Source organism: Enoplosus armatus, chromosome 18 (assembly GCF_043641665.1).
Source record: "Enoplosus armatus isolate fEnoArm2 chromosome 18, fEnoArm2.hap1, whole genome shotgun sequence".
NCBI classification, from domain to species: Eukaryota; Metazoa; Chordata; class Actinopteri; order Centrarchiformes; family Enoplosidae; genus Enoplosus; species Enoplosus armatus.
Window position 1 is genome coordinate 16,841,309 of NC_092197.1, and position 144,179 is coordinate 16,985,487.

At 43.3% G+C, this 144,179-nt stretch overlaps 5 protein-coding genes across 6 annotated transcripts; 2 read left to right on the forward strand and 3 right to left on the reverse strand.

Moving 5' to 3' along the window:
• Window positions 1–19,703: 19,703 nt before the first annotated feature.
• bnip3lb (BCL2 interacting protein 3 like b) lies at window positions 19,704–32,434 on the reverse strand. The gene is made up of 6 exons (XM_070924747.1): window positions 32,226–32,434; window positions 28,307–28,538; window positions 25,576–25,654; window positions 25,107–25,210; window positions 24,019–24,168; window positions 19,704–22,224 (listed from the first exon to the last, which is right to left on the reverse strand). The coding sequence occupies exons 1-6, from the start codon at window positions 32,281–32,283 to the stop codon at window positions 22,176–22,178; spliced, it is 672 nt and encodes a 223-aa protein (XP_070780848.1). The 5' UTR covers window positions 32,284–32,434; the 3' UTR covers window positions 19,704–22,175.
• Window positions 32,435–32,986: 552 nt separating this feature from the next.
• Window positions 32,987–46,469, reverse strand: ppp2r2ab (protein phosphatase 2, regulatory subunit B, alpha b). The gene is made up of 10 exons (XM_070924083.1): window positions 46,354–46,469; window positions 44,236–44,304; window positions 41,833–41,930; window positions 41,437–41,602; window positions 40,804–40,916; window positions 39,303–39,480; window positions 38,331–38,495; window positions 36,056–36,225; window positions 35,126–35,217; window positions 32,987–34,662 (listed from the first exon to the last, which is right to left on the reverse strand). Exons 1-10 carry the CDS (start codon window positions 46,358–46,360, stop codon window positions 34,383–34,385), a joined length of 1,338 nt encoding a protein of 445 aa, XP_070780184.1. The 5' UTR covers window positions 46,361–46,469; the 3' UTR covers window positions 32,987–34,382.
• A 5,076-nt stretch (window positions 46,470–51,545) lies between these two features.
• Window positions 51,546–69,365, forward strand: gsna (gelsolin a). The gene is made up of 16 exons (XM_070924919.1): window positions 51,546–51,682; window positions 58,228–58,428; window positions 60,372–60,526; window positions 60,913–61,074; window positions 61,223–61,372; window positions 61,457–61,546; window positions 61,711–61,843; window positions 62,608–62,912; window positions 63,346–63,479; window positions 63,600–63,690; window positions 65,417–65,587; window positions 65,881–66,055; window positions 67,165–67,286; window positions 67,538–67,615; window positions 67,716–67,776; window positions 68,436–69,365. Exons 2-16 carry the CDS (start codon window positions 58,233–58,235, stop codon window positions 68,603–68,605), a joined length of 2,193 nt encoding a protein of 730 aa, XP_070781020.1. The 5' UTR covers window positions 51,546–51,682; window positions 58,228–58,232; the 3' UTR covers window positions 68,606–69,365.
• A 2,008-nt stretch (window positions 69,366–71,373) lies between these two features.
• stom (stomatin) lies at window positions 71,374–78,313 on the reverse strand. 2 transcript variants are annotated; one of them, XM_070924920.1, is made up of 8 exons: window positions 78,194–78,301; window positions 77,445–77,474; window positions 76,994–77,103; window positions 76,580–76,652; window positions 74,530–74,612; window positions 74,105–74,308; window positions 71,831–71,965; window positions 71,374–71,622 (listed from the first exon to the last, which is right to left on the reverse strand). In XM_070924920.1, the coding sequence occupies exons 1-8, from the start codon at window positions 78,255–78,257 to the stop codon at window positions 71,434–71,436; spliced, it is 888 nt and encodes a 295-aa protein (XP_070781021.1). In that variant the 5' UTR covers window positions 78,258–78,301; the 3' UTR covers window positions 71,374–71,433. The 2 variants fall into 2 exon arrangements, with proteins under 2 accessions (XP_070781021.1, XP_070781023.1); XM_070924922.1 differs by lacking the exon at window positions 77,445–77,474 and having other exon boundaries at window positions 78,194–78,313.
• Window positions 78,314–113,538: 35,225 nt separating this feature from the next.
• Window positions 113,539–118,447, forward strand: barhl1b (BarH-like homeobox 1b). Its single transcript, XM_070924991.1, has 3 exons — window positions 113,539–113,989; window positions 116,616–116,838; window positions 118,150–118,447. Exons 1-3 carry the CDS (start codon window positions 113,539–113,541, stop codon window positions 118,445–118,447), a joined length of 972 nt encoding a protein of 323 aa, XP_070781092.1.
• Window positions 118,448–144,179: the final 25,732 nt, after the last annotated feature.

The following is a 144,179-nucleotide window of genomic DNA, read 5'->3' on the forward strand; positions in this document are numbered from 1 at the left end:
AAAGACGTTTTGGGAAATGTCACGTAAAAAGAGAGGATTGGCACTCGAAAGAAAAAAGAAATATCCTCAACCTGCCGGATTTACCCAGCAGCCTCCGATTGGCCTTTTTAGGATACGTTCTGATACACATGGCTGTGTGTCTTTCAACTGATACTGGCTTTCTTCATCCCACACACACACACACACACACACACACACACACACACACACACACACACACACACACACACACACACACACACACACACACACACACACACACACACACACACACACACACACACACACACACACACTCTAGTCTAATACACGGTTGGAGGGGGAACCAGGCGATGACGCAGAGAACAGAGGGCTGTGATGTTTGGATCAGCACCAGGTTTCTGTTTTAACAACGACACTGTTCATAATGTGGGGGGGGGGGGGTTAGAGACAGAGGGAAAAAAAGGTGCAGAGAGAGAAGATGGAGGAGATGGGACGGGAGGAGAGGAGTTGAACAAGTCTGACATTTATTACAAACACTGGAGAGTGTATCAATGCATCCTGCTCACACACAGTGTCTGAACTGCAATCCACCTCTGACTTTCTTTAAACTCCTCTCTCCCTCATTTGTGACTGTATTCACTGTTAAAGTCTCTGTGATAAACAGTAAATCACTATGTGAATATGATGGAAATTAAAAATACAGACTCTCTAAGGAAGACAAGCATGTAAGAGACTTATCACTTCAGGTGGAAGCTGTTTTATCCTTTCCATCCCATTTTAATTAGATTTTACCTGAATAAACTTTATTGCATTAATTCACGTTATTGCATTTATCCGTCACTTTGTGCACTTTACTGCACTACGCGACTGCGTGACTAACTTTTACCAACTTCTATCTATTCTTTCCAACTCGGACCTCGTGGCGTAAACTTTTTGTGTATTTTTACAGTTGTAATCTCTAATATTCTGTCTGTCTTTGGGGAGCAACTTGTTAGCAGAATCTTTGAGCGATTTGTGAAGCACGTGTGTCAAAAAGTCTTTTATTCATGTAACCCGGATGACCCTCCGAAATGAACTAATTATTGGGAGGCAGGGAGTCTTAAACATTAGGTTGTCAGAGAAAATGGTCACCCAAGTGTTTGTTGGTTAATAACTGCAGCAGTTTAGTAGTGCAGTTCTTCAGTGCATATAAATATGAAAATATGCATGCAATATGAATATTATACGAGCTGATTACTGTATAGATGCAACACAGTATCATAAAACTGAATAGGTTGTTCAGAGAGGTGAGCAGGTTCACAGCAGCAACAGAAACACTGAATGGTCGCTGCTCCTCTTTCTGCCGATTAATTCCAGCTCTGCTTGGACAACAAAATGAGGGGAAGAATTCACTGTCGCAACAATGAAGACAGGAGCCCGCCTCTAGACACACACCCCCGCCCTCTTCATGTGGACAGGCTGTCACAGTAAACGGCATGGGAGAGGACCAATCAGAGCACAGACTGTGTAATCAATCATCCATGCCTGCTGCTGTGCCACTTGTCTCTGTGCAGGAGGAGGAGGAGGAGGAGGAGGAGGAGGGGGGAGGTTCTGCCACCTCCACAGCCGCCCACCCTGAGCCCCTCACCCCCTCCGTCCCTCCCTCGAGTCACCCCGGCAGCTCGGGACCTCTGTCCAAAAAGGGAGTGGCAGCTCTGGTCACAAGGACTCCAGCATCCCCGGCTAACAAAGGCTGCTCTGTTCGAGCCGCCGCCGCTAGCTGCTGCCCGGCCAGCAGCTCTGGCCTCAAAACACAACTGCTGCTCTGCAAAGGCTCCCAGGCAGAGCCCCGCCCTGCGTCTGAACCAGCACATACACAACTCTGCACTGCAGAGCTCAGCTTTCTGAAATATTAATTACTTAATGTTTCTCTTTATCTTTTAAGACTCCTCCTGAGAGGCCACAGATGTAGAAATAAATAAATCTCTGCATGCACGACCAGGAGCAGGTGGAACTTGTTTTAGGCCAAAATATAACATCTGACATTTGTTGGGGTTTTTTTTATGTTTGAGGTGTTTTGTATGTGAATATTTGTAAATGGCCATTTTTCATTATTTTATTTTGGATGCAACAGAACCCAGAGATGTCGCCTTTTTTAATCCACACATTCTTCCTCCTTGTCCAAACCTGGCGCCTACATAACCCACAATGCAACTTCACAGCACACATTCCTGTCTGAGATTTGTGTGCGTTATGCTAGTAGCTGCTAATGTACCCTCGAGCCGCTAGCCTCAAGCAGAGATGAGGAGCCGGTGGTCTGGTGAGCTCACTTCTTGCTGAATCCACACCCCCAGATTGTTTTCATTATCAAACATGTTGTCTTCAGCACAATTTATCAGACTTCACACAGGTCCCTCTGGAGCCACTTTTTGTCACATATGCAGTAGTCCTCCCCAAGACCTGGAAACAGACTGGTGTGTAAAATCAGCACACTTCCCTTTGGATCCTTTGAAGCCTTTAACTATGGACTTGTCATGTGAACACATATGTAAAAGTCATATCTATCCAAAGCTCTTAATAGATATTTTTAGGAACCAGTTTGTGCTCAGAATGAGGCGTTAAAGTAGACTTCAAAAAGTACAGCGATTTGTTTTACTCTTATTTTTGTCAGTTCTTTTAAAAGAGAAAGTGTTGTTTTATGGAATATAAAATAGTTGCAGCCCCATCTGACTACAGTATACATTCATACATGCGTCATAAAGTCATATCCTCTTTGCTTTTGGAGAGAAACACACACACTCACAGCTTTTCAATGAAGGGAGGAAGACACACACAACTACATGCAACACACAGTCTTACAGTACACACACACATACACTTGAGGACTTCAGCTGACTGCAGCACGTCTGGGAAATGCTTTGCAGTTGTCATATGAAAGGTGTGGCGACGCTCTTGACAGCGCTGATGGAACTAATGCGAATAGATCATGTGGTAACCTTCGATCTATGCGGAGCAGGCGGCTCTGGTGGAGCGACTGGCCTCGCTCCAGCCCCACGCTGGCCTGCTTTCCTCCCGACAACTGCTTTGAAATATGGCGTTACATCATGAGCCTCATCACGACTGTCATTATCACATTACTTATTGGAGTTCGCCAAGAGACCAAAGCTGAGAGGCAAAATGATCTTTTCAGAAAGTTTTGACCCATAAAGACGGGTTAGTTTGTGGGGTTACTCAGTGAGGGAGATGCAGGTGATTCTGAAAAAATCCCACTGAAAGGGTTTTTTGTCTTAAAGGGTTCCGTTTTTTTGCCTCAGCTGCAGAACACTAAAAAAGAAGGGAAATTAGAAAACAAATTACTTGCCCTGAATCCAGACTTGTACTGCATAATAATGTAATTGTTTTGGAGTGCACAGGGGTTGGAGGGAGCGTCTGGTTGTACTGGATCAGGGCCAAACATGACAGTGACCTTTCCTTCGTGGGAACTTCTCACAAACAGGATGTGGACAATGTTCAATGGGTTCACTGTGACTAAACGGCAGTGTTTTCATTCCAGACTGCAATACTTAACCCCGCTAATGTAAATATCATACCAGAAAAATGCAATTTGTCTGGCATAAATTAAGACACCACTGTTTTAAAGCTATTTGTATGATGGTTAATCATTCATTGATTATTTTGTTGAAGGCAATAACTTTCCTTATGCACCCGTTAAATGTTAAAGAACATCCTGGTTCTTCTACAACTAGGGGGGGGGGGGGGGGGGCTGGACGTAAGCATTGCAAGGGGTGGCCTGCATGACCACACGGAAAAATGAGGAGTGGAAATAAAACCGAATGAATCTGGTTCATGTGGGGGGAAATATGTTAGGCGAGCAAAACTAGCAAGATTCAGGTTAGCATGATTTATTTAGACAGCAAAACGACACAGAGTGCGGAACAGATCTGATCTGTATCACTAACAGGTTGACAAAAAACATAGCAGAGAGCTTGTGTCTACAAACTACCTTCATAAACACCTTGATAATGTTATCCTCCGATACATCTTGTTTTGTTGCTAGTTGCTAAAAATAGCTAAGCTATAGGACAACAGCTGAAGAACCACTGCTGAAATCCTTATAACAGAAGCAGCTGCTTTTTTTGGCCACTGGGGGGCAGCGCAACAAGCTGTAAAGACAGCAGTGACATGAGACCACGTTATGAAATTTAAATGGCGAGCGTGTTAGCAAACAGCTGCCTATTTACACATCCGGCAGACACAGAGAAACATTATCATTCCTCTGCTTCGTTTTACTCTCCTCCTGAAAAATCTAAATATTTTAAATTCATCTTCAGCAGCTAGTTGTTTAACTTTGTCTGTCTGCCGTTTGGTGCTGGGCAAGTCACCCACAGCGGACTTATCAGAGAAAACGGCTGCCTGCTGCGTCTGAAAACAACGCCGATGAGAGCGGCGAGACTGAACCAAAACAGTAAAGCTGTGGGCTGTAAAACCAAAACAATGATCTCAAAGATGCTAAAACACACTGTAGAACTGAGGAGACCTGCAGATCATTCTCTGTGGGTTCATCATTACAAGTGACCCCCTTCACATTACACACAGTCATGTGACCCTTTGTCAATACTGAAATATTGATTATAGCAGCTTTAAACAAACACATTCATATAAGTAATTCTAATGCTAAAGGCTTCCGAGTATGAAAGAGACAGACTACTGATGATGGACTCTGGGAATATTGATTGTTTCTCTATTACAGACAGTCAGATCAATCTGTTGTGTCCATTATTAAAACATGTTGTGTCTAAACAAAGCTGCAGCACCACACAGGTGAAGGCTAAAACTGCTCAACACAAGAAAAGAGACGCCTGGTGAATGAGACAGAGTTCCATGAAATCAGGACAAAATCTGTTTGGGCGCTATAAAAAACGTCTGCCAGTGTTAGACGTAACCCGGCAACGTCGCGTGTTGTTGTCCAAATGGAAAATATCCTGGGAACATTTGTGAAGTCAGGTGGAGAACGCTGCCAGGTCAGTCATTCACTGCTATTATTTATGTGTGTCCTGGATTATTCAAAAACCTGCCTGCTAAGAAAATCATCTCTGTACATGTTCAGGCAAAAAAACACATGTTCACAGTTTTTTCTTTTAATTTGAAACAGACCACTTGCTGACTGGCAAATCAGGAACTACAACTTCACCCTTTGGTTTTCAAAATACAGCACAAACTGGATACAAAATATATAGCTCAACAGATCTTTTCGTGTGTTTAACAAACAGATTTTGGGACATTTGTTTCACATCGCCGGATAAATCCATAGTTCGAGGCCTCAGAGGATGAATTTTCTCTTTGAGAAAAGTTCAGTTAAAATGAACTAACCCAAACTTTACTTAATAAACTTAAATTCTCTCTTTATTGTTGAAAAATCCCTTTATATTCTCTCTGACTGTGAAAAACGCCTCTCTGACCACTTAAATGATCTTTTTAATTGAAAGATTCTGAAATTCTTTCCTTTTACATGAAAAAATTCACATAAATTCTTTCTTCGACTAAAAAACAAATCACTTCCATTCTGTCTTTCACTATGAAAGCCCCACTCTTTGACCTCTGTTGCAGCTGGAGGCACCGCGGTCCTGTCGCAGATTTTACTCAACAGTATTCTGCTTTGTTCAGGTGCTGATTAATGATAACGTTCACTCTCTGTACACACACAAACACACGCTGCATATTTTCCCTGACTTCTGGCTTTATGAATGAGGGAATTCGGGATTATACCGAGCGTGAAAGGCGGAGCCGGTGGGTGGGTGATTGGGAGAGCAGTGTGTGTGATGTGTGAACAGACAGCGCCCCGGGCTGCTGTGCACTGTGAGATAACAGCATGAACTGGCTGAGGGAACCTTAACAGCACACACACACACACACACACACACACTGAGCTGCCACCGGGGACGACTCCTGTACATACTAGCAGACCGCCTAATGATCTCTCATCCGCTGAGGATTGTAGTCACACAGACTTTAATCCAGGACAGTCTTATTATAGCCTCGGTCTATTTTTACCTTCCCCTAACATGGACACTAGAGGTGCATTTACTTTATTAAAACAGAATCTTTGTTCTTGTTTGTTTCCCTTTGCTTTCATCTGTATTTATATCCTTCACTGTGCTGCAAAGCAAGTCAAGACACACAAAAATTCACAAATGTGAGGATTTGCTGCTTTTCTCAGTTTAATATCATTTAGGCTGCAACTAGGGCTGGTTATTTTCCTGATGAGTTGTTTACTTGATTAGTTGTTTACTCTTTGAAATGTCAAAAGAAATAGTGAAAAACGACAGTCACAAGTTTCCAATGTGACATCAAATAATTTGTTTTGTCCAACCAACAGTCCAAAACCCAAATAAATTCAATTTACAGTGACGTAAAACTGCAAATACACTGCTTAACAACTCAACGATGATCAAATATTTGAACTGGAAACTGGGTTCTTTGGGTTTGGGACTTTTTATTAATTTGAAGAAGTCCCTTTGGACTCTGGGGACTAGTGATGACAATTTGTTTTTTCTTGAACATTTTAAAAGACCAAACAATGAATCGATTAACTGCAAAATGAATCACTGGCTGCGGCCCTTCTTGAGTCGATGCACACCTTGGTTTAGCTGCAGGCATCAGACATTTTGGGAACAGGCAGGAGCCACAGAAGCTCCAAACCCAGGTGGCGAACTCGCGGAGGTTCATTCATATTTGATGAGAGCCGCCTTAAGTCCGTCCCTGCCTGTGCAGCTGACCCGACTCCATCTGGCCAACACAAACCAGTCGGCTCTGCCGCTATACGGACGCCAGCACCCCTAATGACCGGGGATGGATGGGTGAAGCGTTCGAATTCAGCATTACACACCGCTCTAAACTGTAAATTTGATTGGCTCATGCAGGAAGGCACGGGACACACAGACTTCCTTTGTTGCTACAGCAGCCGGGTTTTTTTTATGCGATTTAACATTGTTCATTTCCTCTCCGGCCTCTGTTTGGTTTATTAAAAGCTCGTCCACCCTTCACCCTGACCCCCGCTCAGCGAGGAAGCCCCGATGGTTACAGGAGTAGGTTTGTTACCTGGAGCTCACAGGGTTGAGACCCGGGACCAGCTTGGGAAAATAACTAAGACACTCCCCTGTTCAGCAGTCTCATGCAACACATTTACCACGCTCAAGTCTCACGAGAAAAGAAAATACATGTTGAAGGAATCCATTTGGTCTCTGACCCCCCTCCCCTTTTTTTTCCTTTCATGCTCTGCTCAAGAATAGGCAGCCTGTCCATTTAGGTCTGACTTAATCACTGTTGGGACTACAACCCCAACTAATCCTCTGATCTCTCCACCAACTGGCTGCTGCGCCTCCAGCACTCTCCAGAGAGGACAAGGATTCACCTGCGAGGCTGCCTGTCTTCACCGGGGACAGCATGATATCAACAACACGGTCCAAATGATCAGTTATTCTCATACTCTCATGTCTTCATAAGCAGCCACGATATGCAAGTCTTTCAGAGTGGCTTTAAAGCTTGAATTCAAGTAGCTAGTGGAACAGAAAGGTGAGACTTTACTCTTTCTGATTAGTTTCCTCAAATAAGCCTCTTTTTTTTTTCTTCTGTATTTTTCCACATACAAACATCATTTAGACAAATCTCAGTTTGCGTTTCAACATCTCTCCCAGCAGTGTGCATAGTGGGGCTGCAACTAACCACTATTTTAAAACACCATCGCTTTATGAGGTGATTATTTTCTCTATGAATTGACTTTCTTGTTCAGTCTGTAAATTGTCAGAAAAAAAAAATGCTCATCACAAGTTCCCGGAGCCCGAGATGACGTCTTCAGCCTGCTTGATGTGTCTGACTGAAGAGTCCCACGCCCAAAGATCCTCCATTATTTACAATGATATGAAACAGAGGAAAGTAGCAAATCCTCACATTTGAAAAGCAGAAAACGAAGATGTTTGGATTCTTCGCTTGGCCAAACAGTTCAACAACAATCAAAACCAATGAATGTTCTATCAACGGACTAATGCTGGGCGGGAACAATGTAAACGTGCACGTGTGTTGCTCAGAGACCTTTGGATATTTCACCTCCTGACAGAACATTGGATCAACAAATCAGCCTGTTTGATGTGCAGGGCAGCAGGACGCGTTGTTGCGATTTGGGAGGTGTGATCATCAGCTCTTCTGCGAGTCTCCGCGACCTACAGTTACCCATAACACCCTTCCTCTGCGTAGTTCCACGGACACGTTCACATGCATCTTTGCAAAGACTGAACTCCAACTGTTTGACCCGAGGTGAGACGTTCATGACGTCCACCAGATGCTTCTCTAACAGAGACGCAAATAAGAATGAATGGATTTTTAGGCACAGACACCTAAACAGGCCCCTCGTCCCACCTGTCAGCCACCACCCTACCGACGTCATGTCGTAGTCCTGATTATAGTCTCTTTGTCATGAAATTGTTTTTTTCATGAGGACCAAACTGACTGAAAAGTTAACATCAGTCACTGAACACAGAGGCTGTAGGTCAGGGGCCACCTGAGCACGTGGACTCTGGGCCTGTTCGACGAGTATAAGCCAAATGATTCGTTTAGTGATGTCTTTATCTGCACAAAGCATTTCCTCATATATTTGTATTGAAAGCCCAAAATAAGACACAGCTCCCTCCATGTGGCCTTTAGCTCTGCATTTGAACCCAATTACTCCACTAACATCCGCATGTAAAGGCAGGGGCCTCCCTCCTGGTCGGCCCCGCTTGTATGCATCCTCCCTTCATTACACAGCTGAGAGAGAGGCATGGAAGGAAATAGGACCCACTGTCCCCTCCCTTCCCCTGGCTCCCCTCCCTTCCCCTCCCTATTCTCTACTTTCCATTCAACCACCACCACCACCACCATCCCTGCAGCTCCGCTATGAATTCAGGGAAATAATCTGCCCCGCAGTGACACCACTAGTGTGTCCTTAAATGCTTCTACAAAATACAATCAAAAATCGAAGCCAGTTTCTTGTTTCCAAAGTGAAAGGAGAGCTTGGACGCGTAGTGAGCGTTACAGCGGCTGCAGCGAAGCATTTGCCCCAGCAGTTGGTGTGCAGTGATACCCGGCCACCAGACACACTCCGTGTAACAAAGAGCACCGGCGTGAAATCTCAACTGTCATGCATACCACGCACAGAGGCCGGCACACTGAGGGTGAAGCTGCAGCCGGGAGGAACCTTCTGAGGTCAAGTGGAGGCTCGCTTTTATCCGGAGATGAGCACTTGTCGCAAAGATGCTGCAAAAAAAAGAAAAAAAAAAGAAAAACACACACACACACACACACACACACACACAGATTTTTCCAGCCTCACCACACTATCGGTGGCCTCATAGATTTATCGATCCCTACCGGGCGTTTCGCTCTCCGCGAGGCAGATTTCACAATAAAACCCCGACGTGCATCTGCAGAATGCATTCAAAGACAGCGGCTCGGGTTTAGTCGAGGAGCCACGGGGGGGGGGGGGGGGGTGGAACCATGCCGCCCCGGTGACATCCTGCACCCACACCCGCAGGCCCACGCGACCAGACACCGGACACGCGACTGCATATACTCACAGCCACCTCCAGCTCGGCGTTAACAAAACCCCCCCCCCCAACACTCACTGTGATGCGGGGGATGTTCTTCTTGCCCTGGTAGCCCGACATCTTCACCGGTGGTTCGTCTCGCGCTGCGCCGTGAACCGCAATCAATGCGACGGGATGAACGGATTACCGCTGCTCGCCCGGTCGAAACGAGGATGACGACGGCGGCGGTGATGAAGAACAATGAGGAGAGGAAGCCTGGATGGTCCGTGGGAGGCCACAAGAGTAAAGGATCGAACTGTCTCTCGACTCCGGATCGCGTCCTGGCAGCCTCCCGGTCTCCGCCGATGCACCAAAGCCTTCCTTCCCAGACGGAGTCAGACAAGAGGGGAGGGGAGGGACCACTTCAGAGCCTCTTCCCATAAAAGAACCGCACGGAGCATGCGCAGAGCCTCGCCCTGCTCCATTGACAGGAGAGGGCCACTAATGCCATCAATTGCTCTCCTTGGATTAGTGAAGGCAGAGAGTGCACCAACTGAACCAGCAGCCATCTTAACTCCGCTCACTTCTTCTGTTGAGTCAACACCCACCCAACATAGTCTCAAGATGTGAGCAGAAACAAGAGTGTTAGGATCAGGGAAGACACACGTGTTTCCACTGTTTGCAGAAAGATCAGATTTTAACAAGTACAGTGTCAGATAAAACTGACTTGCACTGATGGAAACTGTTTTTGTGGAGGTTTACCTTTGTGTTGAACAACAGGAGGGATAGAATAAAATGAAACTCAGCATCCTGTAACGCTTAATGGACTCGCCTTCTGCTCCAATCACAAATTCTGGACCACTGCAATGAAGAAACGTGATGGCATCACTCACTGTCTTAAACTCTTTACGCTGGCTGCCAGTGTGTTTTAGACTTTGAAGATTTTACTGATTACTATTATTATTATTATCATTATTATTAGGTCGGCTGAGTCAGTGATCTCCTTCTTAAAACCTACTTTCATCAGAGAGCCTTTCCTGATTTTACTTGTTTTGATTTTCTTCAAATTGTCTTTTCCTTTCCATATTCTTGCCTTTTCCTGCACCGTCTTGGTATCTGTTTTCTTTTCAAACCTGATGACCGTGTGACTTGTCTGCTGCCTTTGTGAAGCACTTTGTAGCAGGGATTTTGAAAAGTGCTCTATAAATAAAGATTATTATTATTATTATTCATAAGGTCAGCTATAAAGCAACAGAAATATCAGCTAACCATATCAGCTAACCACCAGCTAGTTCAACCTTCGTATGAAATATAGAGCTCGGCAGTCTGCCAGTGGTAAAAGTAGCAACACCACAGTGGAGAAATACTTCATTCATGTATTCAGTATTTGACTTAAGTAAAAATACGAAATTATTAACATATTAGCTTGTACTATGATAATTGATTAATTCATGTGCAAAGGTGGGGCTAATAACTTAATATGCTGCTGGCTAGTTTGTGGGGTATCATTTCCCTGTGGGGATCAATAAGCTCGTATCTTAACCCATATTTGTGCATCATAATGTATTTGTTGATTATAGTCTTTATTGTATTATTATTTGAATTAATCTGAACCTGTAAAGCAACTAGCGGCGGAAGTCATCCAATAAACGTAGTAAAATTAGTGGAGTAGAGGTAGCAAGCGCAGTACTTGAGTAAATGTACTTAGTTACTCTCCACCACTGCAGTCTGCTTATGTCACCTTTTTTTTTTTTTATCCGGCATGCTCTAGGTTTTAAACATCCCATCATTCCATTTGATCTTATTATGAGCAAAATCCTGTCAAATGTGTGTTCTTTTATCAGAGAAGAGCAGGGCAAACGGCCATACATGTAAGGCTTAACTAGAGAGGGAGAGAGATGAGAGGGAGTGGGTAAAGAGTGGATTGTGTGGCTAATGCTTCGCGATCAATATGTAATATGATGCCAGGCCTCCACACCACCACCACCACCAGCAGCTTTTAACAGCATCCTGAGTGCTTAGATATTAAGTAAAGGAAGCACTGATGCTGTTAGTTTACCACACGGCTGTAAAACCTGGACAGTGAGTTTGAAGCAGCAGCAGCAGCAGAAAAGTTGACAGGTTTTCCTGCAAAGTCATGCAAGTCGGAGCTGCCATCTCTTCAGCTCCACACCCTCAATTCACAACAAGGCTGCAGCAAGCGCATCATGTCCGCCTCCACAGCTGTGTCTGCTCTCATATGTGTGTCCCTTTTGTGACGAGATTATTCTCTCGTTCAGACCTGTTCACACCGAGAAAGCAGATGTTTACTTGTTGCTGTTGTTGTTGTTGTCGTTTCGCTCAAGGACACATCAGCAATGCACACACATTCCACAGTGTTGTATCAGCAGCCAGCCAACTGCACTGTGCAGCAGAGGGGACACAATCAACAACCCGTGTAAACTGGAGCTAACTAGGAGCCACTCCCTCTGGCAGCTCTGCATGGTGGGCCCCTCCATCTACTCTGTTACATCACAGTGCTTTCTGGGAAACGTAGTCGGGGCAAGTTGTCTGCTTATATGCGGTGGCTGTAAGCTTGAATAAACTCACGATGATGAGCAGAGGCTGTGATTTGAGCACTTTTAGAGGAAAATGGCGCAGGTTTGTGCAAAGATCTTGAGTGCTGGGTGACAGAAATTAGAGCTGGAGAGGAAGAAAGACCAAAAGAGACGTGGATGGAGAGAGAGAGAGAGAAGGAGAGAGAAACATACACAATAAGCATGCAAAATACAAGAAAAAATGTACCCTTTTATCATCCAGATTCTGCAGAGCTTCTTTCCCCGTGCTCTCCCTTATCTCCACCTTCCTCGGCTGGGAGATGTCGGTCTGCCGGTCAATGACTCGCCCGTCGCTCCTGCCCCTGCACGCCGAGAGCGCATCAAAGTCGAGCGTCTTGCTGTCCGAGGAGCCTTCCACCGGGCAGAACATGCCACAGAATTTCTGCCTGGGCCTGGCGGGGCTGTCAGAGCCCATGCTCTTGAAGAAGGCTGGCACTTCCCCGGCGGTCGACATGACTTGCAGGCTGTGGAGGGGGGTGGGGGGGGGAGATGTGAGGTGTCTCGGGGAGTAGCTGCACAGATGCTCAGAGTCTCAGCTTCTTGTAGCCTTTTTTTTTTTTTTCCCCCAGCTCCTCACGCCTGGACAGCCACCGCCTTTTGCCGGTTTTCAAGCGCAGGTGGTCGCACTGTGACAAAAGCCGCAACAACAAAAATCTGTAAGGCTAATGCTGCATGAAACACTCCCACTGTAGAGAGACAAATGCACCGTGGATCTGCGTGATATGATCTATATAGAGGGAAGTCTTCCGCTGTTGTCCTCGTCTATGATCCCCCTACAGATCAGCAAACAGTTGTGAACTGCTTACTCATGAGTCTAGATTACAGCTTCTAGTCTGCAGCAAATATCCTTGTGCGATTTGGCGAGTTATAAGTCAGCATATGAGGGAGAGACCTCCTGCCTGGCTTTGTCAAAATAAAGCTCCAATGGGCTACAGGAGGAGGATGCTTCCCGATGAGGGATTACCTGTAGCCTGCGTGAACCCGTCCAGAGACTGGTGGGGTGGCAGGAGCGCGTCAGATGTGACTCCCCGGAAATGATCGGGTCCTTTCTCTTGTCCAAAGTGAAGACTTAGAGCTCTCTAACCCACCAGGGTACACAGACCCGGACGGCGAGTCTAACAGCTGCAAAGTACGACATGTCACACAGATGTGTCTCTGAGGGGCGTTTCTGGTTGAGGTCAAGGAGCGCTCAGCACCATGGAGAGTTCCCCCAAAGTCACACCCAGTCCAACAATGAAGGGCGCTGTCCCTTCAGCACCACACCCTGCGCTCCCACACCTCAACACGTTTAAACTCTCACTTGACAAAAAACCAGCCCGGACCAGGATGTTAAATCACAAGGTTCAGCATTTCTCACAGTGGGACAGGACAGTGATGTTTCTGCTGTCTAATCTGTGAGACAGATAGTGAGTTATTTTGGTTTATCGTGTATTTATCATATTAGTTTTTAGTATATTCCCACCACTTCTAGTGAGACTGAGCCACCACGTGATGTAATGTTACAAATGATAACAACTTATTTCTGGATGACGTCACATATTCAGGACTAAATAAGAAACAATCAAAGTTAATATATATATATATATATATATATATATATACATATTTAGTTCTTATCTATTAAGAGTTTAACTGTGTCAGAACTGTGGGTGTGGTTTGATCAGGTGTCACTGACAGTGACCAAACAGCCCGCCACTGTCATCAGATTTTGATCCAAGTGCTAAGCTGAATCCTGATTGGTGCAGAGAAATGTGTGACATCACGGTTTTTTTTTTTTCTCCACCTGAGCCCCGCCCACTTCAAACAAGAGAGAAGAGCACAGAGAAAAACCTTTAATACAATTAAAAGAAATACCTCAATATCCGTCACTCCGTCCGCTCCGTCACTCAAAGTGAAAATTTGATTGTGAAAATAAGTTTTGGGGCCTTTAATAAAGGGTCATGACGGGTTTCTCACTTTCTATTCAGCCACCAGTTCTGGGGTCACAAATGTGACTAAACTGTTGATGAAGTGACTTTGGTTCCAGATGCTCTGCAGCTATTTTTCCTGAAGGACAGTGGACGCACGGTCCGTTTACTGACAAGACAAACTCAGTTATCCTGGAGGAGACTACAAACCGGCCAGAGAGACCTGATAACCTAAAAGTTGTTCTTATTAATGGCTTATAACTGATCTAGAAAGCAAACAGAAACTAGAAGAAACTTGAATAAAGCTATTAGGTACAACCTATAAACCCTTTATAAGGTGTTTTACATCAAAAACATGTCCGGTGTCTTCTACTCCCAATTCACACAGTAAGTCAATATGTGCAGTATCAGACCAGTTTACTGTAGGATGTGATGATGCTCTATTGATCCCCATTGGGAGACTCAGATGTCTCAGCAGCCAAACATGTGGAGGAGGACAGATACAGAAAATGCTGAATCCTAAACAGATTATATGGTAATGACGTGTGAGTATAATGGACAGAAAACAGTGGGGATACTGGGGACTAAAAGGCAAGATATCTCAGCTTCTACTGGTTTTAGTTTGACCATTCCTTTTGTAAATGTGTCTCTTGTCAGTCTCTCAACTTTATGGCATTTAAATTTGGCCAAGACAGCAACATAAAGATAGTACTATAAACACAATCATGGGCTTATCGTGTTGCTCACGGTAAAGTTAGATAGTCATTGGAAGCAATATGTATCTACATTAATTATGGTTTGTAATGGACATCTTTCCGTTTTAAGTTGAGCCTCACAGAGAATAGATGTCTGTGAGGTATAAATAAATCAGTGCTGCATAGTGATCAATATGAGCGGGCAGGAACAGCTTCCTCTAACTCACATTGTTAATTCCTGACTCACATTATAACAGACAAAACCTCTGCTGCACTAGTGGCCATGAGAAACATTTTAGCACTGAGTCCATGTCGGTCCAGTTTCCATAACAACGTGGTGGGCAGCGAATGGCTTTGCTGCTACTATTTCCTCTCCCAGAGGGCTGCGAGGGCCTCTGTGTGTTTGTGTGTGTGTGGGTGGGTAGGTGGGTGGCCATCTTTTGCAGGAGAGTCTGATGTCTGAATGTCAAAGGTGGATTGTGAAAATATTGAAGGTGCAGCCACGCCCAAAGGCTGAGACAAGGCTCGAAAAAGAAAAAAGAAACGTCCCCAGCTGAGAGCAGAGACAGGAGGGAGCGTTAGACAATTAGAGGGGAAAGTTGGCGGCGTGCCCGATAAACAGTTGGAGGAGGCGGAGGGGAGGGGGTCTGGTCTCTGGACAGGAAGGGCACGGTCCTGGCATCCAGCAACAGATGTAGGACGAGTAGTGAGATCAGCAGTATGAGTGGACTCTCTAATCTGCTGCTCCACGTGAACTCACACTGGACCTGCTTATTAGATTACATTAATGTTCTGTTCACTTTACGCGGCAGTTTGCCAACCTGGATGAAATCCATTTGAAATTTGCTGGATTTTGCAGAACAGATGCAAACCTATAAGACGCTGAAACCAGTTAGCGTGCATCAGGAAGCTGGTGCTAATGTTTTAAAAGAGCTCAAAATGAATAAAAACGAAGATCTGATAGGATAGGATAGAAGCAGCATTCACTTCGGTCTTCTCCTCCTCTTCCTCCCTGAACACAGCCCATTTAACCCGCTTAGGGACCCCCATTAAAAGTTGCAGACAATCCAAAGGGGGCCCACAACTTTTAATGCTGTTATCTTGGCCCTCGCAAAAAAGGTTTCCAACCTCAATGGGACAATTTACTTTGTTAAATAAAAGTTCATTTAAAAAAAACAAAAACCAAATGTTGTTCAGGGGGGGAGGGGGGGGGGTCAGTCGATCTACCACTTGCCATCAAATTTTCATTCATGGTCCCAAGAGAATGAATCCTGCTGACTTTGGTGAACCTTTAACTTTAAAACTAATGAGCCGTCAGTTGTCCTTTGTGTTTAGTGCTAATTCGCAAATGTTGGCTAGCTAACGCGCTAAGCTAAGATGTGAACATTAGCAGCTAAACATCGAAACATCAGCATGTTAGCATTGTCACTGCAGCAGGGCACAGGATGCTAGCAATGCTAAGAAGGCTGTAGGCTCTCATGTCATATCATAAAGTAGCAACATCGCCGCCATGTCGCTGGCTGAGGTAACGTGCAATGCAGCGCCTTTAAGCCACGTTTCTGCCTTGTAGAAGACAAGTGGAAGTGAGCGACAGGAGGAAAGACAAACAGAACAAACAGGCACAGACATTTATGTCACATAGGAGTTACTAGGAATTGCTTCTGCTGGCTCCATGTGTCTGCAGTCAGTTTGATCAGTTGTCTGTACTTCATAAATAAAGCACGGTCACAGCTGATGTTTCACATTTACAGCACACAACAGCTGTCTTGACTTGCACACACAGCGTCCAAAGAAGCAAATCTGGCACATGATCACTCTGAGCACGCTGAATTGTTACTAATTATTGACGACACTGTCAGATTGTTGAGATTCTGATTTCTCCCTCTCACTTGTCTTTATCTGGCAGTGGAGGCTGCTGCTGCAGCGTTGTGCTGCTGAATCCTGAGGAGATGAAGAGGCAAGTCTCCTCACCAGAGGGACGGAGAGACGGAGCTGGCCACCACCCTGTAACCCATGGTAACGCCGTCAGCTGCAGTGGGAGGAGCGACGTGTCTCACAGCGTCTGCCATTGGCCAGGAACAGGTGTGCTGAGGTTCCATATAGGGAAGATGAAGGAGGACTAGAGGAGGCGTTGATGAAGAGGAAGCGGGGCTCAAGGAGGGGTTACTTTCAGATCAGTTGTTGCTTACCTGATTGAAACTGTACACAGTGACATGATTCATCACTTCACATTATTCCTGGCTTTATCTCTTCTTTTTTAACTGGATTATCTGATCTTCTGACATTTGTATCAATCTTACTAATTAGGTCAACTGAAATGTCACACATTAGCCTTAATCTCAGTCAATTCATGAGGTGGGGTTTTGACATTTTCTAGAAGCTTTGCTTTATTTTGTTGTGATTTCTTCCATTCATTTAGACTCCCCTCCTGTATTTGACTCAGTGCACTGCCACCAATTGTTCAGCTTAACCTGTTCTCGCTGTTTTGTTAAAGAACATTGTTCCAGTTCCATTCAGCCTCTTTGCATATCTAAAAATTATAATTCGAAGGCTTAAAGGAAAAGTTTGACATTTTGGGAAATACGCTTATGACGCTTAGTTGGATGAGAGGACAGATACCATTCTCGTGTCAACTATGCAGCTGGAGCCAGCAGCCACTTAAGTTAGCTTAGCATGAAGACTGGAAGCAGGGGGAAACGGCTAACCAGGCTCTATCCAAACATTCAAAATAACCTCTCAGAACCTCTAAAGCTCACTAGTTTGTTTAATCTGTACAGAAATCAAAGTGTAAAAACCAGGGGCGATGTGTCGGACTGCTTCTTTGCCAGGCGCAGTAATGTCACTGCTCCCAGCCAAGAGATAACTGTACGGATTAGACAACGAGATCATGTTAATCAGTGAGCTTTAGACAGATCCAGGCTACCTGTTCTTTCCCAGCTTCCAGTTAGTTTTATGCTAAACTAAGCTAACTGTCTCCTGGCTCTAGTTTCAGATTTAGAGAACAGACATGAGAGTGCCATCAACCTTCTCATATAACTCTTGGCAGGAACACGAGAGATAAAGTGTTTCCCAAAATGTCAAACTGTTCCTTTAGCAAACGCACGCTCAGAACATGTAAACAATCTCCATTCTGCTCGATGCTTTGTCTGATTTTATTCCTCGTGTGTTGTACCTGTATTTAGAGCACCAGCAGGCAAAAAGAACTTTCCTAAGAGATGTTTTATCCACACAACAAAACCAAATGAACCTGCTGAAGTGCATCTGTGTGAATGTACAGTATATAGGCTATATATATATATATATATATATATATATATATATATATACACATATGTTTACTGTATATTAACCTACAGGTTCAACTGCTTTATATCAATTGGGGTAGTTTAATAAGCAATTCATACGCTCATTACATTCAGTTTTCTCATCTGTGTATAACTAAAGTCATCAAAGAAATGTTTTAGAGTGGAAAATACACAATGAAGGACCAGAGGTACATTTCAACCAGGTAAACAAAATGCAAATGCCTCATTTCAATAAAACTACTTTGGATTTTGGCGAGTAAATTCCAATTAATAGTGTTCACTCAGAGAGGGAGGGTTATAGTTGGGGCCTTAAACCTAGTGAACGTAGGGTGGTGGAGGGCCAAAACAGCCCGGACTGCAGAGCGATGATACATGTAAGGTAGCATCAACACCCTTCAGCTGGGATGATCAGCGGTGGACAGCAAAGCCTGCTAACAAATCCCAGAGATGGGATCCACAATAGGTGGGAGACAAGAGTCTCCTACTTCACGTTTCCTCTTTATGCTATTTGTAGAAACACTAATAAGACCGCTTAGGAAATAACTGAGGGCACCAGTGACAGTCGGCACTGCAGAGCGTCTGCCACTGGAGTGCAGTGCTTCCCCTGTCAGCTCTGTGCAGCAGGTTTACTTCCGTCTTCTGTGAGAGAGAGAGAGCACACACGGGGGGAGAGCTGGTTTGAATAGTCCATGCTGTCACGGTGTCTTCCTGAAGGTCTTCCTGCTCTGGTTTCAAGTAGCTAAAAACATCCAGGTCACACAGGGTCAAAGGTTTGATGGGTGAGGGTTCTGCGAAGAACAACTCGACACCTCTAGAAGTGTGGCAAGACGGGCTTTAAACAAACAGGTTTGTTACAGCGGGGCACAGATTTAAAACAAGAGGCCATAAACAATCTCAAAACAGACAAGTGCTGCTCTTTGCTCAACTTGGCCCTTTGTAAGAGCCATTAAAATGCATTATTTGCCAACTTTTCAACCTAAATGTTATTGTGTTTAGCTGCCCATTGACTAATAAAAGACAACTCCAGCGTGACGGGGGTGTGGAAAAAACAAAACACTCCATTTTGGAGGCGTTTTTTTTTACAATTAACAATTGAAATGACGAAGGCACTTTCAAATGACGAGGCAAAATGTAAGCCATGTTTGCCAGTTGTTGTTGGAACTGCAAATGTTAAAATGTCCATCGTTCTGTCCACTTCAAGCACCTCTGTGACAATATCGATTAAAGTTTGAGATTTGGTTGCTTCAATCAGTTTCATATTATAGTAAATTGAATATTGCAGATATTATGCTGGTCAAACAAAACAAGCATTTTTAGGACATAAATCACTTGTATCGCTTATAACTATCATTATTTGGTTAATTTAAAAAATATGGCTGAATAAAAAATGAAAACAATTAGTTTAAGGCCTTGAGGATTACATATTTAAGCATCAGCAAAAGGGGAAATTAATTAAATTAAAGATTATTAAATTTTAGGAAATTAGAGCAGCATTGAGCTAAATTAGACACATTGTACATATCTAATGATTGTGCAGCATGGTTAAATTCATCAATTAGTTACTAATCATATTAAGATATCCATTAATTGTAATAAATCTTTAAAAGGCTGAAGGTTTCCTGTGGGATACAAGCGTCAAACAGGTTTACAGTAAACTTTCAAGAGGCACACTCAGTGAATATTCATTCAGGTTATCTTTAATGACAAAATGTTTATCATCTTTTCCAATGCAGTGGGAAAAAGAAAATCAAAGCAAATGCATCATTACAATAACTACTGTTACACCGTCGCAGTCTGAGGGAAATCTCTTTCCACACCTTCCATTTCCCATTCACATTAGGCCCTGCCATCAACAGTGGGGGTTTTATTTTCACACTTTCTAAAACACGAACTCCGACTCCCGCTCTGTGCGTTCACAATCTTTCTGCTGCCTCGGGAAAAAAAACAACACAGACTCAAAACACAAACCAAACAGGAAATAATGATCCAGAATATCGCCGTCAAACGCTGCATGACACATGTATGTCACACAAAACAACAGTGCAGTACCTCTGTGGTCCAAAAATAGTCGACATGCTGAGTCAAATAGTATTTGATTTCATGGAGAGGCCACATTTACCTTTCTGCTCTAGACAGCTCCTTGACGCATAACGACGCACAGATAAACGCCAAACTAAAAATTCCTGTAATTGTGAGAATTTAAAAAAAATCATTAGAGCTCATAGAAGTTACTTCTTTTTGTCTTACGTCTACTCTTTTCTGTGAAATGCAACTCTGAAATGCAGTAATCCCAAAACCAATCAGCATTTATTTTGAAAAGGCATGATGTTGTTTATAATGTTTTCCTTTAAAACTGGAACTCATTGTCAAAAACCTGCCCATCTGTCAAGAAAGTACTCAGTAACAAACCAATTAGTGGAAGAAAAACATAAAAACAAAACGCTCTAAAAAGAGTTGATTTCCTCCTGCATAACCGAAATACCAGATCTAAGAATGATTTACTTCCGGTTGGGATGAGTTTGCTCCAAAAAACACCCTTGCACGCCCTGCAAAAATAAATAATGAATAACTTCTCGGCATCTGGCTTTCGATGAGAACTGAACTTCAAAATTCAAATATTATTTGACTCTTGCGACAAAACTGACCCCAGTCCAGCCTCAGAGATGCTGCTGTGAAGCCTTTCAACCACGCTGTGGACCTTAGTGAACACGCTAGCCGATTGCACATAAAGTAGAGCCTTGTTAGGTCAAAAAAAAAAACTCCCTGCTTGTCTGCAGCGTCACTCTCAGACCGACTTTGGAATCAGTTCTCTTCATCTGCGGCTTGATGAAGTATTTCAGCTTGTTCTGGTGGAGTGTTAGAAAGCAGGGCTGGCTACCACTGGACATTTTTCCTCTAAAGATAGCGGCTTTAAAAAACAACTCTCCTAATCCAACCAATATCTTGAAAGTAGAATTATTTCCAGTTTAATATCAATATTTAATTTATCTTTCATGAAACACTTTTTAAATAAAATTACTCAAAACAAGTCAATAAAGCCAGTTCTCTTATATTTTTGGTACCAAATCCTTTTCTGATGACTTAAGATCCACAAAAACAAGAAACAATCAGAAGAGTACCGTGTAATAACCAGCCCAATCTGGAGGTAAAGTAAGCGGGAGCTGACCGGTCAGGACCGAACCAGTTCTACGATATGTTGCAGACAAACCAGGAGGCTCACTGGAAGGACAACGTGGACACAGACTGGACCTGCACCGTTATTCAAGACCCCACCACAAAATACTGTTAGTGTACACACTGAGAGGGACACGCTGCCTGCCTGCACAGCACAGCACACACCTACACCCTGGCTTCCAGTTATTGTCACTTTAATGAATATTCATTCAGACGCAGAGTTGATTTTAATCTCTAGTTTCCGTCACAGAAAAAGTGAAATAAATCTCTGGCAGACAGAGGCGGAGACTGCCCCCAGTGCAATTCATGGCCACTATTGTAACTCCTTTCATCATTACAACTTCTCAATTAACCACCACTGTTGTAAAATAAATAAAAAAACTATGTTATCTATAGAAAATGAACAAAATGGCTACTTTGAAAAAAAGGCATGATCACTTTTTCAGCCCGCGTAGCCAACTCTGAAGTTTGGTGGAACCCTTTCGGTATCGAGTGTTGGGCTCCTCATGTAGGTGGCACAATCTGTGGTCAGCTCTGAAACTGGACAGTCCTCCCTTGTTGTCAGATGATCAAAGGGCGCCGGGGACAGCGTATGTAGTACAAGAGTTTGGTTTGATGCTGTGACCCTCCCTGAAAACCCACCTGTTATAAACACTGAAACCCAAATGGCTGGGGGAAAGGGAAGTGTGACCTTATTCATTCTTTGAAAAGCTTATACAAATGAGTGAAGGATATAAGGGGGGTTAGGGGTATCTACAGACAGTCAGAGAATAGCGATCAAGAAAAAAAAAGGGTGGGGAAGGAGGGGAGAGGGGGGGGGGGGCAGATGCATTTCTCCTGAGAACATGTCATATCTCAGGGACATGGGGGGGGGGCAGGCGGGACAGAGGGGAGAGAGACGGGCGTTCATCTCACGACAGCAAAACTTTCTCCAACAACTTGTGGCCACTTCCTCAGGCACTTTTCTTCAGTTCCAGGTTCAGAAGGAGCTGGCGGGTGGCGTGGTCAACCTCTTTCCGATGTAGACTCTGTTGAGAAGAAGGTACACAGACCAGAAGCAGGTTGTACATCAGCATCCAACACTGCAGTATGTGAAGGTGACGGCTAAAACTCCAACTGACTGCGTCACATTCATTATTCTGTCTTCGCCTTTCAATGGATTCCTCGAAAATAACAGGATGTTAAGCTTTAACTGGGGGGGGGGGGGGGGGGGGGGGCACTGCAAGGTGCCGCACATGACCACATGACCAGGGTAAACATTGTGGAGTGCATTTTAACTAATAACACTAATTGCATGAACAGAGCCATCATTAATGTTATTGGTTCCAGCTGTACTTTTCCTGCTACATCACAATAGCCACATTGTCACAACATTTAAACTAATTTCCATTAATTCAGCCAAAGAAAATGAAAATGAATGAGCATTTCCATTCACCACTGTTATCAGGAAGCCTCTCCAGTGAGCTAGCACGTACAATACCAAACACCCCGGACCTGGCTCGCCTAAATGGAATACAGCCAACGTTCATTAATCATTAATTGCACCTGTGCTTTTCCTGCATTGACGTGTCAAACTGTCTGCTGTGAAAAAGGTCTATAAAAAAGGTCTTTGAGTCTGATTCATTCGTTAACAATGATGACGAGGAAGAACATTCTTCATTTGAATACCAGAAATGAATGAGAAACATTTGTGAAACAAATTCAACTTGGCTCTTTTTTTTTTTTTTTACTAGTTCCCTCTGTGTTGTTGATACATTTATTGTTAAAACAATTTATGTCTTGTAATGGCGGGACATTTCTTCATGAAAAAAATTATTTAGCCACCCATACTGTCTATATTGTGTTATATGTTTTATATTGCACCACAGTGCAGCCTGACGTGCAGACAGGGATACATAGGTTTTTGAGGGTACAGCACCATGAATTTTTAAACAAAAGCACAAATGGGAGTGCAAATCTTTTGTTTCTCAGACATCTTAAGTGTTTTTTAACAGTAGAATTAGGGCACTTAGTAAATGGTACTTTTGCAATTAGATAAATCTTGTATAAATTAAATAATATTAAATAAAACTGATGCTGGAATATTATAGATATAACTTTTGACAGCTGATATCAGCTGAAACGGATGCCAGTATATCAATAAAGTCTATATAGAAACTAAAAACACCAAATCCCAGCACTGTAAACTAACAGGTAACTCTAAATTTCGTATATTATGAGGATTCTGAAAGATTGAAATAAAAAGAAATACCAACAATAAAACTATTAGCCCTTGTTCTCATAAACAACGGCTACAGTTAAGTGAGAGCGCCACAGTGACTTATTATGTAACCACAGAAACCCCTGAATGGCCAACAGGGATGTTGTGATTATGACAAGTTTGTTAATGACACTCATTGCATACCACGTCACGTTCAAGTAAAGACTGCTGCCTGAGAGATCAGCGCTGTGGCATTATCTGATCGAGGAGCAGGGATTACTGTAACATGTGTTATCACAAACAGAGAGTGCTCCTGGGAGTGTCGGAGCTCACTGTGAGGCAGCAGGTGTGTTTGTCAGACGGATATGAAGGGAGGGACCACAGCCGAGTGCGTCGGCGGCTGTACGGCTCCACCTGCTGGACTTTATGTAGAAGTGGGAGGAAAACATTTCTGGGAGTAACAAAGAATATTTTGGCATGGAAATAGAAATTAGCTTTTGACCACAAAGGCATTCATAACAGTGAGAGCCTTTTAAAAATACCCATGCTGAAAATGGAAATGAGCTGTGTACCCCTCATTGAACTGTCAGGCTTGATGTGATCTGTGGTGTTTGTCTCTTACCCCAGCCCCAGAGCCAGGATGTGTGATAGCAGCAGCGAGGGGATGAAGACTTTGAGGAACTCGGCGGAGAAGATGCCTCCTTTCTTCATGGCCCCGGTCTTCCTCATGCTGAGAGTTACCGAGCGCCGAGGGTGACGGAAATGAAACTCCCTGCACAAATCACAGTCGCTTTAGACACAGCGTAGTGACACCCTGACACCTGTCAGTCAGGGTAACTGTGCCAAACATCTATCATTTAACTTCCAACTTCATTGGTCATCAACATTCACTGGTTAAAGCTTCTCAAATGAGACAATTCAAGGTCACAATTTCAAAGATCATTCCAAGAGGTAAATCTTTAGATGACTTCAGCAGCCGGTTATGGTGGCTGCTGCTTGAACAGATGGAAGAGGAGGAGCCTGATCTTATTCCAGGACTCATCACATATATGTTTGAACCTTTAGCAGCACAGAGGGCAGCTGATTATGTTGGCAATACAATTACATACCTGACCCACGTTAATGCGGCTCGGCCTTGGTTGGTTTTATATGTTGGGAGAGGTTGGCTGGATTGTCCCAAAATCTGTTACATCATTTTAATGGGTAACATTTGTGTATCCAAATGTTGTGTAGAGCAATAAGAGTCAATTTCTTGCCCCATTTTGATATAAAAATGATCCTAAATTATTTTGCTGGCATATAGTCATGATATACAAATACATAAAAGAGTCAATCAACAGGTTATATGATTGTGCACCAGCTGAAATCGTAGCTGTGAGGCATCACAGAAACGTTTGATTTTGTCAAGAATAAAAAGGGCTGAAAAATCTGAGATGATCTACACGAGAGGAAAACAGCTTTCTTCAGATTTTTGAGAAAAAAAAAAAAAAAAGGTTTAACTTGTAGATCAATTAACCTTCAACTCTTCAAAAGCTACGTCAGCATCAGTCTCACACACACACACACGTTCTGGCAGCTGGCTTTATGTTTGTGCTTCAGACCAACTTTATTGCTGTGATGACTAATCACTTTCTTGGCCAAACAAGCAGCTGTGTGTGTGTTTGGTTGCCATAGAAACATCACGTTGATGTTCACCGAACTGAGACTTACTTGGGGGGAATGTTTTCCGGTCGACTAGACCAGTCAGCAACCCAGTCTGCGTCCTTCATCAGGATGTCCATGTCCCTCTCCTTGTCCAAGACGTCCTCTTCTGACTAAACACACACACACACACACACACACACACACACACACACACACACACACACACACACACACAGGTAATTTAGCAAGCCTTCAGGCCTATGTCCATGATTCTGTTTATTTATGTGTCTGCTACAGAAATATGCACAAATGTTTTGTTTCCAGATCGAAAGAGAAAAAGAGTGAAAGTAGTGACGATGCCCGCTGTGCAAAAGAAACAGAAATCCACGCTGGGTGTGGCAGCCATCTCCATGGAAACTAAAGGCAGGCAGCAGTTGTCATTCCCATGTACACACACACAACACTCCAGGGCCAGTGGTTGAGATTGCCATGGCAACAGACTGATGGAGAACCTGAGAGGCACACAGGCCCTTACTTGGCTGTCTCTTCTGCTGGTCACGTCCACGTCAAAGATTATCTGCCCGTCATCCTGGGGACTGTGGGGCCGCGGGGGACTGTGGGCAGAGACAAAAACAACAAATCAGAGGCCTCGTTATTAGCAAAGTCATGAGGTCATCAGTCCTTATAAACTCCACATCATCCCTGGAAAATTCTCAAGAATGAGTTAACAGGCTTGACAACCATTCCAAATCAGTGCACAAGGATATTAGGATTAGGATCTTAAACTACAAGTAACCATAGCAACAGTGCTTCTGATAACCATAGGTTTAATGGACTACTAAAACACCTTAAAAATGTGTGACAATTTCAACACAGCTTCTCTTTTTGCCACAGCAATGGTATTAGTGGTTTGATTTTTTATTTAATGTATATATGGATATGCAAAACACATTAAACCCAATGGAGAAGAGGTTAAAGGAATGACACTTATTTTCCAACATGGTCTCAAGATATTAGAAACCAAGACAGAAAAAAAACCATAATATAAAATTAAATAACATTTTTAATAGCGAATATTTTTCTTCTTCTGGTCATGTTATGTACTTGACAAAACCTGCATAATGGCTTTGGTGTAATAGCCAGGGCCAGTCACAGTCAATGAACAAAAAGATAATCTATTTATGTATAAATTGTTTTCATGATTAAATATTTGTATTAAAAACTAAATATTTTAAGTTAGAAGGGTTTTAAAGGGCAGTTACTCTCCATCTCGCATCATTAAACATTTTTTAGGGTTTTAGTGGTTGTTCAGACAAAAAGACAAAAAAAGCAATGGGAAGGTGACATCTGTGGCTCTGGAAACTTGCATGGGCACTTGTTTTTATTTTCTGATATCTAATAGACTAAGCAATTACTCACTTAATAGGAAAAAAGCAAGTAAATTTAATTAGACCACAAATAAAAATAAACGTTGCTAACTCACAGCTCTAGTAGTAGCACTCCTTGTCATGAATGAACACTTTACAAATGTCAACTTGAGCTGAATGTATTTATATGTTTGTTCTATGCGTAAGAACCCCACGCTGTATTTTGGTTTCATGCGGCTAAATGTTAAGTTACTGTGCGGACAGGAAGTAGGACCGATGCCACCCTGTTGTTTCCTTGGCAGGCACACTGCCTGTTCAATAGCTCATCTGAAGATGGATATAAAATGTAACATGTCGTAAGCTCTCGGCATGCTTTGTTATACTTATAAATCAATCCTTATGTAGAGGACATGACAGTCGTTTTGTATGGTATATTTTCCTTTATTCTGTATCCTGACTGTCTACTTGATGTTAAAAACACTTCAACTATGATAGCATATAATGTTAACCAGTCCTTTACCCAGCAGTAAAGTCCTGCTGCTCCTGCACTCTGACCTCTCTGATGACATTTTCCTGATTAAAGCGGTGTAATACGACACCTGGATTGTTCTACAGGTGTTGAGACAGTGCCACGTTGATGTTTGTGCTCCTGCTGATTCCAGAACAGCTTGTTGATACAGTGTTCTTGTCTCAAACACTCACAAACAAACATCCTCGGGTGACTCACTGACAGCTGACTGCCCGGCTCTCTGATAAGCTCTGCTGTATCGCAGCGTCGAGGATTACACACGAGCGCATGATGTGATGTGGCGGGGAGTTGAAGGGTCAGGACTTTTCTGATGTGTTCAATAAAATGGGAGGCAAGAAGACGTCATTGTATTTTGGGAAGCCAACTCAACTCCTGAGCAGCTGTCAGGTCAGAGTCAAAGCTGACTCAACGTGTTGAGAGTGCAATTGTGAAAGAGAAGCCACGCCTGATTCATGGGCTGATTTCAGTTACTCACTGGATTATTAAGGAAAGTTGTGACCGACATTAAACGCCTCTTATAAAAAAGCTTTCACTTTTCCCACTGAGTTGTTATTGGGCAATCAGCAGATGAACAGTTATATTTCAGTCATGCTACTCAGGACAACATTTAAACTATCCTATAAATATTGTTTTTCACCCCAAAACACCAAGATTGTTTTAAATTAGCAAGATTGGAATAAGATCATTTCCCCCTGGATTTTATGTCCCTGCACACCCAAAAGTTGTTGAGTTTGCTTCTGCAAGACACATTTCACTGTTTCAACAGCAAAGTGAATAAAACAGCTGGCAGGGAACGCAAATGAGCTGCTGATTACACACCAGGTTAAAAGAAAAACACAACAACAAGAAGAATCAGAACAATCAACTCAGTGTGCAGCATGGAAGAGATTTCGTTTTGGCTTGAAAATCAAATGTAACCTCTGAAGCAGGCTGCTGTAAACTGAGTGAAAGTCAGGAGGAACATTAGACTGGAACCAACTTCACCACGTGGCCTAAATCTTCCACAACTATAAACACAGTCTTGTTTGAACCCAAGAACTCATGACTTTCTTTGAACTTTTCAGTCGTGGAGGACATTCCTGTGCCCTCTTCTGTGTGAAATGTTAAGCAGATTAGGAAATATAACCGTTTTATTTTGTGAGTTTCAGAGTTAAAGAAAGATTAGTTTGCTATCTACATATGGTTTGTTGCATTTGTAAATAAAGATTCCTACGTTTTTTCACGTGAACCTGCCCTGAGCCCTGGGCCCTAGGATATTTTGAACAATTTATCAGAGCTTGCACACGGCTCCCTCTGGAGCCACAAAAGGCTTTATACAGTCCTCTCTAGGACCTTTAAACAGACTTTGAGGAGTTCTCCTTTAACACTACCTGTCACAGGAGGAGTTGCTGCGGCTCGACTCGTGTTGGGCGTCCAGCAGAATCTTCTCCATGTCTCCGTTGTGGATCGAGGACGATGACGGGACGTGCTCCAGCCCCCCCACCATGGCCTCCTCTTCCTCCACCTGAGGGAGGGGCAGCAGGCCTGGGGCCGGGCCGTCTGTGGAGGACGACTCGGCTGATCCGGCTGTGCCTCTGTTCATCTCCAACTCCACCCAGGACCCTGTGGAAAGAAACAGACAAACATACAGCTTTCATTCACTTGCCTCTGACAGTGCTGCCAATGTTTAGTGTTTTGTTTTCACCAAATTTTCACCAAAACCATTTTTCACCCAGATTTTGTGTCTCGCACACTAAAATGTTTTATGTCCTGCTGCAAGAAGTCGCTGACCACCATAGTTTATCACACAAGGTCTAAGAAAGTCTATTTTCACTCGATTTTAATATTCCAAACATAAACACAGATTAATGAATCCCTGGATTTCTAAAACAATGAGTTGTAAATAAAATAATGAGTAATAAATACTGCAAGGCACTTTGGATTAAACAGCAATTGTCACGCAAAAATTAAGGACTAAGGGACTGACACAAACTCTTAAATATGTGGCATGGCAGCCAACTATTCTACAAAATTGTGCTTCAACTGAGTTTATGTAAATGAGCTGGAATTGTGTGAGTACATTACAACATATATATTAGATGTCATCAAATTTTACATTGCTTTTCAAAGAGTTTCTTAATTCAAACATGTCCGGATACAAGTATTAGGATCGCCTGCTTAGACGGAGCCAGTGAAAGGTCACATCAATAAACTAATAAGCCAATAACCTGCTCAGTGCAAGATCTGATGTGCCCTTTTTGCTTACATTTGCCACTAAAATCATTAGTGTGCAAATGGGAAGAGTCATTTAACTTTGTTCTGTTGTTATTCTGATGCATACTACCACCCTTTTGGTAACATTCCCAGAATAACAGCCTGCTTCTGCCTCTACAGGGGGGAGACAATGAACTGCCTACCTATTCTTGTGTTTTGGTAAAGACACTGATGTTCATGTACAATAACTGTATCCTGAAACTAACACACCTAAATGGAATGTAACCATCATAATACTATCAATTACACCTTTTCTTTAGCTGCTACGACATGTTAAGATGTCTGCCTACTATCCTCTTGTTGTTGAAAGACCTTTTTCACAGTAGGCATTTGACTCATCATAGCAGGACAAGCACATAAGATTAACGATGGCTCTTTTCAATTTTAGTGTCCTGTTGAGCCAGCATGCACAATCCAGGGGCCTGAAAACTGACACACCTACATGGATTTGCAACCATCCTTAATGTTGTTAACTGCACCTGTGCTTTTCCTGCAATGACATGTCAAAATATCTACCTCAACTAGGGTGTTCAAAAAGGCCACAGCCTTTACTCACAAGCCAAAATAAGAATAGAGGGATGAGAAAGAGAGGAAAGATGTCAAAATGATTACCTGATCATAAACGGGAAAGGGACAACAAGACAGACAGCCTGAGCCTGTCTGTCAAACAGGTTCCAGAGTAAAGCTCTATTTACTGCTGTGTGATGAAAGGGCAGTAAATGTCTGCCTGTGTATGTGCTGTGGTTTCTTGTAGACCTTGACTGTGATATATGACGCTGTCCCTGTTTGTACGAGAGCTCTGGCATGGACTGGCAGCTGAGGAGGCACGGCATGTCAGAGCTGGGTTACAAGTATAGAGGAGGGGCAGGTTAAGCAGGGCAAGAATTTAGAGAATGGCAAAAAAAAAAAATCTCTAATATCCCTCGTCATCTCGTCATGCAGCTTTAAAAACACTTTTTCCTTCGGTGCTCAGAGGAAGGCATGCCGAGCAGGTCACATGACCCCATAACAGTAAGTAAACACCATGTTCACATGAACTTTCACGGGACTGATTTTCACTGTTCAGGCTTCAGGCCAGTGATACCCCCTACCCAAACGATGCACCCCCCCCCCCATAAACAGGCCTCGACTCAGCACTCGCACTCATCCTGCAGATTGCATGGCGGACCGCGAGCCAAGCTGCTGTCGACAGCCCATTGTCTCCGCTCCGTGGACTAAAACCACACTGCCATGGCGCTGACGCTCCCGAACATTCTGGCCAACGAGCAGTTATCAGCTGTTGGGTGGGTTTAGAGGAAGCAGACATGATGTGACCTCTCTGATCTTCTAATGCTGAGGTTCAGACAGGAAGGAGGAGGGTCGAGGCTGCCTCTCGCCTGAAGATCCCAGGTATTAGATAAAAGTGTTCAGGACGCTGGTGCGTGAGAGCTCCAGGAAACACCAAAAATAACACAGTCTCAGATAACAGAGCACATTCTGCTGGCCCCTCCATCTGATAAGTGCAAGATCTTACAGTCCCTAAAGCTGTGTCTCATGTACTGTTACAGTCTAATATGTACCAATAAACCCTGCTGTGAATTATATACTTCATAAGTAAAGTTATTCTGGCTCAGTCAGACGTAATTACGACCACTACGTTCATCAGCCAAACGCAAGAGCGAGTTAATCAAAAATGGTGCTGGGTTAATTACGTGGACCCAGACAAAATAAAATATATTGATCCTTCTGAAATGTCTGTAGTCTTTTTCTTGTTGTTGGCATAACAGGCCAGATTTTCAAGATATATAATTTATACAAAAGGTTGGACTGTTCTAAGATACACACCAGAACTACCAGGCTTGAACATAATGACAAAACTGTCTCCGATAAAAGCAGCACTTGTTGCTTTCCCCCTTGTGTAACAGGAGGAAGATATAGCCTGACATCCTGTTGAAAGTACAAATAACGGCCATAAACCAGGGTAGAACATTATTACCATCCAAATGCTGGCAACTAGCTTACTCCACATGCTATTTTTAAAAAGGTAACTATCTATCACTGGCTATGCGATCCTATTAAAAGAAATGTAAGTGTTCCTTAAAATAAGAAAAGTGACCGGAAAGTTTGATTCCTGCCCAGACTGTGGCTTTGAAACGGCCAACCTCCATGTTCCTACACTGCTGTGTGCTGTAACACTTTCCCTTCCTTCCTCACGTCCAAAACGTCTGTCCCCTTGTCACTGTGGCCATAAATAGCATGCCAAGTCACGCCCCCCCCCCCCCCCCCACAATGTGTTAAAACTTTAACCACAGCAGCTATTCAAGCTGCCCCCTGAGTCAGTGCAGCAGTGTAATAAACATGCTTTTGTTTACGCCTTTACTGCCCTTTGCAAGCCGAGGTGTTACATATGTGGCCTATCCCCAGTTGAACAACTGAATGTTTCCACACACATGAAACGATGCAGTGAACGCACTGTAAAAAAACAAAAATGCTATTTGCCAAATTCTAATTACTTCGAAATGTATTTGCTTTTTAAATTAATCCTGGTGTACTTATATACTGGAATTTGAAAATATAATATATAAAAAGGATGAAAGAAGGTACAAACGTTAAATATCTACGTTGGTTTCTGTTGTTTGTAAAGATTTAACTGACTGTAAATTACAGCAACTACGTGTAAATTGTCTAAATTTCTACAGCTACCCCCATTTTCCCAGCTCTGACTTCTTCAATCTCGCCTTGTTGACAATGCTTAAACCCGCCTCCACCCCTCCAGGTGAATCGCTGATTGGCTTACTTGCCCGTCAGTCAAGCCTGTCGAAACGCCATTGGCGAGACCACTGTCAATAAACACACTGAACATAGCGTCCCCCCGTCTCCACCATCAATGTAGCCTCACGGCGGAAAAAAACATAAGAAGGACAGAATAAACTCTCTTTAATGATTAAAACCCTCAATAAACTTATTATACATACAACGTTTCGGTCGCGTACTCCGACACGTTCCTCAGAGAGAAAACACACTGACAGGCTGTTCCAGCCATAACATTTAGCTTACCGTTTAGCCCGGTTTCTCCGCTGTTGTCTGTAGAAGTAGCGCTAGCAGCGTCGGACATCGTTATGCCTGATGAGCAGGGCGGGTTGCATAAAAGGCTCAAGTCAGTGCAAAAGGCGCACTACCTTATCTGCACACATTCAGACGTGCGATAGACAACTGACCCGTCTTTCAGATCGCGGCTAGCTAAAGTACCGCTGCGGTTTGTTTTTCGTCCGTTAGCTGGTCTAGAGGCAGCAGCCGCGAGCTGCTGACAACTCCCCCCGCCGGTGCTGGGTGATGACGTCAGACAGTCCCGTTGATAACAAAAGAGGGAAAGGAAGTCGAATTACATAACAAGCACGAAAAAACGCCCGCACAGGCTACGACATGCACTAACTATTAGCATCGACTGTCGATCGAAAGTATAAATTACAACAATAAGCTAATGACTGGTTCCACTTGCTCCAGTCGCCCATGAAGGAGGAGGCGTGTGCGCACACACGTACACAACACACGCCCGTCGAGGCCACACGAGGCAGATGTGTGCCCAAGTCTGGCTTTCAGCAACCAGACACCACATCAGCTGATTTCAATAAACCTTCAGTGGTTCATCAAGCACCAGAGAGCGGCTGGAGCTCGGATATCTTATATTATAGCAACTGATGTACAACCTTGAGGATTACAGATTGTCAGTTACCTGCGAGGCATCAACAAGGACAACACATAAAACTAGAGGTTAGTACTGATGAGATCCCATCAACGATCAGGCAATCACAAGGATGCAAAAAGTAGTTCCTTTATTATCTTCACCGTCATAGATTAAAACTGTAGTTATACATTACTAGAGGCATCAATATAATGTGAGCTGTCCACATTTTAAATACGGTGTGGAAACATCAACTGCTGCAAATCCTTATGCAGCTTATTGAACCATCACATACAGTAGCAGTAATAATGTCTGCAGTAGTTTAAACAAACACTTTAAGTGACTTAATGCCTCAAATAATGTTTTCATTGAAACTGCAGTCTTACAACACATCCAAGTACTTTAGTTGGTGCAGTAAGAGAGTCCAGTGTCAAATCAAAAAGGTTTTCCCTGTTGTGAAGTGCTGTTTCAGAGATGTGGTACACCATGGGAAGACAATACTTAAAGATCACTCAAAATGAATATGTGTAAGGTCCAGCTTCATTTCACAAAATGGGACGGAACGAATCTAGTGACATTTTAACTTTTTTTAATATAAATATGACAATCATAATAATTATCTTTGAATAGGCTATCTCTTATACCTGACTATTGTTGAACACAAACAAGAGAAGGAAGAGGAACCAATGCACAAAGATGTCAAGACACAGAGCCAATCAAAAAAAAAAAAAAAAAAAACCCTCTCGTGGAGTCTGAATCTATTTGGCCACCCAGAGCCTGAGGCACAGCATCATTGAGCGGGACAACTCCTCACTGGGCCGGGCTTTCAATCTGTGAAAAACACACTGTACTTCCCAAACTCCTGGAGGCAACCGCCGAGGCGTCGCTGTCCAGTGTGAGCAGCGAGTGTGTAAAGAAAACTGTAAGCATACATTTGTGACTGTTGAGTGTGCATGGTTTAATGAAAGAGGGGAGACATGAGAAGAGACTCAAAGAATACTATGACAGTATAACAGATGAATTAATAAAAGGTGTATACACAAAAAAAAAGAGGCAATTTTTTCTTAGAAAAATAAACATTACAATGGCACAGGACAATGAGGGGACATACTAAATAAGTGTTTTTTGTTTTCTACCACAGAGCCATTGGGGGAAACGTTATAAAAATAAGTGTGTCTGTATTCAGAATTTGAAGGAAATTAAACTGGTTTACCCATGTTACCCCAGGGGAAGAAAAAGGCAGGTGGGCTGGCCCCAAAAAAAAGAAAACATACCAAAGGGGAAAAAAAAAAAAATTGGCACAACATCACTTAAACAACAAGGCGGATGTTACTCTGCCACAGACAGGCTGATGATGGGCAAGAGCAAGGCTTCTTCTGTCCACATCTAGAACAAAGTGGCAAAGTCTGGTCACCCAGTAGCGACGGACAGGGATGCTGGTTGTCGGCGTTACCACAGATCACCCTGGATGAGGCTGCAGGTGGTGCACGTGACGTCACCCGCGCCAGATCTTACGTATACTCACTCCTTAGTTAGTTCACTTTATCCTGGAATATGTAGAGGTTGTTGGTCGTCGCCACTGCGATGATGTTGTCCTGGGGATGCCAGGCAGTGTGGAGGATCTTCTTGTTGAAGTCCAAACTGTCCACGCTGATTTCATCCTTCTTACGCTTGCCGCCTGCGCACACTTTGCGGGGCTTTAGGACCTGCATGGGCTTGCTGTTTTCTCGCGACGCCTCCAAAGTTACATCGCGCCTTTGTCCACGGTCGAACATCCGGAAGAAGTTGTTGTATGAGCCGGTCATCACCACGCTGGGGGGAGGGGGGGGGGTATGAGAAAGGTGTGTGAGCCTTTAACACAAGTGATCTTGGAATAATGTGCACAATGTTTTAAGTGAAAATCTGAGAAGTAGGCTTAAAAAGTAAATGCACCGTTGGCTGATATTACAATTAATTTAAAACATTCAAAATTACCAACACTTGGTAACACGTGGTTTATATCAAATTGAATGCTAATAAACTGTATACTTTATAATAAACTATAAAGTAGGTCTTGAAATCTATCTTTATCTTTTTTATAAATACATTAAAAGACTAACATGTCATTCTAATTTTCAGGTGCATCAGTCAAAAAAAATGCAAAAACTAATATAAAAAGGCATCAGTCTTGAAAATCATGACATATTCCAAACGCAGATAAGCAGCATCAACAAAGGCGGTGCTACTTTAAAGTTGGTCTTTTTCATGTGATGTTATTTTGTCTGCGTGTCCTCACCTGTCATTGCCATTCCAGCAGCATTCAAACTTGTCAAAGATGCAGTCATTCTCATAGAGCGAGCACAGCTTGCTCCTCAGGTACTCATGAACCTGTAACGATCAGAGGCAGGTGTAAAGGGTCTGCCTAAAGACTCACACACCCACTGAGAAAGATGGTCATAAACACTGCAGATTTATCATTATTATTGTTTACGTAGAAAATCAGACTTAAACCTACACATAAGCCATCTACATGCTAATAATATTATCTAGAAGCTTACCACAATGGAACAAACCTCTTTCTGTACAAAGGTCTGTGCACAGCAAAGCCACACATGTATGGTGCCCCCTAGTGGTCACTATGTGGCATAACAAGGAGTGATCATGAAAAAGGTGTGGCTCCTCTGCTTGCATTGTGTATATAGAAAATTAAAGTACAACACACTATCACCATGAACAATAAATGCACATGAATTCAATTTGAAATTAGAATAAACTGAAATGTAGTGTTCCACTTACAGGGTGTACACTCTATCACATGGAGACTAGAATACTACTTCAGTATAATTGTGGTCGAGACTGTAATCTGACTTTCGAACACTAACTTTATTAATACACAAGGTTAAAACAAGGCAACAGTCTTTCCCCATAATGAAAATGTTTAGTCTGCAAGCCCAGGTGAATTTAGAGACAAGTAAAATATTGTTTATTCAATTCAAGTTGACACTACATTGTCACAAACAAGAGACTCTTAAAGCACAGACAAAGATTCAGAGTAAACAGGGACTGTCATTCAAAGGGGTGGACTATTCCTGATGCTCTTTGTGGGGTTGTTAGCAACAGGCCCGTCAAATGGTGTTAATTCAGTGTTAATGATGAAGTCACTCGTAACCTGTGTAACAAACCTGACACCACACATCGTTACAGAGCACCCCTTTGTCAGCCTCACCTGATAGGTCTCCACTGGCCTGTTCTCCATGTTCAGATCCCAAATCTTCACGGACAAGTAGTCTCTGGTCATCATGTAGCGTCCATTGTGGCTAAACTTGACGTCTGAGATTGAGGATATGATCTCAGAGAAGAAGGAGCGATTACTTGGATCTTCTGGCTCCTCAAACACTGGACAAGAGAGAGGAAGACGACAAAAACAAAGAGGAGTTAAATTCATAGTCCAACTGCAGTACAGACGGGTGTCTGGGTGACTTTAGGGAGATGTGTGCGAAAACAAACCAGAATGACTACGAGCTTTTGAGGAGATCAAGATGAGAAGTTGTTTTTAGGCCATAAACTGCACAAATCACAAAAACAATGGGTGAAAAATGTTCATTATCCCCAGCCTAATACCTCCCTGTTAACTCTAATTTTAGCTATCAGCATCTAGTGATCTGGTCAGAGACTTGACTTTATATGGTGCGAAGTGCTGGAGTTGGATAGTAGGTAAGACAGCTGTTACTGTGTGTTATGGCTGTCAAAACATTTGTGAGGCTCTGTGATCAATGCTTTGCTGATCAGTCTGATGTGCGTGTAGAGTTTGCATGTGACAGCTGATAGAAACTGATGGCGTGCATCACACGGTTACACTTAATAACTTTAAATCCAGAACAGGTGTGCAGAGTCTCTTTTCATGATCCTGCGTGGCTAATAAATAATCCTTAATCCTTTATTGACAGTGTCTTATGAGCCAAGCTTTGCCTGTTTACACTGCAGTCATCTAATAGGAGTTTTTGCAGTAACGTAACAAATCTGACATATCCAGTGACTAGTGTATTTGGAGAAAACTGCAGGATTTTCCTAAATGCTGACATAATAAATATAATATCCAGAATGAAGAAGGCTCTGTGCGCATAACTTCAAGGGCTTCGTGTGGTCTAGTTCAGTGGTTCCTTTTTTAGACCATGGCACCCCTTAAAATGGATTTTTGTTGTCATGGCACCCTGAGCCACTCAACCCCCAATATAAGCATATACTATATGTACACAGATGCTTATTGGTTTAAACAATTTATTATATTATATATCAATATTAAGTTAAATATAGGGCCAGGTGCTCTTTAGATGTACAGATAAATATTTAACTTAAAATAAACAAATACAATTAAAGAGACTAATATCTTATATTTAGGGTGTAAAAGGACAAAACAAAAAAAAGGTTGCAGGCATTTTAATGGGACATGTGAGCCTGCTGTTGATGTGAAGAGAGCTCAGCCCGCAGGTCTGGCTGCACAGACAGGCGGTTTCTTGTCTTGTTTTCACAGGCACCAGAGATGAGAGAGTCACATTACACATATATGATATTGGGAATGCACAATACCACAGTGGATCGGACAACGTTGGATATCCCTCTTCCCTCTGTCCATTAAGCTGTTAGTTGAGTAGTGTTCAGTCAAGATTTTAGTTTTGTTGGTCGGCTCAGATTCAGTCAGGCCATGTTGATGGCTGAGACGAGTCAGCCTTTCTTTGAGCTCTGTTTACCTTCAAATCTTTCCATTGTTTGCTCTGTCACTATTTTTCTGACTGCTAAGCTCCTGAAAAACTCCCAAGACAGAAAGCATGTTTACTATGACAAGCAACTGTGAGCTGTCCTGTCATTCGCTGTGGCATAACTGGATATTAAACTCTGTTTAATCATTTAGTTTTTTGATATTTATTGTATTCTTCTTCTGTTTTGATATGTTTGAAAACGTAACACAAAACCTAGTTAATGTCAGATCTTTTAAATGCGGTGAAACATTATTAAAAATGCCCAATAAATGAACCATGATATAAATTTTGCAGCACCCCTTGCCAATCCTCAAGGCACCAACTTTGGGAATCACTTGTCTAGGTTAATGTTGTCACTGCTACTACCTGCCCCCACTGGAACGTGTGTCATATTAGCTAGCTGGAGCTGACAGATGTCCACCACATACACATTTACCTGTAAACTGTAATTTTACTGGTTTCAAACAAGTTGTTTTGTTTCCAAATACTGACAAATGTGCATATATATATATATATATATATAAACAATCATGACATTGTGGCAGTGAGTTTTCCCACTCCCTGCTGCATGGGAATCCTCGATTGATGTTGTAAATGCAAAACCCGTCTATTCTCCAGAGGTATAGTATGAGATCAAGTGTAGTTCGGTGTAGTTTGGGGGGGCTTAGCTTAATGAATCTAGTACTTAAACCAACTGTTCTTGTAGAGGAGTGGTGATTCAAAGTGATCAAAGTAGGTACTCACATTTGGAGTGCTTGTCACACAGCGCTGAAGCCCTCATGTCACACAGACGGATGGTTCCTTTGCTGCTGCTGTAGACGAAGGTGTTACACTGATGAGGATGGAACTCTGCTGCGGTGATCACCTCCGTTAGCTCCTCCATGTTGGCCGGTTTAATGTCAACAATATCTGAAGAGCAGGGGGTTAAGAGGAATAAACCTATCGAGTGATTAGGACGACAACTCGCCTGGTTTAACTATGCGTGATAATGAGTGCATTTTTGCAGCACAAAAATATTTCCTAAATCATGCTCTGAAAATCACAGCAATGTCCTTTGGCAAGAGCCAAACAGGGTGATAATGTTCCCTGAATAGAACATTCACACAGGAGGAAAAAAGAAAACAAAAACAAACGGATAAAAGGACCAGTGTCTGGGGACAAAACAAACATCAAGAATGACAATTAGTCTTTTCAGCCCATTTATTAGTTAGCCATGAAAGACAACCAATGGCAACTGGGATGCCCCGACCAGCCCGTCAGAATGTTTTCATCTACACAACATGGTTAAAATTAGGTCTTTTATGTCCATGGACTGGTGTAGAGATCCCAATTCACGCCTTTGTTTCATCCAGACATGATTACTGTAACGTTTTGTTGCCAGGCCTGCTGCTTCATTCAAATGGTTCAGACTGCTGCAGCTAGAATATTAACTGAACAAAACTAGAAGGTTCAACCATTTTACATGGATTTCAGCTTCCCTCCATTGGCTCCCTATCCATGTCAAATCAGACTTTAAGATGCTTCTGATGACTTACAAAACAAGGTGTACAAATGCTGTACAGATTGTAAAGCCCTCTGAGGCAAATTTGTGATATTGGGCAAGATAAATAAAACTGGCTTGCCACCTGACACTGATGTTAATCAGTCTGGCATTAGGTCATCTCATATTCAGTGAGAGTGCACAGAGAAAAACGCCCACATGAACTTAAAGGATACTGAAGCTGCGGTCAGTGATCTCGAGGTGCCAGAGGTTGATGCGGAGGTCGTCTGCAGACAGGTAAGTCTCATTGTCACTGTTGACTGAGATAGAGTTGATATGGTAGGTGTGAGCGTTGGCGAACACCCTCCGTGGACTGGCTTCCACCATGAGGTCCATGGGTATTAAAACTGGTACCTGAGATGAGAACAAACAGGACATAAAGTGAAACTCTTTTGCACCAACATGCAAGTGTAAAACGTGAGCCGCGGCTGCATGCCTTGATAACTATGCGCCCAGAAGGTGCATGATTCCGACAGGAGTCCAAACATTAGCTCAAAGAGCAATTGTAGTAGCTCAAATTGCAAGGTGCAGTTATCTTTGCTGTCAGCAACAGAAAAGGAAGTCAAACCGGTAGCCAGTCATGACTTGCAACACACCCTTGATTAATACTTCTGCATCCAAGTTTGGCAGATTTCGAAAAGGGCTGCTCAATTATTAAATCATAATCACGATTATTTTGTTCAATACTGAGATTAGGATTACTCATTGACTTTGGAAACATGCATTTATTGAACTTAAAAAAAATTGTCTTTTCAACAGTGGGTTTCCTTGAACTTTAAAGGGTTGTGGTGGAAGAAATCAAGGGGGATTAACTTTTCTTAGTTTTTTCCCTTTATTGTTTGGTCATTGACCACTTTGTGACTGAATTTCAGATGATTAAACAACTAACTAAACATGCCTCAGTCTGGCTGAGAGTGAGTTTGGGCGGAAGCGCAGCACTGTAAAGGAAGGGTGCACTGGATTTATAAACGCAAGACAAAACGAGAGCCTCATTGCGAAATGATTGTTTTATCTCGGTTATCTTGTTTTCATAATCGTTGGAAGCCGAAATTGAAGATAAAATCTGATTAATTGCCCAGTCCTGATTTGGAATTAAATGGTATCTAGATATAAGATATTGACTTTTAGCTTCCAAGTATCTTGTACATCACACTGTACATATCTTGCTCCTACACACCTGTGTTACACCTACAACTGTATCCAGTTATTTTGGCTGATTAGACATCTCAGGAATGTGTTTGCATGTAAAGACAGCGCTTGACTAACATTTAGCTAGTCCTGTTAGATGACTCTGTTAGTTTTGTCACACCTGTTAGGGCAGGGAAACCTACACCTATAAGATTATTTTAATTATAGAATTTGGTGATCTCAGCAAACTGCCAGCATACTTTCACAGAAAGTCAACCTAAAAAAAGTGCTTTCAACCAGAATAACTGAAAGCACCTGTGTTCATCAACCATCTGTCATTACCATCAGTATATCCACTGGGCAGATCTGAGAAGTCTGCATTACCTAAGGAAGCAAACCTACTAAACTGGGCAGCGCGGCTGTCTCGCTATATCAAGTATCAAATAGTTGTGAAGAGGTTATTTTCAGTTCTGTGTAGAAACCCTGATCTGGCTAAGTAATCCCACCTCTCAAAATACCCCTCAAGGTGTGTTTGATTCAAGGACTGACCCGCAGTGACGTGATATTGTTGGGGTCTTTGTAGCGTCCATCCTCCTCTTTGAGATTATAGCCCTCTGGTCTCTTGTCTCGTTCACTGATTTTCCACAACTTGATTGTCTTATCTGTCAAAAATAAATAAAAATGGATGTAAATATCAACAGATCCAACTCTTTTAAAAAGGACAGTTGCATTCTAGAGGTATCAAATAAAAAATGGCTGTACAAAAGGGGCCTGGTTTGACTCTGCTGTGGCCTAAATAGACAGGTTTTTTATGCTAGGTTGCATATTTTGATAACTTTAAACCTCCAGAGATAAGTTCTTAGATCATAATAGTGCCCCTTGGCATTAATAATAATTTTTTTTTAAAAATCACTTAAAAAGGTCTTCAAGCAGCTCGTCTACAGCCACAGATTTTATTAAACTGAACCACTGCCACATGTGTAATAACATTTTGTGCAATGCTATCTGTCCTCTATGAAAAGCCTGTGAAGAATGCCTTCATACATGATAAGGAAAACATTACGGAAATCAATATGAAAAGCATTACTTGTCACTATTCCAAACACCAGGAAGATTCCAGGGAATTTTGCATTCACATTTGACTGTGAAGTGTGAAAGGGGTTTTAGTTATGACTAATTTACCGTTAGTTGACAACAGGAACTGAGCAGCGTTTTTCTGAGGAAGCCAGCGAATCTTGTTGATCTTCTCCTCTATTTCCAAACTCTTCAAGTAGTCAAACTCGGGCTCATGGCTCTGGAAAGTGCTGTAAACATTGTATTCGCTCCGGAACTGAGGCTGATTCTTATTCTGCCAGGAGACGAAACATCAGACAAAAAGGTGAAAAGAGCTGACGTTAGACGAGAACAAGCCAGTGATGATCATTCCAAAAAAAAAAAAAGTTTAATTCCAAAAAGACACATCCATCTTTTAAATAAATGTTTCCAGAATAAAATCATCTGTTTTTAAGCTTTGAGTAATTGAGTTTGGGGGTTGACCTTTTCTAAAATGGATAGTGTGTGGGAATAAAACAGCTGTACCTCTATTTCCTGCTGGAAAATGACTACACGCCCACCCTTGTCTCCTGTGGCTAGCAGCTCCCCTGTGTGGTTAAACTCGACTGTGGATATGATGTCCGCTGCAAAAAAACAAAAACAAAAAACACATATATGACAGTTTGCACCTGCAATAATGGTATTTTCAAATTGGTGTACAGAAATAAAACAATTTCTCTCCAATACTGAAGACAATAAGGAACCACTCAGTTCATCCCAAGTAACCCTGGATTCATCTGTCCTGAGATCAGAGCGCACTAGATGGACGAGCGTGTAGGCCGGAGATGCACAAGGATGTCAGAGCATGTAGAGCAGACGAAAGATGATCAGTAACCTACTTTTTCCCTTCTACCCCCCCCCCCCCCCACCAACTCAGACAGCATTACATTGCCCTCAGCCGCAGTATGTTGCTTTATAAACCAAAACACACATACACACTCACTTAACCCTTTGTTGCCCACTGGAGCAGAAAGACAATGCTGCAAAAGGTTGTAGGAGGAGGTCTTTGTCTATGTTGCACTCCCTGAGGCCTAAAGTAGGGGGCAATACAGTTGAACTAGAAGCAAGGCTACTTGAGAGGACATACTTAAAACTGCTCTTCTTTTAGAGCAGCAACTAATTATTTATCATTATCCATCATCTGCTATATCATTTAATTCAACCAATTCAACATTTTAGCCTATAAAACGTATAAAATAATGAGGAATGCCCATCACAGGTGTAAAAACAAAACTCAACGGCCACAGCAACACAACGACCCGCATTACTAAAAATGCATTCGTTATTAATGGCTAATGGAAGTCATCATCTATATGTGGATACTGCATAAATCAAGAACAGTGAGAATAAGAATGTAGGCCAAGAAATATATGTACCATTTTATGTCCATCCATTGTAGGAATGTCTTTAAGGGCTGAAACATGCCAGACTGCTACAGAACATCACAAAGTAAAGCATGTTGCCATTCTTTACATTCCTGCTACATGGCCCTATAACTATATATTCTTAAGTGCATATTCTCTCAAAAGGTGATCAAGTAGGAGGAAAATATTTTGCATCTCTTGGGGTGCAGCCACCAGCCATAATTTCAAAGAAAGACCAATAATAGCACTGTGTCCCAAAAAGAAGAAGAAGAAAAAACAAACAGAGGGTTGAATCTGGCTCCAGTTTTGATGTTCACTCAGCTGCCAGTTTACTAGGTACACGTAGCCAAAACAAATGCAGTCTGATACAAAAGTCCTGCAATAAATCCTACCTGTGTTTATTCAACTGTTTTGTCATTTTGGAGGCTGTAGTTTGTGGTGCTGTTAAATTGTATTGTGTTTATACTGACAAGTGTTTCTATTATTTTGTCCACCCCATTTACATCAATGAGGGTAGGCTAACATTGTGCTAATTCTACTGTACCTTGCATTGAGACAGAGGGGAAAATGACTGCTATGATAACTCTCCAGAAATCCTGTCGAACAGGAGTATAAAGTACTGTGCAGCGTCTGATAAGCCTTCACATTCATGCATATATTATTTAGCATCTCTGAACTTCTGTCCATTAGCAGACATCTGGCCTTCTGAAGGCTCTGTTGCAGAATGTCCCTATAGTTGGGACACACGCCCCGCACCATGAGCAACTGCGATCAGAGTCCATGATGCAGGTACAGCATAAGTGGCGCCTGTCGTCTGCAGCTCTTCTCCTGCCCAGCTCACTGTGGCTGTTTCTCTTTTACCATTCCTTCCTGAAACACTAAAAACTGCTCTGACAACAAAGTGCTTAAAAAAGCCCACATTTTGCTGTTTGATTTAAAATTGATCCATACAAGGTCTTAGTGGTCAGTAACTAACCTCTGCGACAAATATGCCTGCACTTCCTGTAGCAATAAGAGCCCTTCAGTGGTTTACCAATGGAAAGCTTTTAATGTTCAACAGCAGGAGGTGTTTGGTTTGCATAAGCACTACCTTAAAACACAGCTCCAATACAGCTAAGGATTCAGAAAACAGGCTGCTGTATTAAAGTAAAACCAGAATGTACATGTGGAACCACAGAGACTTGTGTTACATGAGAGCAGCAAGATCTCTGAAAGTTTCACATAGTGGGCCTGGGGAGGTAGTCAACTGACAGTCACAGTTAGGGTCAAGACCCATTATATTATTGTCCTGCTGCCGGGAGTACGTAGTTGAAATGCGTAGCGTCACGGCTCGTCACGCCACGGCACGGCTATATTGTGCTAAAATCTAGCCAGTGGAAATGGAACAAATGAGGAAGACGTTGAGCTGCTGTCTGCTCACTCACTGCAAGCTGTTGTGTATTACCATACCAATCCTATTACATTTTCCCCCCACTTTCCCATCAGTGCTTTACACTTATAAATACTTTTTTGGCAGAGCTCATACCTTCTGCTACGTCATCATCGATGGCTCCTTTCACCTGAGAGAAGCACCACTGCATGTCACCTCCAGGTCCTGCAGAGAAAAAAGGAAACAGTCAAGTAAAATTATGGCAGGTTGCAGGTTTACTAAATTCCTTGCTCATACATACAAGTAGTTCAGAAGGTAGCACGTCTATAAGAAAAGTTTCTGTTTAAGCACATTGTTACTCTCTGGCAGCAAAGGATAACTGAAATGATGTTGGAACTAAAGACAGCTGGCAGACCTGTTGCGAAAATGTGTGCGGTCATAAATGTGCACATATCCTCTCACAACTTCTGCAATACGTCACACAAGACTCCCTCTTAAAACTAAAATCAAGATATAGATATCCCTGAACTGTGCAAGGCCAGATATGTTATGGGCACATTAAGAAGCCAAAAACTGTTGATACTGTTATGAAATACAGGCCACTTGCATGTCAAAGACCTTTGACATTTAATAACATTTATTTGCACCCACCAAATTATTATCTGTGGAGCAGTTTCACATTTCCCTAAAATCAGATTTTAGCCTTTGCTGGTGCTGTGGTTTTCTCAATTTAAGAGAAAAAGTCGATTGCAAATCATGTCCATAAATAATGATTGAACTCCAGATCATTAACAGTAGGTGAATTCAGTCTTGAAATATCTTTTATTTTAAGCCTAGGCTAACTGTTATGCCAGTAGGAGATGCTCTGACACAAGGCTCCCATGTTAAAAATACATTAACAAGAAAAAACATGCCACCTTGCTTGGTAATGACCTCCATCACTCGCCTCAACAGGTTCTCCATCAACATTGCTCATTGCACAATGCAGCTCCTTGAATTCCGCAGTTTTACACGTGATCATTTCTATTATTACACAATGAAAACTGGTCTGATTTGTCGATAACAATGTCCAACACATAGTGGAACACCTCTGCAGAATGATCAAGGACATTTATGAGTCACCGTAGCTTCACCATACACGTATTCTGAAATGAATCATGAGTTAAAACAAAACAGCCAGGATTGGTACTGGCCAGGACAAAATGTAGCACTCTCATAGATTGCCTGCATTTGCTGCAGAAGAAAATGCACAAAGCAAACAGGTGCTTTAATGTTCAAATCATCTCGTCAGTCAGTTTCAACAAGAGGATGATATGCAATACCTCTGCCCAAAAACCAGTCAATTCCCCGCCCAAATGGACTAAATGCATGTTAGTAGTGACCTATTTCTGGCTAAATGAATAGCCATCAATCTCAATCAGCTACAAGGGACTAAACTAGCACATCATTTTTAACAACTCTACATTCACCGCACAAGTATCAGCTAATGAATGAAATGCAAGATGCTACACTAGGCTAAACAAATCATTGACTATCTGGGTCTTATTTGAGGGAGACACTTTTCCACTTTAGTACATATATGTCTGTCACACTGTCACACTTTGACTTTATAGTCCTTTTAGTCAGAAACTGCACAGAACATTTCACAGCTTGTTCAGTCTGCAGCAGGCCCGGAGTACTAGCCTGCATGTGGGCAATGTCAAAGTTCGAGCTAACGTTAGCTAGCCTGGCTTGTCAAGCCAGCCATGGCATGTTTAAGAAATGTGTGCACTGGAGTGGAAACCACCAGTTCTACCTCTACCCATTTGCAACACGTAAATCAGCCCAGATAACATGAATTAGTGGTTTGTTAGTCTCGTGCACAAGTCTGAGAAGCAAGAAGCAGCCGTTAACGTTACGGCTACGACAAGTTAGCGTTATAGGTTAGTGTCGCGGATAGCTATGTTTGGCTAACACGGTATGCAGCGTTAGCTTGCAAGACTGGTCCCCATCCGGTCATAATGGTAAACAGCTATCGTTTGCTAGCAGCGGCTGGCTAGCTAGCTTTAGCCGGCAAAGACAGGCCAGATGGGCGATGACACTCGAGTTTGCTGGGTAGCTAACGTTAGCACTAGCTAAGTTTTGTTAGCTAGCTACCGATAGCTAAACTGACACTGGGCTGGGTTACTGAAATCTCGCAACCGTCGGGGCCAAGGGCTTGTTGGAACATAGTCGCATTTCAGGAACACCGGCCTGTTCGTCGTGTTTATATGTGTAATGGTTGGACTGAATTACCTGCCATGACGAGACAGACAGTGGAGCTTGCCTCAGTCAGTCACGATCCTGCTTCCCACTCCCACGCGTTGGTTCGTGGGATCTGAACTTTTTCTTCCGCTGAATCTCCGCTGTCTGTCTGCGCAAACCTGAATGTCAGGCGGTAAATTAACCGTAACACTGGTTATTTTATTGCTCTCCTCCCTTTCTTTCCCGCTCCTCTCGCTGTTCTTTCACTCTGTGTGTCAGTCACTCTCTCCCCCCTGCCTCTCTTGCCGCATCCCACAAGTCACTTCTTCCCCACCCCTCTAGTGTCTCTTTCCGCACGTGAACCAAAGGGTTTTTATAATGCGCGCGCACACAGCATGGTAGATGCACAGTTACGCGCGTGCACAGAGATGAATTGACACCTAGCTGTAGGGATGATGGAGAGAGTATCTCAAGCAATAATACTGTTACGTGACACAAACTTCACTGAAGTATTCATATTTCTTGTGCAGCAAGAGTACAATATAGTTATTTTGTAACTCTAACATTTGGTCACAGTGAGAGGACCACAGTGGCACCTGTAGTATCCTTTTCAATGTGAATACACCTTATCAACCAACAATCTCCAATTCAGGGATGCTCTTTTTATATAAAGGCTTGCTCAAATTATATGAGTATGTTAAAGGTCCCATATTATGCTCATTTCAGCTCTATATTTTGTATTCTGGGACTCCACTAGAGTAGCTTTGCATGATTCACAGTTCAGAAAAGTCCTTATTTATCTTCTGCTGGCCCTTCATGCAGCCCCTCAGTTCACCGTCTGTCTGAAACAAGCCGTTTTAGACAAACTGGCCAACCTCCAAACACTAAGAAGAGTAGTCCTGAGCAGAGCTCTCCAATAACAGATGACAGACTGAGCGGGTGCATGAGCGTCCCTGTACTTGGTGGGTGGTGCTGTGTCTGGAGCAGATGACCTGCTGGGGGCGTGGCTGATTGTGGTGACTGTATAGTTGTCACATCACAAATTTACAGAAGTTCTGACGGCTCGTTTAAAGGCTGCTGCCTGCTTTATGATAAAAAAAAAAGACATAGACATCTCCCTTTCTACAATACAGGACTTTTAAGTCTAAGCAGACTGTATATCATGCAGGTAAATCACCTCTGTATACACAGTGAGATACATATTCATACTAGTTTTCTTTGCACTGTCATGCACTCTTGCACTAGCATAACAGTAACAGTTTGACCGGTATACAGATGCTGTTTGCTGTCTTGCCTGTATATTTGCTGTATCAAATGCTGTAATCTTAGCTGTATGTCTGTATTTTTTTGCTCGTGAAAATGTGTTCTCTGCATAGTGTAAAAGGATATCGATAGCAACTGAAAACCAGAGACACATTCCAGGTACGTGTCAACATACTTTGATCACTCTGAATCTGAAATATTTCTTCATGAGGGGACAAAGTACAATATTAAAAACAAATTTAATTGGAGAATCTTCCTGACTAATTGAAGAGTGTGACTGCTGACTTTCCAAAAGTAGGCATACTTCATAAAAAAAACTATGTAGCACCAAAACATACCTCCGCTGTATCAGAATTAGAGATATCTCTGTTCTCCTCACATTATTTTCAGTAAGTCATGTATACTGTAAAGGAACCGCAGTCTGTTGGTGGACAGTTCATATCCTTTATCTCTTTCAGAGGAAGTATACCCACTGAAGGGAAAAAAAAGAGATACAGCATTGCAGCTTGCTATGAAATGCAGGAGTGTGAGGATAACCATCAAATGGCAAGCCCGCAAGAAAAGAAACGGAGATGAGTATTTCTTTGCCAGATGCTTGTTCAGTTGGAGTGGAGCTATCAAAACTGCCAACTGCAATATCTTATTAGGCTCGGTGAAGCTGTCAGTTCACTCCCAGGCACTGCTTTCTGACCCACTTCACCTGACAATGATTTCAAACCCTTTAATTGACATTTCCAAAGACAAGATCCCCCCTCAGTCTTCTTCAAACAACCAACTGCAGCACGTCCCTCTGCTGGCCCAGCATCCCCCCCCACACACACACACACACACATCACAGAGACTGACAGAACAAAAAACTTTCAGCAAAGAAATAAAAGGAAACCGTGTTGAAAGTCTCAGATTTTGCAATGGCCAACTGGCAGCTTGAGTTTCATATCCATCCTTGAGGATAAGCCACAAAACTCACTGTCAACTGTTTTCACTGAGACGACTGAATGTCGTTGATAGTCAACCACAGTGAGCTCTGTGGATTATCCAGTAACCAGGACTTTGTTTCCACAAGGAGACGTTGCTGTTTACTTTTTAAATTTTTTAAATGTAACTTCTAATGTTTTTAGGTTCACAAATTAAATTCTATTTTGTAGGCACAGAGGTGCTTTGAGCTACATGCTAATGCTAGCACACTAAACATCCACACAATGACAATGCTAACATGCAAACAGGAAAAAAGTAAGAGACTGTTACAATTCCGATAAAAGAATTAAAACGCTGTTTTAGGCTGGCACATTTTGTTATAACTTTGGCACTTCCTGTCAGGCTGAATGCAGCTTGTGTTGCTGTCTGAATACAGCAAGCCACAAAAACAAGACTTTCTTGTTAGGGTCTTTTCATCCATGACTGGAGTCCTTCAATGTGTGCATGAATTACAGCCCCTAATTTTAGAACACACATCCGTGTGAGTAATTTGATATACATTGTCTGTTTGAGGCAATGTGTGACTTGTATAACACATTTGTCCCCAAGGAGGATACAAATATTTTCCTGCTGCCCTAATGCAACATGTTGCTGCTATGCATCGTTATTAGATATTGTCGTGAAAAACAGTACTGTCAGCAATCACTCTACCTTCTTCACAACAGCTTTAATATTGTTTAATGGTACAAAATAACAGACGAAGTGAAAGAGGAAAAGTCAGATAGATAAATTCTGTCACTGACACTCCATAAACACTCCAATCAAATGTCCTGTTAAGTTAGGTCAGCAAGCTGATAACACTACCTTGTTTTTGCCTTTCTTATTCGGTCAACTGTGTCATATTTGTGTGGTAAATATGCCAGAAGATGAATACAAGTAACCCTCTGTTACTCTGTTTTTGTCTTTTGTCCACTAGAGGGCCACCAAGATTTGAATATGTGGGTTTACAGTAAGGTACAGGGCCACCAGGTACATGTTGGGGGTCAATTCTTCTCTCTCCAAGGCCAAAAAGAACATGATAAGGACAATATAATGCCTGAATTTGTGTTTTGATTTCCAAACACATGTAATAAATAGATATTGTGGGATTTACAAATCAATTTAATGGAAAAAACAAATCAGTTTAACGTGCAAGATGCAGACAATGCAGGTAGTGTCAGTTAAGGGAAGCTCTAAATGCACAAGGGTAAAAATAACTTTTTGTTACTTACTGTACCACAACATACCTTAAACACAAGAAGAAAAGTTCATTAAAATATGTTTATAACTTCTATAGTTAAAATGTTGAATTTGGGTTGATCATAATCAATAATCAATCATAAATTGTGACTCATTCTGTGCGACAGTAACTGACTGGTGATGGAAAACCGCCCAGGGCCAATCAGTATCCTCAATGTCTGGGGCAAGTCTTCAGACAACTTATTAAATAAATAAATAAATGAAAATAAACACTATTCATTTTGAATGCTAAAATATTACATGTACCTATCATCAGCAGTATCATTAGTATTATCATCAGTAGTATAGTGTTGGAGTTTACCTATCAACTAGACAGAAAAAGACAAAACAATGTAAAATCCCACAGATTTGGTGGCAGTCAGGCAGTTGTGGACTGAACTGTGTGCTGTGTTTTCCCTCTTATCCTCCATGTGTATTTATAGCATTGTACAATATAAACAATTGGAGCCAATGATTTCTGTCTGTGGCTGTGTTTGCTACATGATAGCGCACCCTGTTATGGGTGCGATAATAAAAAGTTAATATAGTCCTAATAGGATAAATCAGTTAAGCACATTCCAGTTTCTGTTCATTGACTTCCAAAAAAGCATTGTGCTGGTTTACATCGCACAGATGGCTGCATGTTCTTATTCTCTTTAGACAATACTTTTGTACAACATAAACATGTCCATGCCACACCACCCAGTGCTGGTTCGCCTAATTAGCAGGTGTCCAAAAAGACAAAACTTGTTTGTTTGTGTGTTCTTACAAAGTCATAAACTTTGTCACATAAACTTTGTTTCCTTTTCCCCTATAGTGTCTCAGTGTTTTGCAATTGGAGATTATACACTTACACAATTTTATGATTTTGTACGAACTGTATTACATAGTTAATGCATAATCATGACCAAAATGAATGCACTTGCTGTACCAAGGATTTACTTTTGATCTGTCTGCTTTCAGGTTCATTACTGTTAAATGGTGTGCAATAGATTAGGAAACTTGCCCAGCCAATTTCTCATGCAGGTGCTTACATAATATCTAGAAACACTAGTATGATGTAATTATTATGATGTAATGAATACATGTCGTAATTGCAAGAAAAGTGTGTCGTTATCTCCTTTTCTGAAAAAACAAGTCTGAAATGCCCAATGACAAAGACTGCCGACCTTTGACCCTCTGTGAGCCCCTGGACAGTCCATGAGCAGGTACATCCATACAGCGAGCAGCATGCATGAATGCATCATATTAGAGTTGGGTTGAATTTTATTCTGTAGTGAATCAGCGCTGTTTGGTTGTGGGCGCGCATAACATGCATGCATCACGCACAGTCTCCATTACAGTAGCATAAAGGTGGTGGTAGCCTACACCAGGACCAGGCAGGGGCAGTGTTGTTCAAGATGCACACTCTGTCGGGGGCCGGAAGTGCAGGCTCAGTCCTTAAATGTACAACCCCTGCAAGAAAAAACACCTTTGTATTATTATTCTTTGAGATGCTCAATCTCTCATTTTTGAGGCCGCCTTGTAATCCCATGTGGGAGGAGCCGGAATGACAGAAATGACACAGAAATAAAGAAGAATGCACTATACCTATTAAATGTAAACCTATTCACCTTTATAACACATTCATAAAAATGCAGCAAAGGCTTCACAAAAGCAGGCCTGGTCCTCAATAGACTGATAGATGATCAGTGTGCGTGTGCGCGCCCATGCGCCTCTGCGGGCGGTGCAGCAGGCGGTGCAGCAGCCAGGCCAGGGGAGTGTCATAACGGGGAGTGTCCCGGTCCAGAAGCATAAACAGCGGCTCTTCGCTCCGCCGCCCCGCCGATTCGACGCCTCTCTGCTCCCGCTGCAGCTAGAAGCGCTCACCGCGGCTCAGTCAGGTCCACAACCGTCCGTCACCGATCACAACCTCCGCGTTCAGGTAGGTTAAAGCCCACTTTCTTGAAAGAAACAACAGACCCCGTGGCACAGATTGCTGGACGGTAATTTGATGCCTTAATTAGTGCTACAATGAAATGAACCGTTACTTTCCATCCCGACTGGAACAAAGGTTTGGTGTGCTGGGAAGAGAGAGTGTACAGAGTGAAATACTTGGCTTCTTTCTGCATGTAAAAATGGTGTATTTGAACCAAAGCTCATTTAAAGAGGCGTAAACCCTGCTTTTCATCTAAAGTGCAACACAGCCATATATGGGCAGGCAGTGGAAGCCCTGGAAGATGACTAAAAATGCTGTGTGGTTCCACTTAATCTGGCCACAGGCTCTGTCACATACTTCCTTCACTATTTACAGTGAGTACAGGCTGCAATGATGTGATAATATTTGCCATGCTGTGTTGAGCTGCATTATTGTAAAAAAAAAAAAGAAAAAAAGAAAAGTGAAGTAATTAGTTTGAGCATCTCAAAGTGCCCCACTGTATATGCAAATACCCCTGTGGTTGCCATAGAAACACACAACCAAATAGTGGGACTGCTCACTGAGGAAGTTAGTCACAACATCCTGTGTATGGTTTGTTAAAGCAGACAGGAGGTGTGTGCGTCACACAGTGGGATGTATAGGTTTGTCTGTGTGTGTGTGTGTGTGTGTGTGTGTGTGTGAATGTATGAGGAAGATATGGACAGACCTTTGTTAGCCAACCAGAAAGCGCCGTGTCAGGTCCACACTCAGCTGTCAGACAGACAGAGATTACGGGACGCCTGAACCCACCGACTGTACTACACCCCCCTTCAGATTTAGATATAAGCCTCAAACAACTGTGCAGGAGGGCAGAACAGCTGAACTGGTGTGCATGTTTGTATGTGAACACATTCTCCATATTTAGAACGAGGGAAAAGAAAGAAAGGAAATATTGTTTTTGTTTTACAGGAAATCATGTTTAACGTGTGTCTGGTAGAAAAACATAGAATGGGATGTCACTAAAAGGCTGGGGCCAGAAAATCCAAATCCAAGTTTGGGAGACTGTCCTTGCATGACAAATGACAGCATAGGTCTTTAAAGTATTTAATTGTAACCGCAGGTTATGTTTGCCACTCCTGACAAGCAGCGGCCATGCAGTCATGCAATGGCTGTCCTTTATGTCCTCTCTCAGTAGCAAAAGTGGAGGTGGCGTGACGTTAGGGAGGAGGTCGGGTGGATGGTTCGCCACACAAACTCAGTAAACAATGATTTGGTGATCTGCAGGTCAGAAAATGTCTGGATTAAAACTGGGTTACCCATAACCATCATTTCAGCATTTAAATCACTGCATTTCAGTGTAAAGCTGTTCCTAACTACTTATCGAAATATATCATATGAAACATAACTTAGACAGACAGACAGACTTTTAACTTTTAAACATAATTTAGCTCAATTTTAACCAAAAATGTCAGTGTATGTTTTCCCCTAACCATACCCAAGTAGTTTTAGTTGCCTAAACTTGACCCGACCTTAACCACCGGGGGCGGGGGGGCAGATCAGAAAGCGCTCCCCTGAGTCATTTTCTGGACAGCTGAATGGGTCGTGGTTGGGTGGGGCGTTCACAAAAAATCTCAAACATGAACCCTTCTTGAAGCAATATTATCTTCTGCATGAGACGGTAACTTTCTAAATCTACCAACACACACAGTCGAAGAGGTGAAGTTTGCAACCGAGACCATGAGCTGTTGTAGAAAATATTTACTGACACTGTATTTATGAGGAGAGAAGTTGGGGGGTTTTACTATTGACTTCAATATAGTCAATGTTTTTCCAGTTGAGGAAGAAAGGAAGAAAACGGCCACACTCCAAATACACATCGTGTCCTCCAGCTGCTTTGCATTTAGGGCACTATCTGCAGGCATTGCAGTTAAATCACATGTTAAATACATACGGTTCTGTTTATAAGATAAATAGGAGTAAAATATGAGTTTATATGCTGGATATGATTAAATCAGGAACAGAACTGGTTACAGAGTACTTTGCCCCCCAGCTGAAGTGTTTTTCAGGTAGATTGTTCCAGAAATAACCCTCTCATATCCTTTAATTACAACCATATATCATAGCAGTTATTTACAAAGCCATAAACAGCCATTTTGATTCTCTTTGCCTTACACTTTGTACACACATGAACGGGACGTCGAGTGGCTTGTAAAGAGTGTTGAGTGTGTGTGTGTTATGTGTCCTGAGCGAGCTGCAGGGCAGCTGCACGGCCCTCGAGAGGCTGAGAGACATGGAGAAAATGAGTCATCAAGAATCCCCCTTTTTCCTGAAGGAAGAATCTCTGTGTTGTTTTGGGGGGAGAAACTCAAGACAGAAGGCCAGAAATTCAGATGTCACAGATAAAAAATATCATGTGCTTGTTATTGAAGTGGGACACCAGCAGACGAATCACAAGGGCTTCAAAAACATTGGTATCATATGAATCCACTGTTGCTATCTGCACGCTGGATCAAGCTTTCACACAGGCCTCAAGGGAAGGCAGACACAAAAGAGGGGCTGGCAAAAAAAAAACGGGGGAGGGGACCACATAACTGAGGTTGGAATGACAGACTTACTTCATGTTTATTTGGAGGCGAAGGAGGGGGGCAAAGAGCCTGCAGTGTGGGGGAAGAAACTCGACGAATACCTCTGGGTCTGCAGAGGTGTGGGGTGGCCCTGCTGACACCGTCTGCTTTTCCCAGCATGCCTGTGGAGAAGCACTAACCGCTAGTCATGTGACCTGCTCTATTTTAGCCTGTGGCTGTGTGAGTCAAACAAACTACCCCCCCCCCCCCCGAGTCACTTTATCCAACCTGCTGCCAGAAACGCTTCATGGTTAATGCTTGTTTTAGTCTTCATTCAACAAAACTTTGCACAAAAATATTCTAATTTGTAAAAAAAAACTGAAACTCATTGTGTCTTAAACTACATTCTCTAACCTCCTCCCTCATTCCTGTTGGATTTTCCTTTGTTGTCTATCTTTTGTCGCTGATGTTAAGGGTGAGGTGATTGGGATGCTGTGCGTCCCCTCTGATGTTTGCTTTATTAAGTCGCAGACACAGTATCTAACTGTGGGATGAAAGGGCTTTGATGTGCAGAGACAGACAGAATATTTCTCTCTCCATCAGATCCCAGCCAAAGGCAGCCATATTTATTTAGTACCACAGAAACAAAGATCTTCAGAATAAAAAGTCACACAAAAAGTGATATTTTCAATGAAATGTTTCAGAGTAAAGGTACTCGTCTGCTGCTGGATGAAAAGACTTTTTGAACAAGTCAACTTTTCAGGATTTTTTTTTTGGGAGGGGGGGGGCAGCTCTATTTTCAGGCAATCTGAGAGCTACATATGCAGTGTGTTTTTGAACATTCATCACGGGGATCGAATGGGTTACATTGGTGCTTTTGTCATGAAACTTACACGACATAGAAGCAATGATGCAAAACTTTACTTCAAGTGTAGTTACGAAGTGAAAACTGAAGTAGCAAGTTTTCCTGTTGCTCTCTACACTGGCAGACGGCGTCATGACCACAGTCTTAGGTGTTTATATGCCGTACGTTACCTTCAGGGGCTTACATTTTAAAAAGTCTCAGCTGTACGTCCGCCTCTGTGTTAATGAGGGTCCCCGTGCTCAGCTCAGATCTCTGCATGCAAGCTGTTTTCATATTGCAGGGTGTGTCACTTTGAGTTAATGAATGGCTGTATATCAACTCAAGCAGAAGTTGCTGATTTATTGCCAGTTGCTTGGGAACATAAAGTTATTGTATTCTCTCGCCGCAGCTGTTTCAGGTGGTTCCCCAGACATTTAGGAAGTAGCAGTTTGGAGGACGTGGTAACTACCTCATTTAGAGGCATTTTGAGGGAGGTTGCTAAACTCATTATTCTCCTTTGAATGAACTCATCAGTGTAACCCTATTTACCTTTAACCGGCTATTTATCTATTGTTATCCTTGTTTTCAGACTTGGCAGATTAGAGATTAAACATTGCTAATACTTGCCTGAGGCTCAGTTAAATGTTTCTGTGTGGCCAGAGACGCTGCCGATTTGCTGTCTGACTTTTGTGGCATTCAAGCTGGAAACTCCACCAGGCTACTGTAGGAAAAATCTTTCCACATCCTCCATCAAGCTATAATGACCCCAAAAGCCTGGATGCAGGCGCTGCAGTGTCATGGAAGTTCAGACGGTGCATGACCTCGTAGGACTCCAGGGTACCCAGTTGCTTTGGCTACATTTTTGCTGTTTTGGCTGCGTATGCTTTCATGTGAAGGAGCTTTAAATGGGTGTCCCATTTAAAAATCTGTTGACTGTGAAAATACTTTTCCATGCTGAAACATTCCATAGCTCCAAAACACTGTGCATTGAGTCTAGCAGTTACATAAGAGGAGATCAGAAATGGGGGGGAAGGAACCCCACATTTGTTGGCCCGGTTCCGTGAATATCGGAGCCACTTCCCTCTTCCAGGGCCAGGAGCAGATTCCTGTCATGTTTGTGGGCAGGCGGCCGCCTAGAAGAATGGCCGATTCTTGCTCCAATGTGGACGGCTAGTCATGCAAATTGAGAGGCAGCCGGTCCAAGCAGCATTCCTGCGGAAAACTGGACTCTGTGTTCATTTTGAACCACATGACCTTAACTTTTTGCATTTTTTGTGATACCTGAACCTGAGCTTTATCAACGGCTCTTTACAGTTGAGAGCAGTGATGGTTTGAATGTCTTATAAATACATCACCATTTAAACGAATTAGTGAAATAAAGAAGAAACGCACCATAAAAGGTCAGAGAAGCCCTTTTCAGAGAGTCCAGCTTCTAATATGAGAACGCTGCTTCACTTCAGAGAGACTGTTTGCTCTGTCTCTGCAGTGTTTTCTGTAGGAGCGACTAATGCGTGGTGCGGGTCAGAGTCTGCTGCAAAATCTCCGAAGGCACATCTGTTCACATATTTTATGAAAATGAATCCTTCACGGTGTGGGCTGTGTGATCTAACAAACATTTAGGTCTAATGAAGATGTATTCACGTCTTTTACTGAAATAAAAGCAGCAAAACCACGATGTAAAAAGTAAAAGTAAGTGTTGGCAGCAAAATGTATAAAAGGATCATTTTATAGCCATCATTATTAGCAGTTTTGATGCGATGTGGAGTTTATGTTTACATTTTCGTTTCGCACCAAAACACATTGTGTGCATCCTTGAGGCCTTAATAAATGTATTGAACGCATTTCCTCCCTCGTGAAACCTTTGCATAGGCCATTTCTGGAAGAAGTTTAAACCTACATTGTTTACTGCTAGCAGTCCTCTTCATCCTTGCCTTTGTGGGTGCATTGCTGCTTTTCTTTGGCACATTACCGCTGTCAGCTGTAGATCAGTGGAGTGGCGTGAAACCATCCGCACGACTTGGTATCACGTCACCCTTGTGTGCACGAAATACGAACAAAGCATGACTACATAGCGATACAAGTGGTCAAATATTCAGCTGGGTGCCTTTAAATGCTGAGATCTGGAAGCAGCAGAAGAACCCCCACTGTTTATGCAGGCCAGTCTCTAAACAATCAATACTTTAAAATCCTCTCATAGATAGACATCTGAAGCATGTCCAAACCAACAGAATCAGCTGAATCATTCATAAACTGTTCTGCAAACAGTTTCCAGGCAAGATTTTAACAGGATGCTCAACTCTCATCCTAAAAATCTCTAACATCCACACATGCCGCTGAGAGGCCAGCGGGTTGTAATCCAATGCAGCACAGACACCTACTTGAAACTCTTGATTGGGCGCCTCATGTCTTTTACTCTGTCAGATATGGCTGAAGTGTATGGTATGCGTGTACATGAATGTTTGGGTGTGAGTGTTTGTGAATTTGCCTGCGACTGGACCAATGTCTGACTGCTGATGTGTCCATTAGGGCTGTGCAATACGATGCCATGTACTGTAAGACCAGAAAGATTGTAGTACAGATTTAGTCACATTGCTATTTTGTTAGGTTTATATGCCTTTAAAGGGGGTCTCCACCAATTTTACTTGTTGAAGTTAAATATAGTGTGGTAGAAGATCTCCCACGCCTGGTGTCCAGATGTTTGTGTCTGCGTGCATATAGTTATGATAGATTGAGGAACAAATATGTCTGATTATACACCAGTCTTTTCCTATATATAATTGTACACAGTGTTTCTTTTGCCACCATCACCGGCAGTTATGACAACGGCTGACTCATAACTGCCAGGGCTTCCTCTTCCTGCTCACTGGAGGAAACACCCTGAGAACAGGGCACCAGTGACTCACCCCACTGTGCACTAATATCTAACTATAACCCTAAACTTTATCTTTGTATCCATGGCAACAACTCAGCCTTAAGGGGAGTGGCTTTATGTTTTCCAGAACAAACAACTCACAACTAGAGTCCCAGTCTCACTTTTAAAACGTTACTGCAAAGCTCTGCGACTCTTATCTCCGCAGTATTTGACCACTGCTCCTGAGCGTAAAAAACACATGCTTGTTGCCACGGGAACGCACTAAATCTCAGGCGTGTGATTTTTCCTGCAGGCAGGATGGCAGCGCAACACCCAGAGTTTGAGCGGGCCGGACAGAAGCCGGGCCTCCAGGTGTGGAGGGTGGAGAACTTTGACCTGGTGCCTGTTCCTGAGAACCTGTACGGGGGATTTTACACCGGAGACGCCTACCTCATCCTCAACACCATCAAACAACGCTCCGGCCACCTGCAGTACGACCTCCACTTCTGGTTGGGTGAGTGCAGTGCAGACGGACGTTATAATGTGGTATTACAGAGAAATGAGAGGAGTTGAAGGGAATATCTGCTTTAATATATGGACTTTTTTTGTTATAAAAAAAAAGGAGGGTACATTTTGGCCACATTTTCCTTCTTTGTGATTATTTTCTTTCGTAAAATCAAATAAAAACTGCGTACACAAGATCTCTAAAAGGTTAAGTTAACACAGTGTGTGTCAGATTAGGGAATGAATTTAATTCTGTCATCTGGCACCATATTCAAATGATGAAGCTTATGAGGGAAAAAATGATTCTACTTAAAGGCAGCATATTCAAATACATAACCAACAAGAGACAAACAAAAATCCAATTTTGCTTGGGTGTATTTTTCTTGTTTCCATGGACATGTGGCCTAACGTAAAAGAGCTGATCTCAGTTTTCCAGTGCAGCTACAATCCTGTCTGACTTGCAAAGCAGATGAGGACCTGTACTGTATCTGCGCTGCTGTAAAAGTAACGTCACTTGACAGTGTTGCTGCAGATGATAATTAGCACATGACGCATTGAATCTGGGAGGATGAGGAGCGAAGCACACGTCGACAGAAACACTTCAAATGTGAAACAACAGACGACCCTGTGTGTCTACAGACAAAGCGGTGTTTACTCCGCTGCTGCTGTTGTGTTTTATGTTTCTGCTGCGTCTCATCCTGCTTCCTCAGATTGGCCTCTACGAGAGTGACGGGCCTCATTTCCGTTTAGGAGCGTCGGACAGATGTGCTTTGTTATCAGCTTGTGGAACTTAAATGGTTTACAAAGATACAGTGGAACTTCATAGCTGACAATTTTCTTTTTTTTTTTATCTAAAACCTCAAAGTACATGTGATGTTTTTGGGATTTTGTCAAGACCATTTTGCACCAACATTGAGCGTACACAAAAAAACATGTTGTCAGTGGTGGAAGTTAAAGTCCTGGATACAAAATATGACTCAGTTAAAATTACATCTTATCTGCATTTTATTATTTGGATGTAATATAGTAGATTATTATCACCGATGCTTTAACAATTTAAGCAGCATTTAAATGTTTTAGTTTGTAGAGGTAAAGCTAATTTGAACTACTGATTTAAAATGATCCTTTGCTTTGTATGTCAAATCTGAATAAAACTGTACAGTTCTGGAGAAAATGTACTTGTACTTTACCACTATTTTGTATGTTGTAGCGCACAATGACAGGAGCTACTTTTCAAAGATCACTGCACCTATAAGACACGTAGAGTGTTGATATATCTGATACAGACACAGATATAGTGGTCTGAACGCCATGAAAACTCCAAAACGAAAAACAGCCTTAAACGTTTTAGATAATTCAATGGCATGTTTGAATTGTTGTTTGCTTTTTACCTGAGACGCAGCATCATTTTCCCACCCATTAATTTAATCTTTCAACCATGTAATCATCATACATGGCTTTCACTGGACAGCGACATCCATGTAACATGTCATTGTCACTTTCAAATTAAAAATCCAAATTGATGTTAGTGTATGTGTTGTAAGGGGGTCAAATTGGTATTCGGATCAGCCAAAACGATTAGTCCTACAGGTGAGTATTGACAGAAGATGATGTATCTGACTGGGTCATCATGTCTTTTTTCTATTGATCTCATGTGCGTTTAGCCAGCTTGATTGATCATGGAAAGAGCATTTACCAATAAACAGGATCTGATGTAACTCTCCCACATGCTGTTGAACTACTCTGTGTGACCAGAAATAGAATAATGTTGCATGTATTAATGTGTCTGCGGGGATCGGACCCCCCCCTGCTGCTCCAGCTCATCGACCTCCTGACTCACTGAGTCCTCAGTGACAGAGCGTGTCTCTCTCTGTGTGGATGTACAGTGTGACTGCTGACATAAAATAAGGACCGGGATTAATATGGAGCACGTCTGTGGTTCCTCTCTTGCAGGAGATTTCTGCACCCAGGATGAGAGTGGCTCGGCGGCCATCTTTACAGTCCAAATGGACGACTTCCTGGGGGGGAAACCCATCCAGTACCGCGAGGTCCAGGGACACGAGTCCAAAACCTTTCTTGGCTACTTTAAGTCTGGAATCAAATACATGGTAAGAAACTGCAAAATATCTATCTACAAGGAATAAGATACATGTTTTGTGAGTTTTTTTTCGCTCTGGTTTTGGTGCAGTTGAAACCAGGGATCACATATAGGTCATGTTATCTGGGAAGAGTGATTTCTGCCTGTTTATTGCTATTTCAGTCATTTGTGCCACAATCATTTTGTCAGTATCTAAGTATATCTAAGTATCCATTAAAATGCTTTCCTGTTGTATTTTTTTATGTACTGCTAAAGAAACAACTTTTGTCATTCAGTATTTGTAAAATAGAAGTTTTACTTTTTTTCCCTTTTTTGAATTTTATTTTGTTGAGGTCAGAGCCACTTTTCTTAAAAGGCAGGCTATTTTATTTTGAAATGTAACTCTTATCTTATCAGAAAGGGGGCGTGGCGTCTGGGTTCAAGCACGTCGTCACCAACGAGGTAGTCGTGCAGCGGGTGCTCCAGGTCAAAGGTCGGCGTGTTGTCCGGGCGACGGAGGTGGCGGTCAGCTGGGACAGCTTCAACCAGGGAGACTGCTTCATCCTGGACCTGGGGAATGTGAGTCAGATATTAGATGAACAAAGTAACATGATGTGATTGTAACAGTGAGCTTTTTTTTTAAGCATCCATTCAGTGGTCGTGATTTTTGTAAAACACAAAATGTTTTATTCACCTACTTTGCTGCTCTTTTCTTCTTGCTGTACAGGAGATTTACCAGTGGTGTGGCTCCCAGAGCAACCGCTTTGAGAAGCTGAAGGCTACTCAGGTTGCCAAGGGCATCCGTGACAACGAGCGCAGTGGGAGGGCCAGAGTTTATGTCTGTGAAGAGGGGGTGGAGAGGGAGAAGATGTTAGAGGTGAGATCAGTGAATTGTGAGAACAAATTAAGTCTTATTTATTGCAGAAGACTTCTGTGTTGAAACTGCTGCTTCTGTCCTCAGGTGTTGGGTCCAAAACCAGATCTGCCAGTCGGAGCGTCCGATGACATCAAGGCTGATGCTTCAAACAGGAAGAGGGCCAAACTGTACAAGGTGAGAGAAGTGGGGACAGCCCAGACGAACATGCAGGCCTTTAATATCTCTCGTAATAAATCTTTGCCTTTAACTTTCAGCAGCTCTTGGATTGGTTGATTCTCATAAAAGTGACACCTCCTGCCTCTAATCACAGTCTCTCTTCCTTTTCCCCCCCCCTGCAGGTGTCCAATGCCAGTGGAGGCATGACCATTGCGCTTGTGGCAGCAGAGAACCCGTTCGCTCAGAGCGCCCTGGAGTCCGGCGACTGCTTCATCCTGGATCACGGCTCCGATGGCAGGATCTTCGTCTGGAAAGGTCAGCGCAGGGTGATGCAGTGGATTCCCCAGATGTTTAGCAGAGGTTCTACTACAGTGATATTCAGAGTTAGATGAGAAGACTGATACGGTAAATATGAAGCTAGAGCCAGGAGACAGTTAGCTTAGTTTAGCGCAAAGATTGAGGGGGAATACCAGCATCTGTAAAGCTCAGTAATTAACATGTTGTATGCTAAATCTGTACAAAGACCAACGTGTAAAAACAACACGTTTTTTAAACTTCGTTTTTTTGTATGGATTAAACAGACAACATATAATGTGTTCATTGGTGAGCTTTGTAGGGGCTGGAAGGCAGATTTCTTTAACCTTTGGACAGAGCCAGGCTAGCTGTTTCCCCTTGCTTCCAGTGTTTATTCTAAGCTAAGCTAACTGGCTGCTGGCTGTAGCTTCATGTTGACCATTACAGACATGAGGGTGGTGTCGATCTTCTCATCTACTCTCGGCAAGAAAGAGAATAAACGCATTTCCAGAAATGACAACGATCCCTTTAAATGCATAACAACTTTGTTTTAGTCCCTGTAATCCAAACTGTCACATCCCCAATCATGTTAACTCAGTTTTATTTTCACATTTAAGCAATGAGAAGTCTATGAGTCGCTCCCACAGTTAGCTTGTCGGACATCTCAGAAACAATTTTTGTTGACACTTTCAAAACGAAAATACTCCTATCACTATTTAGTTTTTATATATATTCTCCCTTGACTTAATTATCCTAACCTCAGCTATCTTTTCTCTTGCTCACAGGCAAAGACGCCAACATGGAAGAGCGAAAGGAAGCGATGAAAGCCGCCGACGAGTTCATCAAGAAGATGGGTTACCCCAAACACACTCAGGTCCAGATCCTGCCGGAGATGGGCGAGACGCCGCTCTTCAAGCAGTTCTTCAAGAACTGGCGGGACAAAGATCAGACGGAGGGCCTGGGCGTAGCCTACATCGCCAACAGCATCGCCAGGATCGAGAAGGTGCCCTTCGATGCCGCCTGCCTGCACGAGTCTGCTGCCATGGCCGCCCAGCACGGCATGGTGGATGACGGCAGCGGAGAGAAGCAGGTGAGAGGATGGGGACTGGACTGATTCTGTATCAGAGAGGTTTTTTTAGTACTACCTGGGTTTTTTTGGGGGGGGGGGCACCAGCCTTCATTTATTTCAAGAAAGTCTTTGAAAGTTGATTTTCAAGAGCACAGAAATGAATGGAAACTGTCTGTCTGGGAGGAAGGAAAAGCACTCCAAGGCCTCAGTTGCTGCTGCTATTACTTTCCCATCCTGTAGGGGGCAGTATTTTTTACATGTGTTGAATAATGAGTTTGTGAATTAGTGAGTGATTTACACGAGGAGCTTTGCATCTAGAAAATGTTTACAATGTTACATTATACTGTAATAGTGTAATATCTGTGTAATTTGTAGTAAATGGGATAAAACATGAAATACAACAACAGTCCCTACATTTTCTCACAGAGATCTCTCTGTGTTATTTTCTTGACAGATCTGGCGTATTGAGGGATCCGACAAGGTGCCGGTGGATCCGTCCACTTACGGACAGTTCTACGGAGGAGACAGCTACATCATCCTTTACAACTACCATCACGGAGGACGTCAGGGACACATTATCTACATGTGGTGAGAATACAAGAGGCTAGGCCATTTATTCCAATTTCAGTTCTAATTGGTGGAATATGGAGTTGTCAGTGCCTCTTATTATGTTCAGGATAGTGGTGATGCTCTCTAATTGTTTCCCAGGCAGGGAATGGACTCCAGCCAGGATGAAATCGGGGCCTCTGCGATCCTCGGCGCCCAGCTGGATGAGGAGCTCGGCGGTGGTCCCGTGCAGGTAAAATGCGCTGTTCCTTTAGTGGCTTTTTTTTTTTCACGAGCTTATATTCATCTTCTCATTCATGTTATCAAAGTCTGTGCTCTCCTCTGGCTTACTCAGCGCAGTCACCTCCTCCCTGACCTTTACTTCCTTTCACTCTGTCTCCTCTCCGTAACGGTTTCCCCGCTGCTACTTCTGTCCCCCTTGGTTTCCGACCTTTTCTGTGTCTTCAGGTTGTTGGTGCTCCTATAACCACTCAGGTATTTCCCCTCCCAATCCCTCCTGCTCGTCCTCCCCAAAGTGACTCGTATGATTTTGCCCAGAGCCGGCGACAAAAGACGCACAGCAATGACTTCTCAAATTCCTGATAAATCTGAACATCTTGTTTTTGAAGGGGCAGTTATCTTCATTTTTCTGGCCCCTTTTAAGACTTAATAAATGAGATAATGAGTTAAATTGAATTTACAGTGAAACCATCTCAGTCAAACACAAACAGGACATTCCGATGTGGCTGTTAATGGGAGGCTCCCTCCTCCTCTGTCGCCAACGCTGTCTGCCTCTCTTAAATAACAGCCGTGTTTCCAAACTCTGCTCTGACCTGATGTTAGAACACTCACCACGGCGACTTGACGTGTTTAGAGTGAGTCCTGGCTCTGTGCTCATGTGAGTCTCCATTCATTCATTTCTGTGTTCTGCAGTTGCACTTCACTCCTCACGTGTGTCTTCACTCAGCATGTTCATGTTGTGGCTGTGCTGTGGCATGACAGTAAATGGGTTTGAATGTTTTTTGATACAATACCTGAATACCAAAATAATACTATGAGGAATGTAGAAACAGGTTTTTCTACAAAATCCGCTTTTCATTTAACAAAAGAAGCCAAACGTCTCAATAAATGTTGCCTAAGCACGAGAACTTTGCCTAAATATAAAATTGGCAAAATGAAAGTAAGATGTATACAAGACTACAAATCCTAGCAAGCATGAACTGTCAACTTTGGGCCAGTTTTTGAAAAAGTCAAATATGTGATCAAACTGCAGGACTTTAAAGGCAAACATTAAAAATCTGAGCTCTGGTCCGACGGTCTCTAGTCTTGGGTTAGAAGCTGAAGCAAGTATGTGAAGGCCTGTGATTGGTCTCGGCAACCAAAACAAGGAATCTGACAATTGTCAAACGAGACATTTGCCTAAGATAACAAAACTATCGTGCAGTTTCATATCATACCAGAGGACGCACAAAGGGCTAAGAGTCCTCGGAGTGTTTGTAGTTAGAAGTGTTCAACTGTGGACTACAATACGTAAAGTCATCAATGATTATTTATCATTGCTCCATTCTGCCAGGTAAACTCTGTTGCTGGGACTCAGGAGGAGAAGTACTTGCACCATCTGACAGCCATAAATATTTATGACAAAAGCTGCAGACCAAAGAGACTCATAATACTGCGTCATCCCTCAGTGTCCTTATTTCACAAACCCTGACACCCACCACCTTGTGGCACAGACGGTGAACACGTGGCCCAGCTCCATGCTGCCATCTTGTGTCTGTAGTTGGGATTGCAGCAGACTCTTTTCTTTTTACATATTGTTGATGCATATTTCACGAGACACAAGATGGGAGGATCTGTCGGATGTGATTTGGTTGCACCACCATGGGAGAATTCACAACATAAAAACTGCATGAGGTGAATTACTGTAACAGCGACAATCTTATCGTTCCCAAGTGTTAATTTCACCATTTGTGCACCAGGTGAGGGTGGTGCAGGGGAAAGAGCCTGCCCATCTGATGAGTCTGTTTGGAGGACAGCCCATGGTGGTGTACAAGGGGGGAACGTCCAGAGAAGGAGGTCAGTCAGCTCCTGCAGAGACTCGACTCTTCCAGGTGCGCTCCAACTCAGCAGGACACACCAGAGCTGTGGAGGTAAGAGAACGTGCATCATTCACCTTCTAACTTTACCACTGCAACAAGTGATTTTAAAGGATAAGTCTGGTGATATTCTATATTTTTCTCACTGTCAACAAATCCCATGAAAAGATCATAATTAACAATGAATGTGTCCACAGCCTGACATATCTTGCAGGACATTTAAAAGTGTGTGTGTTCCTGTACTTTGACTGAATACGTATTGGAAAACCCTGACAGCCTGAAACACAAACAGTGTTTAAGTAGCAAAACGACACATGTCAACCTATAATGTCTCTGCGTCCATGCAGCTTGACGCCGTGTCATCCCACCTGAACTCCAATGACGCTTTTATTCTGGTGACCCCCGGAGGCTCCTTCCTGTGGGTGGGAGTGGGTGCCAGCGACACAGAGAAGCAGGGAGCCCAGCAGCTGTGCAACATCCTGGGAGTGTCGGCCTCTGAGCTGCCTGAGGGAGGAGAGACTGGTGAGGAAACGCGACGAACACAGAATAACTATTTCTCAACTGAAACCCAACACCAGCGAACGTCAAGCTGTTAAAATGTGGCTTGTGAATGTGAAGCGAAACACTTTTCATTTTGTATTTCAGCTACAGCAAGTGCTTGAGCTCATCTATATTAAAGGGAAGGAGAGTTGGTTGCATCACCCCTTTAGATGTTATCAGTAATCTTGTGATTTGCTTTCGAGGCTCAAGAAGAAACTGGGCTCTCTGCTAGCAAATATAAAAAACCTCAGGCTAAAACATAAAACACATTCAATTTTTCATAAACACCCTGCTTTTAGAGGGGCGGCCTGATAAAGACAACAGAAATTCAGCGTTTGATTTCTGTGAGTTGAAGCTGATAGTTTCTAACCTTTCCTATTCACAACGTGTCCAGAAACACAGAAACACAACGTGTCGACGTTCGACACTCAAAAATGTATATTCATTGAAAAACAATACATTTTATACAATACACACCCACCGAGAATTACCACTGACTCAGCAGCAGCTCAACAGATACATGTAGCATTTAGCAGCTAAAGAGACATATATTTCTCAGAAGTTGATGGAGACCCAAACCACAGCTAAACGGAGAGCGAATATTGGACTTACATTAATCAGACACAAACACGACTCCAAAGGAACGCTAATGTTGCTCTGTGTCTAGCTAGCTCTGTTTGCTAGCGAGTTAGCCATAACAGCTTTAGAAGGTGGTGCTTTCAGGCTGTTCTTCTGCCCCCAAGTGGCCAAAAAAAATCATTAATGCGGCTTCAAAGCAAGAGACATTTTGGGTTATTGGCTAATTACTGAACTTTAGCTTTAATGCGGTGCTGTAGGCAAATTCTGTTACAGGCTAGCTGTTATCACCCGTTTCTCTATAATACATCCATGTTTTCCTGTCTTTGTGCTAAGCTAAGTCTCTTGGCTGTGGCTTCATATTTAACAGGCAGATATAAGTGAATTAGCATACTTTTCCAAAATTACAAAATATAAAAGAACTATTCCTTTAAGCCCTTTAGGTGTTTGTGCGCCTTTTCCTGTTTGAATACATAAAACAATAATAACTTGAAGTGTGCCTGTCCTCCTCACAGATCAGTTCTGGGAGGCTCTGGGAGGAAAGACGGAATATCGCACTTCTACCAGACTCAAGGACAAGATGGACGCTCATCCACCCAGACTGTTCGCCTGCTCCAATAAGACTGGAAACTTCATCGTAAGTCTTTGGTTTGAGCTTCCTCTGCTGCTGCACTCGTGTTGAAGGATCGTTTCATTAATAACTTGCCTTTCCAGAAATAATGTCCCAGTCACTCTGGATAATCCACCTCACAGTTAACACTTTCCACTAAAAAATTGTCCAACAGAAAAAAGAAAAATATTTTATAACATGTACAAGTGCCAGTTTCGCGGCCCTTTGTGCACACAGCACATCAATAGAGCTCCACTAAATCCTTCTCCTCCTCTCAGATCGAGGAGGTGCCCGGGGAGATGACCCAAGAGGACCTCGCCACTGATGATGTCATGATCCTCGACACATGGGAGCAGGTAAAGAAACCAGAGCTTTGACTGCTTCAGCTGAACGATACAGACTCAGAGTGCACTGCAATGAAACAAACAAACACCCATAAAACTTTCCCTTTTTTAGGTGTTCGTCTGGATCGGAAATGAGGCACAAGAGGAGGAGAAGACTGAAGCGATGGCATCTGGTAAGGACATATGTGAAAAAAAGCTCAACATCATATTATTATTAACATGTCTGTATTTGTGGCACTTAAGTGCAAATCCAGTCTTTGCTGACCTCCAGTGGTTTAACGGTTCACTGTTGGATGTTGGACACCCAAATCTCAAAACATGTACCAAGTCTACCAAATCTACCAAGAGAAAACCAGATAGCTTCGCTTATATTAAAGATAACACCAATCTATCCAAGTATGCGAGACAAAAAAAACACTCCACTTTTTTTAATTGGTTAACATCACAATCTTCGCTGTAAAAATAACATAGTGTCTAAATCAGCAAAATAATCTTATATATTTACATTCAAAATTGAGTTCGACTTAGTGCAGAGACTATTAAGAAAAGTGGCACTTGTTTGGAGAAACTTCTTGAAACAAGTTGGGTGATTCTTATTTTAAGACACAACTTGTATGTAATAGGATGTTATTGGGTTTACTCTAAAGGAATGTTTTCTTATTCCTACATTTCTGTATCTGTACAAAAACTGAAGTGTATGAACTACAAGATGTGGTTTTAGGGGGGGGTTACATGTGGGACTATTTCTTGGCTGGGAGTAGTGACTTCCCAGAGTCTTGTGGAATTCAGGTTTACTCCATGACCAGCACTAATTCAAGCTTTTCTTCCTCAGCGGTTCGTTACATCGAGACAGATCCGGCCAACAGAGACCGCAGGACGCCCATCGTCAAGATCAAGCAGGGCTTCGAGCCGCCCACCTTCACCGGCTGGTTCCTGGGCTGGGACCACGACTACTGGACCAGCGACCCCCTGGAGCGCGCTATGGCTGAACTGGCCCTGTGAGACATCATCTGACCCTCCCCATCAGCCCTGACCTTTGACCCCGCTGCTCCGCCGCAAGCACTGCGCTCCAATCATAAGACTTTTTTAGCTGCCAATATGCCCTGAAAAGGAGTTTCGTTTTTTACTTTTTGTGGTGTTTTAAGGGATACAGGTCGATGAAGCAGTGTTTTGATTCACTTTGTCTCAAATGCTACAGTGATGCCTTTATACCCGTTATAAAATCAGTCAATAGGAATAGAGCTTTAACAAATACACAGGCTTCCTGTAGGGTTTTGCACTAAATACAGTCTGCCAAGACTTTTATCCAAGCCAATTTGTTTCATTTGTTTCATATTTTGACAATAAAACATGTTGACTGGTGAAATATAATGGCAACAAACGTGTAGCAACACAGTTTAAAGCCTTGGTGTGCTGCCACTCAACTCACTGCCAAGAAAACACAGCTTATAAAAAGCAATACAACCGATGCCTTAACATTCTTTCCTTTAGTTAACTGTAATCCTGCTTTTATTTTTATTTTTAAAAAGGTACTGTTCCAGATAAATTTTAAGGTTTTTTGTACCTTCAGTTTAGATTCCTCTTCTATTTATTGTTTTTTTTAAATGCCACAGATTCACACCCAGGAAGCTTGTGTGATGCTGCAGTGGCCAACTTCAAATGGGGAAACCGACGCTTTGCTGCTTCACAAGCCAGTTACGTCTTCTGTGACACTTTCTAAGGTTTTCCTTGTTATCATTTCAATAAAACCAAATGAAACATGTTGCGTGTTTTATGTCTCTGCTTTTACAAACGCTTGCAACAGTAGTCTGGAAAGAATGAAATCCATAGACAAAAATGCTTTTTTGATGGCATCTTTATTTTAAGTCTTCATACATATATATATGTATTATATTCAAGATAAAACCATATCAAACATTAGCAAACTGTAAAAAAAAAACTAACTGCTAGCAGCATGAACTAACTGATACATTTGGAATAAAACTTAATAGAAAAATAACATTGCTGTGTGTAACATTTTTTGAAACAATTTCATGAGCAGGGGTTTCTCAGTCAAATGCTGCCTGAGAAAGTGGAAAAGACGCAACAATCACAAACTACTGGCGAGAACATGACAGAGTATCTGCTCAGCGATGAGCAGCACAATGTGGTCGAGCTGTGGGTGTCACTCTCTTCCTTTTAGACTTTCTGTAAAAGTCAAGTTATAAAAAAAAAAGTACAATGCCTCCTGGGTTCAGTTGTGACGAACCTGAATCCCCCTCTAGCAACAGCAAAACTATAATAAACATCATAAGACATATACACACATATATATTTGTGTACATATATAGTGACACTACTACATCAGACACAAACTTCATACTGTTACATACAATTACCAACACGCCTGTCCTTTATATGTCAAAAAGGAGAAAATAAATGTAACTACAAGTCAGTTATAGGATATATAAAAAGTCGTTTAACTATTTGGCTTGTTTGTTTACACCCAGAAAGGGCACATGTGATAAAATACTGCTGTTTAAAAAAAATAGCTAAATAAAGTCCTTTGATTCTTTTGATTGGGAAGTGCATAGAAATGTGATATAGGCTGTAAAATGAATCAATGGCAGTTAAGGCTTTTGGCTGAAAGATTTGCAGTTTCTTTCTAACAGTCCCTGCTTCTCCTAAGCAGCGAAGCCAGACAGGGGCTGGACAAAATAATAGGAACAACTATCAGCCCTACGACACACATGTAGTTGATAATCTCCAAGTCAGCGCTATGTTAACCTGAAGTGTTTCTGATATTTTGTCCACCCTTCTACATGTAACATATACTGTGTGTGAATAGAAAGCGTAGTGTAAACATACACAAGTGACATCCAGCCTGTCAGCCTGCCTGTCAACATCCGAGCCACGTTTTAGCTTGTAATCTGAGACAAAAGTTTTGGCAACCGGAGGAAATGTGTTCGTGTTTAACAGAGAGGAAAGTGTGTGTGTGTGTTTCTGTATTATTGTTTTTATGTCACTGTGGCCGATCCCTACACTTCTGAAGGGGCTATTTTAAGATGGCTGTCGACCTCTGCTGCTGGTTAGTATTGAGATAAAGCAAAAAAGACTAAATCCACCATGATTTCGTCATGGCGGCTTTTGCATGGATCCATCTCGTGCCTCTGGAATTGAAACAGTTCAGTCTGTTTATGCACCACATTTTCTTTTCTCTCCAGTAAATAAAAAAACAGCATTGCCAGCGTTTCGCGTTTCACTCTCCTGATGAATGAGAGCAGAGCAGGTTCAGTGCAATAGAACGCAAGTTTAATTCTTAGGTTGGAATAGGTTTTACACTAAAATTCAGTGTAAACATGCAATGGCACAGCTGACATCTAAAAAAGATTTATTTTGGTTTTAGTAATTGTGAATAAAGCCATGAGTCTCATATGGACATCATGACGACAATTTTAGGCATAAAATGATCGCAGCACTATGATGCTGGCAGTGGTTGCAAGAGTGCCACAATGTTATATATATATATATTGATATATTAGATACAAGTACAAGAACGTGTGTGTGTGTGTGTGTGTGTGTGTGTGCACGCGAGAGAGAAGGTGTAAGGCCACATGTCCAGCAGGCACTTTCCTTTTACTTTTCCTTTGTAAAACGGATGAGATGAAGGTTTGGTTATTGTTAAAGAATATTTTTTACAACAAAAAGGCAATTTGGAATAAAGTAACCAAAGACTTGCTAGAAAGTGGTCAGTTAGTTTGTGTTGCAGTTTTCATTTTAGATTGTGAATATGTGTGTGTGTGTAAGTGATGCATGTTGTGTGACAGATGTGTTTTGAGCCCCCCCCCCCCTCAGCGTTTGATGAACCCCTGCATCATCTCCAGCGGCAGCGGGAAAATGATGGTGGAGTTCTTCTCGGCGGCGATGGTGTTGAGGGTCTGAAGGTAACGTAGCTGCAGGGCCGACGGTGACTCTGCGATCACCAGGGAGGCCTCCTTCAGCGCCCGCGACGCGTTCATCTCTCCCTCCGCTGCGATCACCTGGAGGAGAAGGCAGGACGAGAGAGGCGAGTCAACAAGACAGAGGGTGAGGGGTGGTGAGGAGGAAAAGAATACCCTTTTTCCCCCAATTTTTCAATTTGATGGGCAAAAAAAGCTGCCTGGACTACGGGAACTTGTAGGAAGGTTGTGAGGTTTGAGTGGATCCCCTACTTTAAAACGGAGTGACGGTGAGGCAGAACCACCCTACCTTGGCTCTGGCCTCGCGGCTGGCCTCAGCCTCAGCAGCCATGGCTCTCTGGAGCTGAAGGGGCAGCTTGACGTCTTTGATCTCCACCCGCTCCACCTTGATCCCCCAGTCGTCCGTGGCATCGTCAAGTGAGGACTGAGGAGACGGAGAGACAACGTGTTTTCTGAAGTTTCCTACTGAAATATCTAATTTTGTCAGCATTTGACAGAAACCAGCAACACGTCAATTTGTTTGTGATAAATTCTGATTTTCTCACTAAGATTTAAATAGACCAATCAAAGACCAAGATCAGCCCCAAACTCCCTCCTCTTTAAAAAAAAAAAACTATTTTGTATTTTCCTAAATTGTCCAGCAGATGGAGCCCAACCTGGGTGCACGTTTCTCTCTTGTGGACAGAAATCAGTTGGTGTAAAGGTAAAAAAAAAAATAAATAAATAAAAAAGGTTAATCAAATATAGGTGACGCATACTCGCACCATAACGCAAAATCTGATCCACAGTGCCGCAGTCATTTTACACCTACAGCTATTACGTTGTGAATAACCACCACTAAATGATGGGCAAGAAGCAGATTACATGGTTTACTTTCACTTCTATGCATCAAATATTTCATGAAGGATGTTTTCAGATCGACACCTACACACATTTCGAGCCTTGAAACCATAAAAACAGATCTGTCTCTGTGCTTAGTACAGTGGCGGTGTTGAAGAGAGGAGCTTTGTTCTTGTTGTGTTTAATCAAATCAGACAAAGCCTCCTACTGTGAAAAGAAAAATTAAAACGTCCGAGGCTATGCTCTGTGCTGCACGCTTGTTGAGTTTGTCTATAAAAAGGCCTCTGCGTTTATGTTTAAGCTGTCAACAACAGAACGACTACTGAACAGTGATTCGATCAAGGCTCTTACTGCAGCAGCAAAAGGTATCACTGATGGTCCACAGGTACAGGTGCCATTTAACCAATCAAATCACTACATTATACTTCTACAGTTGGCTCAGTTCAACCCCACCCCGGTGTCTCCGGCTTTCTCCACATCAGTGTGAAGACAATTCAGAGTGCTGTCATACTGAACACATACATTAATGGACTACCAGCTGATCTTCAGACTGTGTGTGCATCAGAAATAAATATTGGATCGTTTACAGAAGCTCAGCATAAACTGGAAGTAAAAGTTTAATGAATAAATAAATAATTGAACTCAAACAGCTGTGCTCAACATGGAACACAGGAACATGATTAAGGTTTTCTTAGTTTCCAGCTGGTGCACATTTTAACCGCAGTCAGTTAGTTTACCCCTGACACTGAGTTCAGGCAAACCTGACTCTGAGCAAGCAAGGTGGCACCGTAATCCTCCATTCTGTTTTGTCTACTTGGCAGTCTGTGTTACTGGAGTCTCATATTATTGCATTACATTTATTTTTACTGACTGCATAATGCGTTTTTTCTACATTATGCCATAATTCATATTTAACATTGTCTTTTCTAACAATCACAGGAACTTTGCATCACAGTGAAGGAATGCAATATTATCTCGAGGGCTGACCCGTTGCCATGGTAATCGACGTCCAAATCAGTATTCAAATGCTGCATTTTTTTTTCTTCATTATTATAAATGCATTACCCCAAAAATCCCAAATAGCCCATGAAATAAGAAATAGTAATCCAACATTATTAACATTAAAAGGCAGTGTTTCCCTCAGGTTGAAGCGGTGGAGCAGAAACATCCCCATAAGAGAGCCTGTACGCCAGACACTGAGCTGCTGTCAGCATCTGCTCGTCCCTTTTATCTGAGTTTCCACATAACTGTTGTTTACATCCAACAGAATGCCATTGATATCATTTTAAAAAATAACTCAAAACTGCACTCTCCTGAAGCTTTAAGTCTTATACTTTCACCACTGCAAACTAAAATCTATAAACATTCTATACCAGTTTATTACCTGCCTCACAAGACAACACAATAGACCTCTGGCATGGCTCCATATAATGATGCATATAAATGTGTAGCGCTCCCCTGACTCCGGTCATCTGACCGCAATGCTATTCATCTCATCCAATAATACAAATCACTTTTGAAGCGGAGAGAAAAAGTTCTGGACAGAGAGTGTTTTAAAGACATGGACTACATCTGTTTCTGTGTGGACACTATCATTGCAAGAAAATTTCAGATTAAAAGTGACAGCGCTAGTACATACAGCCTGGTGAGCATATTAGTGCTAGCTTGTTGTTTTGGATCACAGTGCGAGCTAACAGTGTGTATAACGGCTACTGGGCTCTACCTGCATACTGTGTGCGATTTCTTCACGGTCAGACAGGATCTCCGCCAGGTTCTTGGTACCCAGGACGTTCCTCAGGGTGGTCTGGGCCAACAGCCGGGTGGCAGCATCCGCATTAGTGATGTTTGCCACGGCCAGAGTGGCATTCTGGACTCGGTAGTACACCACACCATCAACACTTACTGTCACAGAGTCTTTGGTCAAAACCTGAGAGCAGGGCGGTAATTTAACACAGGTTAGGAAATAAAAAGGTAGAAACTGTGAAGTGATGTTGAGGGGAAAGTGTTCTATGGAAATGTTCAAAGGATCCGTATTGTTTTATTTGCTGACGAGCGCATCACTGGTGGGCTGTACCAAGAATCTGCCCCATTATTTTGATGTCTGTGAATGTGACAAAGTGTTTGTTTAATGTAGTGTGCATGTCATACCTCTTGCGGTGGGATGTCGAAGGTGATGGTGCGCATGTCCACGTTAATAAAGCTGTCAGTGCACGGCAAGATGAAGAACAGCCCTGTGTAATCACAAGAATGCAAACAGTTTTAACAAAGACTAAAGCCGCTGTAAACACAATAATGAGGAAGCTTCTTCACAAATGTTTGAAAACACCGGGATGAATGAAATTCGGGCAGGAGGCCAAGTCAAGCTCTCTTTATAAGACTGCAGCTGTGCTGACAGCGAGGCAAAGCTGGGGATATTTGCGGCTTTCATAAGCACGTTTCAAGTCACAATGATTGAATTAGTGCATTAAACAATGCTAGGCATGTGCCTGAGTGAAGCAGACATGTGCTAGGTGTGCAATCATTTAGCAAACATTAATGCCACCCCAGTTAGAGACTAGTGGGTGGCATTGCCTGTCAGGATATTGTGTATTTAAATGGTGAGATAACAGCCATCTGTTCACGAGGGGAAACAAAAAGAACAGCAGTCTTGTCATGCCGTTTCCATCGTGACATTTCCAGCATTCTCAACAATTTCTGTCAGGCAAGTAAAGAGGACTCAAGTCGCTCTCACACAGACTCTGCAAACCATCTCATGATGCAGTGGAAAATTCCACTGATAAGAAAAAGCTTTGTTCATGGCAGAAGAGAAGTGTTTACAGATGCAAAATGTTCCACAAACATACCCTTTTCATTTTATGACAAACTATCCCCACGAGTCTGTTTCAAGCTAACTAAATGGGGAAATGTCTCTAAGTCACTGTTGTATAACAGCTGTTGTAGAGGGAGAGGGAGCCAGATTGTGAGCGCGAGAGTAAGGGGCATTACGGGAAACCAAATGCTGAATTCAACTTCAGCACTGGCTCCTCCAGCACCACAGGAATGTTAAGTTTGCTGGCAGAGAGCTATTATTACACCGCACTGTCATAAACAGGCTCCCCTGGCACTCTGAGAGTCACATTTCAGTATTTTGAGAGGACACTGCCTGGTTTTTAGATCCCGTAAAACAAGAAATCAAAGATAAAGAGACAGTTGAGTTATGAGATGCATGCAAATTATTCCTCGTGGGAGTCTGTATTTTTTTTTAACTTAAACAAACACACTGCCTTTCAAAACAGAAGTCACATCACTGAGAATAGAATGATTAAGGCATTACGGCAGCGAACAGACACATATGCAGAAGCATTGCCAGACATATGGCTCTGTGGACTGAGAGCCCACATAAATGGGGGCCTCAGTGAACTTGTGTTGGTGCTCATCTGTGTGGTAGCATGTCACTTGGTTGAACTTTGAGGTAGGACATCATCTTGGTGTTATTATCAGGCCGACATATTTTTCCATTTTGAATTTGTACAACTGATTTCCCTTTTGTCATCCTGCCCACCAACAGGAAGGGGAAGGGTGGGAAAGTACAGTAAGCCCCCCTCTCGTGTGATCCTTCCCATGGTATCTTCCATTTTGCTTCAGTTAAGAATTTTTTGGGATGGCAATGTCGGACTGTGCGATTAAAAACTATTTGTTTGTATTTAAAAGCTAATTGATATGATAAACCATCAAGAGGGCCACACTCAACAACGCTGGTGTCCTTTCTGTGCTCAGCATCCACCCTGCAGCTCATACTGAATGTATGTCAGTCATCTATTGTGGTTTGTGGTTTCTGCTACTTGTAAGTTTAGATATTACTCAGTCCTCCTCCATATGCCTTCATCACAAAAATACAAATGTTTACCCTATCAAACCTCGAATTTATGAGCTTTAGAGGAGAATACAATGCAACTCTAAATCTGAGGAAACCTGAGAACCTAAAGCTGAACTGGCAGAACAACTGCTCTCGAAGATATTCTAGTTTTAGAAAGTTATTTCTCTGTGAAGCAGATGTTAGAGCGTAACACAGTAGATCTTGCAATGCAATTTATAGTATCCTCTAGGGGGACATGCAGACACTGGAACCATGTTTGAAGTACATTTTAATAATATAACAGAGGATGTGGATGGATAAAATAAAAAAGATATATGGTGGTGTATAAAACCTTTTTCTGACCTGGACCTTTGGCTCCTCCTCGCAAAATGCGCCCCAGGCGAAAGATAATGGCTCGCTCATACTCCTTCACAATCTGCGTGAAACAAATCACATACAGTAAAAGGCTTGTACTGTACACAAGTCTTTTCTTTCTCTTATTTGTCATTCAACAGATGCAATTGGATATTAGGACTGAGCGGTTTCCCTGCTCCCTGAGGATACCTGTTAATTAAGGAAATGCAAAACAATGGTTCACCAGCTTCTAAAGGCTGTTAAATGAATACACATAATATAGGGGATGAGTCTGCAGTACAAACCCAAGCATTTTCAAAACACTAAATAAACAGTGTAGTTATCCTCAGTAATTTACTGTACTACACAGCCAGCTGTGCTTGTCATGTGGAAAGTAAACACTGGGTTTGACCAGCAGCTGACCTTAATGCACATCCATATGGAGATGGGGAGAGTAAGCAGCATGAAAATAACGGACATCGCCACCAACAGCCAGCCACACAAGCCAATGTCAGTGTCTGGGTTCTCCAAAGCTGGGGGGGAAGAAGACAAACAAATGAAATAAATTCAACTGATTCAAATAATCCATGGGAATCCATGAATATACTGAATTCAGAACATTTGCAAACAGCTGCTCAAAGAGAAAGTTCTTACTGATGCCTCTATTAAAATACTTCTAATCCAATCATGCATCGGAGCAGCTTTCATCCATCTCTGCACCACCTCTTGTAACTCTGTATGGTTAGTCAGGTTTAATGTCACCTCCACCCACAGATAGAAGGCATTCGTTAGACTAAACACTGGCTCAGTCTAATTTCAGTCACTTCAGTTAAACTTTGATGACATGCAACTATTCAGTGAATGAGATCCGTACCTTCATCATGTATACCATGTCTGCTTGAACCTACAGACAAAATTAGAAGTCAAAACGCCGTTGAACGACTTACACTTGCATTAGTTAAGTATAGTTGAATAGTCAGTGACTAAGATAAGTGACATGTTATAAATGTTACTTTACAATGTCAATAGTTGGCCTGGATTATTGCCGCGGCTTTAGCTACATGCCTACGTCACTGATATAATCGACACTAATTACCACAGGGCTTCACAAACTGACCCCACCCTGGGACTGACGGTAAATCCAATTTCCTTCAGCCAACTGGGCGGTCAGGTCCTACATTTTCCCCAATATTACCCAGCGGTCTTTTCGGAGTAACGTTAAATATATCGATAAATAACCCCGAAGACAACCAACGGCTGCACAACCGTTCGCGTTGTCTACGTTTTATTTATTGTCTACGTTTAAGTATTTATTTCGCATTGGCAAAATTGACCGTCAAGACTGAAACGTTACCGTTATCTTACGTTATCGAACGCTAACTAATATTAGCATGTGAGCATGCTAGCTGAAGGTAGCTTTAGGTTGGTGGTCACTGTTAGCTAACTTCCACTGCTACGTATGCTATTTTCCCGCTTTCACACCACATAAAACACACAATTGGCATTAGTGTTCACTTTCTCTTTGCTACCGTTGAGAGAATACTCATAATGCCCTCCGTGGCCAAGCTGGCCGAAATAGCATACTTAACACTAGCACACTAAGTGACCAAGCGTTAGCGCTACCTGATTGACGTTCTCGTCTTCTGGATTCTTTCATAGCAGCTTCTTCGTTGTCCATATCCATCATTTAGATAACGCCAAATACAAAAATGGTGTCAGCAAGTCAGCGTCGCCCTGTGTTTACTGAGTAGTCGTGTCCCCCGTCCCCGGCAGCAGCTGCTGAAGTGTGGGTTCGGGTACACCCTAAACTTTGACTTGTAGGTGCTGTGACGCGGAGGCTCTGATCCAAGGCTTAATGAAGTGGGCGTGGTTCAGCCTTCGAAACATTAGACATTTCACTAAAGTCGTGTAAAATTCAAACATGTGTTCTTAAAATGCCGTCATCTTGGCACACTTACATTTTGCTATATTGTACATTTCCTAAACATCACAATTCACCAACAAAAGAGCAACAGTTACCCAGATGTACCCTGATCTTCAAGGTAACAATGCAGTTCTAGTGTTTGCTTACACTCCATATTCACGTAATGATGACTGAGCAAACTCCATCTGCTGATGAAGACTGTGATATGAGTTTGAAAGCTTTGTGGGAAAAAATAGAATGCAGACATTATTTTGTCAAATAAGGACTTTCCTGATATCAATGTCTACAAGGTTTGTATTATGTTCACAAAATAAAAGAACTAACAATATAATACTGAAGATTATGACGATACCTTTGCCTGAAACATCTAGCTTAGCGCTTGGAGCTTTAGTGATACATTGAAAAAATAGTTGAGATATTCTCCCATGTTTGGTTAGTGGATGGTTATGTCCAGAAATAAAATGTGATTTAAGATGCAAATCAGTTTGAAAATATACTGTAGCCTACACCCACAGCAGGCACTAATAGGCCGGCGCTGGGTTGAGATCAGGGCCTCGGAGGTCCATTTTTAAAGGCTTCCCCAGATACCAACGGTGCAGTGGGAATAAAGCTGTCTTCTCTGTGGCAGCTGGCAACTAAACTAGTCGGCACTTTAAACTAGCTAATCTCAGATAGCTATTAATAGGCCACAGTGCTGGATTTTAGCAGCTTCCATTAATAACTTTATTTTGTACTGCTCTCCATGAGCGCAAACCTATTACAAACCAAACATGTTCATGTTCAGCTGTTACGGCTGCGCGACGAGTTGACTATTGGGACAATGCACATGCAGTTTCTGAACGCTATGTGCCTGCAACCTGGAGCCATGCCTGTTTCCATACAGCTGTCGGAGTTTGATAACATTTTGAAATATCACCAAATATAGCAAATTAGGTGCTTTCTAAGCCATGTATTGGACAGCAGTGGACATACAGTATTTCATGATAGTGGATAACAAAAGCAAACAAACCTTTAACAAAGTTCCGTTTTAGTTTGATTTAATTCATCAAACCATAGATAAATAAATCACATTTATAGATGAAGACACTAAGGATTATTTGGATGAAAATCCAACTATAGTGACCATTGGCTTCAGTAGTCTGTATGTTGCTGCATAGGTTTTTCCAAGTCTTGCTGCCTGCAAGTCAAACTGCTGGGCAAATAATGCCCATGGACACAGCAGTGACTCCTTTTTGTTATGTGCTTAGAGTAGCATGCTTGCTCGTTGAATTGCCTGTTTATTCAGTCAATCCTCAAATTAAGTGGTTCTTTGGTTCAGTTTGTATTGTTTTCTAAAGTTTACATTATGTTTTTTTAATGTAACTATAAGAGATCAAACAGATCAGATTTATTAATTGTTGACATGTAGCATAATTTGTGTATACAGTGTATACAGTAAAGATGGAGTTAGAGGAAGGACAAGGCAGTCAAACTCAGTTTTGATCCTTTTCTATTTCTTTTTATTTATCAGACTGACGCAAATTTTAAGAACTGGGTATTTCAAAAATAACAAACAGGCCACTGTAATTTAAATCACTGTAGAAATCCGCACAGCACATGCACAAATTCTGATAAAAAAAATGATAGAGATTAAAGCCATCAGGAGTACATCTTATAATCACAAATTAAGAAATACAACATTGGAAGTGAAGCAGATCTGGGGTGTATAGACCATATGAAAACACCAGTTGGGGAATTGCTACAGTGCACCTTTTTTGGACCAATCCATATGTGTAAGCCCCTTTAGTCTGAGCATCAACTACTTCAGTGACAGACCCGTTCGTAGAGTTCAGGTGGTGAACTGCACAGAAAATCCAGGCAATTCCAGGAAGTGTGATTATCCTGGGAAGCGAAGGGACGGTGGCTATGCATGTTGGAGTGGCCCGGCTCCATCCCATCTAATCCTCTTTTAATTAGGGTGAGAGAAAATGCGGGACCCCTCCTGGATTAGTCACAGCACATTGACAAAGCACCAAACTGGGACCAGTGCACAGGACTGGCGGCCACTGTGGCCACTTAGGTACAGCGAGGACCCTCTAAAGCGTGGAAAAGTACCCTCTCATCTCCCTGCGGCTACCTGGAGTTTGGCCTTCCTTCTTCGATAAACCAAAGTGTCTTTGGTCCCTGGTGACCTGGGAGGATAAGTTACAGCATATGATTCGCTCATTTCCAATCCTTCCCCCATTTTTCACTCTCACTTGATAGGCTACTGTATCTGCTGTCACACTTGCGCCCTATTATCCACCCTTTTTGCTAATCCTACAGGGCACTTTGACTTCCTTGTTATCTCTCCCAATCCCTAACTATCTCTCTTCATGCTCTATCTGTCCATTTCTCCATCCCTCCTCCTTTTCTCGGCCAGTAATGGAGGTTCAGCCTCATGCTGATGGGGACTGAGGTGAACAAAAGAATCAATTAAGAGCCAGTCTTAGTCTGTGCTGCCCACTCAGATCTTTGAAAATGTACAGATAGGGCTTACACAAGCCTGTTTAATGTATCACTGTTCAAAGTAATACAACCAATACCAGATTACAGTGCTTCAGATCTACATACAGAAGAGTCTGGGAGTGCAAGTGGCACATGTAAAGATACATTCATCCATGTTTTATGCAATGAAAATTGTATGTTTTAATGTAACTTTTAAAATCAGAGATGTTTTTGTGGTATCTTCAGGGGGGAGGATTTCAGCTAAAAGGAGACACCCCACTGGAAAGATTCACAGATTTGCTCCAAGAACGTCAACTGAGCATATAAATTCAATTCTGTGGTGCTAATCCAAAAATAGACAACAGGGGCAGCTGGCATAAATAACACGAGTCTGTAAATGTTCAATTTGATATCACTGTGGGCTTTATTCCCTGCAAAGATGTTGGCTGTAGACAACATGGATGTTTGATAAGTGATTGGATAAGTGACCACTGGGGGTCACTGAGGTGGTTCCATTGAGTTCCCTGCTCATAGTGTAACTGTCGGCAGACAACAGCAGTGAGCAATGAGTGAATGGAGCTGATCTGGTGTAATTAAGATCTAATGATTCAGTCTGAAAAAAAGAGCATTGCTTTTATTATAATGAATAAGAAAAACTGTGTATAAAGACAACGAGATGTACAGTTTTTATATTAGAGCCACATTTAGTGTGGCACATCAGAGCACCGAAACCATCGAGGTTTCATTGAGGTAGTTAGGTTGGTACCTGTTGAAGATATTTTACTGACTATTGAGATATTATAAGTCATCTTTAAAAGAAACACCTAAATATGAACGTTTCCCATAATGGCAGCTTAAGTATGATAGCATCCCATATATAAATATACGTCATATTGTTTCTAATACAACAATAATAAAGTAAGTAATGTCATTTTTTTTTCATAAACAGGGCTTAGTATCTCAAATTACGTATATACCAGCATACACATGTAGATACAAAACACAAACAATATTTACATCAAACCATGAAAACTTTCAAAAAGCACCTGATTATCCATGACTACACAATCTCTATCAAAACAGGTTCAGCTCGAGTGCAAAATGATCCTGGTCATGATCCGTTTCGAGTTACGTGGTTGACGAGTTTCATATAATGATCCTCTGAACAGAGAAATTTGTCTGTCCAAAGAAAGGGCACCCCGAGTTAGCGAGCCAGAAACCACATTTCATTGCTCACAGAGAGCCTTAAAATCTTATTTAGGCAAATAGTAGAGAATTTAACGAAGCAATTTAGTTTCTTACGTACATGCAGTCATCAGCGTCCTATCCAAAATTTTAGTTGCACAATAATATATTATCTTAAGAGGCTTGATTACTGTAGAAGCAAACAAGCAGTAAACAATATCTGATTGTATACAATGTCTTAATGTATCTACCTTTTCACACGTTTCTCTAATTTTAGTTGGGAATCTATGGACCATTAACCTTGAAATTTTATTTAACTTCTGTCGATATTGTAAGTTTAAAATGATGCCAGTCATGATCTTAGCCACACTTGTCTAAAACAGACTTTTAATATCGGTGAAGCCGTTTCCTGCTTAAGTAAAGTTATACAAGTACTGCGACAACTGGGTGAAAACTGAGGAAATAGTTCTACCAGATACATATATAACAGTATCGTCGGCATACATCTGAAAACCTGCTCCATGGCATGATTCGGGTAAATCGTTTATATATAATCTGAAGAGAAGTGGAGCAAGGACAGAACCCTACGGAACTCCTCTTTTACTCTCTAAGGAACACGTTTTTCATGGTTACAAAGATGATAGTCGAACCATTTTTTATGTAGAGGAGAATTTTATGGTTTAACGTGTCTAACACCATTTTACAATGAAGAAAAACTGACCCCACCACTATTTCCCAAAATGTCTATTTCTTTAAGTCCTTCTATAAAAAGTAAATAGCACTCTCTGTAAAATAATTAGGATGAAAACCAGACTTCAACGGATGGAAGTCAGTACTCCATTCTACATACTTCAATAACTGCTATGCCACATTTTTTCTCACTATTATAAGGGAAATAAAATAATGATTGCTTCTACAAATCAGTCATAAATTCTTGCTGGGACGAAAGACATGACAGACTGCAATTTGGACCCTGACCAATCACAGCTTGCCTTTCTTTCATGTGTGCCTGTTGCAGGGCCGGTTTTTGCTATGGGCAATGTGGGCGACCGCCCAGGGCGCAATCTATGTGAGGGCGCACGAGCGCCCTCAAAAAAACAAACAAAAAAAAAAACTAAACTCAAAACAAAACTCGCCAGTTTTCTAGACTACCGCTCATTTCCATGTCAAGTTAGTGGAGTGGGCGCTGGGGCGCCCTCATTGTCACGTCAACTTGCTGCTGAGAGTCATACAGGTTGTGTGTGTCCGAAGAGGCAAGGGGGAGGGGGGCGGGGGATCAACTTGCGACTGCAGAGGTTGGCAAGGGGGAGGGGGGAGGGGGGCGAGGGATAGACCGATGCCAGGCCACACAACACAAACTGCTTCCAAATAAATTGTATTTCATAATTAACATAGACCCATATGCCTACACGTAATTGATTGGGTTATGTGAAAAATGTAAAAAAAAAAAATCATCTACGTAAATTTGTTTACGTCACATGACTCCGGTTGATTGACGGGTGAACGGACGGAACGAACTTGCCATCATCAGCATCAATCATACAGTTGCACAACAGATTTCGTATGATGATGTAATTGATGATTTTGCATCAAAGAAGGCTAGAAAAGTCAAGTTTTAGATTGCACTTCACACCTGTTGTTAATGTTAATGCCAGTTCTAAACAGGGTGAAAAACCCAGGTTGAAAAATAATTTACTGCAGGAATCTTTTTTTTATGCTCCATAGAGTTGCCTTTTTTTTGCTTTCTTCAGGGATTTTTCAAGCATGTGCAATTTATATACTGTATTTTATTTAATGATCTTGTTTTTTCTTTGTTCTAGTTACGTTTTTGTATTTAAGATTATATGTAATAAAATAATACAAATAATATAATATATTGTTGTGTTGGCGGCGGGGTTTGGGGGTAAGTCCTTTTTTTGTGGGGCCGGGGGGGGCAAGGGATGGTTCGCCCAGGGCGCAAATCTAGCCAGGACCGCCTCTGGCCTGTTGAGAAAAAGGTGAAGCTCTCTGAGCAGGAGCCTTTTTTCACTAAAAAAGGTATAGCTCACAGTGGTGGATAATTCTCAGTTCCTCTGTACCACATTAACATCAGACAGTACCATTCATGCGGAGAAGGGTGGCGTGAAGTGCTGCGTGGTGTCAGAAAAGGACAAACTTCAGTGAACTTCAGCTCTTCCTGCCTCACAGCCTGTAACACTGGGTGGCAGTGTGGCCCTCTAAACAAAAATATTTCACCTTCTGTCTCCAGCAGAGGAGTTCAGTCTGTGAGACGTGAGGTTCCTACAGAGGATAGTCTAGGTTTGACCAGTCTGAAGATGAATAGAAGTGAAATATCTGAAAAATGATGTCTAAATGTCTAAATCACGGGGCATTTTTCTATCCATTTTTCCAGCTTTGCATCAAAATCAACTTGCCTGATTTAGTCTATTCCCATGCTATACTGTATATGTTAACTGACAGTTGTAGACTCACACAGGTGCAAAAAATAAAAAATAAAAAATAAAGTGCCAATGCATTTTTAAATAAATGCCAAAGGCCAAAATTATTACAACAAAAATGAACAGACATTTAAAGTCAGTCACTTGTATTTACATGAATCTATCAAACAATGACAAAACCAAGTGTTTTGCTAAAAGCAGTGAAATGTGAGCGATGCACTCATTTTGTATTCTATATAAATATCCTTATTTGTAAAGATGTGTCTTATCAATTCATTTAAAAATTTTTCACATAGACCGTAAAATAACTGACTGAGATTTTTAATCTTCATGTAAATTTATAATCTGAATTCTGCATTAGCAAGAATTTTACACATTTACTAACTAACTAGACATAGTGTTAGTTGGTTACTTTTAATCTTTTTTTATTATTATTATTTCTTTGCTTTTACCAACCCTTGTTTGGCATTAGCAGCAAGCAAAAGTTAAACATAAAATTTTGTAAAGACATCACATAACTGTACACTAATCCACAATACGACCTAATCTCTCAAAGAGCTGTTGTTCTGTTCTCTGTATCTTCCATATAAGCTGTGTGTTATATTCCAGATCCCTTACAGCGACAGAAGAAGCCTGAGGGATTTATCAACTCTGCATGAAGGAGCAAGTAGGGTCAATTATAAAATCACACTATATATTTTTTATTTTCTGTTGGGTACAGTTCCACAGAAACTAAATGCAACATAAAAAAAAATCAATTTCCATTATATTTATATATATATATATATATATATATATATATATATTTATAATACCAGATTATCCTGGAAAAGTCTGCAACAACTGCGAATAAGCCTCCAGCATACGATTGAACTCCAAAAGTTGACAGTGAAGATTGAGGTCACAGAGGTCACGGCGAAGATAAGCTGAGAACTTGTAAATCCTGTCAATCTGTTTTCAAATTACCGCAGCAACAGCATGCGAGGTGTTGTTTCCGTGTATTATGGTAATGTAATAGCTGAGGCAGGCCTTGGTCTGCGGCTCCTGTTTGTTCGCAGGTACCGCGCTCGCTGCGTTTGGCATTCTGCTCCACTTCTCCCACTGAAATGAGTTCTCCCTCTCCCTCTAAACTTGCAGAGGATGCGGCGCCCACACAGCTGTTCTCCCCTGAGCTGGCGTACATAAAACATAAAAGGCGAGCCTATATGAAAAATGCACAGAGCGCTGGAATATAATGTGCTTGATACTCTGCTGCTGTCGGGCAGGCGAGAGATAAAGAGAGAGGCCTGCCCTGGATAGATTCCTTTTCTTGCAGAATTCGTTTGACTGCAGGCTTGGATGGCTGCCTGAGCAAACATTTACTCACCGCGCTCAATCCGTGGATCACATTACAAAGATTGATTGTTCACTTGCCTCTCACCCTGCACTGTTTCATTGGCCAATATGAAATCAAATGGGATTCTTGAAAGGGGAGAATCTGAGGGGTAGACTTGTTATGCACAGAATAAGTGACTGCGCTTCTCAAGGCAAGACGTGAACGAGCCGAACGCGTGCGCGTGTTTCGAGCAAATTCCTCCCATTGTTCTTGTTGTGTTCGAGATGAATTGAAATGCTGAGTGCCAGGCAGTGAAAACAAATCAAAATGATTGTTACAGTTGAAAGAGTGGCACGTTGCGCCGTGTTTCTCTCCCTCATATCGCCATGTAAATTAGCTCGAGCTGCCGTGTGAACTTGCAAGGCAATTAATCCGTGACACACAGGTGCCTCTCTACCTACCGCCGCGTAATTGCAAAGTTCACAAAAAGCGAAATTAAACAAGGCAAACACTGGATTGCGAGCGCTCTCTTTGGAGAATTTGTAGTCCAATTAAAGCTCGCTAGGTTGGAATTGTGGTGGTGGCGCACACACTGCATCCTGTGGTCGTGCCAAACCTTGGCTCATAATCATCATTTCCGCTCGAGCAATTGCCAAATATTTACTCAGTTGTTTTTAGGGCCTCTGGGTAGTGTATCAAGAAGCCTAACTAAGAAAACAATTGTTCAGGAGGCAGAGCGAGGAGCGAAAACTCATAACGAAACTATCTGAAAATACCTCTGGTCCCTCGGTGCGCGCTCGCAGAGAACAAGATCGAAACAGACATTACTCTCAGTTCAAGGTGACCCCTCAGCTTTTACCCCAGTCTTTTCCGACCAACTACACCAGCCAACGGAAATCAAATCCATAACATGGAATTCTTTGCGGCAGGCAGACACCCTCCTCTCCTGTTCTGATCAATAGGAAAAGTGAAAGTGGATAAAAGTGAGTGCAGACGAGGTAAGAGATGTTGGTGTTTGGTGTGTCAAAACTGCTCGAGTGGAAGCAAAGAGCCAAGATCAGGTGCTTTGACCCCGGGGGACGGAGGGTCAGCGCACAGGACGCCGGGCCTTCTCCTCAGCTAACCTGCTTTCAAAATAACCAAACTGCTCCCGGAGACCCCGAGCAGCAACAGATTAGCCCCCCTCCGCAGCATCTTGTCCTCTCCTGCCAACACGCTCGCACTCTCTTTCCCATTTCCCCTCGGTGTCTTCCTCCCATCATCAGTTTCCTCCCCTCCTCCTCCTCCTCTCTCTCGCCCCCTCACATCGTTAGCATTTAGATAGTTGAGAGCAGAGGAGCTTGGGTAATAGGCTTTTCCCTTCCCTCCATCCCTCTTTCCCCTCTTGCTCAAATCAGCTGAAGTAAGAGGGATTAAATCAAAAGAACAACAGTGATGATGAGAGCGACTGTGAGGGAGAAACGGGGAATCAGGGGGTGGTGGGGGCGGCGGTGCATAACGCTTGATCGGCTGTGAGCTCATTAACCCGGGCCTTGGCAGAATTGATGTTAGAGGTGATTGGAGATTATCACATTTAGGAGATACTTCATCCCCTTATCTCGCTCAGCTCTCCCTCCTCCTCTTCCTCCTCGCCTTCATACCCCCCCCCCTTCGCGGTTCTCTTTCTCTTGATTTCATCCAGGTCAGCGGTCCCCGGTTCGATTCCCCTGGTGCAAGGAGGGGGCCTGATGGATACCATCACCACCAGCTCCTGTGTCTGCTTGATCTCCTAATTCTGCTTCATTTAAACTTCATCAACTGTTCCACTGGACCGGAAGCGGAGAAGAATGAGAACAGCTTATGTGGAAACAGCTTTATCTCCCTCGCTCCCCTTTTGTTGTTCGATCTGATATGATGTCCCCAAAGCTGCTGCAGCAACCCCGACCAACGCCCGCACACAAAGACACACACACACACACACACCACCTCCACATGCATACACACTCGCACTGCAAAAAATATCCATCCTCATTGAGTAATATTTGTCAATAAAGTCCTAAAAGAACAAGCCTGCCCGTGCACGTCAACATGTGTGTGTGTCAGTCTCCTGAAATAGGACAGAATAAAACACGAGACGCTTGATACTTGATTTTAGGGCAGAAATGATTAATATATCATTCATTGTCAGAAAATGAAAGCTGAACTTAAACAATATTTCACATCATGATCACCAGGATTTACTAGGCAGAGACTTTTTGGACGCTATCGTGCTGCATTATGGGAATTGTAGGATCCAGTTTGACACATACTCGGGACTAAAAGTCAGGATTTCTTGACATCTGCTTCTTTGATTTGGATCAATTTTCAAAAATATGTCCAAACTTCATGGAAGTGCAAAAGCTGGAGTTGCCCTTTATTTGACACTTTTCTTTATTATATCATGGTGAATTGAATGTCTTTTGGTTTTGGGCTGTTGGTTGGACAAAACAAGACATTTGAAGAAGTCACCTTTTCTTCATTTTATAGACAGAACGATTAATTGGAAGAAAATATTCCCATATTAATCAAAAATGAAAATACCCATGAGTTGAAGCCCGAGTTGATTTTTCTTTTTAATTTGTACTGGAAACACAGTCAAATTAGTTAACTTACTGCACTGGAAACTTTTTTCACTAGTTTTAAAGGATAATTCCAGTTTATTACAATCTAATTTCTGTAGGTTTGTCTCTCTTTTTTATCACTTACAATCACCACATTGATTGCTGAGATCTGAGAATGGACAGGCCGAGAAACCAGAGAGGTCAGACAATCAGACGGTTTTTAAAAAAGCTAATGTTTTATCGAAACCACTTTATTTGGACGTAGACGGAGCAGTTTGGAAGTGAGCACGCCTGAAATGTTGCTATTAGTCCCTTAATGCACAGGGAAACTGTGTACGCACAACTATGGCAAGTACAGTAGGTCAAATGTGAAGCAGGCTATTGGTCTGTAAACAGGCATTTTGGGAAATAATTTCTCTGTTAGCCTTTATTTTCTCTTCCATATAAGTTACAACCTGTCTGATTGTCTGACTGCTCGTGTTTCTTTACCCATGTGACTTCTTCTTAGTTGTGTCACTGCATTCCCAAATCTTAGCAATTAGAGTACAATGTTATTATAACCAAAAGAATGAAGGCCATAGCTACAAAAATAAGACCAAAGTTGTAACAAACCAGATTTAGACTTTAAGGACTCAATAGTCGACATAAATGACTTGGTGAGATGGATTCCTTTTTGCAGTGTGCCATCACAACTCAGACACAAACTGAGACACGCTCCCAGATTGGGAAAAGTCAGTAATCCTGCATGCCCTGGACGCCGTGCACACCCCTCCCTCCTCCCTTCACACTGGGAAATTTAGCATGCCCCCTCGGCTGAGGCAGAAAATGAGATTACTGTATTTAAATGACTATGGTAATGGCGAGCATGCTGCCGGGCCCCTGTAGGATAAGGGATTTCTCCTGTGCTCATTGTTAGCAGTTTTGCAAAGTGCCATCGTCCTGCTCTGGCTCACAATGGGGATGTCATTTAAAAGACATTTCTCTTTCTGTCTCGCTCCCCCCTTGGTTCTTTTAATGCCCCTCTGTTCCCCCGTCAGCCCCGTGTACCAGTCCCCAGGAGGGCCGGTCTCAGTGAGTGTGTGTGTGTGTGTGTGCGTCAACCTTCCCGACCCACCAGTCCAGACATAGGGTGAATATTCTTCATTCAAAGCCGCACTAGAGTGATTGGACACGGTCAGTCTGTTTGGGAGGACATAATCCAATCTATGTTTGTAATGAAGTGTACTCTCTGAGGACTGACACCATGTGTCCGCTGTAGAACGCAGAGGCCAGGTGGCCAGTAGGTCAAGTGTTTGGCCGTACCTGCACGACTCTGAGAGTTTTCCAAGGCCAGGATTTATTCTGTTGCCCTACGTGTCCACCTTTGGGTCGAGAGGTTTGGTGGAAAGATGCAGTTGACTCGACATTCAGTATGATAAACGCTACAGGGTTAACAGATCATGGACCACCATCTGATTATTACGGGCGTGTTGTAACGAGGTGTTTCATTCACCAATTAACCAAATTTTTGTGTCCTAACACCATAAATAAATATACCAGCAATAACTGAGGCAGTGTACAGGAGTTTTCTCACTATACTTCAAGATACTTAATGAATCATTTAAAAAGTGCCAATTATTCACTAGTTCCAGTCTTTTTGTGAAGATTTGCTGCTTTTCTGTGTTCAAACTTATGTTTGTATATTCAATATCTTGGGGTTTTTGGATGTTGGTTGTACTTGTGAAGGGCATTTTTTCACAATTTCGACACCATTCTTACTTTTATGAATCTGTACTTTCATCGTTTTAAGTGCAAATTTCAAATAATAGAATCCCTTAATAAATACTTTAAAACTTTAAAATCAGATCTGTATCTACATAAATGTAACATTTTTAAGAATAAAAGATGTCTTGATGGCGTCATAAAAGGTAAACAACCAATACCTGAACTTGCTTGGAGTAACTCATGGGGCATTTTAAACCTTCATACAAAATGATTTCTGGAGAAGGACGAGGGCATTTTTTTAATTTTACTATAAGCATGTCAACATTTTCTAGCAGGCAATTCTTTGTGCATTTAATGTAAGCAAACAAGAATCAGTTCCATCAAATGTTTCAGCCTCACAATGCACATGGTCACATCTCTGTACTGCAATGCAGCGTTAATTAACACATTTACAGTTGGCTATCAAACACAACTTTCAATGATCAAACAAAAACGTTGCGTTGAAAGAATAAAATATACAAAACAATTGTGTCACCACACCAAGAAAATGACATGCTCATCGACAACAAGTGGACCAAAGGATTCGCAGCAGATGAACATATGAACAGACTTGATAGGCGTCTTTCTCTGGCAGCGACTTGGTGACCTTGTGTCAGGGTCAGTGGTCGCCCACCTCTCGACTGTGCAGTTTCATGTCAGCTGACAACCATACATTTGTCCAAATCTCCAGTCATCCGGGCTGTATTTATCAGTGGTATTCATTCTGGGAATTCTGGGTTTTAGCAGCTTCGGGGTGTTTACTTCTACAATTAAAAGTAAAACATGGTGGGTATTTTACGAACTAATTCCAGTATTTTCAGACTTGATAAAGGCCTACTTAAATTCTATCACTCTAGGCAAACAAAAAATTAACAAAGAACAAAGGCTGAGTTTCGATATCAGAATCAGAATCAGCTGGATTCCTTGTATGTGTACACATACATAGAATTTGACTCCGGTGTTTCGTTACACACGGCTCCAAGAACAATTTGGAACAGACAGATAGAAATAGACATACAGCTAAAAATAAGGACAGCAAAGCCGAATAAAGACAGTACATGTACACACAAGTTGTTGAAAAAGTAGGTGTCGCCTAAGTGCCTATACAACACTCAAGTTTCCATCCAAATTTAATGCAAATTTCAACCAAATTTCCAGAAAGTCAGCAAAGGAAAATGCCAATTAATGCGCATTTCTATGCACTACTATTATGCGAATATTAAGAGTTCTAGCTGCTGAACAGTTGGTGGCGCTAACTCTCAGGTGCCATTAAACCAGTGCAGAAATAGAAACCTCAGGCAGTGGAAAACCATGTAGCAAATGCGACGGAAATATGACATTTCTGTTTGTTTCATGTTTTAATTGAGGAATAATACAGTCTCCTCATAAATCCGATGTTTTTGTTTGCCGTTATTTTTCATCTCTTTGGTGCTTCACATACATCATGATTTATTCACTAAGTTGTCACATTTTGCTTTTATCGATACGCCAACTTTTACACCTCAGTCAAGTGTAGAAACTTTTTTGCGATATTTCCACTTTTTTGAGGTGATTTGAAATGCGCATACAAATTGGTAAATGGAAACACAGTTAATGTTTGGATTATACTCGTGACATTTCTAAAATCCTGGCTACGGCCCTGTTCCATTTCAGGGATCAGCGAGCACAGGCCACTGATGCAAGCTGATTGTGGAAATTATCCCTGTGCTAATGTTGAAATTCAGTCCTCATGGAGTAACAGGGAAGAGCTTTAACAAGGGAGGGGGCTATTCATAAAGAAAACAGATGAGAAGAGCAGAGCCACAGAGGAGGACACTGGAGAGAGGGCTGCACAGAGATGGAGTAAAGGAAGAAAGAGGAATGCGCTCAGAGGGACGGCAGGACGCCGACTGCGAGCTGTAATGTTGCAGTTGCTTTTCCTCTGCGTCACAGAGCACTTCATCATAGGTGGGTTTTTCTCCACGTCCCCTCCTCTCCCATCCGGCCCCCCTACCACCATCCCCATCCCCATCCCCGGTCCCTCTCTGCCTCCCGGGCCCCCCGCCGCAAGCCTGATCTATTGGTTTTCAGCAGCGCGCGGAGCGATAAATCATGGGAATGGGGGCCGGCGATGATTAGGTTGCGGGGTGCAGAGAGAGAGAGAGAGGGAGAAGAGAAAAGAGGGGACGGATGGATTGGAGGAGGAGGAGGAGGGGTGAAGGTGGGCCCAGCAGCCTTGTGTACAGCAGACAGGTTACTGATGGTGTTTGTTTCTCTCAGGCCTGTACCTGTGCAGGGGGCAGATTCTCCTGGGTGTTACATAAAGGAGCTATGGGTCTGCCGGGGCCCCGACGCAGCCTCGAGGACACATAAACTGAGCTGGAATTACCCAGGCGCTGAGATATATATACAGGCACGGCAGCATTGCTTATTCTGGCCAAGCCCATTATATCAGCCCTGCTCCTGAGACGAAGAGGAGGAGGCAGAGGGAGAAGCAGAGTGGGGGCGAGATGAGCCCATGGGAGCAGAAAATGTAGATTAATACTGTTGCATATTTTACCACAATTAAAACTTCATTTGTCTAAATGCGTGGACTTTAGCCTCATTTAAATCTTGGTGGCTTGCTAGGTTTTTTTTAAACAGGAGAAATTAAGAGATTGACCAGAAAACATTTACAGCTAAGCGAGAACAAATACTTCACTTTTTAGCTGTGTGAGATTTTAAAAATGGATAGTTACACCTTATTTTGCCCAACTCCTGGAAATTGAGCTCCCTGTCAATTATTGATACCCCACCAAATGCGATTATATAAATACTGGGGGGAATGTTGATGAGATTTGTCTGGAGATCGAGCAAAACTCAAGTTTATTGCCTCATTGACAGAGATTTGCCAGTCAAGCACCCTTTAGCCTGTCACCTTTTCTCAGGTAACAAATCCCCCACAATGCACCCAGCCGCCATGTCTGGGGCTGAGGAGTCGGGGAAAACACAAACACGAGCAGGGATGATAATGAACAAGCTCGTGTGTGCAACCGAGGATGTGCCACAACAAGCCCCCCTCACATTGTACAACTCGTTTTTTTACCGCTCGCCCATTTAATGGCTGTTCTCTGTTACTGTATGTTTCATCAGCGGCGCAGGGTGGCAGGTGGGAGGGATCCCGCCTTTGGAGGAGCGGAGAGGGGCTTTGTTTGCTTTAGTTTACACGCTCGCTCGTTGTTTGTTGCATGTTGGCGCGCCAGCTCTCTGCCGTCAGCCGTGCTATCATCGAGCCTGACAGCTCCGCGGCCATGTTTTGAAGGGAGAGGAGGAATTAAAAAGATAGAGATGGGCGGGAGAAAGGAAGAAAGGATCCAGGTGCCGTGCTGTAACCTCACCTGCCAACATCTTACAAACTGACTTTTTGTGTTTTTAGGATCTCTGGTTTGAGGTTCAGGGTGAGGCTACAGAAGGCACCTTTAGAGCTAATGTGGGTGATTCTCATCTTTTTCTTGGGTGCATGAGGAGAGGAGGGGGGCCTGGGATTACAGAGATGATCCTGCCATTCATCCTAGCTCTAAACAGAGCCCCGTCTTCCCTCCCCAAACCCTGCTAATTCCCTTTTGATGAGGCGTGCTAAATAAATCCTATTTCCACGCCTTTATTCCCCACCGACTCCTGGAGCGTAGATCAGGGACGCAGATTTTAGGGGCTTCTGCCGCCGTTTGGGACCCACAATGGAGCCCGTCTGCATGGCGGCCCACTCCGTCCAGTCAGCCTCATTATGCTCTCACCCCAACACATGCCCAGTGGCCCACAAACACACACACAGACACACAAACAGTAGCAGACTGACACATTTACATATGTAGTTTCACACAAATACATCATGATGACTTTGTGCAATTGCTAGGACAAATGCCGGACATCATGTCATGTACTTCAAATTTGTGGTTGGAGTGTACGAGGATACTCCAGGTGACTGTGTGTGTGTGTGTGTGTGTGTGTGTGTGTGTGTGTGTGTGTGTGTGTTTATGTACTGTACATCTCCCTCCTGTCCTGTCGGCCCTTCCACTCTCACATGCTGAGCCCCTGCGCTCGGCTATGACGCTAACAAGCTCCTCCGTCTCTCCTGCTCTGTCTACACCGGGGCCCTGTTATTAATGGGGACCAGCTGGGAGTGGTGAAGGTACATGCACAGCCAGACAAAGCCCCATATATAATCATAAAGTCATAACAAACGACCAGATGTAAATGAGGATGGGGGTGTTTTTCGAGGGAGGCTAGGTTTGGAGAGAATAGGGCCACGGATGCTGGGGTGCAGTAAATGGAGAATCGAGGTGTTGTCGGACATCAAAATGGCCAGTGCCCTCTTGGCTGGCTGGCAAAGACCTGCCTCCCCGACCTTTGACCTCCCCCCTGGACACGGGACCGGGGGTCAAGCCTTGAGAGGCAGCGCTGAGTGCCTCTCTGACGGCTCAGTCCTCTGCTGATGGGGCAGTTAGCCTGAGAAGAACGCTGCCTGCGTACGTGTCCAGGCAAACAAAAGAGAGCTTTCTAGCTTGGCCTCTTTGACATATGGCACCGCCGTAACACACGCTTCAGGACCTGGCCGGCTTGCAGAGTCGAGGAGAATTTTTTTTATTTTGAGATGAAGTGATGATTGTGATGTTTACGTTACAAGCGGTGAGAATCCTGGCCTGCTCATCTGCAGTGTGTATGCACTGGCGAGGCTTACCCAGACACATGCTTCCAATTAGCTGGGCTTCTTCATGTAAATGCTTCATAAATTATCCCCCCTGCCCCGGGATTAGGTGCTCATAAAGAGAGCTAGCATCTCAATAAACAGAAAAGGTTGTGTAGGGAGAGCAAATTAGAAGGACAGTGGGAGGGTGAAGAAAGTAGTGGAAAGAGGCTGGGTGATGCTGGGGGCTGGCAGTTAGGGTGGGGGATGAACTCTGAACAGTTCAAAACTGTATTTATAAAAACTGCAAGAGAGTGTGCTCTATTAGGGCAATTTGAAAGGTGTCATGTTACAGGAAAGTACCTGCTGACGTCCAAACTCATCATACTGTTTAAAATGTCTGGCAGTTTCTGGGGCAGCGGGGTGACCTGCTGGTCAAACGTACCGACTTAGAAAAAGGGAAAGAGACTATTATCCAATAATATTCAAACTTTTAAATTCTTTATCATATCTATAATTATATTAAGTCAACACGAATGAGAATGTAATTTAAACAAGTGCAATTTAATGACAACTGGGCAAATTCCCTGCTGATGAAGATCGCATGATAGGATTGAAAGCTCGGCAAACGCTACTAAATGGACCTTGTGGTGAGACTATTTTGTCAATATTGCAATAATATTATGATAATCATTATTATTCCAAAATAATCTAGCAAACTTAGTTAATGAAAATCTAAAATGATTCAATGATAATGAAGACGTATGTTGTTAATATTATTTTATTTACAATAGCAATATTTAAAAGCTACATATAAGTATATATTACATAGTTGAATGGGTAATTTTACAAATATATATATGTAATACATATGTAATGCATACACACACACATATACATACATATAGACACACACACACACACACACACATACTTGTAAAATACTGTACGATGCAGTTGAAAGCTCAGAAAAGCTAGTAAGAGGACCTCTGAATGTATTATTTTGTGATACTGTTGCCATTGGTAAATAATCCATTTCCATACTATTACATTATATATCAGTGTATTGTTTAAAGAGATACACAACATGTGTGTATTCTATAAATGTGTATTTAAGTTGTTTATATTCATAAATAAATTGTATACCTATATGTTAAATCTTTGTAGAATTATTCAATCATATTAAATGGAATATATAATAAAATCTTAATACTCATAGTACGACAGTAGTCATAGAAGTATTTGAAGTATCTGAAACTCATTCTATGTTGTTTTCTAAGCTATGTCAGGTAGAAAAGTTACAGAAACATCTGGTTCATGCAGTTCTTAGACTGAACACCTGAGGAGAATAACTTCAGACGAAGGCTGATTAATGTCTTGATTATCTTTACGATTAGCCGATCATTTGTTTAGTCTATAAAATGTCAGAAAACAACATTACTATTTCCCAGAGCTCGAGGTGACATCTTCAAATTGACTGACAAACCTAAAGATATTCGATTTACAGTGATAGAAAAGCATAAAATCCTCACGTTTGGCATTTTCGCTTGATAAATCACTTTGAAATGTCTGTCTGACTACTTGTTCCAGCACAGTCAGACATAAAGTAGGCATCAGTCATTTTCAAGCTAAAGCAAAGCTTCTCAATTGTCAGTCTGAGACAACAAAGCGCCGGACTGCCCACTTATAAATTCTGATGCAGAGCAACTCTCTCCTCATACAAGCATGAGTCAATCCATGGCCTGCTGTGCACAACCACAACTTCTCCTGTTTGCCACCGGCTGAGTGTGAAATACGTGACGGGATAATTTGATAAAGCACCATGCCTTTGTCAATCCAACAGATAATAGTCGGGGCATTATGTGAATTAGGCCGTTTGGTTTGTGCAAAAGGTGTGGGGTTGAGCGGAGGGGGGTTTTGAATTCTGCCGGGAACGTAAAGCGTCTGTAAACACGACGCACAAAGAGCCTTAACGCACTAAACCTCGGGCCACACTGGTCATACAATGGACTGTCATATTGAATTGGCCTGGAGCTGTGGGAGAGAGGCTGTTTAAGAAAGACGCAGGGTGGGAGTTAAGCTGAGAGAGAGAGAGAGAGAGAGAGAGAGAGAGAGAGAGAGAGAGAGAGAGAGAGAGCCCAGTGTGACAGACACTTGTCCGTGTAACAGCTCTGCAGAAACTCACACCGGGCTCTCAACAACACTGTGCTTTACTGTCGATCACCAAGACACTCAGCAACACCGGCTGTCACCTACACATGTAATATAAATGCAATCTCACTTTTTCCTCTGTGATATATATCGACCATCTCAGAGGGGCAGACAGAGACTGACACACATGCACACCCAGTCTCACACACACACACACACACACACACACACACACACACACACACACACACACACACACACACACACACACTCACATTTGAGTACAGCACCATACAGACAGTCAATAACAGAATGGGGTGTGAGATTAAGCCTAAGCCCACCTTCTTTTCATGTGGCAGAGCAGCCGCTGCCCCGAGATCTGGCACCAGATGGCGCTGTGCCGGTCGGTGCCAGGAGATAATCGGGACAGATCGGGCCGCATTACTACCCATTATCTTCTAATTATTCTTGTGTGGAGCGCTGATCCTGCCGTTTGTGTAAGTGGATGGCACAGAGAGCCTGTCGCCCCCGGCAGCACGAAAATCCTCCCCACTTCCCTCACCCCCTCTGGGGATGGAGGGAGAGATCAGCCGGGAGGAGGGAGAAGAGGGAAGGAGGAGCCGGTGGGTAAGGCAGCCAACCTGATAGAAGGGAGATGCGTCTTTGTGAAACATAACACAGCGTCCGATTTTCATAAAGTGACGGCAATGATGTCACGACTGAGGAGATCCCGCTGACCTTTGACCTCTGTGTTGGTGTCACATAAAGCAACATCTTGTTCCTCGACAAAACCAGAGCGAGAACAGCAGCTTTCTCCTCTGATGACTCTATAAAAGTGTGATAAGGATACAGTTCAAGTCTCCCAGGCTCCATTTGTACAGTGCCTGCGTGGAAACAGGCCCCAACCCCCCTACCCCAAAGGATAGCGCTAACTGCGCAGAGGCATATGGCTTACCATGTGCTGGGTCCCACGTGCACACTCTTAAGCGCGATTCTACCCAGAACATCTTCGCTTAATTATCAGCATTTTGTTCAGCAGCCTCTTATTTTGCATATTAATATCTGTCAGCTCAGTGTGTAATATGAGGAGATGAAGGCTTAGGCTACGCTAAAACACCACCGTAAACGCAGGCTTCACTGAGCAAGAATGTACATGTTCATCCGCATCAACTCCCGTGGGGTGCCGAGTCCAAGATGATGTGTGTGTCTTCAATACCTTTTAACCAGGTCTCAAGTGTGCGCGTATGCGTATATGTTTGTAAAGTGTCAAAACCTGGAGGTGACGTACGATAGAGCTCTGTGTGTGTTTTGTTTGTGAGCGTGTACCCGTCGTGCGCACGTCACAAACAACACAACACCCACCGGTATACACGCTTGTATGTGCTCTCACACACACACACACACACACACACACACACACGTGTGCCCATGGCGTGCGGTAACCAGCCTTCCGACTGACATGTAATAAAACACGGCATTGTTGATCAATCTCGCCAGCCCACAGGCCGCACAGCGAGGGCATGTACATGCAAATGAGAATAGCTAAATGCCACTGAGGGGGCGGGAGAGGGAGGCAATCACTTCAGCTGACAAACTACGCAAGAAGGGGGGATGCAGTTGGAAGGGGGGGGGGGGGGTATCCAGGGGGAAATTTTTTATGCAAGGTGATCCAAGAGAAATAAAGACAGCGGGCTTAATTACAGAAGGCGCTGCGAGAGATGAGTTTATCTTCACCGCGGTTTAAAAGCACAGGTTAAAGAGAACCATCATAACATCTACTGCGCTGATCATTTCAGTTCAGAGTGTGTGTGTGTGTGTGTGTGTGTGTGTGTGTGTGTGTGTGTGTGTGTGTGTGTGTGTGTGTGTGGGCAGCGGAGCGACAGAAAGCCGAGACAGAGCTGTGATTAAAATGTAAGAGAGGCTGCAGCTAAAACCCGAACCATTCTCCGCCAAGCTGGGGTCAGGTCAACTGATCTGGGGGCCACTTGGGCAAATCCCAAACACAAACACAGCCGAAGAAAGGCACAGAAAGCGCGAGGAGGCTGGTGGTAAAAAGACTGATAGAACGCGTCCATGGGAAGATGAACAGCCAGGGAGATCATGAAGAGAGAGCTGATTAACTGCCTTTTAGATCTCTGGGAAATATCCGAAGGATTGTGCCTCTAGCTCCACAAATCCTGACCCTTAACGCTGAATCTATCAACCCTGGGAGCCCCTGTGCAACAATGAGAAGTCTATAAGCTGGCCCAAGCTGCTCCATTGACGGTTCATTAAGCCACAATGAGGACAGATAACCACTGCTTTGCTGTATTGGTGGCTTTCGCTTTACGCTCAGAAAGAGCTTTTAGCTTACGTCACCCCAGCTTTGAAGCAGGGGGCATTCCCCTTATGCTAAGCCGGGGTGGCACATTCAAGAGGCAAGAGGCAATGATTGAAGCAGGTGTTTTTCTTCTCACACATGTGGCTGCTGCGTTGCATGTTGTAACCGTCAAACATGCCATCAACCGGTTTTTTTTATCTGCCTATGATGATGAAATGGCAGGACGACATCAAGAGGAGAGAGAAGAAGGGGAGTTGGATATTAAAGCTCGAGCCCGGGGCTTCATCCCGCTTCAGAGGGCCTTTCCCTGATCAAAGATGGAGCAGCAGGTCAAAGATCACAGAGCAGCTGGGCGGAATACTGCTTAGAGAGAGATTGTCCTGTAAATGAAGGCTGCAGGTTTTATCCCTGTAGTGTAGCCGGCATGCCAGCACCTGTTAGCGACTGCCGTTGAAGTGCCCCTGACATGCCAGTCCCCCCAGAGTGTCGCTGAGCGTCTGCGGCGAACCGTCGCTGTAGTTTTGGTGATGTGTCCGGCACTGTTGGCTCTTGTTGGCATCTCCAAAAGCCAAATCCAAAAGTGAAAATGTCTCTGAATTTTAAAAACATGCTGCTATCATCAAGGGTGGGCCATGGTTGGCTAGTTGCACTGCTGCAACACAACACAGGAGAAAAAGTCAGAGCATTTGAGTTTTGGAAGGCAAAACTGATTCTGTTTTATATACATAATTATTTTTCACTGACAATTGATGATTTGACATCTGCAATTAATTTCACTTGGAAATGACAGCTCTTGGACTGGCTGCTCGTGTAGTTCGGTTTCTCCTTATTTTATTTTTTTTGCCTCTGCCTTTTCCTTTATTCCACAAGCTGAAGATAGCAGGCTGACATCGCCAGAGTGACGTTAAGCAAAACTGCAGTGCCAGGTGCAACTTTTGTTAAATGAGATATTTCTCAAGTTGATTCGCAGCGGCATGGAAAAGGTTGTCATGTTTGTTTTGTTTATCTCTCTCGCTTCGAAGTCATTTCCTCTCATGTGGGATCAGAACATGCATGCAGATGGCCACCAGCAGCTTCAAGTGCAACTTTAAACAGAAGATATGTGGGGATGTGAGCCGATGCATCTCTGTCGGCAAGCTCTTTAAGGTCGGCTTGGTGCTGCATCCTCTACCTGCTCACACACTCTTCAGTTGGGTGTCGAACCTCAATAGTATTTGGTATTGAAAATGTGTTTGTAGCACCCAGTATCAAAAACTGGAATACAGAAAGCATCAAATGCTCACTCAGGCTTGATATCTTGTTTCCTTATTCTCTGGTCAGATAGTTCCAGATTTAATTCATAATTTTGCCAATTTTTGAAAATTTCTTAAGGCAAAAGTCCTTGTGTTTAGACAACACTTAACATTTATGCTTTTGTTGTTTTCTTTTTATTTCTCAAGCTAAGGTATCATAAAAAGTATGCATTTGGTTTTTGTGTATGAATCAGTATAGAAACCTTCAAAATAAGAGCATCCTGCAGTTCAAAAGTAAGCCATTCCTATGTGTTTGTGCACTATTCTTGCCCTCGTCACACGTGACACGCTCCACTCTTTGATTTCAAGGCCTCAACCCAACTCAACACCAAACAAACGTTCACCAGACACCTGTGTGTTCGCCTTCAGCAGAGGAGGTCGACCTTCCCATGAGGCTTTGTGTTCAATCTAAGATCAGGGGTTCTCTGGGAGCGGCAGGGTCCACCTCGCGACAAGAAGTCACTTTCTTTTTTTTCCTGTCAATCAGTGGCGAGTCACGACCCGCGTGACAATAATCAAAGTGAATAGAGGAGTGAGCCAGGTGGTAATTGTGTATTATTCAACTTACAGGGAGCACGCCACGCTGCTTTAGCCTGTTGATCGCTTATGTATAATTTAACGCAATCTGTGCATGTATTATAAATGAACAGGGTCCGCGAAGTGGCAAATAGAGTGCAATTAACGTCTCAGAGCTCAGAGCATGCAGATTGACTGTCTTTAGCCTATTTTTCCGTTGCTCATTTCTCTCCTTTCGTCCTTTTTATCCCCCCCCCGCCCTTTCTCTTTCACTTCCCTCTTTCTCTCCCCTGTTCCCCAACCTCTGCTGTCTCCCTCTTTCTCTGGGAGTCAACTTTATAAAGGAGTATGAGTGAGAGTGAGTGAGTGAGCACTCTGGAGGCAGTCAATACCTTATCAACTCCTGCCGAACGCTGACACCTTGACGTCCTTGACAGCAAATTATTACTTTTTCATGACGCAACCAGGTGCAATTACAGCAACATCTTTGCGCTGTATCCTGCTGCTCCTGCAACTGTCAAAAGGCGTTCCTGGTGGGATCCTGGAGGAGCTGAGACATCAGTCTCTCAGTCCCTCCCAGATCTCGGCAAAGACAGACTGACAGACAGGAGCGAGGTAGGGGGACGGAGTGCAAAGAGAAAATAGAGGGAGCCATTCAAACATGCCCAAAGATTCAGTAAATAGTTGCATTCTACTCAAATTCCTTTTCTGGGAACACCAAGACGTTTGTTTAGAGGGCTGTTGACTGACAGTGAGAATGTGGCAGAGTTTTGTTGTTGTTGTTGTTGTTGTTGTTCGCTGGATGCAGGTAGAGAGCTAGCTGCTGCTGCTGCTGCTGCTGCTGCTGCTAGCAGCCCGGTAAACAACCGTGTTTGTAATGTCATCACAAGCGCCCCGCTTTCCTCGCTTCACTCTGTAAACCCTGTAGGCTTGATTATAAAGTTTAACCACACTTTAACGCACAACAACACTGAGGAAAAAACACCAGGTAAACCTCAATTAAGACTTCAGAGTGTCACTTTCTCCCCGTAGCGCAGCAGCAGAAGAAGAGAACACAAAGAGCCCACAAGCCTGTGATGCCACCCCTGTGGATATGGGGATGCTGGGTGGTGGTGGGGGAGAAACTTTGCCATCCTGGAGGTGGATGTTGCCTCATGTCTCTTTGTGTGTTTGGTGTGTCCCCTGGTTGGGAGCAGAGGGGGGAGACATGAGGGTGGCGGTGGCAATAGTGTGTGTGTGTGTGTGTTTGTTGCTATATATGTGTGTGTCACCGAGAAGAAGGACAGGTAAGAGGAACAGAACAAACCTTGAACGCGCTACAGAGACACCTGAGAGTCTTGTCTTTCATCTCAGACTCATCATCCACTGATCCTCACCCCTCTTCCTCCCTCCCTCCTCCACTCAGCCAATTTCCTCAGTTTCCCTTTAACACTCCATGTGCCTCGCAGATAGGTTTTTTTTTTTTTTTTTTTTTTTAAATACACACACACACACACACACACACACACACACCTGACTTATGTAGGTAATGACACCTCAGTGAGCTATTGGTTTTCCTTGGCCCTCTGTGTGTTTTTTCTCTCCTCCTGTCCCCCTCGCTCCCTTCCTCCCCCCCATCTCTCTTCAAGCACTGCCTTCTCTCTCCTTTACTCCCTCAGGCCTCCCCCTCCTCTCCTTTTTCCTGTGGTGTCAGACACAGATTTATTCTGCCTGTGATGCGTGTAGAGCAGAGGAGTGTGAGTGAGCGGGGAGGGGGGGCAGGGTCAACGGGAGGGGGGTGTGTGTGTGTACAATAAGAGATAAGATCATGGCTCCCCAGGGGCTTGTTTGGCCCTGTACCCGATCCATCAAACGCTGGCTCCAAGTGCCAAGGTCAACTCTAATGAGCATTTTCTGGGGTCTTATTCTACACGCTGAACACCCCCACCACCCCCAACACACAAACACTCTCTCTAAACACACCTTGGACATACCTGCTTAGCTGTAGGATGGATGGTTGTGACAGGAGATATAACATGCTTGCATGCATCCCAACAGGTATTTACCCACAAATCAGACATCGCTGCAGGAGAGCAGGTGCTCAAGAAAGCCGGCCAAGGTGAGTGATCCACGTCAGGGGTGAACCGCGGCAGGTGTGGGGACGAGTTTCCAACCGCAATGTTTTCACTGACCAAAATGTGTCCGCAGTATCAACAACCGTATCCGAAGCTGGATGACTGGTCATATTAAGTCTTGTTTACTTGTTCTTTCATCAAATATTTCTTGATCTAAATCAGAACTTTGATTTTCTTTTTTTTAATCAGGCAAAGATCTTGTATGGTTGCTTGTATTAAGACAATATTAAATAATCCCTTACCATCCAGTTTCCCCTTAAAAAGTAAAAATCATCTTATTCCACTGTCTGACTGTCATATGTATCAGCTTGTTGCAACTCTTTGTTGAAGCTATACCATGTTTACACTGAATTTAAAACTCAAGCCCAATACATATCTTTTTTTTTTTTTTTTACACATTTCCCCAAAATTCACCTGAGAAACTTTGGCATCTTCACTATAACTTAAAACAGGCAGATCAGTGGAGAGGTTTAAGATTAATGCATTCGGAGGTTTGGATTACTTAGTTTGTTACAAATGTTTCTTTATTTGTTTTTTTTATTTTACTAAGGTATTGGCAGCAAATCTAAGGTATTGTAACTCAGGTAACTACAAATGATACCCAGCCCTAGGCTAGTCATCTGCTGTGAGTTTTCAGGTGTGACACCCGGAAAAAACCCGGTCGCCCAGCTGTTTCCCCTACTTTCTGCATCACCAGGTTGGGCCCACACTTGGACAAAAATGGGCCACAGCGCCAGGTAGGTGGGCTTTTAGTAGAAAGAGCCCCTCATCATCCCCTCATCACGCACTGATCTGCCAAAAGTTGTTAAGGTTTGAGGGCTTGCGGAGCGTGGGTGTGCGCCGGAGCATGTGGAGCATACTAATGAAGCAATAAAAGTCACGGCGGGAGGGGTGAGGGTGGGGGGTGAAGGCATGTCGGAGGGGAAGGTAGGGGCGAGTGGCGGATTGGGAGCCGCTGACAGGAGGTGTGATAATTGAGATGTTGCGACCCCACATATTACCTGCATATTGGCCAAATTAGGAAGCTGGTAGTTTAAGGCCAGACCGGAATGCTGGAGGCCCCCTGCCATGTTTCTGTGTGTGTGTGTGTGTGTGAGACAAACTAGAACAAGGCCTGACATTTTTCTCAGTAACAACTGCTCTGGAAATACAATTTACAGTAAAGTAGTCACCGTAAACGGCCTCAAAATTTGCATAGTTATGCATACAACAGAATTTAAGGATTAAATGTAAAATTCAACACAGGAAGCAGGTGCTGGGGAAAAATAAGAACATAAGAAGACACAAAAATCACATATAAAGTGATCAAACTCACAGTGTCACAATATAACGATCTCTACACCATTCCACTCAAACTTGTGTTCAAACAAAATAACCGATTAATCAAAAAGAAAATCAACAGATTAATCGATGATGACAAGAAGTGTTAGTGGCAGCCCTAAAGAGGAGCCCAGGCCACCCGTCTCCTGGAGAAGGACACTACAGCAGTTTTCTGCAGCATCTTGTCAAACATCGACTTCATTACTCTTGCATATTATGCTAATGTGTGTGTGTCTCCGGAGTGACACTCGCAATGTGATTCATGGACGCTTGCACGGCCTCTTCAACGCCCCCACTTCCCCACATGGAGGGAGAAGGCCAAGGGCCCGGCCCGCCACGGTCTCCCCTGGCAGGGTAGAGGGTAGGGGGCGAACCCCACCCCCCCCAGGGTACAAGGAGCTAGAGGGGAAATCTCCACACTGTCCACCAGCTTGTGTGTGTCTCCCTTTGGCAGCTGCAGGGGACCCCCGGCCCAATGTGAGCCCACAGATAGACCATCACTCAGGGGGTGGGGTCTACATGACAGGTTAACATTGAACTATGACACCTTGCGTGGGGAAAATGACTCCGACTGTTATCTAGCGCTGGTTTGGCCAAAATATATAACTGTAAATTGAATATCTTTTTTTTTTTTGTTTTTGTTTAAACAAAACAAGCTAGTTAAAGAAGTCGTCTTGGGCTGCATGAACTTGTGATGGACATTTTTCCACATTCTCACGCTACATAGAAAAACATTTGACAGATGTATTAGTAATGAACATAACTGCTAGTTGCAGCGCTACTCTCAAGTACTAAAAGCTATCATTGGATGCTTGGTCTGATTCTTAGTCTTGATTACTTATATTTCACTGTTTTTTTATTAGATATTACATGATTAAAATGATAGTTTTGCTATTTAGAGAAAGTCCTTGTACAGCTGTTTGAGTTAAGACAGCAGTAAAAATTGGAAAATTTAAGAAGTTTGGCTTATTTTGTTAAATGAAAAAAGGTTTTGTAGAAAAATATGTAAAAATCGAAAAAAGCATTACTTAGGCACCGTAGTGGCCGACAGATCCTCAAACTAAAAAGCAAAATGTGTTGCCTCTCAAAATGTGTCAGTACCTTCCAGAAGTGTTACCGATGTCGAGAAAGTTACTTAAAACATGTAACCAATTACTCACTGAAGAAGTAAATACATCAGCAGCAAAAGTAATTAGTACATTGCTAGTTAAGACCGCATGCAGGACTCCAGAGAAGTACCGTCCTCAACTGGAGGCCTACAAAGCAAATGAGGACAAAGAGGCCAGTGGCTAGCTGGCCACCAGCAGCACAACATGTAAAGTAAAGGCACATTTCCCCTCTTTTGCTGGAGGCTAACTGTCTCCTCCCACCTCCTGCGCCAAGCTCACACATCCCGCAGCAGCGTGTCCACTGAAGGTACAGAGAATTGATATCAAGCAAACTCTAGCAAACTGCTGGTAAGACAGCAAACACATCCACTACACAATTGTTATCTCTTACACCACCCACTACTGAAAGAAGTGACAGTTACAAAAGGATTCGTATTAGCGTTTTCTGATCTTGCACAGTTATGGTTAAGGTTGGGTTCGGTTCACCCGCAAAAGCTATTCAGGTGGGGAACCTTCACTGTCAATGGTTGAGAGAAAAAAGAAAGACGAGTCATCATTAGTTTCCGCAGAGGACTCCCGTATCCAAGTCACACCTTTTGTCACGCTACTTCTGCTTTAGCTCCTGACAGACAAGAGTCATGATTCACACGGCCGCAAGAGGTTATTGTCACTTAAACATATGTTGTTCTAAGGCATTTGAACAACTGGGGTGACAGTCTTGCATTGGAAACAATTCGACTAATTAAAATAATACCCACTTAAAATACCCCCAAACAACACCAACAGATCCCCTCCATCTCATTCCTGATGGCTCTAATAGTCTTCTCGGTTTAGGCCCAAGGGGTCAAAGGTCAGCGAAAGTAGAGTTGGCCCTAGTTTGAAGGAGCTGGCATTCCTCATGAGGGACGGTTATGATGGATGGTTGTAGGTCCTCGTCCCCCCCACCCACCCCCGCTCTCACCCCTCTCCATTGGCTCCTCACTCACCTCTCCGCCTCTTGGCACCATCGCTCCATCCCCTCTTATCCTCTGACCAGATGTGTTCGTTGAACTCTGTCAAGAATAATAAAACACTGGCTGCAAGGGGCATGCACGCCGGGCCGACAGCGCAGGACGGGAGGGTGGGTGCATATTCAGATGCATGTGTGGACCCTGCAATTATGAAATACACACACACACTAGTCGAGAGGCTATGAGGCATCATTATTATAACTATTAATTAATTAATTGTGTTCTTTGTGATGGTGTGGGGAAGGTTTAGAGGTGTAGACGCTGATGCTAAACACATACAAAAATCATTTGAATTACAGTACACAGAGTGTACTACTATCTGTCTCAGTTTGACCTTGCACATGAAGGTTTTTAAAACTCAAGATCGTGAGAAGGGGCCGACATGATCACCCTTGTCAAACTGCCGAGCGGCCGATGGTTCTCTGTAGAGAACATGAAATAACCTCTTTAAAACCACTGAAAGTGCTCAACATCTATATTTAGTTTTTTTACACGATAAGACACAAAGCATCAAGTCATAGTTAATGAGCAACACAAGATCTGCCAGGGAAGGCTGGGGTCCAGTTCAATGAACCAGTGCTGTTTTGGATCCAGTTCCAAAGTGCAATGACTTGTTCAATTTATATATCCAGGTACATCTCGGTGGTCATTTTGCTAAATAACAGCAAAGTAAGTATGTGGACACTAACATTACACCTATATGCGATTCCAAAACCAAGGGCATTAATCTGCTGCTATACCAGCCTCCACTCTTCTGGTTTCAGGCTTCCCACCAGATTTCGGAACCAGCCTACAGAGATTTGTTCGCATTCAGTCACACGAGCAACAGTGAGGCCCAACACTGATTTTATGAGATGAGGACTGGCTCACCAGACCCAAACCCAGGCCCAAACCATGTCTTTATGGACCTGGGACATTGTCACGGTGAAACAGCTAAGACTCTGTTGGAAGCACACTATTGTCTCAAATATCATTGTATGCTGTAGTATTAACATTTCCCTTCACTAATCATTAAAAACAGCCCCACACCACATACTTTCGGCAGTATCATGTAGATGTGTCCCAGATGTGTAGATGTGCACTGCACCATCATAATCATTCTTCAAAAAACAAAGTTATGGTGTTCCTGCTTTGATATTTCTGTTGAAAATGCTCCAATAAATATCAGCAACAGGTTTCCTGCCCAGTTCAAAACCACAAAAAAGAGAGAGAGGGAACAAGTTCGAGAAAAGATTCAAAAGTTGGATTCAGATTCAATTAACTGCTCCCGAACCCAAACCTGCTTTATGTCTTTATTTTTTGCATCTTTAGCATCAATTATTTTCATATTCACCAACATTCAGCAGATGCATCTCTAAGGAGCACAACCACATGGACACAAACCAGATCAGGCAGCCGCCTCACTGTGACATTTTCTCTCATGGAGAGGAAAGTTTACGATTCACCGTTTCCTCTGGTCAAGTCTCAGTCGCCAGAGGAGCTCGGAAAATGTCAAATATTGCTGTTTTGAAAGGCTGCCGACTGCGGCAAGAACCCCAAGTCTGTTGATGGAGGATGAAGAAAAAGGGGAAAGATGAAGAAGAGGGAGAAACTGATTCTTTCTCTGAAGTCGCTGCTCGGGAAGCCCTCCTGGGACGGAATCAAAACCTGCCTCTCCTGAAACCCTCTCACCGCGGAGCGACCGGCGACCACTCGCCCCCCCCCCAAAAAAGATGAGATGAGAGTGAGGACGAGGAGTGATGGCGAAGATGGAGGCAGGGCGAGCACATTGATGGCTAGAGTGATGATTTCCTTCACACACACACACACACACACACACACACACACACACACATACCCAGACACAAATGCCCCCACTCATTCTCACACCTCCTCCCACCTCCCCATAGCCCTGGCCCTGCAGGCAACACACACACACACTTTCTACCTCACACACACACACACACTTTCTACCTCACACACACATACCATGGTTAGGCCTCCAATTAAATCAAAAGTGGTTTGTTTTTATTGGTCTTTTGCGCTGACAAGTGGGCTATCATTCTGACGGCTCTACCTGTCAGTGAGCAGCTGAAAATCCTCCGTTGACAATGCCCAATGCTTCCAATTAGGGGAGAATCAGACTCCTGGCGCGCTAGCCATCTTTCCACCCTTCCCCCCACCCCCCCAAGGCCCACCTTCCCTCCCTCTTTTCCTCTGCACTCGCTCCCCGATCCTCTACCACTCTCTCCCTCTCACTCTTGCTCTCCTCCGTAATATCTCCCTCCTCCGTCTTCTTCCTCTCCTCCTCCTCCTCCTCTCCAGGAGAAGAGGGTCTGTCTCCGCTGCAAATTACCGACACAAAACGAAGGTGGTGGCGGCGCTGGCGCTGGGAGCTGCCGGTCCAGGGCCCTGTCAGCATTAATGAGACGATGAAGGTTTATTTCGCCCGCATGCATGTGCTAAATTCTTTCTTGTGTGACAGCTGACTGGGAAATGTGAGTGTTAACCTTATAAAAGATTCAGCGGGTTCTCATTATTTTCTGTCAACTCCAGTACCTGATGGCGTTAAGGTGCATCATTTGCATCCCTGACTGGTCCAGGGTGCAGCACCAGCTCCAGAGCAAGCGCCTTTTTCTTTTCTTCTTTTTTTTTCCCTCCCACTGCCTTTTTTTAAACACTGTTTGTTTGTTGAGAGGAGTCATCTTCTTTTACACACATCCCCCTCCAAAGACATGCTTTCCTCGATGTTCCAAAACGACAGAGATGCCAAAGTTTATTCAAAGGCGACACACATTTTTACAAAACATATCTAGATATATGTTTAACACACCTGCTCAATTGAGCGAGTAAATAAAATGTTTTCCCTTTTTTTTCTCCCACACAAAAACCCAGGAAGCTGAGGAGGCCCAGCAGGCATTATTAGTAGCAAAGCTGATGGACAGGATTCCAATAATGCAGAGAAGAACAAACAAAAACGAAAGAAAACACACGTCCACAGATAGATTATTAATGCTGACAGGTAGACTATTACAATGAAACTGCACTTGGTGCCTGTTAATCTTGTTTTAGGCTTTATATTATTGATATTTTTAGTAAATATTCAAAGATTAGTAGTCTGATCAGAATAAAATCTGAATATCAATACTGGTCTTAAATACATGGAGTTAAATTAAACTGTACAGCTGTCAGCCCAGCCAGAGGAAAAAAAGTCTACACTTCACTGAAATGGCCCAAGGGTGCCAACTTTGTTTTGGTAAAAAAAAAAAAAAATGTGAGTGGAAGGTGTGGGGCTGTTTAATGTGGATTAATGATAAAATTTGATTTAACCTGCTGATAGAAACAGACGGAGGTGAGGTGAAGAGGCAGACAGCAATTCACATTTCACTGACCATTTCCGGGAAGCATTCCTGTTTCCTCTCTGGATCAATAACATCCTCCCACAACACCAGTGTGTGAATGTGTGTGGGAGAGAGAGTGAGTGTGAGTGTGTATTTCATCATTGGAGTAACAGTTGCACTGGCCCTCAAATTCAGACCAGTCCTGGAAAAAAAAAAGAAAAAAAAGAAAAAAAGAAAAGCTTGACCAGAGGGACACTTGTCCAAAATCAGCAGCAGCATGAGCCAAATCATTACACTGCACTACACACACACACACACACACACACACACAGCTAGAGCTGCACTGTCTTCTGCCAAAAACATTTCTCTGATTTTAAAAGGATTTATAAACGTTACCTGAAGCCTATATTCTTCAATTTAATAGCACAAAACACAAATTTTGATTTAAATACTGTACACTGTGTCTATATTAGTGCTAAAATAATTAGTAATTTAATGACAATGTTGACAACTCAACTAAATATTTAACAAGCAAAAAACACCACCATCAAAGCGTTTCCCTCCACTGTGAAGATTTGCTCCTTTTCTCAGTTTGATGTCATCGTAAATTTAATGTTTTTGAATAATTGGGTTTTATAATGTTGGTCGGACACAACAAACAATTTGAAGACGTCACCATGGGTTCTGAAAAGTTGCTGATTTTGTTTTCACTTTTTTCTCCACTTTTCTGACATTTTAAAGACAAAGCCATTATCGAAAAAATTACCGACAGAATAGTTCATAATGAAAATAATCCTTAGTTGCAGCCATAGTCTATATATTGTAAAATAATGACTATTTCCCAAATCTGGTAAGTAATTATATTCTGTGGAAATGCTTTAAAATTAATAATTCTATAACTTGTTTTTTCAACTACCTACTCATTGGTTTGTCTGCAGACATGTAAACCTATATACCCCCCCCCCACACACACACACACACACACACACAATTTTGACATACAAATAAAAGTAAAGGGTTCTAAAGAGTTCAAATTAAAATCAAATAAATAAGGACTTCTGGGGGTCTTTTAAAAAACAAATCAAAATAATTAAAAGGTTATCTGCAACTTTTACAGGCCAATATGATAATCACAAACAGGAAGAAGTCAGTATAATGACCTTATGATTTATTTACTACAACAGTGGACATGCGGCACAGTCATGATAAAGAGAAGAAGACAAAAAAAAAAAAAAAGAGAGACTCGGAGAGAAAGTATCAAACCACAGCTCCTTTTCATGCACCAGCAGAGGAGAAAGAAACAGCTAAGTCAGGGTGGGTGTGTGTGGTGCCTTATATCTGTGTTGTCCCCGCCTCATATGTGACAGCTTGCAGCCGTGATGGGACCCCATGGGAGCGGGGAGCGGATTCACTAACCTGCCGGTGTCTGAGACCGACGCGCGCCTCCAATCTGGTGGTCACATGGGGTGGAGGCGGAGGGAGGAGGAGGAGGAGGCGGGCGGGCGGGGGGGGTGGGGTGGGTGTAGATGATGATGAGAAAGGGGTTAGTTAGATTATTAGGGGCTGTCCGGGCCGTCATGCGGGGCAAACTGTTGTGCAGGATGGAGCTAAAAGTGCACACAATGGTATTTCACGCGTGTTAAGGAGAAAAGTGCGCACAATGGCACTTCACGCGCCTTGAAGTTTTGCCTCACGCTGCTCGGACTGTTGTCTACAATTACCAGGGACCATTAGATAGTTCTGGTGCTCGAAATCAGGACTGTTCAACGACAGCAAAACCTTTCTTATTAGATGTTTCATCCTCAGATATTCTCTCATTTGAAAGGCAACATAAAAAATAAAAAAATAAAAAACATATTGTCAAGGTGACCATGGTGCATCTGCAAAGACTGTTTTTGGGGGATTTTAAGATTTTCGATCAACAGCTAAAAATAAAAATTCCGGAGTTTAATAATTATAATGTTCAGCAATGAGAGTGAAAATAAAAACACATTTTTAACAATGAAATTGCCACCACCCAGCAGGAGATAATAATTATAATAATAATAATAATAATATCTAATAATTGTATTTTGGCAGTTTTGTCAGTGAAGTTCGCCATATAAAAGCGTTTGCACCTAAACGATGTTAAACCCGATCATCTCATTTGAATAAAAAAAAATGAAAAATAAAAATGAGTGCTGATAATAAAAAGTAAAATGTTGAGGGGAGAGCGTGGAAATAGAGGAGGTGTGGAGGTGGGAAACAAATCAGAGACAGGGAGTCGAGAAGAAAAACACCGAGCCGCTCCACATAATAACCCCATTATAAGCCTCATCAATGATGTAATGAAAGCAAACAGTGTGAAAATTGCCTGTAAACAGTTGGATCTGAGTCTCCTGATGAATTCAGTGTCTCTTTTATCAAAGTGAGGATGAGCCAAGTAGGAGAGGCAGGGAGGGAGGGAGGGAGGGAGGCAGGGAGGGAGGGAGGCAGAGTGAGTGGGCGTGGAGGGAGGTCCACTTCCAGCTCCCCTCAGCCAATGAAGGCTTGTCACAGGGGACTCACGTGGACGAGGCGCTCTTAAAACCTAGCTCCTGACTTTTCCTCAAGTTCAATTTTTTGGGATTCCCTCCCACCCCCATCACATCTCGTCCTTTTACTTGCCAGTTGTGACTATTTAACCCAGTTTACCTCTCCCCTTTTTTTTTTCGCTTCTGCGGCGCGCGTCGCTTCGTCCCGCGTCTTCCGCTTCTTCCTCTTTTTGCTGCGGCTCCGGACTCCTCTCTCTTCCTCTCGCGGTGTCGCTGCTCCGGGTTCTTACGGGTTTTGTTGTCCTACTTAAAAGAATGCGAGCGGGTTTCATCTGTCGTCCGTGCGGCCACATGACGAGCCGCCCTCAACACCTCCCGGTGCTCTCTCAGGTCTGACGCGCCTGCACCTGTCCATGGTGCTGAAACGCATTTTGGTTGTTGTGCCCGAAGACACCGGTGCGCTGCTGCTGCTGCTGCTGCTGCTGCCGCTCTCACATTTCCAGAATTTTTTGTATTATTTCTGCATCTTGTCGTGTTCTGCAGGTGAGATCAGCTCAGCAATAAGTGCTTCAGCTTGCCGGCGAGGCTTCTGAACTCAAAACAGAAGGAGTTGTTCCTAAAGGAAGCAAAGCGAACCGATCGCGACTCTCCCCAACAAAAAAAAAAAAGAAGAAGACTACAGCGGCAGCATCGATTTCAGGAGGACTCGTCTTTCTACACTTGACAGAAACAACATCGGACGCATGGACGATTGCTGTAACGCAAGTTAGCCTGGAGATATTTTCTCTTTAAAGAACCAGTTGGGGAACTGGAATTAGCGGATGAATAATCTCCATTTGTAGCGAATCCAGAAACATTTCTTTTGGTGCGGGGAGGGGGGTTCTTTCTCTTCTGCTGGATCAACTGAGACTTAACACACACACACACACACACACACACACCCCCTCCCTCCCTAAAATAAAACTTGTCCTGAATACCAAATGGTAGTTTGAGGAGGCCTCGATCAAGACAATGGAGGCGTCCGCCAACGGGTCCAGTTTTGGCATCGACTCGCTGCTGTCCCACAGGCCTGGAAGTCCGGTGTCCAAAGGGGACAGCCTGGTGGGGGAGTGCCGCTCGCCTCTGGAGTTCAGCCCGAGATCAGACGTGGAGAGCGGCTGCTCGTCGCCTCCGTCGCCGAGGAGGGAGTGCGTGGACGAGGTGGCCCAGAGGCAAGGTCACGGCGTCGGCCTGCCGCCGCACCTCCAGCACGCTCAGATATCTGCGGGGTCGCAGCAGAGGACCGTGACCTCGTCGTTCCTCATCAGAGACATTCTCGCGGACTGTAAGCCCCTGGCCGCCTGCGCGCCCTACTCCAGCAATGGACAGCCGACTCAGGAGGCGGGGAGGCTGGCCTCGAAGATAGCGGACGACTTTATGGAGAAAATCCACAGCAACTCGTCGTCAGACAGTGAATATAAAGGTAAGGATGTGAAGCGGTCCGTCTGTAGGCTGAGGAGAAGCTGCTCGGCGGTGGAGGTGAAACTGATTTGGCCTTCTGCTGCTTTCATACTGGACTTTTTGGCTGCTGTAGAAAATGTGATTGTATCTGGAGAAGCTCCTTCTTCTTCCTTTGACTTCCTTGGGTTCAGCTGCAGCTGGTCTCTTCTTAATGCTTCTTTTTCTATCTTTAAAACTGATGATTTATTCGGACAAACCTCATTAAATAATAATTCAATAATAAATGAAATAGGCCTAAAGAAATAAAAATTAAAAAAAGGGGCATAGAGGGGGTCTGGTACAAAATGTGTGTTTGCTATCTGGAAAAACAGAGTAAGGCATGAAGTTGGAAGAACAACCAATTAAATGTTAATGAAAGCCAAAACCACGATTCAAAATATTATTTAAGCTTTTTGCTGCTCTGGGCGATGATAACAAAAATTAAAAACCTAGAGAAATATAAACATAATTAAAATAGGTCAATTTTATTTTAAAGGTATTTTAGGCCTATTCAGATTATTTTCTATAATAATAATAATAATAATAATAATAATAATAATAAGTAGCTGTACTATATAAAAATAAATTATTCGGCTTTTTGAATAATTTCAACAGTAGAAAACATTAACAGCTAGTGATCTTTATCAATAATAAGTACAATTCATTAGTAGCAGGCCAATCAGTGAGGACAGAGTCGCCCCGTCCCTCTGCTGCTGCATCACTGCAGCGCAAACACGACACTTGTCCCTGCGCGGTGACAGACTGATGAGTTCATTTTCATCAAGTTTTCACATTTTAAAATCAACGACTGCCTGCCGGCCGGCGTGCGTGCGTGCGTGCGTGCGTGCGTGGCAAGTTCCAAGCCTCGCATTAGCGGAATATCCAGAAAGCATCTGTTGATGTCAGGGAGGAAAGGATGGGAGAGATGACAGGGTCGCCTCCAGATAAATGCCATCAAGGGCCTCTCTGTTTCCAATCATGTCAGCCATAACAGACATGTCACCTCCATTGACAGTTTAATGAAGCAGTGCCTGGAGAGAGGAGGACCGCTGTAGGCTACAAGGGAAAATACACAACTCCAATTGAATACAAATAAAAATGATTACAAATAATATTATGACATTATTATTATTATTATTTCAGTAGTTTGTTTATAGGCTCACAATGGGTTTCCCCCAAATGCACTCTCCCTGTAAGCTATCGATACGGCGTCACGTCATCAATGTGCTCAACAAATTCAGTGAGTGCGTGCGTGCGTGCGTGCGTGTGTCCGCGCGCTCACTGGTGTCACAGCGCGGATGGAGACGCTGATCGACGCGCTGATTGATTGAGGAAGCCGCGGGGCCCACAGAGCGCCTGTACGGTGGCTTTGATTTCCACGAATCCGCCTCCTATAATATTGCAGGGATTTGATGCAATTTGTCCCCGGCGCTAATCAGATTTGTAACCGCGCAAGGCCGCCCGGCTCTTGATTTCCACTCATTTCCACGGTCCTGTGAAGTTTCTCCGGTCGCGGTTGAAAGGCTCGTCCTTCCCTTGTGGCTCAATTAGGCGGATTATTGTGCTTCTTGAGACGACTCAACTATTCAACTACCAAGATCTCTCGCCTCGCTCGCTCGCTCCCCCCCCCTCCTCCCTTCCTCCTCCTCCCCCCTTTTTCTTTTCTTTCCTTTCTTTTTTCTGAGAATTGACTATAAGGACTGTATATCAATGCTCGCCCTGACATGACACCACGCAGAAAAAGAACAAAGGCTGCGGGTCTACTGACGGGGGGAAATATCAGATTGGAAGAGCGAATATTGGGAGAGCTTTTCATAACAATTTAAGGCCAAATCAAATAGCTCCATGTCGCCTATAGGCACAGTGTCTGGCGCCGAGCTTCCCCCCTCTGCAGCGTAGAGCCGCTGGGAACTCCAGCACGCTGGTATAAAAACACACACACCTTTCGAAACAGTTGGACGATAAAGGTTGGACGCGTTTTTGGTCATTTTCATAAAAGTCGCACTAAGCAAATAGTGTGCCTTGGATTCAGCTGGTGTTCAAACTACAACAATTCAAAATAGCATTTCCGGTTTTATTTTCTGCGGTTTCCCTCCACTTTTCTCACGCTGACGTGAAACGTAATAAAATTACGAACAAATTAAGCGACTGCATAGTTCCAAAGCTTCATCACGTCTTATAAGAGTCATTTTTATTAGTAGTATTCTAATATTAAATCTAGCTAATCAATCAACAAATGTATATCCCTTATTTATAGTACATCCCACACAATGCAGCTCAAAGTGTTAAATGACACACACACACACTGAATTCTGCTTTGCTTTGCTCCAACTGGTTTATTTCATATTTTACAGCTTTCTGCGGAATATATCTTCATTACAGAGCCGCTGCACACTCATGAAAAGCGATTCAATTGACCACTTTTAATCTATTTTACTTGGAGTTTACGTTGATAGATTGATACGCTGCTGCTGCTGCTGCACAGACTCATTTACGTCACTTCACGTCCACACTCAGACGGATGAGGTTGTATTTACAGTGCGAGGCCCTGGCTCTGTTTTCACCTTCCTCTCTCCTATTTGTCTCTTCTTCTTCTTCTTGTCGGCCAGTGAAAGAGGAGGGGGACAGGGAGATCTCCAGCAGTCGAGACAGCCCTCAGGTCCGGCTGAAGAAGCCCAGGAAGGCCCGGACGGCCTTTACGGACCACCAGCTGGCTCAGCTGGAGCGCAGCTTCGAGCGCCAGAAGTACCTGAGCGTCCAGGACCGCATGGAGCTGGCGGCCTCCCTCAACCTCACCGACACACAGGTCAAGACCTGGTACCAGAACCGGAGGTAAAGACACTGCTGTTGCTACTTAAGAGGGAGGGATGAGGAGGAGGAGGGGGGGGGGGATAATCTGGTTTCTCACGGCTGGCTCATGACTACATGGACCAGGGGACGCCATGTTCTCCTTTCACCATCACCCTAAAAAGGTGACACGAGTTCACTTCACTTAACTGCACATGAGTCGCCGCCACCGGGTCTGCAACTAACCTTTGTATCCATTATTGATTCATCTGACGATCTTATCTGGATTAGAGGATTCATCGTTTGGGTCCATAAAATGTCAGAAGTGAGTTTTCTCTCAGAGCCAAAATGTTGTCGACAGCGACCCAAAGTTCAGTCAACCATCAGAGAGGGAAGCAAATCCCTCACAGCCGATAAAGCGGAACCTGTGACACTTTGCCATTTTAACTTTTAACCACTGATTATGAAAATAGTTTCTGATTTAATTTGCTGTCAATCAACTGGTCGATTAACCGTTAGTGTCAGCTCTAACTTTCACTTTAAAATGACATCCAGTAAATTCACAAGGAGCTACTATTGATTGACAGCTGATCAATTGATCTGATAGGCTATCTATCAGAATCACGCCGACAAATTCTCATGTCTGCAGAACATCCCCATGGTGTCAAGTGTATTTTCTTTAAGGTTTTTGTTTGTTTGGTTTTTATTTCTCTATTAAAGAAAATAAAACACTCCCAAGATTAAATCACTATTGGTGGTCTGGGACGCTGAGTTTATTTCTTCAGTTTTCAGCACCTTCATGCAGCATATCCGATTAAAGTCAATGACCCTGCAAATAGTTCTACAACAGAGGCGTCAGCTACGTGTAAATAAACACAACCGCACACACCAGTCAGAGGAAACCGCCCTCCTCGACGTGAAAACGCGATTCTGTGCAGTTTTCGGTTGAATTAACTTCACTGTTTATTTCTCCACAGTTTTGACTCTCAGGCAGCTAAATGACATAAATAAATATAAAAACAACACTTTGGGGTATGAATAATGCATCGTTGCATGTGTGCATATCAATAATTCAAACAAACCACTATATCTACTCAATTATCTTTATTATGAATTATTCACCTGCATGGAGTGCATGCTGGCAGTCTAACAGACGTCCTTGGGTGTGAATACAAGCGGCAGGTTGGAGAGTTTGGTGATTTAAGAAAAACAGATGTATGCCTGACTTCTAATTGGACCCCAGGTAAACAGATGGGAGTTCTTTTGGTGTGTGTCAGATTCAAAACACACTCACTAATGCTATGCATTTATAGATATACACATGCTGAAGGCTAACACAGCGTCTCTCTCCTGCAGGACAAAGTGGAAGCGACAGACGGCGGTCGGACTCGAGCTGCTGGCGGAAGCTGGGAACTACTCCGCCCTGCAGAGGATGTTCCCGTCGCCGTACTTCTACCCGCAGAGCCTGGTGTCCAACCTGGACCCCGGAGCGGCCCTCTACCTGTACAGAGGCCCTTCGGCGCCCCCGCCGGCCCTGCAGAGACCCCTGGTACCTCGGATCCTGCTGCACGGCCTGCAGGGGGGCGGCGAGCCCCCTCCGCCGCCTCCTCTGCCCCCCATGTCCGGCGTGCTTCGGCCAGCTCAGCAGCGGTGAGCCGGCCCCTGCTGATCCTTTTTTTGTTTTTGTACGCCGACCTTGGCAGCTTTGGACTCACGAGAAGAAATGAAACAAAGACAGGACAAGAGAAAAAGAAGAGAACTGCTCATGGCCTTGACGGTTACGGCTGAAGCCTGAGGACGGAGCTCTGTGACTCCAACTGTCTTGTGTGGAAGCAATTTTTTTTCCTGTTTCTTTTTTTTTGGGACATGAGCTTTATTTATAACTTATTTATTTTTCAATATGAATCAAAGCATCTAAGTTATGTATTTATTTAATCCAAGTTTCAGTATTTTCAGTGTTTTTCCCAACAACAGAAACAATTGTTGGTTCAAAGCCAATTAGACCCCCTATTATTATTATTATTATTATTATTATTATTATTATCATGTGGAAACGAACATCCTTCAGTGTAATTTGAATATAATGTAGTTACAGGATCCAAAGGAACAACTAGTAAATATTTCGTTTTTTCTTAACTCGTGAAGAACAACATGATCAGCAGTCATAAACCTGTAAATAAGAATATTTTGCATTTTATTCGAAAGAGACTGATTTTAAATGAACTTTTTTCTTTTCTTTGTTTGATCTACGAGTGTGTCTTTTTCAGACCAACGATGATCCAGTTTAAACATATTAGGCTAGATTAGCCATCAGAAACTATACAGGCGAACGAGTCAGAATTTAAAAAAAAAAAGGAAAGGAAAAAAAAAAAAAGGAAAAACACAGATATTTGTCTGAGAAAGGGTGGACTATACCTGGACCCACATATAGGCACAACCACGAGAGCTACGGAAAGAAAGAAATCTATATAAAGTCTTTTTTCTTGTTCTTAGTTGAAGTTTTTAGCGGAGTAAAAATGTCAAGTAATTTATTTAAAAAAAAAACAACGCAGTTTTATCCCTGCAGAGGGGGAAATGGGGAACGCAATCACCTCTAATGTTTTTATTTTTTTCGACAAACAAACCGGCCGGACTCGGGTCCACGTCCAGGTGTAACTGCCTGTTGATTTGCTATCGATGTATTTGAACAGACGTTGTGCATTACTTATGTTATTTCATATGAAGCCGTGATAACCCTTAATTGTTATACTCTCCTTTGGTGAAAATGTAATATTGCAGATATCAAAACTTGTGGAGTGGTTCTCGTATATTTCCTGGATCGTTCTTTCATTTGGATTTTCTTTTTTTCTTTTTTTCTTTCTTTCGTTCCTCTAGCTTCCCCCAAACTCTCTCTCCCCCCATTTCGTGAAGTTCATTTTTCTTTTTTTGTGAAATTCACAGCAAAAGTTGGACAGAAAAAGGGGAGGGGGGGAGGGGGGTGGGATTTGATGTAAAAGAGAATTACTTTTATAAATGTGGAAATAAAAGTCTTTCATTTAAAACATCACGTGGCTCTTGAATATGTGTGCGACACAGAAATGTCAGACGGAATCAACACGTGGATTGAGCCTGTTCTCAAAACCTAATCAATAGGTGGACAAAATATTAGCAACCCTGAGATTGCAGAAATGATTGGTGTCGTGGTGTCTGAAGCTGCTGTTTGTGGCGGTGTCGTGTTGCATTATAATATTAGGTGTTACTGTTATTTTGTCCATCCACTGTGGTCTTAAAGCAACACATTTCAGCACAATCTTCCTTTGAAGAGTCACACTGGTAACTGTGGACAAACAAATATCCTTTATTCAGCCTAATTTCGACACACACAAAAAAAAAATATAATTTTACCAGCCTGGTTTGGTGCCAAAATGTAAGAAAAAAAAGATACACAGGAAAAGAAATGGAAAGTAGGCCTGTACAGAGGCCTGCTGGGTGTTTGTGAGGGTTTGACAGTCCATTGACCAAATATGATACACAGTGTTTTTCTTCTGAAGTGCTATGAACACGTGTCAGTGTCAATGAGCAAAGGTTGGGGAGATGGGCGGCGCAGCTTTAATTAAAACATCCCCACTTTTCTGCAAGCAGCTCGAAAATAAACACAATTTTAAGGGCTCGCGGCTTTCTATTAGAGGAAAACGTGTTTGAGTGAATTTGAACAAGCCTGTCAGAACGACGTTTTCCCTCCTCTGTTTGGTTTCGTGTCGTTTGATTTAATTTGTTTAATGTTGAGATGAGGGCGTGAAAAAAAAAGAAAAAAAAAAGAAGAAGTTAATAAGGGTGTCACCGGTGGAGCAAGTGCTTTAACATCCGTTTTCTTAACCTTTTCAAAAGAAGAGCGGAGATTTGCAGAACGGGTTTGACAACGGAGTTCAGTTTGGACAAATGTTAATGGTATGCTGTGTTAATTACAAAGTTATTGGCTTTTATTAGGCTACTTATTTAATTTTGGCCCTTTGTTTTATTTTTGTCTTTTCGAGGTAGAAATGCGCACACAGGTTTGAGTGCAAGGCACGCGGAAGGGAAAAGGTTTGATTGGAAATTGATACCCCCCCCCCCCCCCCCCCCCACACACACACACACACACACACACACACACACACACACACACACACACACACACACACACACACACACACCCCTCACGCACATGTTCAAAAGTGCAATCAAAGATCAATTCCAGCTAATGTCTTTAGAGAAGGGCCAACAAAGCAGAAGGGTGTTCTGTCCAAAATGGAGCCCCTGTCCTGCCCCCCCCCCCCCCCCCCCGCCCCCCCACCACACCACCTCCCCCTTCGCCATTCCCACTTTCCTAAATTAACAGCAGCAACTCCAATTCATTTTCCATAAACAATGCAGGAGATGAAATATTAATGTAATGTGCGCAATTGTTTAAGTGCCCTAAATGATCCCATTTGGAAATTGATTGTTTCCATCCTTCCTTTCCTTGAGGGTGCTGGATGCGCGCTCCTCTGCCAAACGGCTCCAACAGCTGGTGACCGGGCTGGAGCTGACTGCAGACCGGGGATCAGCGTGGGGACAGCTGGTCAGCGGCTCCATCACCGCCACAACCACCCCCTCCCTCCTCCATACAAATTTCACCCAACCTCACTCTCCCCAATCCAAGTCAGTGATGACCCAAGTTATCCGGCCGTGGCGCATTGGGGGTTAAAGGAGTTCAGGCTGACGGACAAGCCTTGGCGTGTAGGATGTTAACGATTAGACAAAAGACTTTAATAGGTTTTAATTGAAAGTCGATAATGGGTCTGATAGCCAGGTCCCCCTGCTGTCATCCACGCATGGCACCTGTTATCTGGGGCCTCCACTTAGTGGCTGACCACGCCGTGAAATATCAGACTGACGGCCTGATAACTGGCGCGTTTATGATGCGTAAAATTGCATTAAAAATACAGTGGGCCGAGCCGAGTTCTGACGACTGGGAAGGTGGAGGGGGGGGGGGATCAAACACCTCCCAACTTGCCAAAAGATCATTATAGTCCCATCATGAGGATCCGTGACCGATTCGGATAACGACGACCCTCTTTATGAAAAGGGGGTTATTCTTGCAAAGTGCACAGCTGATTATATAAGGAAAAGCCCCCGTGTGTCTTGTTGGATGACTCGGAGATTTTTTTTTTTTTCTCCTTTTCTTTGCATGTGAAAGGCTGGTGGTAAATCCCCCGGCTCTTACCGTGGATTGTCCCCGGCTCAGGGTTAATGAAGTGCGGATGGAGTCTCGTTGAGCTCCCGACAGACAAAAAAAAAAAAAAAAAGGCTTAGACCCAGAGGATCAGTGACTCTGCTTAATCCCATGGACTCCTAATAATAATAATAATAATTCAAAAGAAAGAACTAAACAAAAAAAAACCAACCTTTTGATGAAATTAAGAGTGAATCAAAGCGTAATTTGCATTGTGCTCGTGGTGTGAAAGCTTTTATATTTGCTTTCGTTCCTTTCAGTGGACCAATGAGGCAAATCTGCAGCTCGCATTAAGATTGTTTCAATGCACTGCCAGCGTTTTGTTTAAAAAACTCCGCGGGGGAAGATGAAAAATAGATCAATTAAAATGTTCAAGAAACGCATGGCCTATTTTGCCGTTTTTCCCCAACAATAGCCATAAACGAAAAGAACTAATTTTACAGTTTCGTGCGCATAAGCGAAATATGCCTTTACATGGGCTATTATATCTGCTGTTAGTCAGAGAGGAAATGACACCAATTTATTCCCACATGCCTATAGCCGCCTTATATCCTACATACTACATGTATTTAGGGCATTTTGGAATAACCTTTGAAGCCATCATAGCACACAGAAGTGTTTCAAAACAGAGCAAAAGCACTTTATTACACACATAACCCTCATGTGTAATACGCCAAACAAAGTGTTTGACTGTGGTTTTCAAAAAAGGGGAAAGTTAAAGATATTTTTTTTTCCTTCTACATACACAAAGGCCTGTTTTTTTCTCTTAAAAGGGCAATAAAAGTTTGAATAATGGAACATGGAAAATGATTAAAATGTTTTTAAAGAGAAAGAGAAATGAGAAACACACAGTAGGCCCTTATGTATGCGTTTTCTTTTCGAAATATGGAGTCGGTTTTAAATAGGATCGTGGTGCTTCGTCTATATGGTAAAAATGTAAATATAGGCTGCAGTTGGATGCACTGATGTTCAGTTTATGTTTGCTGTATTTAGAGTCTGTGCAGCAGGCAGGGAAAAGTAGGACAAATTGTAGGTACTGACACTGGCAAAGTCACCATTTCCCCAAATATATTTTGTTTCTCCTTCATATTGAAATCTAAAATGAAAAGGTCGCCCAACTTCATTCATCTTACCAAAATTTCTATAGCTGAAAATAAGAGGAGAAAAAAAAGGAGAGAGAGGTTGCCGTGAAAATGAATCTGACTCAGCAATGAACAGAGACATTTAGAGAGATGAAGTGCATGATGAACTATCAGGACGTGTAAAAGGGGGAGAGTGTGGAGGAGTGAAAGGAGATCAGCAGCCTCGCGGTTAGAGATCCACTCCTTGCCTGGAGGTACGGGGGGCAGCGAGGAGGAATGAAAGCCTCGCAGAGTGGAGCGGAGATAACCCCACTAATCATTTCCCCAATATGACGGGGGAGAACTACAAACTTGGGTCAGGGGCGCGGGGATTGACATCCCAATCTCAGCAAATAATGAAAGCTTTCCTCTCGGATCAGAAGGAGGGTTAGGGAGGAAGACAGGAGAGGAGAGCGGGAGAAGGGGGATAGACACGGGGAAGGAAGAGGTGGGGCTGCTGCCTCACAACCACACACATGGCCTGCACTTGAAAGCTCTCATTCTTTAATTTTATACTGGACTACAGAGGATGGCGAATATGCCGGTCGACTCACTGAAATTACCACATGTGACAGCTTCGACATGACCCACTGAGGCACCCTTAAAACTCCATAAAATGTCATAAAATTAACGGGCGACAGCGCTCCCTGCTTTGAGAAAAGCCTAGCAATTGTAACTTTATGGAACCATAAAACTAATTTGTCAAAACAAACATTACACACTGTTTCAGCACAGGCCGACTTGTCTGGCTGAAATGATTTTATTCATTCACCTGGCCAGCTATGCTATCAGTGCTAACATAAGTAGCCTAGTCTAGCTAATGCTGCATTCAAGGAATGTTGGCAGAATGGGAACAAAGTGAATACATTATTCCAAGATGGTTATCCCAATTGCGTAAACAGGACGTGAGCTCATAATTTAGTTTGATCTATTGTTTTGAAAGGATGGATCACTGATCATAGCTAACATTAGGCTATCTGATTATGGTGGGGGAAACATTTTGATGCCTCAAATACAGCAGTGAAATCAATAATGTATTGTACATTTGTATATAACATATGTAAAAAACAGCAGCCCAAGGTGATTGGTGTTAATGGAGGATGTACGGGAGTATTATGTGGATAAATAGATAGATAACATATATATAATTCCAATGGGAAATTATAGTAAATATCTATTTTTTTTAAAGTGGTTTAAAAACATACTGTGAAATTATGAACATAAAAAAGCACCACAACTCATTCATTAACAAACTAATTCCTGATTTCTTTTTGATGCGTCTTGCCTCCACTTTTCCCAGGGAGGGATGGGAGCTGTGTAGCTTGCAGCAGGGGGTCGGTGTAAGCCACATTACTATCAGATGACACAGAGATTATTCAATCAATACCTTGTTGTGTTACGGCAGGCTTCGCCGCCTGCCACACTGCGCTCTCAGCAGCCACTTCGGCCAGACGACATGGCAAAGAGAAAAAAAAACACCCCGAGGCCTTGACCCCCACCGGCCAAGCAGCCCTGGAAATGCCTCTGGGAGCAGACAACAACCTCAAGCAATGAGTAAATCTCACATTGATCTGTATCCGACTTCCAGACAAAGACATTCAAGGAAATGGCAGAGCCGGCCATAAAACCAAGTCATTTTTCCGGCTTCTTTCAGAATGAAAATGCAAAGTTATTCATCTGCGGTAGACACAACGTGATAAATTCAACAAGAGCAAAACAAGAGGAGGACTATACAGACTGAAAAATAACCCTTCTGTGTGAAGACACAGGCTGTTTGATGTACAGATATGAGTTGGTATCTTGTGATTCACAGTGATGATAAATGCAACTGACAGACAGTGGGAGGCATTTCATCATGGCATCTTCATTGACATTTTTGTGATTTTCATATTCCTATAAACTGAGAGGTTACATGGCCCTTAATTTGGTGGAAAGACTAGACTACTTAAAAATACATTTTAATCCCATTATACATCCAAGGTCAACAATCTCACTATAAAGCTGATTCTCCAAACCCTGAAAAAAATCAGATTTTTTCGTGAAACTACACAGTTTTCAGCACAGCAGCAATTTACTATTTATAAGTGATCCCTGCATACAGCTTATACATGTGGAAGAGGGTCCATGATCTGGTCTCAACTGAAAGTGGGCTAAATTAAAGGGAACAGGCAGTTTCTTGGACAGCCCGGTGGACCCTAGGGGTCACTGACCAGGGCCACGGGGAGGCCTCTCACCTCATAAACATAAAGCGAGGAGAGGCCATCAATAAATGATGAGGAGTGGTATACATGTATTTTTAACGGTGCTTCCGTGTGATGTCTGGCAGCTCTCTCACACTCTGTCTCCTGGTGGAGGGCAGAGAGCAGAGCAGGACCCACGCATTTTTGAATAAGGCCTTCCTCCCTCCCTCTTCCTGTGTGTAGGTTGGGGTGAGGAAGGGGAGGGGGGTGGGTTAGGAGGCCCGGTGGTCTTTGTACAAAAAAAAAAAAAAGTGTTGATGGCTAACAGGTTCCTGCTTTGGCCAGCAGGGTCAGTGCTGTTTGTCAGTGTGCATGTGAGCGTGACAAAGTGAAGGAGTGATTTCAGTGGAGAGGGGGAACAGGATTAATAGAAGAAAACACAACAATTAAAAGCAAAAGGTCCACTAATTTGCCACTAATAAATGAAGTCATCAGGGTCAAGTGCTGCACCTGCAGGGTTTCAGTCTTTAATGGTTTCTTTAATGAAACCATTAAAGTTGGGCATCATGCAAACATTAAGTATGTTACCAAGATGGAAATATTTGCATGTTAGCAGGGCTAATACAATACTTTTCTGACATCCATATATCCATATAAAAATAAAAGATTTATCCATAATTACAATTAATGTTAGTTGAACTAAACTTTAGGGCTGCAACTAACATTAATTGTCATTATGGATAAATCGCACAGCCCTACATGTTAGAAAGATATGCATGATCCTCTCATTCACGGAGGTGGAGTATTAAGCAAATCATATATTTACATCTAAGTTCTGTATTATAGGATTGAACATGTCAACACGTGTAGTTTTTACAAGCTGCCAAATTCACCCATAAACCCCCCCCCCAAAAAAACATAAACTGTTGATTTCCTTTTCTACAATTTGTTTATATCAAGCGTTCAAGTCTCAGCACTGGATAAATTATGGGGAAGTTGCAGAAATACCAAGGGAGCAACACTGAGGTTTCTGGCAGGAAGAAAATGATTGATGTTGCTTGTAGCCTCCGGGGGAGCAAGCAAGCACACGACAATCGATTCAATCAGCGATGGCAGGCAGGAATAACAACGCAGCCTCGGTTTGATTTACAATATTTCCCAGAATTATTGTCATTATCAAAGCACGGGCAGGCGTTAGACTACTAATACAGCTCTACCAGCACATGCATGTGCTCGTGCCAAGCTCAACACAGCAAACTCATCAGTGTTAGTTTACCTCTGAGTGTAAACTAATTAACACAATGTCTGTTTCTAGATCAGCTCACAGCTACTAGAATTAAATCTACAGATCAGGTGGATTCGAGAATCTGTCACTGAGCTCTGTGATTGGACCAGCAACTCACTAATCAAGTCTGGTCAACTGTAAATAATTGTCGCTGAAAAAATCTACACTTATTGTGGGATTACTAATTAGCCTGTGCAGTACCAGGCTCTACATACTGAGACATACACAAGACTTTGAATCCCAAGACTCAAATGCACCAGAGCAAGCTATTATTTAAATGACCGGTTCAACTAGGGCTGATTATCTTCATTAGAGATTGTTAATCAATTGTTTAAAATGTCAGAAAATAGTTAAAAATGCTCATTACAACTCCTCAGAGTCCAAAGTGACGTCTTCAAATAGCTTGTTTTGTCCAACCGACAGTTTAATACCCAAAGATATTCAAATTGAAACTGAAGAGTGGTAAATTTGAGAAGCTCAAACCAGTGAATGCCATTTTTACTTGACCAATAACTTAAATGTCCAACCAACTCTCAAAATTGTTAATTAAATCAAACAAACAATAAATCAGATTATGATTTAAGCATAAGGTGCAACCCACATGCTATTTCACTTCATAATTATTATGCAAACACACACATATAAATATCAGCTATGTCCATAAACTACTCATTCATGCACAGACAAGAGTGCTGCTATTTTGTGTGTGTGTGTGTGTGTGTGTTTGAGCTTGTTTGCCCACACACAATATTTATGTGTACCTGAGTTCTTTTCAGGGTGTCAGGTGCGTTCGTCTTGGGGCCCAGAGATGTTGAAGAATCAGTCAAGAGTGGACGGGTTGGGGACTTAAAGGGGGGCCAAAAAGCTCCTAATTGGACAAGTGAGACTGGTTGCGGTGAGGCTGACTGTGGGGAAGACAATCTACCTCAGTGACCACTCCTTGACATGCCATTTGCCTCTGAGGACCCCCAGGGCTGGCCAAGCAGCTGCCCGACAGAGCCATAACTCCAGGCCAAGGCGAAGACCTCGGGCTAACAAGCCGATAAGGGAAGACTGGTGGAGTGTGAGAGGGAGAGACAGCAGAGAGCGGTAAAGCAGAAGCAGGAATAGACCGAGAAGTCAAGAGGAAACACAGATGTGCTAAGACACTTTTCTGCTCGCAGAAACTTTTATTCTCTAACACGAACAGAAGCCGGAGATCTCACACTGCCGAGAGGATGGCTTTAATCGCAAAAGAAGCGCCGTGGTTTCCCAGCCTTGCTCCGGATCCTAATGCTCATTTCATCATCAGACAAACTGACACCGATATATTTACATGGAGCAGGAACGGCAGAGGAATTTGGAGGCATGTTGCCTGGGAGATCAGAGGCCTGGTTTATAGAATGGAGGCAGCACAAACAAACAACAGCAAAGGCCCCTGGCTCTGCACACACACACACACACACACACACACACATAAACACAGACGCCCACAGACACCCACACCTATATACACCTGAGTGGAGGAAAACACACTCTCCCAGGTTTGAAGTTCGTCTGGAGTGGCAAGCCGAATAAAGCGTGTGAAGCGTGATGCCAGGTAGGAGAGAAAACCAGCTTCAAACGGTTATCAATACAATTGGCTGTGCCAGGCGCAGCAGTTTAACCTCTTTAGCGCGCCGGGTGTCTGCTAACTGGATGTGACGCTTTCTCTGGAAGGCGCCTTCTGTGGTGTCGTCTTCACAAAGACTCACAGGGGCCTGATGGGTACTGAGAGTCCCAGTTTAACTGTGCAGCGCCGTGTCCCTTTGACAGTCCCCAAACTCAACCATAATAACACCCCAAGAAAACACAACAAATTCTCCCACTTGCCAGAGAATCATAAAAAAAAAGGGAAAAACACAGGTTGTGATGTGCAATGGAAATTTGCAAAACAGTAAATAGTGATTCATGTGCCTCTCACAACAGATGTCTCAAGTTAGCCTGTTTATGGGAATCAACTTTTCCTGACTGCTCTCATAACACTTTTTCCTAAGAATATCAACATCCTCTTACACACAGTAAAGGACAAACACCATGAGCCATACAAAATAATTCTAACATATTTGTAAACATTGACACTAGTACAAAGATAAACAGGCTCCCTATAAAAATCCACCACATCAAACATTTCTCTACACAGTGCTGCAGCATGATTTATAATCTGCAACTCCATCTTGCTCGACGGGCTTTTTTATACATTATGCAATTACTTCCAGTGTAATTACCCATAAACACGCGGTTTTAACAGATTTAAAGGCTGAGCGGAAATCATGTCTCATCATGTGCCCACTGGTCAAACACCATCATCAAATGGCATGAATGCATGTCGCATATCCTGAGGCGTGAAGAGGAGGAAGCAGGAATGAAATAAATTCATGAGAAGAAGAAGAAGAAGCTTCCATTTCTGCCAAGACGAAGAGCTGGGGAGGAAAAAGGGCAGGGGCACAGCCTGCCAAGGAGGTGGCGGAGGCATTAGGGATTGCAGCTGGTGTGCAGTCAGGCTGGCTGGGCGCAGCGGCAATCCCCTGCACCCCTTGATCCTACGCAGAGGCAGGTCTCAGCAGACCTGCGGGTGCCAAGACACCGCCATCCAAACCTGGAACCATCAGCCTCCACATGGACACATGAAAACAGAAAAAAAAAATGCACAGAGAGCACATGCGTCTGCAGTATGTATATGCATGCAGGCACACAAACTCCCTCCTTCGCTTTGAGCACACTTGCACACACTCCCACACACACACACCTCTGACAGGCCATACACAGATGTTCCCGTGATAACTATGACAATGTCAACACATACTGCTGCCTAACTCACATCCTAAGTCATAACGAACTAGAGGCACTGAGCCTCCATTTCTTCTTTTGGGCTTCTCTCTGACAATTTGTAGACTGCTTCTGGCTCCAGGTTGCATTCTGACCCCCAGGAGGAGAAAGAGGAGAAGAGGGAGAAATGGAAAAGAGGCTCAGACAATAACAGCGGCTGGGTGTATGTATATGTATATATGCATATACATATAGCTGATCAGGATGGAAAGATGTGTCACTCGGTAACCAGGCTCTCCATTTTAACGCCACGTCGGCGTGTGACCCCGCTGAGCGGCTGTCCCCTTCAATTAGGCCTGGGAGAGGATTAGCAGCGAGGGGAGGCAGGAGGGAGAGGTGAACGAGCGGGGGGGAAATGGCTCAGAGAGATAGAGTAACTGGCGCGGCTAACGGAGTATTCAAGAAAGGGGAGGTTGAGTCATAAGATGCAGCGGAGGGAAAGGTGAGGAGTCAGCGGGGGGTGGGGAAGATAGACCGGCTGATATGAGGACCCAGGCATAGCCGGTACAGTGTGGTGAGGAGGCGCGCGCACACACACACACACACACACACACACACACACACACACACACACACACACAGGGGGAGTAACTATAGCTCAGCTGCATCAGGTTCTGCTGAGGCTCCTATAGAAAAGTGACACAGTCATCACTGTGTGAGTGTAGAAGCACAGGCTGGATGTGCACAGTCTGTTGCTTTGATGCTTAGCCTCCAAAATGAGGTCGTTTACTACAGAAATAGATACTTTGGGTGGGAAGGTAACAAGTAGGGTGGTCTGTTCATTAAAGACCCCAAAAAAGAAGAGGGTCAGAAGGCAAGAGTCTACTAAAGTAGTGAGCGAGAGAATATTTGATCCATACCTGCTGCAATCATGTAAATGTATCTGTATATGTTTATCTATTTATTTGATCAAGCAGGATCTAACATGCGGAGGATATGGTCATTAAAAACATTATTATTTCATCAACAAAGGAAGCTGCAGGATCCTCAGACTGGATTTTTTATAAGTTTGCTGGGGGTTTTTTCAGAGATGTTGTGACAAATATTGATTAATCACTTTTTCACCCCCCAAAAAATCCCACTCAAGGTTGATGCTTCCATGTTTGATGTCAAATCTCTTTAGCTCTGGGAGTAAATTTTCTTTCTTTTTTTTTTATACCGACGATATTCAAGATTTCCCCTTTATTTACCCTGTGCCCAATATCTGAAAGTAAAATGAGATACAATCAAAGATTTATGAAAAAAAAAACGGACAATTGTTTTGTTCTTTCAAAGTCAGTAAACAAGTGTGAGGTTTTGAATATGGAGCATCAGGTCTATATGACATAATGAAAACCACTTATTAAAGGTTGTTTAAGCATGACCGCAGAAAAGCCACAAGGAACTGACATTTGGCCCCTTGTTTCGCATTTTGAGCTGATCGAGAAAAGCTGCGGCAACTCTACCCCGAAAACAAAACAACAAAACACTGTGCTGCTTTCCTGCTGCTCGTCTCCATTACAGCGAGCCTCGACCGCGATTACCAACAAGGGAGCACTGCGAGCCCTCGACGCTGAGAAAAAACTGGTCTGACAGCTCTGCTAAACGAGATGGAGAGGATGACGAAGTGAGAGAAAGCCATGAAGAACTATCGCACAGCTTTCCAGCATCTACGTACACACAGTTAAATCAACTGCTGGTTTTTATTTTGGATGCTTTTATCACTTTGGATCGCTCACCTGAGCTCCCCTCGAAGCTATTAATTTTAAGCCACAAAGTTTACTGCCAGTGCCATCGCCTTACATTTCCGCCTCCGCTAAAAGAGGGGAGGGTAGAGGAGAAAAGAAAAAGGCAAAGAGTAACTTATTGTTTTTATATGAGATCTATTCCCCTGGTGTTCTGGTCAATAATGACTTGATATATCAGTGACTGCCTTGCTATTTGCACTGTTTTCGGCGTGTTTTCTCTGCCTGTGATTGAGCAGAGCTATTTTCACGCATGGAGAGAGGCGGCTGAGGACCAGGGAGGCTAACGTCTGTTTGATCAAAGTTTATGTGAAATTTCCCGGGGCCGCCGGGGGAGTCGCTGTTTATGAACTGTAATAAAAAGAGTCATTTTGACGGCGTGACCCCGCTGCACAGGCAGGAGGAGGGTGGGGGGAGGATTTGGTTATGTCTCTGTTTGCAAGGAGGAGGTGCTCTCACAGGCCTTGAGAAGCAAGAAAGAAAGCGGGGCTGTAGAGGGTGTGAGTGAAAGAGAGATAGAAAGAGAGTAAAAAAATTAAAAGTGAAGGAAGGAGGGGGTGAGCGGGGGGATTACACCCCCGTGTTGTCTTAGCAGCCAGCCAACAGCTCTTAATGAAACACTTTGGTTCAATTTCTGATTCATCTCACACAGCGTGATCAGCTTTGTCCCCAACAATCCTCCCCTCATCTGAATTTAATGCATCGTAAATGAGAAATTAGAATGCACACACTTCTGCTTTAGACGCTCAAACGGGAGGACAAAGAAAAGAAAATGAATATACCGTATGCGCCATTCCAGCGCGCTTAAGCATGTTATGAGGAAGCGGCAGTCGATAAATACGTATAAATTGTAACCTTTGAGAAAATCAAATAATGTTGACCTTTCTCTGAGTCAATAGTGTAATCCTCTGTGCTCCTGGATCCCTGCAGAGACACTTGAACAGTATCACACTTTTAATGAAGAGATGATTGGTCTCCAGGTTGAAAAGCTTACAGCTGGACTTGGACAGATGCTCTCCAAAAGCATACTAAATGATAGGTTAACATCAAATTAGCTATTCCTCTCGCAGGATGAAATCAAACCATAATTTATCCTTTGAAAACACACAGAGCAACGAGCTCCTGCAAAGGTCTTTCTCTTTTTCGTGACTCATGCACATAAAATTCAAAAATTCAAAAACTCAATCCAAGAAATCAATGAAATTTCTAATTGGATTGATCAATACCCCCTCCCATCCTTCAGCTGATGCTCAGCGGAGGTTGAATTTAAAATATTTAGCTGCAGATGTAATTAAAAACACCTTACAGTGCCACTCTGCTCTGCTTCTCTAAATAAACCTCCCCGGGTCAGTGAAACTGCAGGAGAAATCACTGCGTGATCCTGGGAAGCTTTGCTGTGACAACACTCCTGTCTAGTTCCTGTCTGAGATTTATCAGAGGTATCACAAAATCAATGCAGCTCGCTGTAAGAAAGATCACAGCAAACACTAGAGACCCATCAGCGGTAATAGCCATCTCACACGGACGGGGGGAGAAAAAAATATGTTTGTCAGAAGTGGCGAATTACAGAGAAAACACATCAGACGACGAGTTGAAATGTACAACGTGTCATTTTATGACGCTTCTCTCAATATAGTAAAGGTCTTAAATGTGCAAGAAGATAAAGTCCTGGATTTCAGACACAGCATAAGATTGCATTTGTGCATCTATATGTTGCACGCGTGTGATTAAAATCTGTGTAATGTTGTCCAGGACTTCCTGCCAGCCCAAAACACAAGCACACACATCCATCACACAGCACACCTATGGGTCTGTGGCTGCATGCCACACACACACACACACACACACACACACACACACACACACACACACACACACACACACACACACACACACACACAGAGGATTATTGAGGTAGTATCAAACAGGAATAATAAAGCAGGTTCTTAAGATTTTAATAAGAATAAAATGAAACAGTAACCACCGAGGGGCCAGCAGGGTTAATCCCTTCTATATTACTGAAAATAAAAAAAGGATAAAAACAGACAGGAGGGCAGAGCTGGAGCCGGAGGAGAGAGAGGCAGGGAGAGGAGAGGAGAGGAAGAGGAAGGAGGAGAGGGGGGCTGTGGAGATGAAATATAAGAATAGTGGTCGGTTGGTATCAAAAGTAGAGCCAGTTAAAAGGGACTGAAATTAACAAGAGGGTTTAAAATAGCCCGAGCAAGCTCATAGTTTCCTGCTCTTCCTTCTATTTTATTCTCCGACACAAACACACACAGTCACACACTGACACACACACAAAGATGACACTGTTTGACTGTGTTTAGACTTGATGAAAGCTCGGTTCATTCCCTATGCGTTGAAACACCCGTGTCGGTTCAGCAGCATATTTCCAATGTCAAAGCACGTGCGCCGGCAGCAGATGGCATGAAACAGTTGGCAAGAGTGAGCGAGCGTGAATATCTGTTTACTAATAACCCTTTAATTACTTCAGATGGGCAATGGGATCAAACATCCAGACCCACACAGGAATTAGCCTTAAATGAGACTGGACTGAAAATCTAGGCTAACCCCTTATGTTGCCATAAAGACCTTTGCTGTGAGAATTGGCGCTTAGAAAAAACCCTTCGAAAAGTAAAAGTAGAGACACTCTGAATATTCTCTTTTCCACTTAGAGGCCTTTATTTATAATCAACAACACAGCAGATGCTTTTAAATAAATCTAAGAGGGGGGGCAAGGAGAAACATTCACATATGGCTGAATTTAATGATTTCTTTCTTCTTCTCTTTTTTATTCACTGATTAATCATTTAATCGGTAAAATGTCAGTAAATAGTGAAAATGCCCATCACAAGTTCCCAGAGCCCAAGGTGAAGTTTTTAAATCTTTTAAAAGGCAGCAAATATAGTTGGACTTTTTGACTTCAGAGCTGCAACTAACAATTATTTTAATTATTGATTAATCTGCTGATTATTTTCTCAGTTAATCAATGAATCATTTGGTCTATAAAATGTCATTAAATAGTGAATAATACTCATTACACACTCTACAGAAAGGTGATAGCTCAAAATTGCTTATATTGTCCAACAAACAGCCCAGAACCAAAGATATTCAGACTACCATCACATGAGTCAAAGTGAAGCAGAAAATTCTCACAACTGAGATAAATAAGCGATTTCCAAAATTGTTGTTTGGTTCTGTCTGTCAGAGAGGACAGCTTTCTCTTTCGACTAAAATCCAACCGAAACTGGATTTTTAAGACAAATACCGATTTCTATATTTTGAGAGTTAAAAAAAATCTGATACGGATAGGTCAGCCGTTGATTTTAAATATAAAATCACAACAAAAACAATGACTTATGTTACTTGGTCATATTTAGTGACGAAGATGTGTACTGAGGGGGACATTTAACAGTTGAAAAATGGACTTGTCAGTGCTCTCTGGTGGACAAGCTGTGAAACGGCGATTTCCGTTTCTACATTACATTTCTGCAAATTGGCAAATTGGCATGTCTGCACTATGGTTATTGTACGCAAGTATCAAAACATCTGTGATATTTGAAAATCAACCAACTAATTCATTGGACACCTCTACAAACTGTAAAATTAAAATTTTGTTAACCTCTACACACATCTTCTCTGTGATTAGTGCACATTTAGCATTATTAGCTGTGTATAGCTTACTGCAGGTGTGTGCTTCCTGGATCAAGGAGGCATTTTTAATATTTTGTACACTTAATGTATATGCCACGGCTCATATGCTGGTCCTGGTGTTATGAGGGTCCTCCCAGGGAGAAAATCCCCGCTGTGTGTAAATGTCACAAAAAAAAATCCTTCCCCTGCCAGAATAACGTTAACCTTCTCCATTTTGTTCCACTGAACCCACCTCTCGGGCAAATGTGTTACAAAGACATGCACCGCTCCCTCGTTCTTCCTTGACGCCTTTCATTATGTGAACAGGGAGTGAATGCAGTTCGCCGGCTGCCCTTTTCCGGTGCGGGTGCGTTGAAAAAAGCATACATTTTAATGACAGCACCTTTACTTTTGAGGAGGGAAGAAAATAAATTGCTGTTCAAAAGGAGATAATACTCCTGGCATTGTGGGATTGCCAGGGATTGGGCAGCTGTGTGGCAACGACCCCGGCGCTGAGACCAACCTGTATAAATTAAGATATAAATAGCCTCATCTAGAGCAGTATTACCAGGGGTGTGCTTGAGTGCTCGAGCACATGCTTAATATATGCATGTAGGTGTGTGTTTGTGTGTGTGCACCCTCATGAGGGACGCACAGAGAAAAAGAGCATGCATATGTCCATTGTACAATCTGGTTGCATGACATTTGTGTGTGTGCGTTTGTGTGTGAGCATGTGTGCACACACACACACATACTTGTGACAGAGTGCTGGGGAAACCTAAATCCCACTCAAGTGTAAGGCAAACAGTGGTGGCAGTGTGTGGTTATTGTATTTTCTTTGCTTGGATCACAGTAAACACCCCCAGGCCTGCGCTGCCTGCCTGCCTGTCACCGCGGCCATCCTGCCATCAGCGGCCAGCTTCATGCTGCAGCCAGAGCCCTGGCGCAGGCCCCACAAGGAAATTAAAAGGGGATTAAGGCTGGCTGACACTTTGTGGCCGATTACTCATTTATTTTTTTGGTGTGTGAGAAGCGTAGGGTGGCAGGGTGGGGTGGCATCTTGTCTTGGCTGGGAAGAGCTGGGTAGGGCCTGGGGGCCGGATGCTAGCCGAACATGTCGAAGTGGGATCATTTATAAACACATCCCACAGTGACGTCAGCATCCTTCCTAGGACACTAGGGCAGGGTATTGTTACAAATGTTTGGATACTATTCCCAAGACGATACCTGGGTTTTGGTATCAATTTTTCCAATTTGAGAAATCTAAAAAGTTTTGAATGTTCTGAAATGTTAAACGAGGTCTAAACACAAGCAGCCATAGAAGAACTTTCCCTGAATAAAATCGGCAAAATGTTGACTAAAATCAGGAATAAGTAAATAAGATTACAAACAATTAACAAGTAACAAGTTAACAAATATTAGCAGTAAACTGTCTTCGAGCATCAAAAATAAAGTACTCCTTGATCAGCTCCTCTGCAGTATTTTGTGTCAAAACCATTTAGATCATGTCACAAACGCATTGTGATCAAACTACAACAAACCTGCTTTCCTGAAAAGTTAACATTTTTCAGATTGAGTTTTTTCCCCTGACAACGCCACAGTTTTATGAGCTTATCGAATATCAGTTGTAAAATCTGAATCTGCAACTATAGCCTAACTATAGCTGTCAGATAAATGCAATACGATATTTCCATCAGAAATGTAGTGAGAGAAAAGTATAAAGTACTCAAGCAGTACGTAAGTAAAAGTTACTTCCCACCTCTGGCCTTTGCTTACCATCTCATCCTTGTGAAATTTGGGTTTGCCCTTTATTTGACCTCTCTGGTGCATGATCCTGGCATTAAGTGTGCTTAGCAGCAAGTCCCCTTTGATTTTGATGCGCGTCAGGCAGCTCAGGTTTACTGCCTCTTTGTGTTAGAACTCAATATCATCGCTGCAGGGAAAACAAACTGTACAGATGCCAGTGTTTGGTCTGCTAATTAGCAGTTTGTATTAGTAATTAATAGGCATTACCAGTCAACCGGGCTCCTGCTCGGCAGCCTCCAACAGCCTGTGAAGGAGATCCAGGCAGCGCGCTCCCCCCGCAGCGCCGCAGCTCCGCGGCCCAAGGAGAAATTTCAGTATTGTAGTCACTCTACAATGTCTACAAGTCCGGATGAGGGACAGACTCTGTGTCCTATCTGGCTGCAAGCACTACTTTTTAAAAAAGGGAGAATGCAGCATAAAGCCTCGAAACACACTGTAGCACTGAGTTTCAAAAACTATCAAGCAATGGTTCCTAGTCTTTATTACTGATTCTTTTATCAGCCATTTCCTGATTCAAATCATTAAGGTTTTGAAAAATGTCTTCTTACAATATCAGTGCTGAAACTAAAGTACTGTATTGGCACAAGTTTTTCTATTTTCCACCCTTGCTTCTGTAGTGAAAAGGCATTTCTACAGTACAAAACAACCTGACAAGCTTTAAAATCTGTACAGTAATGTGTCCACCACTGATTTGGGTAGATGATGAGCTGAGGCGTGGTGGGCACGAGGTGAGGCGAGGCGTGGTGGAGTGGCAGAGTTATCAATTATCCAGAGCGCAGTGGCACTCTGGCTTCCTCCAGATCTGGTGTTAAATTAAGTTGTCAGCGCTGTCTCTCCGATTTCCCCCATCACACAAGCAGACGGTGATAGCGCGTGACGGCCGCTCGCTGGAGCTCCTCGCCGGCTGCCGTCCCGCATCTCGCCTGCAATTCATCAGCTTCTGAGCACACTGGCCCAGCCTCAGTCCACGCCAGCGCACGCCGCGCTGCACCAGAGCCAGCCAGCCCGCCAAGCGCAGTGGAGGAAAAAGGATCGGATCACCTTCCAAAAACCCGCCATAGAGGACAGGGTGCAGTGGACTTTTGCCCCCGTGTCTGGGGCAGGAGTGGACTTGGTGCGCGTTTGAACTCGAGGGGTGTTTGAGTGGGTGTGTTTATTATGTTTGTGCAAAAAGAGAAGAAAAAGTGTAGAGGGGGGAAAAAGGTGTTGAAAACAGTAGAAGGGCATCGTCTTGGGAAGCGCATAGAACACAATAAAGCCACTGGCCCTGCTGTCCTGTTGGGGCAAGGCCTCAGGTGAGGGCAGAGAATATGGGACACAAAGCAGGGAGGCTTGGCACATGGGCACTAGCCACCAGCTCCCTCCCAGCACACTACCGAGTTGAAGGGCAACGGAACGTTCAGTCACAAAAAGGGAAAGAGAGGCAGCGAGGGGAGGAGACCGAAAAAAGGACAACCAGGTGACAGAAATAATGGATAACTGTAAAGCAGCGGGGTGCTAAGCTCTCAGTGCTTAAGTATTTATTTGTGATGAATAGTAATGACGGCACACTTACAAAGCACTTGTTTAATATGGAAAGGGCTCGAGAGGGGCGAGGATCGCTCCCGCGCTCCTTTAACAGGGCCGGCGTGCTCGGAGGCGACCGCAGGGAGATGCCAAACCCTGCCCAGCCCTCCACCTCCCATCTGCATTCAAAAACACTTGCCGTCCCTTAACACTGTCCCTGCCTCTGTGCTGAATAAAACATTAAACACCATTCTGAGATATTAACCTACTTATTGAAAAGAAGAAAAAAAAAGTCAGTGATTTATGTCGATTTGGTTGGCTTTCAATGCTGCCCAGCTGTCACCACCGAGCCTGTAACCTAAATTATCCAGCGATGCTCTTTCACTCCAGTTAAGGGAATAAGCACTCCTTTAACACTTCAAAAGGCCTGACTGCGCTAACTCAGAGTTGTTGTGTTATTTTCTCTACACTTCTTAAGTTCAGTAATTATTCAATCTGGGTGATAATGAGCGCCTGGTTGACCTTGCGGATAAAGAATATTTTCTTTTATGTTTATGCTTCATGTTTTCCAGGCTAATTTAAGAAAACAGTGCTTAACCTTTCACCAAAAGCAGCAAAACACCAGGCCCCTCGGATTCTTAGCGGCGCAGTGGGAGGACCCCTCCGGTTAATAAGCAGCATACAGGCCCCGGTGCATAACTGGCAACGGGTTCGGTAGCCATGGATCAAACAGTCATAACCTCCTGTTCCAAAGGTAAGCTGCAATCAGATCTGTGGGGGATCTTTAACCAGGGAGGAGAGTGTGTTTGTGTGAAAAAGAGGCAGAACAGACGGGGGGAAGTAAGCATGAAAAGGAATGAGGGTGGGGGGAATGTGTATATGTGAACGAGTGAGTGTGTGTGTGTGGTTCATAGGGAAGATGGCAGCTCGCTCATCAGTGACGTGCCTGAACGGAACCCAGAGGGGGGCCCGGACTGAGCCCCTGCGCTTAATTGGGCACTCAAATGTTACCAGGTCCCTTCCCAAACGACTTGGAGGTGACACATGGCCAAGCGAGGGAGTGGAGAGGAGCTTGTGGAGAGAGGAAATGGAGCAGAGGGTTTAGCACCTCCTGTGGCCAAGTTTTTTCTCTCCCTCTGGGTTTTTTCGGTCGGGACGGTCGGACCGCGTGAGTGATAGTGCATTTGGCCTCTCGCTGTGCCAAGGATGACAGAGCAAAATTAACCCCTCAGTGGTGGGGACAGATGGAAACGAGGCTAGTTTCATTTTCAGTTTTGCGTTTTGCCGGCGAGTGAACACATTCATCTGTTGCAGAGGCGAGTGCAACTGTGGAGAGAACTACATCATCTCATGAAAAACATCATCCCTAAAAAAATACATCTGTGCTTTGAGAATAGGTGCAAAATGAAATTTAACACCCATATGTGATTATTTGAAGACACTGAAAAGCAGGAAATAAACTGCAGTTTTTGTTTAAAAAGACAAGGACTTCAAACGTGCACTAGAGCAAGATCAGAGCAAATTCATAATTTTTTTCCAGTTCATCAAAGCCTCCACCGGCTAATCCCTTTCTTATATAAATAGCTCTTTTGGTGGAGAGGGTAGCTGCCGCATAGAGCTCTAACCCTTCTGTCCCTGAAGCTACAGCCAGGATAAGCTGTGTGTTGGATTGGCACATCGGGCTGCCTGGGGCCTGCTGCTGCGCTGGCCGCCAGTACAGATGGAGGGCAGGGCTGGGCAATGCCAGCTTGTCAGTCGGATTAAAACGACTCATTTATTCACTGAAGTATCGTGCAAAGCGACCGGGCCAAAGCGGGGTGAGGCGAAAGGGGGAGAGGAGGGTCGAACAGCGGCGAGATGGGGGCAGCTTGGACGTGAGAGAGGGTCCTCTGCTCTCTGGCCTTCGGCCCTCCCTCCCTCTTCATCCCGCTCTCCTGCCTTTTTGCCTGTTACTTATCTTTCTAGGGCTGCCAGAAGCCATTACCGCAGTGTACGGAAGGCGGCCGGCAGGGTGGCATCTCCTAGTGCCCGGGTGACAGATTGCCGCTCGGCATTGGCGGCGGAGGAGGCGAGGGGTGGAAAGTGATTGGCTCCGATGGTCAGGAAGTGGGCACCGAGGGCTGGAGAAGGAGGTGGAGGAGGAGGGCAGAGAGTCAGGGAGAGGATGACAAGACCCGGCTGCGTGACCTTTGGTATCGCGCAAGTTACTTAAAGGGGCACAGGCCCTGCTTTTAAGAGCATGCTTGGCAGTGGTGGCCGCCGTGGTGGTTGCAGGCCGAACACGGATGCCAGGGCAAGAAGAGGTGGCCCCGATGCTGACTTCTCTGGTTGTGCCCAGGACCCCGCTGTCCCTGCAAAACCTCAGTGAGGATAAGTAGAGGAGGACAGGCAACGTCTGCAGATTCATCCAAGGTAGTTCACTGTGGACGGACTCACCTCTGCAGATCCGCTGCCAGCATCAATCTTAGAGTCCTCAAAGTCATGAAGTGTTTTGGGGAAAGATGTCAGGCTTTGACCCAAAAGAGAGACGAAACCAGAGAAGAGTGCTCAAAATTTTACAGGGGCAACTATAATGAAAGTATGCAAGTCCCTAATTTAATTTTAAATGTAAAAACTGTGAAGACAACCATGAACAATTCTGAACAGAACTGCTTAGGGCCTACAGACTTCTTTCTTAAATAGGCACACGTTCAGGTCACTGACAGGCCAGAGCTGCATGTGTGTGTGTGTGTGTCTGCGTGTGTGTCAAGGGGGGTGAGGCTTGGAAGGGTTTTATCGGGTCTAATTACTCCCGATAGCTGTAATTTACAGGTTGACAGCAGGGAGAAATCGGCAAGATTCACACTTCTGCGGGTCAGCATCTGTCGCCATTACTGTGCGGCACACGCTGCCGGCCAGTCGGCGAGCAGGAGGAAACAGTAAACAACAAACGGCGTGTGACAGATTAGCAGCGCGGGCTAAAGGACCTTCCACTGACACATCATTTCTCTCGCTCCGCGAGTTTGTTTCGCGGCAGCTGTCACCAATAAAATGGAAAAGCAGGAGATGGGGAGGGGAGGTGGAGGCGGCGGAGGTGGCTTTTGTTCCAGATCCAGAGAGGTGGGTGGTGGAAGGAGAAGGAGGAGGAGGAGGAGGAGGATGAAGACAGGGTGGAAGAGGAGGAGGAGGAGGAGGAGAGAGGTGGAAGAAATGGAGATGGGAGGGAGGGTTAGCAAGAGTGACCTGTTTTAAAAGTCTGGCCTCACTTTTTAATAGAGTATTAGAAGGAAAACCAGAGCAGGGCAACGTCAAACTGTATTTTTCCGCTGACTGTAATTACCCTCGCTATTTCTCCCTTTTTAGGTCTGCAGTACAAATTGCTAGTGTCACCCTGAAGTGGTAATTTTAGTTCCGTTTGCATCAGCCTGTGTGGTACAGTCAGCAAGGAGCACAGAGTTATTCTAGAGGGTAAGCATTATCTCAGTACATACAGTATGTGAACACATTTGTTAACACTACAGCACTGCAGACCGGTCCAACACACTTTCCTCTCTCCGCCCATCCCATGTGGCTCTCCTTCTCCTGGTCCCACGCAGCTCAGAGAGGAGCCAGGTCGGTCCGGTGCCAGAGAGGGCTGGTGGGCTACACTGCTCTCCCCCTGTCCACCTCATTGCCTACACACAGACTATCTGGCCAGCTCCTGTACACGGGGCTAACACCGCGTACATCCTGGCAAACCGATTTTTCCTTGACCTCCAAATAGAGGACGTTCTCCAAGTTGTTGGCTCATTAACCTGGACTCTTTTTGTCGACCAGCTTCACAGAAAAAAACTCCTTCTCGGAGTTGTTACTGCAAATTAAGCAGGAAGTCTGATTGAAAATGGTAGTATTACTAAACAAAGGTGTGTCCAGATAAATATGGCACTCCATAGCATGTATTGATTTGTACTTCAGCATCACATTTCAGTTGTTGCACCATTGCAACATCATCTGAGCCTTTCGTCAACATGCTTGATGTCTTCACTATCAACAGTCTCTAAAGGCAAACTACTGGAAAACTCTTTGTCGGTGCATTTTAACTTTTGTAATGAAGAAATGACCCAGATAACATTATTCTACTGACAATGCTTGTGTTTTTTTACAGTTTGTCTCCTGGTTTTGGTTTTACCACAATATGCTTTTGAACTTTGCATGTTGACATGCACCAACATGGGAGAGTTTAAAGCAGTCCCTGCTCTCAACTGGATTACTGTGCAACTACAATGTACATTTAAAATCTTAGCAAGTTGTTTTCCACACTGCAGCAAAATAGAAACCAAACCCTGCCTGGAAGGTAGGGAATCAATTTAAAACCTTAAGGTGACTTAGTAAATGGTTGGCAATAACGAGAAATATTTTAAGATGTATAGCTAATGGAATAAAACATCCAAAAACAATGATATGAGCCTTTAGGGGCAGATGGAAGCCTCTGGTGCAGTTGTGTCTCCATCTCCTTCAGCGAGCACATCCATAACGCTTGGTGGTCGTGGGGTGATCACGTAGGTCTGGCCCTGTCCTGTTTAATTTCTAACGGGAGACTGCCCGGTGACTCCGCGTGCCAACCTCCAGAGTCCCCAGTTCTTCTCACAAGTGCCATATGGGCGGCCCAGCCCCATTCCATTAGCGGGACCCGAGCAGAGGCAAGAGCAGGCCTAGACCCCAGCCCTCCTGGCCTTCCCCTGGCACTGCCACAGGGCATGTCCTGCCCACTGCCAGCTGCCCACACTAGGTCAGAGGACACAACAGCCGCTGCCTACCTGAGTCTGGCAGCAACCAGCGGCTGGTTACAGAGAGACGATGCATCAATGTGCAGGAAAGACCATCTGAAAAATCTACTACAGAGACAGAACCAACAAAATGGAGCGTGTTGCAGAGCCATTTCACCTAACAGTTTTGAACAGCTGTGGTTTAAGATCTTTGTTTTGCATTCGCTCACAGCAAACATAAGCAGTTCCTGCTTCATGGACCAACCTGTGGCCACTTATTACATCCAACATATTCTACTTCTACACCTCTGACCATCCTCATGCCCCCTCTCAGTTCTCAGAACACAATTGTTTGACATTATTGCTGCTTTTTCTGGTTAAATATAAAATATATCAAATGTAATACTATTGCATGTCTGTCTTTCCTGGGAGAGTGATCCCTCCTCTGTTGCTCTTCCTGAGGTTTCTTCCATTTTTTCCCCCTTTTTTTCTTATCTGAATCGAGGGTCTAAGGATAGGGTGTCATATGCTGTACAGATTGTAAAGCCCCCTGAGGCAAATTTGTGATTTCTGATTCAACTATATAAATAAAACTGACTTGACTCTCCACAAAATGGTGCTGGAGATACAAATATGGCTCTTGGATAAAACTGAGCTTACAACTATACCAAGCACTGCAGGTCCAAATAACCAAATAATTTATTCTAAAGGTTCTTTTAAAGCAGACTTGAAATGTCCAACACGTACAGATGTGCCAAAACTTTTCCAAGAGCATCCTGAAGCAGGGAAATTCAACTACTGATATCAAAAATCTACAGGGTTGTGCTGTTTGACAATCTATCGACTACTGACAGTTATTGAGGCCCCTATCGATTTTAAGGCAATGGGACGATGGGGCAAAACATATTAATGAATTAAAAAAATCATAATCAGTCTGCTGTGGGAACCTACTGGAGTACCAACCCTGTCACACTGCGTTTTCTTTTCAGTAAGACACATATTATACACCGTCAAGTCCTATATGAGAATTGTACATATATATACATAAATATTAGACCCCAAATAAGCTGAAGCAAGGCAAGAAAACTATTTGAACTTGACCCCCAGTCTGCTTTTACATAGGATTACCATGCCCTAGTCTTTCACCTCATGTATTTGTGAATCAGGTTAAAGTGTTGGGTGCTCAGGCATGTAACGTCTGTGAGGGCACCTTCCCTAAAGACACGCAGAGGAAAGCATGAGGAGGGCGGGCGGAGGCAGAGACATCCAGCACATCACATGGGAATGTCAGTGTGTGCCTCGGCAGCCTGTACCTGCCACAGGACCT

Coding starts and splice junctions, on each gene's coding strand:
- barhl1b (XM_070924991.1), top strand. CDS start 113,539: ATGGAGGCGTCCGCCAACGGGTCCAGTTTTGGCATCGACTCGCTGCTG. Junction 113,990..116,615: donor GTCAGACAGTGAATATAAAG/GTAAGGATGTGA, acceptor CTTGTCGGCCAG/TGAAAGAGGAGGGGGACAGG. Junction 116,839..118,149: donor ACCTGGTACCAGAACCGGAG/GTAAAGACACTG, acceptor TCTCTCCTGCAG/GACAAAGTGGAAGCGACAGA.
- ppp2r2ab (XM_070924083.1), bottom strand. Junction 41,931..44,235: donor CGATGATGACGTAGCAGAAG/GTATGAGCTCTG, acceptor GTTTTTTTGCAG/CGGACATCATATCCACAGTC. Junction 38,496..39,302: donor GATCACTGACCGCAGCTTCA/GTATCCTTTAAG, acceptor CCTGCTCTTCAG/ATATTGTTGACATTAAACCG.
- gsna (XM_070924919.1), top strand. CDS start 58,233: ATGGCAGCGCAACACCCAGAGTTTGAGCGGGCCGGACAGAAGCCGGGC. Junction 61,075..61,222: donor TCATCCTGGACCTGGGGAAT/GTGAGTCAGATA, acceptor CTTGCTGTACAG/GAGATTTACCAGTGGTGTGG. Junction 66,056..67,164: donor GCCTGAGGGAGGAGAGACTG/GTGAGGAAACGC, acceptor TCCTCCTCACAG/ATCAGTTCTGGGAGGCTCTG.
- bnip3lb (XM_070924747.1), bottom strand. CDS start 32,283: ATGTCCGACGCTGCTAGCGCTACTTCTACAGACAACAGCGGAGAAACC. Junction 25,211..25,575: donor CCAGCAGAAGAGACAGCCAA/GTAAGGGCCTGT, acceptor GTGTGTGTTTAG/TCAGAAGAGGACGTCTTGGA. Junction 24,169..25,106: donor CCGGAAAACATTCCCCCCAA/GTAAGTCTCAGT, acceptor TGATTTGTGCAG/GGAGTTTCATTTCCGTCACC.
- stom (XM_070924920.1), bottom strand. CDS start 78,257: ATGATGGATATGGACAACGAAGAAGCTGCTATGAAAGAATCCAGAAGA. Junction 76,653..76,993: donor CCATATGGATGTGCATTAAG/GTCAGCTGCTGG, acceptor TGTTTCACGCAG/ATTGTGAAGGAGTATGAGCG. Junction 71,966..74,104: donor AAATCGCACACAGTATGCAG/GTAGAGCCCAGT, acceptor CCGTCTCCTCAG/TCCTCACTTGACGATGCCAC.